At 37.7% G+C, this 144179-nt stretch overlaps 1 protein-coding gene and 1 long non-coding RNA gene across 4 annotated transcripts; one reads left to right on the forward strand and one right to left on the reverse strand.

The window, feature by feature from the left end:
* Nucleotides 1–6342: 6342 nt before the first annotated feature.
* SEM1 (SEM1 26S proteasome subunit) lies at nucleotides 6343–94532 on the reverse strand. Of its 3 annotated transcripts, none has more exons than XM_054687649.2 (3): nucleotides 94316–94507; nucleotides 79456–79549; nucleotides 6343–7328 (listed from the first exon to the last, which is right to left on the reverse strand). In XM_054687649.2, exons 1-3 carry the CDS (start codon nucleotides 94389–94391, stop codon nucleotides 7301–7303), a joined length of 198 nt encoding a protein of 65 aa, XP_054543624.1. In that variant the 5' UTR covers nucleotides 94392–94507; the 3' UTR covers nucleotides 6343–7300. The 3 variants fall into 3 exon arrangements, with proteins under 3 accessions (XP_054543624.1, XP_054543625.1, XP_003318642.1); XM_054687650.2 differs by lacking the exon at nucleotides 6343–7328 and adding an exon at nucleotides 33861–35182; XM_003318594.7 differs by lacking the exon at nucleotides 6343–7328 and adding an exon at nucleotides 73435–73639 and having other exon boundaries at nucleotides 94316–94532.
* A 14008-nt stretch (nucleotides 94533–108540) lies between these two features.
* LOC107976092 (uncharacterized) lies at nucleotides 108541–110588 on the forward strand. Its single transcript, XR_001719729.4, has 2 exons — nucleotides 108541–108625; nucleotides 110487–110588. It is a non-coding gene; the product is annotated as an uncharacterized LOC107976092 (long non-coding RNA).
* The last annotated feature ends 33591 nt before the right edge of the window (nucleotides 110589–144179 follow it).

The following is a 144179-nucleotide window of genomic DNA, read 5'->3' on the forward strand; positions in this document are numbered from 1 at the left end:
ATCTCGGCTTACTGCAACCTCCACCTCCCAAGTTCAAGCAATTCTTATTCCTCAGCCTCCTGAGTAATCCTGGGATTACAGGCGCCTACCACCATGCCTGGCTAATTTTTGTATTTTTAGTAGAGACAAGGTTTCGCCATGTTGGCCAGGCTGGTCTCAAACTCCTGATGTCAGGTAATCTGCCCGCCTCAGCCTCCCAAAGTGCTGGGATTACAGGCATGAGCCACCACACCCAGCCCAACTCATATGATTTTTTTAAGAGTCCATCATCAATTTTTTATTTAAATTTTTATGTATTTAGGAGGTGCAAGTGCAGATATCTTAAATGTGTATATTGCGTAGTAGAGAAGCCTTGGCTTTTAATATACCCATAACCCACATAGTAAGCATTGTATCCAATAGGTAATTTTTCAATCCTCAACTCGCTCCCACCTTCCCACCTTTTGTAGTCTCCAGGTGTCTATTACTCCATGCTGTATGCCTTTGTGTACACATTGTTTAGCTCCCACTTGTAAGTGTTAAGTTTCTAAGTTATTTCACTTAGGATAATGGCCTCCAACCCAAAAATGTCTTCATCATTTTCTATGGCTGAGTAATAAATATGAACATTTTCTTCATATAATCCTCCACTGATGGACACTTAGGTTGATTTGATATCTTTACTATCGAAAATAGTACTGTGATAGACATATAAGTGCAGGTATCTTTTTGATATAATTTCTTTCCCATTGAGTATATACCTAGTAGTGAGACTGTTGGATCGAATGGTACTTCTATTTTCAGCTCTTTGAGAAACCTCCATACTATTTTCCATAGAGATTGTACTAACTTACATTGCCACCAAGAGTACATAAGCATTCTCTTTTCTTCACATCCTTGCCAACATTTATTGGTTTTAGACTTTTTAATAACAGCCATTCTAACTGGTGTTTGATGGTATCTCATTGTGGTTTTAATTTGCATCTCTTTGATGATTAGTGATGCTGAACATTTTTTCATGTTTCTTGGCCACTTGTATGTCCTCTTTTGAAAAATGTCTGTTTATTTCCTCTGCCCACTTTACAATGGTTTTTTTTCAATGTTTGTTTTTTTGATGAGTTGTTTGAGTTCCTTGAAGATTCTAGATATTAGCCCTTTGTTAGATTCATAGTTTGCAAATACTTTTTCCCTATTCTGTAGGTTACCTGTTTGCAATGTTGATTGTTTCTTTTGCTGTGAAGAAGCTTTTTAGTTTAGTTAAGTCCTGTTTGTCTATTTTTGTTTTTGTTGCATTTGCTTCTGGGTACTTAGTCATAAATTCTTTACCTAGGCAATGTCTAGAATAGTTTTTCCTAGGTTTTCTTTTAGGATTTTTATATTTTTGGGTCTTATGTTTAGGTATGTAATCCATCTTGACTTAATTTTTGTATGTGGTCAGAGGTATGGGTCCAGTTTCATTATTCTACATATGGCTATCCAACTTTCCCAGCACCATTTATTGAATAGTATGTCATATCACCACTGCTTATTTTTATTGACTTGTCAAAGATCAGTTTGTTGTAATCATATGTCTTTATTACTGGTTCTCTATTCTGTTCCATTGATCTATATGTCTATTTTTACACCAGTATTATGCTGCTTTGGTTACTATAGCCTTGTAGTAGAATTCGAAGTCAGGTAATGTAATGCCTCCAGCTTAGTTCTTTTTGTTCAGGATTGCTTTGGTTATTCAGGCTCTTTTTTGGTTTCATACGAATTTCAGGATTTTTTTTCTAATTCTCTGAAAAAATGTCATTGGTAATTTGATAGGGATTGCATAGGATCTGTAGAATGCTTTGGACAGTAAGGTATTTTAATGATGGTGATTATTCCAATCCATGAGCATGGGGTGTTTTTTTCATTTGTTTCTGTCATCTACAACTTCTTTCGTCAGTGTTTTATAATTCTTCTTATAGAGATCTTTCACCTCCCTGGTTAAATCTATTCCTAGGTATTTCCTCTTTTTTTAGCTGTTATAAGTAGACTCACCTTCTTGATTTGGTTCTTAGCTAGATCATTGTTGTGTAGAAACACTGCTGATTTCTGTACATTAATTTTGGACAGAAACTACTGAATTTATTTATCAAATCTAACAATTTTCTGGTAGAGTCTTTAGGGGTTTCTAGATATAATAACACAGAATCTATAAACAGGGATAATTTGACTTCCTTTTCTCCTATTTGGATGTTTTTATTTCCTTTTCTTGCCTGATTGCTCTGGTGAGGACTTCCAGTACTGTGTTGGATAAGAGTGGTGAAAGTGGGCATCCTTGTCTTGTTCCAGTTCTTAGAGAGAATGCTTTCAACTTTTTACCATTGAGTATGACGTTGGGTATGGGTTTGTCATATATGGCCTTTGTTATGTTGAGGTATGTTTCTTCTATGCCTAGTTTGTTGAGTACTTTTATCATAAAGGAATGCCAGATTTTATCAAATACTTTTTCTGCATATATTGAGATTATCATATATTTTTTGTCCTTAGTTCTGTTTATGTGATGTGTCCCATTAATTGATTTGCATATGTTGAACCATCCTTGTATCCCTGGGATAAATCCCACCTGATCATGGTGTAGTATGCTGTTGGATTCGAATTGCTAGTGTTATTTTGAGGATTTTTGTGCCTGTGTTCATCAGGGATATTGGTTTCTTGTTTTCTTTTTTGTTGTATCTTTGTCTGGTTTTGGTATCAGGGTGATATTGGCCTCACAGAATGAGTTACAAAGAGTTCCCCCCTCCTCATTTTTTAAAAATAATTTCAGAAGGATTGGTATTAGTTCTTCTTTGTATGTTTGATAGAATTCAGCTGTGAATCCATCTGAACTTGGGCTTTTTTGTTGTTGTTGGGAGACTTTTTTTATTACTGATTCAATCTCGCTATTTATTGTTGATCTGTTCAGAAGTTTCTATTTCTTCCTGCTTCAATCTCAGGAGGTTGCATGTTTCCAGAATTTATCCATTTCCTTTACAGGTGACTTGATGCTTTTCTCTTAAAATTCGTTTTTTTCACTTTGACATTAGATATTCTGAATACAACATGCTGTGGGGAAGTACTTTTTATACTTGCCTGGGGATTGCTGAGCCTCCTGTATCTAGCTAACTCTCTGACAGGCTTGGGAAGTTTTCATCAATTATTTTTTGAAATAGAGTTTATAAACTTTTTTATCCCTTTTCCCCTTCAGGAGAACCAATAACTCGTAAGTTCAGTAACTTTATGTAGTCCCAGTGTCTCAAAGACTTTGTTCATTCTTTTTTATTCTTTTTTGCTTATTTTTGTCTGAATGGATTATTTCAGAAGACCAGTCTTCAGCTTCTGACATTCTTTCTTCTGCTTGGTCCAGTCTGTTACTGAAGCTTTTACACTTATTTTGTATTTCCTTCAATTAATCTTTTATTTCTAGAATTTCTGCTCAGTTTTTCTAAGATAACTATCTTAGCTTGGGTGAAACCCTATCTCTACAAAAAAATTTAAAAATTAGCCAGTTGTGGCTGGCATGCACATGTAGTCCTACCCACCCAGGAGGCTGAAGTGGGAGGATCGCTTGAGCCCAGGTGTTCAAGGCCGCAGTGAGCCATGATTACACTGCTGCACTTTGGCCTGGGCAACAGAGAAAGACCGTGTCTTAAAAAAACAAACTATCTATCTTCTTGTAAATTTTTCATTCTTATACTGAATTGATTTTTGATTTCTCTGTATTGGTTTTCAGATTTCTCTTTCATCTAATTAAGCTTCTTTGAAATCAATATTTTTAATTATTTATCTCACATTTCAAGGAATTCTTGATTGGAAACTTGCTAGACAATTGTTGTGGTCCTTTGGTGGCATCATATTTCCCTGCTTTTTCATATTTCCTGTGTCTTTCCATTGACATCTGCACATCTAATGTAGCAGTTGTCTGTTCTAATTTTTTGAAATTGTTTTTGTAGGAAAAAATTTTTTCCTGAGTATGTATGTATTTTGTTGATTAAGATACTTTGGTTTTGGCTTTGGGTGCCAGCAGTAGTGTGATTTTTGTATAACTTCTTCAGCGGTACACAGGATCAGTGGTATCTGATTTCCTTAGTGACTTAAGGCATAGCTATTAGCTGAGGTTGTGGTGAAGTTTATCTGGGGACTTGGATGACACATGAGCCAGTCTTTGGGCTCCAGTGGTGGCAGCAGTGGGGTGAGTGTGCCTGTTTTAGGCCCCAGAGCAGTTGACACTGGCACCATGTTACTGGATTCTAGAGGGCTTCTTCTTAGCCTCCAGGTGGCTTGCTTGGAAGCTAATAGTGGGAGCAGTGGGCCAGTTATGTGGGTGTGTTCTCAGACCTGTGGGCAGCTGGTGTGGTGTGGGTGATGAAAGTAGCAGTAGAAAAGCAACCACCGGGACCCAAGCAGTCTGTGTTGGTATTGCTGGAAGCTGCAACAGGCTGAGAAGCCTAGTCCGTAATCCCACAGCCACCCATAGCAGGGCAGTGGGTATTGTCCTAAGTGTGCTCGGGAGAGATTGCTCTCCCATGTTCTTGCCCTAGATGGGTGGCAGGTGCAGCCACGTCAACTCGAACTTTGCCCAAGGGCAGGGGGAAGCCTAGCATTAAACTCTCAAAATGGCACCTTGGTCTTGCAACCAGTGAGGGCAGTGAGGCCCCTCCCAAGCAGGTAGCATGGGCAAGAAGCTGTGGGGAGTGTGGTCCACTTGTGTATCAGTCTTATGCCACTCATTCCAGAACAGTGGTATTATTCTAGATATGTGTAGGAGAGCCTAGTTTCCCTGATCCTCCTTAGCAGCAGCTGCAGCCATGGCGGCCTGAACTTAGCCTGAGGGCAGGACACAACCCAGCATTAGACTCGAAATGGTGCTTTGGGCCTGCGTCCAGGGTCCAGGGAGGGTGGGGCACCTCCCAGGCAAGCAGTGTAGGCAAGATACCAAGGGGAGTGCAAGTGTAGTCTACTCACATCTCAGTCTCAACAGCAGCCTGCGGCAGGGCAGTAGGGGCCCTCCCAGGGGGTGCACGGGAGTACCCAGCCTCTCCCTCTGTCTCCTAGAATCAGTGCAGCAGCAGCAGCCATGTCTGTAGATCCCTAGTAGCTAGACTCTCAGAATGGTCCCCAGCTGACGCTGCTCTTGGCTTGGAGGCATGTGGGGTACCCTTTCTGGAGCAATGTCTCTGAGCAGTCTTTAGGCATCTCTGTGTGTCAGGCCTGAGGCCCTAGTGGGTTGAGGGATTCTCTTGTAGCCAAGATTGTAAAAACCCATTTCGGAGCCCTGAGGTTTTCCCACACCCGGGAGCCTCTCCTGGCTCTCAGCCCCCTGCCAGCAAGCTGTCCCAAACTCTCTCCTTACTTACTTCTGGTGCTTCCCATGTCTTCTCTGGTGAATTCTCTCCTCGATGATCTGTTTGGAGTATCTGCTTACTATTCTGGTTCCTCTCCATGGAGGGCGCATGTACTCCTTGCCTCTAATCAGCCTCTTTGATCCCTCTCCCCTCCCATTGTCTATTGTGCTCACTCTGTTATGTTTTTTTAGTTTATATTTTTGCATACCTGTTTAGAGACCAATTTATTTACCTGTTTATATTTGTATGTTTTTATTTACCTGTTGAGTGATTTTGATAGTTTGGGGCTTTGTGTGTTTTGGGGCAGTTGGATTTGGTGGTGTGACTCCACATGTCATCATCTTCCAGGACGCCCTCTGAGGTCTGCCCCAGATTTGACCCATCTTACATGAACACACTATGTATGACCAGTATAAAATTTGTATTCATTATGTTCCCACCAATGAGAATCTACTGTACATAATTATGTATTGTTAAAATTAAGAAAATATGGAATAGAAGTAGATTGATTTTCTTGGAAGAGTTGTCCAGGAAAGCTTGAAATTTTGCTTTCTTTTTCTTTAATGATAATAAGCACAAGAAGCAAATAAGTAATAAATAAGTATAATTAAGCAATATCAAACACTATTTTAAAATGGGTCTTTGCAGCATCCACATAATTGATGAGTTGAATTGTGAAGCTTTGGTAGGCTTCACAATTCCAAAAAGTTTCCATGTTGTTCTGTATAATTCAATACCCTTGTTCAATCTTTCCTCAATGTAAAATGTTACCTTAAAAGATATAAAAAAGGATCGTAGAGTAGCCTGGGGTTTGGGGAATGTAGAAGCAAAATGAAAGAGCAGCTGAGCTTTTTCCATTGGTGAGGACAGAAGTGTGTTCAGGCTGCTTGTGTGTCTCCAACTTCAGGGATTTTGTAATATCACCCTCTTTTCTATTCAGTGCTTCTCCAGTTCTCCCTCCATCCAAGACACTGCTGCAGAAGTTAATAAATGAGTGGACAACAAAAAATGAAGTGCAAGTATTTATCAGACATTACCGAATACATACATTATTGAAATAAAAAGCATGAGAAATTATATTAGCAAATGAATTTGCAGTTTAGGGACCTCTAATTAAGAGTACAATACATTTGGATTCTCTCTCTTTTAAAACTTATTCTCCATGTATTCCTAAATATGACCCATCTTCCCTGACAGCTAAATGTATTGCTGATGTCTTATTAAAGGCAACTCTGTAGCTTCTTCTTCCCTATAGCTCAGGTAGACAGCCTGAGCTTTGAAGTTCTGCATAGAGCCAGCATAGCTGTTAGTGGCAAAATGACCCCCAGAATAAACAAAGAAACATGACCAGTTACCCTCAGAGGGGATTACTTGTCTCACTTGTAAACCAAGTATCAGGAGAAGTAAGCCAGTAAGTGTGAAGTCAACCTCACCAGGGAGTATGGCATGGAATCTTTTCCATAACTTAGGCTAGACATTCTGCTATGTTATGCCTGTTGATGTTTCCTTATCTTTATGAGAAAAGGAAACATGCCAGCCTTCTAGTAAAGGCCTTTGGATTAAATTCTCTGAAGGAAACTGGCCTCACCTAATAAACTCACCAGAACATAAAAGGACATGGAAAAAAAAATAAAACTAATGTGCTAATCAGTTCAATAAATGCTTGAAGCTGGCCTTAAATCAAATAAAAGACAGGAAAAGATGCCTTATTTCAGAGCTTTGAGACACAGAATGATGAGAAAAATTTCTCTTGTATTTGAATCACTGAGGGGAAAACAGTAGTCGATTCAGGAGAAGTCAAGAAATATCAGTGCAGTTTCTAAACAGTAGTAGTATTTTCCTTTCTATCTTCTGCCAAAGTTGATGGAAGCTCTCATATGGCAAGGGGCTTGGTACCTTTGCCTTCTTTCTTATTAGCTGCATGATCAATGTGAAGCCTGACTCCTGAGTATTGGCAATTCTCCCCGCTATTCCTCCAGTTCACTGTATCCAGCCCTGGAAAAATTAGAAAGTAGGTGAAGGTTTTCTTTTTCAAACACCTATTAGCCTCAAATTCTGTTTGACCATCTGATCAGTGGAAAAGCCATGTAGATCATAAAATCACTTAATACCACTGTGCTAGTCATGTAATGCATGCACCTGTCTAGAAATGTGGCATTTTCAAAGGAAGCAAGGAAAACTTACATAAATACAGACATTTCAAAAGGTGAAATTCTAGCCACAGTGAGCTCTGCATGGAATACAAATGCTCTGGGGTCAGTGCCAGTCTTGACATCTGTGATGGTTAATTTTATTTCAATTCACCTGAGTCACAGGGTGCCAGGCATTTGGCTAAACATCATTTCCAGGTATGTCTATGAGGGTGTTTCTGGACATTTGAATTGCTGGATTCAGTAAAGCAGACTGCCCTCCCCAATATGAGTAGGCATCATCAATCCACTGAGGGCCTGAATAAAACAAAAAGCAAAGGAAGGGAAAAATTTTCTCTTGTCCACCTGCTTGAGCTGGATCATCAGTCTTCTCCTGCCTTTGGACTAGGATTTATACCATCAACTTCTCTGGTTTTCAAGCCTTCAGATTCAGGCTGGAACTTTAACATTGACTCTCCTACTTCTCAGGCTTTCTGATTCAGGCTAAACCACACCACCAGCTTTCATGGGTTTCCAACTGTAGACAGCAGATTGTAGAACATCACCTTCATAATTGCATGACTGCATGAGCCAATTCTTTATAATAATGAATAGAATCTTCTTCTTTTTCTTCTTCTTCTCTCTCTCTATATTTAAATTATATTAATTTATATAATATTAAATATATAATTTATATATTTAAATAGATAAATTTGTATAAATATGTACATATAAAATATCTATATGTATATATTATATATAAATATATTCATATATACTTGTTTATATAAATATTTTATATAAAATATGTACTTGTTTATTATATATAAATATATACTTGTTTATATAAATATATATGGAATTCATGTTAATTTTGTTAGATATGATCATTTTATTGTCTATATATGGAAGAATATCCTGATTTTGTTGGTGATGCATACTCAGTCATTGAAAGGTTGTACTTGTTCCCAGGTCTGCCATAACAAATCACTACAAACTTGGTGGCTTAAAATAACAGAAATTTATTATCTCAAAGTTCCAGAAACCAGAATTTTGACTGAAGTGATGTTGGCAGGACTGTGCTCCCTCTGATGGCTCTAGGGGAGAATCTATCTTTGCTTTTTCCAGCTTGTGTTAGCGCCTGGCATTCCTTGGCTTGCGGCTGCCAAGGAACTTGCATGTCAAATCTCCCTCTGGCTTTCTCTTACAAGGATGCTTATCCTTGGATTTAGGGCCCACTGGGATAAGGGCCCACCAGGATGATCTCCTCATCTAAAGATTCTTAAGTTAATTACATTTGCAAAGACCCCTTTTCCAAATAAGGTAACATTCCATCTTTTAACATATAAGGTAATATTGATAGGTTCTGAAGATTAGGGCATGGCTATATGTTTTTGGAACCACCATTCTATCTACTAAAGGGATGACATATAAGAAGATCTAAAATTTACTTTTACGTGACTCAATAAAAATAAATATGGATGAAATAAATAAGACAAAAAGTTAATGGTTGATAAATCTAGGTGGTAGATATATGGGAGTACATTGTATTAGTCTAAAATTTTGTGCTTAGGATTTTCATACTAAGCCAAGTTTAAGTTCCTCATTTTGTCAAGAGAGTCTCATTTAGGGAGCTCTTTTAGTGTAGTGGGTCAAGTGGGTCGGAGCATGGGCTCTGGGGACAGAATGCCTGAGTTTGCATCCCACCAGGCTTGACTTTGAATAGCTGTGGGATCTCAGGTCAGTTACTTATTTTTTTCCTCTACAAAATGGGGATAATAATAATACTAAATTCAGACAATTGTTATGAGAATGAAATGAAATAATGCTCATTAAGTGCTTGGCACATTGAAAGGACCTGATAAATATTAGCCACATTAATAATTATGCTGAGTCTTTCAGGATGTCCCCTTCCAACATTCCACTATTAGCTAGGAAAGACTCTCTTAGAAAGGGGGCACAGGGGATTCCCAGTTTGTGCATGTGTTTGGGAGTAGGGAGCAGGAAGGGATATAAGGTGTAAGGTATTTACATAGGTCACATGAGCACAGGACAAACCTGGGGCTGCAATGGGGTGATAGGGAGATTCTAAAAGCAAGGGGAAATCCTTGTAGACTTTTAGCCAATCTTCTACTAGCTATTGCTCAGCCCATTTCTTAGCCATAATGCTGATAGAATTAATGCAAATTCTAAAAATACCTATCATATCTAGAAAGCTGTTTCAATGCTAAGTGACTGACTCAACCTAAGTGAAAACGTTATTTATCAGGACTCTATGTTGCTTGAAAAACAACTCCCCCTGCTCATAAGGAGGTTGCTGCTTTTGGAGTGTTAAAGGAGGCTCAGGTGTGATTTTGCCATTAGGGAATCCCATTGTTCCAACAGGGAGCTGAGCCAGCCTGCTCAGGTGAGTACTGTGGCTACCGCCTCCTTCTCCTCCCACACCTCAGGGTGCCAGCGCATCTACAAGCAATTCACACTTTATATTTAGGGTGTCATTTCATTTTTACATTAAGTGCATGAAGGCTTTCACTTGCCTCACATCTCACTTAGCATCATATTTCCCCTCAACCTGTTACAGTCACCAAACATGTGCAAGACCAGGAACAAAATAAATGAAAGAACTACAACAAAAACTTAAAGATAAAGTTAACAAGAGCAAAAGGGATGAAATGACATCCCTGCAGGGACATGTGGCTTCCTGAAAAGTCCAGATGCTCTTTTGAAACAAATCTTTGGAATTACTCCCTAGTGTTGTCACTGCTCCCCACTGCATGAATTAAAATCATAAGCAAAATAATAAGTCTCAAAGTTTAGGGTCTAAGCTACAAGGCTGAAACCCCTTGTGGAAGCAGTGCTACTAAAACTTTAATGTAACAAAGTCATCTGCATATATGATAAATCTGAGATCAGTTGTTCTAACAAGCTTCCAGGTTATAACAATGCTGCTGAACCACAGACCATACTTTGATTTGCAGGAGTGTAGAACAGCAGTTCTTAAATTTGGCTACACTTTGGGTTTACATGTGGTGTGCAAAATAAAACTGATGCCACAGAGGTTCTTATTTGCCTTTAAGTGTGACCTGGTCATCATAATTTTTTTAACTTTTAATTTTAATTTTTATGGGTACATAATATGTGTATATGTTTATGGAGTACATGAGATGTTTTGATATAGGCATAAAATGTGTAATAATCACATGATGTAAAATGGGGTATCCATCCCCTCAAGCATTTATCCTTTGTGTTGCAAACAATCCAATTATACTCTTTCAGTTATTTTAAAATGTATGATTAAATTATTTTTGCCTATAGTCACCCTGTTATGTTATCAAATAATAGGTCTTATTCATTCTTTCTTTTTGTTGTTTTTGTACACATTAACCATCCCACCTCCCCTTCCAAACCCCCATTGACCTTCTCAGCCTCTGGTAACCATCCTTCTACTCTATATGTCCATAAGTGCAATTGCTTTGATTTTTAGATCCCACAAATAAATTAGAATATGAAAAGTTTGTTTTTTTGTGCTTGTTTTATTTCACTTAACATAATGACCTCCAGTTCCATCTATGTTGTTGCAAATGACAGAATCCCATTCTTTTTATGGCTGAATAGTAGTATTACATCGTATGTAAGTACTACATTTTCTTTATTGATTCATCTGTTAATGAACACTTATGTTGCTTTTGCCATATATGGCTTTTATTATGTTAAGGTATGTTCCTTCTGTATCCAGTTTTTAAAATATTTTTTATAATGAAGGGATGTTGAAATGATCATATGGGTTTTTTAATCCTTTATTCTGTTGATATGATGTATCACATTGATTGGTTTGCATATGTTGAACCATCCTTGAATACTAAGGATAAATTCTACTCAGTCATGATGAATGATCTTTCCAATGTTTTGTTGAATTCAATTTGCTAGTATTTTGTTGAGGGTTTTTGCATCAATATTCATCAAAGATATTGGCCTGTAGTTAGTTTTCTTTTATCGATATATCTGTCTGATTTTGGTATCAGAGTAATACTGACCTCAGAATGAGTTTGGAAGTATTCCCTTCTCTTCTATTTTTCATAATAGTTTGAGTAGAATTGGTATTAGTTCTTCTTTAAATGTTTGATAGAATTCAGCAGTGAAGCCATTAGCTCCTGGGCTTTTCTTTACTGACAGAGTTTTAATTACAGCTTTGAATTCATTACTTGTTATTGGTCTGTTCCAGTTTTGGATTTCTTCATGGTTCAATCTTGGTAGGTTTTATGCATCTAGGAATTTAACCATTTCTTCTAGGTTTTCAACTTTATTGGCATCTAATGATCCTGTGAATTTCTGCAGTATCAGTTGTAATGTCTCCTCTTCATCTGCAATTTTATTTGTTTGGATCTTCTCTTTTTTCTCAGTTATTTTGGCAGAAGTTTTGTCATCTTTGTTTAACTTTTCAAAAAACCATCTTTGTTTCATTGATCTTTTGTATTGTTTCCTTCTTTTTTATTTCATTTATTTCTGCTCTGATCTTTATTATTCCTTTTCTTCTACTAATTTAGGGCTTGGTTTGCTTTTGCTTTTCAAATTCTTTAATTTAATTTAATTCATTAGGTTGTTTATTTGAAGTTTTTCTTCTTCTTTGATGCCAGCATGTATAGCTGTAATCTTCTCTCTTGGTACTGCTTTTGCTGTATCTCATAGGTTTTGGTATTTTGTGTTTCCTTTATCATTTGTTTCAAGAAGATTTTCAATTTCCTTCTTATAATTTCTTCATTGACCCACTGGTCATTCAGGAGCATGTTGTTTAGTTTCCACGTACTCGTATGGTTTCCAAAATTTCTGTTGTTATTGATTTTCAGTTTTATTCCATTGTGGTCAGAGAAGATGCTTGATATGATTTCAACTTTTTAAAACATTTTAAGACTTGTTTTGTGACCCAACATATGGCCTATCCTTGAGAATGATCCATGTGCTGAGGAAAACAATGTTTATTCTGCAGCCACTGGATGAAATGTTCGTAAATATCTATTAGGTCCATTTGGTCTATAGTAAAAATTAAGTCCAATGTTTCTTTGTCGATTTTCTGTCTGGAAGATCTGTCCAATGCTGAAAGTGGAGTGTTGAAGTCTCTTAACTATGATTGTATTGGAGCCTATCTTTCTCTTTAGCTCTAATAATATTTGCTTTGTATCTCTGAGTGCTCCGGTGTTGGGTGCATATATATTTAAAATTTTATATCCTCTTGCTAAATTGACCCCTTTATCATTATACAGCGACCTTCTTTGTCTCTTCCTACAGTTTTTGTCTTGAAATCTGTTTTGTCTGATATAACTATTCTTACTCTTTTTTTGTTTCCATTTGCATGGAATATCTTTTTTCTTCCCTTTATTTTCAGTCTATGTGTGTCTTTATAGTTATCTTTATTTGTGTTTCTTGTAGGTGACAGATCAATGGATCTTTTCATTGGGTACATTTAGTCTATTTACATTCAATGTAATTATTGATAAAGAAGTACTTACTCCTGCCATTTTGTTATTTGTTTTCTGGTTGTTTTGTGGCCTTCTCTTCCTTTTTAATTTTCCTCCTGTCTTTCTTTTAGTGAAAGTTTTTTCCTCTGGTGATATAATTTAGTTTCTTGCTTTTTATTTTTTTGTAGCCATCGTATGTTATTATGTATGTTACCATGAGGCTTGCAAATAGTATTTTATAACCCATTATTTTAAACTGATGACAACTTAATACTCATTGCATAAACAAGCAAAGAGAAAATGAATAAAAGCTCTACAGTTTAACTTTATCCTCCCACTTTTTAACTCTTTGTTGTTTGTATTTATATCTTACTATACTGCCTATGTCTTAAAAAGTTCTAGTTATTCTTTTCAATTGTTTCATCTTTTCATCTTTCTACTTAAGGCATGAGTAGTTTACACACCATAATTACAGTGTTACAATATTCTTTGTTTTTCTTTGTGCTTACTATTACCAGTGAGTTTTGTAGCTTCCGATGATTTTATATTGCTCATTAATGTTCTTTTCTTTCTGACTGAAGTACTCCCTTTAGCATTTGTAGTAGGATAGGTGTGGTGTTGATGAAATCTCTCCACTTTTGTTTGTCTGGGGAAGTCTTTAGTTTTCCTTCACGTTTGAAGAATATTTTCACCAGATACACTAATCTAGGTTAGTTTTCTTTTTCTTTTAGCACTTAATTACGTCATGCCCCTCTCTTCTGGCCTCTAAGGTTTGCACTGAAAAGTCTGCTGCCAGACATATGGGAGCTCCATTGTATGTTGTTTGTTTCTTTTCTCTTGCTGCTATTAGGGTCCTTTCTTTATCCTTGACCTTTGGGAGTTTGATTATTAAATGCCTTGAGGCAGTCTTTTGAGTTAAATCTGCTTGGTGTTCTATAACCTTCTTGTATTTGATATGGGTATCTTTCTCTAGGTTTGGGAAGTTCCCTGTTATTATCCCTTTGAATAAACTTTCTACCCCTGTCTTTTTCTCTACCTTCTCTTTAAGGCCAACAACTCTTAGATTTGCCCTTTTGCAGCTATTTTCTAGATCCCGCAGGTATGCGTCATTGCTTTTTTATTCTTTTTTGTGGTTGTTTCCTCTAACTTTGTATTTTCAAATATTCTATCTTCAAGCTCACTAATTCCTCTTCTGCTTGATCAATTCTCCTATTAAAAGACTCTGATGAATTCTTCAGTATGCCAAATTCCAGAATTTCTGCTTTATTCATTTTAGTTATTTCAATCTCTACTAAATTTGTGTGATAGAATTCTGAATTCCTTCTTTGTGTTATCTTGATTTTTCTTTGAGTCTCCTCAAAACAGCTATTTTGAATTCTCTGTCTGAAAAGTCACGTATCCATTTCTCCAGGATTGGTCCCTAGTGCCTTATTTAGTTCATTTGGTGAGGTCATGCTTTCCTGGATGGTCATGACACTTGTAGATATTTGTCTGTGTTTGGGCATTGAAGAGTTAGGTATTCATTGTAGTCTTCTCAGTCTGGGCTTGTTTGTACCCATCCTCCTTGGGAAGGCTTTCCATATATTCAGAAGGACTTGGGAGTTGTGATCTAAGCTGTATGTGCTTTAGGGGCCACCCCATGCCCAATAATGCAGTGGTTCCTCCAGACTCATAGAGGTACTGCCTTGATGGTCTTGGATAAGATTTAGAAGAATTCTGTGGATTACCAGACTGAGACTCTTGTTCTCTTTCCTTACTTTCTCCCAAACAGAGCCTCTCTCTCTGTTCTGAGCCACCTGGAGCTGGCAGTGGAGTGACCCAAGCACCCTTGTGGCCACCACCACTAGCACTGTGCTGGGTCAGACCCGAAGTCACCACAGCATTGGGTGTTGCCCAAGTCCTTGGCTGCAGCTTATGTTCGCTTAAGGCCCTAGGGCTCTACACTTAGCAGGTGGTAAAGCCAGCCAGGCCTGTGTTCTTCCTTTCAGGGTGGTGAGTTCCTCCACTCCCCACGCAGGTCCAGAAGTGCCATCTGGGAGCTAAGAACTAAAAGCAAAAACCTTAGAATTCTACGTGGTATTCTAGTGTGCTGCAGCTGAGCTGGCACTCAAGCCACAAGGCACAGTCCTTCCCACTCTTCCCACCCCTTTCCAAACAGAGAGGAGCCTCACCCTGTGGCCACACTACCATAGGCTCATGAGGAGTACTGCCAGACTACCTCTGATGTTCCTTGAGGGCCTAACAGCTCTTCAGTCAGCTTGTGGTGAATGCTGCCTGGTTTGGGACTCACTTTTCAGGGGAACAGGCTCCCCTCTGGCCCAGGGCAGGTCCAGAAATGCCATCCAAGAGCCAACTCCTGGAATTGGGGACCCTGAGAGTCCTCTTGGTGCTCTATCCCCCTGTAGCCAAGGTGGCACCTAAGGTGCAAGACAAAGACCCCTTTACTTTTCCCTCCTCTGTTCTTCACGTGAAAGGCATCTTGCCACCTAGCCACCAGATTTGGGAATAGGCTGAGTCTCACCTGAAGGCAGCAAGTCTCAGAGGCTCACCCAAGGCCCTTGCCATGATACCTGGATATTACTGCTGGTTATTCAGGACCCAAGGACTCTTTAGTTAGGAGATAATTAATCCTGCCAGGAGTAGGTCCTTCCTTTCAAGGCAGTGGGTTCTCTTCTGGTCTCAGGTATGTATAGAAATGTTGTCCAGGAGCTACAGCCTGGAAAGGGGACCTCATGACTCTGACTGATGTCCTATCCTGCTGTGGCTGAGCTTATCCAAGATGCAAAACAAAGTTTTCCCCATTATTCCATCTCCTCTCCTCAAGTGAAGGGAAAGGGTCTCTTTTGGAGCCACAAGCTGTGCAGCCTGGGGTTAGGGGAAGGGTGATGCCAGCACTCCCTTAGCTTCCCCTGACTGATGTGTCATTAGGTCACATGCCCCACTTAGCCCACTATCACTGTCTCTGGGCCCAGTTCAGCATTAGGGCTTGCCTAGGATTTGTAGTCCCAGTGGCCTAGACTGCCACTGTAGCCCATGGTGGCAAGGCTTGCGGGGAACTGAAGTTTAGACTGCTGGGGGTCAGTGATTCCCCTCTGTTTAGGGCTGGATTAAATGCTCCCTCCATGGGTGAGCATCAGCTAAGTTTCATCCAGTTTTTTTCTTTTATAATAGGACAGCACTGAGCTCAATGCCTCATAATTACTGCACTCTCTCTCTCCCCAGTGCACAGAAAAGCTCTCTGCACCATGCCACTGCTGTCACAGGATGAGGGAGGGGTGGTGTCAGTGATTCAAGACTGTTTTACCACCTCTTCAGTGCCTCTTTCAGTGATATAAAGTTAAAACCAGAGCGTAAGACCTAAAATCATAAAAACCCTAGAAGAAAACCTGGGCAATACCTTTCAGGACATAGGCATGGGCAAAAACTCCATGAATAAAACACCAAAAGCAATGGCAACAAAAGCCAAAATTGACAAATGGGATCTAATTAAACTAAAGAGCTTCTGCACAGCAAAAGAAACTATCATCAGAGTGAACAGGCAACCTACAGAATGGGAGAAAATTTTTGCAATGTATCCATCTGACAAAGGGCTAATATCCAGAATCTACAAAGAACTTAAACAAATTTACAAGAAAAAAACAAACAACGCCATCAAAAGTGGGTGAATGACATGAACAGACACTTCTCAAAAGAAGACATTTATACAGCCAACGAACATATGAAAAAATGCTCATCATCACTGGTCATAACAGAAATGCAAATCAAAACCACAAGGAAATACCATCTCATGCCAGTTAGAATGGTGATCATTAAAAAGTCAGGAAACAACAGATGCTGGAGAGGATGTGGAGAAATAGGAACGCTTTTACACTGTTGGTGGGAGTGTAAATTAGTTCAACCATTGTGGAAGACAGTGTGGCAATTCCTCAAGGATCTAGAACCAGAAATACCATTTGACCCAGCAATCCCATTACTGGGTATATTCCCAAAGGATTGTAAGTCATTCTACTATAAAGACACATGCACACATATGTTTATTGTGGCACTGGTCACAATAGCAAAGACTTGGAACCAAGCAAAATACCCATCAGTGATAGCCTGGATAAAGAAAATGTGGCACATATACACCATGGAATACTATGTAGCCATAAAAAGAATGAGTTCATGTCCTTTGCAGGGACATGGATGAAGCTGGAAACCATCATTCTCAGCAAAGTAACACAAGAACAGAAAAGCAAACACTGCATGTTCCCACTCATAAGTGGGAGCTGAACAATGAGAACGCATGGATACAGGGAGGGGAACATCACACACTGGGGCCTGTCAGGGGGTGGCGGACTAGGGGAGGGATAGCATTAGGAGAAATACCTAATGTAGATGACAGGTTGATGGGTGCAGCAAATCACCATGGCACGTGTATACCTATGTAACGAACCTGCACATTCTGCACATGTATCTCAGAATATAAAGTATAATAATAATTTTTAAAAAACAGGTACTGTGAATGCTCATCTGATTTTTTGTTCTTATGAAGGTGGTTTTTTTTTTTTTTTTTTTTTGCAGACAGTTGTTAGATTAGTGTGTTTGCAGGGGTTGGGGGACAATCGGTGGAGACTTCTATTCTGCCTTCTTGCTCTGCCCCTTACCAATCCTGTACCTTGAATTTTTAAATGCACCCTGATATTTCTAATTGCCCCTTAATTTCTAAGCAAAGTTTGACAATAACTGGTGTAGAGTTTTTTTAATTTTCTTGAATTCTTGGAGGGCCAGACACAAAGTGCTTGGTTCAATACTGAGTGACTCTACTGGCTGAATGTTGCTTTTCAATAATAAAATTGCCTGGGACCCACTCCTGGTAGTTCAGATTCAATTAGTTTAGGGAAGGGCGCAAACATCAGAATATTTCAAACCTCAGCTAATTCTCATATGCATCCAGGTTAGGACTCATTATTTAAGATATTGCAAGAAGGAATTGGAAAAACACCTTTAATTGTCATAGGAAAAATAGACATAGCTTACAGGGAGAAAATATGATGGTTCTAAATATATATATATATATAGGGTAGCAACTGCTTGCCTTGGTATTTTGTAATAACAAATCTAACATTTTGGTAGATGATGGTGGGGACTGAAATAGCATTAAACATGGGGTTGGATTACCACATCCACATTTAAACCTTCTTTTAATCTACTTATTTTCAGAGTTTAAAAATAGCACAATGTTTTGAACATAGTGGATACACAGTCAATATTTAATGTCCTATCAGATAAAGGCAATATTATAACATTCCTGGGATAATTTCCATACTGAAATAATAAATGAGGATGTATTATAATATAAAGCATTATATATTATGCAACCAGAAACACTTATATTGCACTTTTAAACTAGGAGAGAAAGTTATGTCATTCTTAATATAGTAATCTATCTAAAACCAGCATTTAACAACATAGTTAATAGGGAGACTAGAGGCATTTATATAAAAGTCATTATCAGGCAGGGATACTCATCATTATTGAATATTGTTATGGTAGTTCTACTGAATGCAACCAGACTAGGGAGGAAAAGGAGTAAAGGGCTTAACTCTTGGGAAGGGAAAAAAGATTGTTATTTGCAGATGATATAATAGACTGCCTAGAAAATTAAAGGAAATTAGTTGAAGATCTGCTAAAACCAATGAAAAAGTCCACTGTGAATATTACATAGAAAATAAATATGGACGAGTATTAATTTTCCTATATATCAGGAAGTGCAAACTCAAATGTCTTTAAAAGATAGGTAGGTAACCTAAATGCATGACCTCTCCTTGTGTGGGCAATATGCTGTTCACAATAGCAAGAAAAATATAAACTAGCTGACTTAACAAGAAACACACAGAGTCTTTATGCTGAACCTATGAAAATTGAGCAAATAAAGAAATATATAGTGTGTTTTTAGATCACTTGGAGAACAAACAGGCGATACTAGCCAGGAATGTTTAGAATAATGAGTGTAAGAAGGGAGAACTTTGGCTATCCCTATCAAATATTAAAATGTATGTGATAACTATGGCAATTGAGATGGAGTCTTCTATTTCTGTTTTACTTGTTTACTTGTTTGATGAAAGAATAGGTAGATCATTAGAACAGAAAATAAGAAACAAAAACATAGGCAAGTGTAGATAAAATTCTAGCCTATGTCACATTCATTCATTTATTTAAAAATAATGCTCTAAGCACTATTCTAGTCACTGAGGATACAACAGTGAATATGGTAGACAAGAGTCTGTTTCTCTTTGTATTCTGATTGGAGAGACAGACAGTGCTCTTTTTCTCTCTCATATACATGCATATATATTATATATAAGATATGTATATAATATATATAATAAATAAGAAAAATAAAGATAATTCATGTAGGGTGGTATAATTTTGACTTGAGGAGGTGACATTTAATCTGATAAGTGAATGGCTAGAAGAAGTGAGTCATGCAAATGGAGGGGAAAGAACCTTTCAAAGAAAGTATCAGGCTTGGTGTAGTCAAGAAACGGAAAGAAGTATGGTGGAGAAGAGTAGGCAAGGGGGCGAGAATATGTGAGGTTGACAGGAGTTAGATTTTGTAGGACTTTGTACCCAAGATAAAGAACTTGGATTTTATTTTTTAAGTATAATAAAGAAATATTGGAAGGTTTTAAAGCAGAGGAGTGACAGTCTGACTTGTCATTTATAAAGATCACTCTGGTTTCTATTTGTAGAATGAACTACAAAGAGCCAGTATGGAAATGGCCAACCCAGACAGGAGCCTATCAGAGTAGTCTGGGAAAGATGAAAGTGACCAGGATAAAGTAGGGGTAGTGAAGTTGGAAGGAAGTGAATTAATTTGGAGGAAAAGTCAAAAAGATTGAATTGGGACACTGAAGAAAATAAAGGAATCAAGGATAATTCCTAGTTATGGTCTAAAAGAACTGGGTGCATGATACTAAGAAGACTAGAGAAAGACCAGGATGGGGGTGGGTGTGGGGAATCAAAAGTTTCAAATATAGTAAGTTTTAGATGTCTATCAGAGATTTGAGGAAGTAAGAAGCAGGCAGTAACCTATAGAAATCTGGTGTCCTGGCAAGTTGGGCTTGAGATATCCATGTTGGGCAATAATCGATGATTATATTTAAAGCCAAGGCACAAATGAGCATGTTAGGGAGGCAAAGGAGTCCTAAAAGTGTGCCTGGATGCTGGCATTTGGAGGACACACAGAAAAGGAGCAAGGCAGCAGGGGAAACAGGAAAAAGATAGCTGGGGTGGCTGGAGAAAAACCAGACAGGTATTGAAGCAGACAGAAGGAAGTAGTTCAGGGAAGGGGTAGTCAACTGTGCTAAATCCTGTGGATAGTTGAAGCAATATACAAACAAAATAGAGAGCACTACCTAGCTTGAAAAGAGCAATCTTGGTGAAGCTGATGGGTATGCGATACCTTTTAGAATGAGAGGCAAGGAGGTGGAGATAGCTACTTTTGACAACCTTTTTAGTGTCACTGAAGTGACATTTCAACCAATATTGTAATAGAAAAAAAATTACTTCAATTTGCTAAAATCAGTTCAAACCAGCAGGGAGAATGATCATTTTATAAATGACCTTGGTATAATTTATTATTTATTGGAAAAATTAAATAATTGATTAAAATTTTAGGAAAAAAAGAAAGTAATACTTCAAAAAGATAAGAAATCTGTCTCTAACTGGTAGTATAATGTGTATTTTCATTTTGTAGTTATACATTTTTCTAATTTTTCCATAATATACTCTTGTTTAATTAAAAGAATCAATGTCTTTTTTAAGAAAACCAAACAATTTTAGCAAACCTCTAGGCTCAAAACCAAATTAAATCAATTCAATGCAACAGACTATTGGCTTTGCATCAGGTTCCTACCATCTGGAAAGGTGTGCAATATAAGAATGTCAAGGAGGATATATAACACAAGGTGAAGCAAGGTGAGTCTTCCAATCAGAGCACAAGGCACCTATGAGAAGTCAAAAGAAGGGCTTATAACTCCTGGTTCCTGGTCAGAGTTTCAGAGTAAAACTCTGAAAAAAAGAAAATAACTTGACAAAGGGAAGGTCATGGTGACTGGGTCATCATGAGCAACGTTACTAGAGTGGTAAGGCAGAATCTGTACCTTCTTAAGTCACTCTGTGGGAGAAATCCACAGGACATGGTGAGCAACCCATGGTTACCACCAAGAGCTCTTCAGTGAAGTTAGAAATGGAGAAAAATCCAAGAAGCTCCCCTTCCTTTTCCCTCAGGAATGCCTACTCATCAATTAAATAAAGAATAGCTAAGTAACATGTATAACCAGGATCTCTAAAGTGTGTGTGTCTGCATGTGAATGTCTCAATCACCACAGGAAATTATAATCAGCTGTTCACAGCCCTGAATTCTTTCTGGGTCTTGTGTCCAGTGCTCAAGTAGCTTGTCTGAGTCCAATTAGGGAAGGGTTAGCTCTGATTAAGTTTAAAGAAATGTGGTTAGTGAAAGAAGCCACAAAATGAAGACTTCAGAATGGAGACACCACTCCTCTCTGTTTTACATGGTGCCTGTTATTGCTGTGGGTTTTGGAGATTCACTGGATTGGTCTGTTACTCATGGTAAAGTCCACCTGGTATAGCATGTTGCAAAGATGAGAAGGATCTGAATTTCTGCATCTGACTCAGTGGAAGATGGAGATACCTCCTTAAAATTGAGGCAAGTATTCTCTGAGTGGAAGGAGGAATAAAAGGAAAAAGAAAGTTTTATTCAGAATTCTACTTGTATCTGACACAGAAACAGTGAGTTTAAGGCTATTGTTAGCCACTGTCTCTGGTTCCCCACATAGTCCTTAGGCTAGTGGTGTAGAGGAAGTGATCTGTTGTAGAGAGGGTATATATGACTGCGTTGCTTCTATCAGGAAGCCATGAAGTTGCCAGGGTATACTTAGACCCAGAAAAAGATTTTTAAATGTCAGTGGCATTACTCACATGTCTCTTCTGGCTGTCTCAGTGCGTTCTTCACCCTCACACAGAGATTGACACGTTTCCCATATCCCTGGTCAAAAATAGAATGTCCTTCTCATTTCAGCTCTGAAACACTCAAATGGTGTGTCCCAAGCTTTTGCAGTCTTCTTCAATTCATAACCCAAAGCCAATACAAGCAAGGTGTCTGAGTGCTTTTAATATGTGTATGTACTTACAACTCTCATTATATAAATTGTTTTCCCTTGAGATGCTTCTCATTGCTAGAAAGTCCTGCTTTTATGCTTATATTTCTCTTTAAACTTTACTTTTATGCCAACAGATGATGTGCTTGACTCTATTTTCCATTTAATGTTAGGATATTGGACTCTTGGCAAAGCATAATGAGGGGCCCAGTTCACTCTCAGTTTAAATGCTAAGATAATGTACTTCTGCATAAGATGAAAGAGACACCTATCCAATGGCTGCCCTTTAGTCTGACTGTTCTGCTGCCTGTAAATCATTTGGGTATGGACAGATGGCCTCTGTTTGAACCAAGCACTCCCCTTCACTAGCTATCATCTTCTTCCCTCTTATTACCCTGGCTAATTCTTATTCTGATTCCTGATATGCACCTTAGGCTGTCTCTGTTTGTTGGACTTATTCAGAATTTTTTCACTGACTCAACAGCCTTCCTCTTCTCTACCCACCCTCACCTTCCCTGAGCTTCCAAGGAGAATGGCAAGCTCATTTGTGTACTTCTAGAGCAACCCTGTCACAGAGCTAATGGCTACCAATGAATAACAAATTAGCAGATGATGCCTGCACTTGACGGCTGGATTTGGTCAAGCCATTGTTTGCTACTTTTAAATAATGTTACATGGTATTGTTTTTATACTCAGTTATTAATGAGTCCTTCTTCACCTCATTCCTCCATTCTTCCAGTTTCAAGATGATTTGTGATGAAGACTTTTCTCAGCTCCTTTCGGAGAAGACCAAAGTTAAGAATTCAGACTTAATTGGTACTTGCCTTCATAGCTTCCACACTCGCTTTGCTCTGTCATTTTCATATGGTGCCACAAATTCCCTCCCACCTTCTAGGGCACAAAAGAATCTCTTATTGTTGGAGAAACTCAAAGGATACTCTATGAATGTCTATTTGGGATTTCTAATTCTTACTTTACATTTGATCTACCATATTTTTCTCTTTATTTGGGCAATCTTTGCTTTTTAAACAATATATATTTTTAAAATTACAAAATAAATGCATTTGTGATAAACTCAGAAAATATAGAAAAGGTCCGGTGAAGGGACATAGAATCATTTATAATCTCCCCATTTATTATTAACTTTGACTTATATCTTTCTAATATATTTTCTATCTAGTAACATAATTACAATCATATTTTATACACTGTATCTCTTTTTCACTCAACAATCCATTATTAATATTTCCCCATAGTAATAAATATTCTTTATAATATTAAGAATAACATAACCTTCTCTCCTAGTGTAAGCACTTTCTTTTTAATTCAGGAGTGGATTCTGAATGTTATCACACATCTTTTTCATTACTATTGAGATATGTGCTCTGGTTTCTTCCAGTAATCTATTGGCATAAAAAGCAATATCACTAGTGGTAAGAGTGTCACTCTATAGCCAGACTTCCTGGATTCAAGCCTGCCTCTGCCCTTACCAATTGTGTAACTTTGAACAACTTACTCAATATCCCAACACTTGAACTTTCTTATCTGTAAACGAGGCACAATAATGGGACCCATATAATTTATTCTTGTGAAAATTGAATGAATATATGAGCAGATCTTAGGATACCACCTGACAAAAAACCAAAACAATGTGTTTGTAATTGCTTCTCAATCCTGAAAGTAATTTCACTTTGTCACGTACTCTTAATATGCTGCAGAGTTATCTCATGTTTATTTAGAACTGGGAATGATCTCCAGTTTTTTCATTATTCAACTTTCATTATTCAACCATATATATCAAAATATATGGTCTTTTAAAAATGAAGTTAAATTTTTCATTTTATTCCCTATGCTTTCGAACAATGAAAAAGAACTAGAGAAGAACAAAGTCAGAGGACAAACACTAGCCAGCTTCAAGACTTCCCGTAAAGATATAGTAATCAAAACAATGTGGTATTGGCAAAAGAATAGACAAAGAGATCAACGAAACAGAATAGATTACCCAGAAATAGACCCACATAAATATAGTCACCTGATATTTGACAAAGAAGCAAAGGCAATATAGTGGAGAAAAGATAATCTTTTCAATACACCATGCTGAAACAACAGGACATCCAAATGCAATGAACCTAGACACAAACCTTACAACCTTCACAAAACTCAACTTAAATGGATCACAGGCCTAAATGTAAAATGTAAAAGTATAAGTCCCCTAGAAATAACATAGGAGTAACTCTAGATGACTTTGGGTTTGGTAATGACTTTTTAGATGCAGCACCAAAGGCATGATCCATGAAAGAAATAACTGATAAGCTGAACTTCATTAAAATAAAAAAAAAATTCTGTTCTGTAAAATACTGTCAAGAAGATGAAAAGGCAAGCCACAGACTGGGAGAAAATATTTACAAAAGACGTATTTGATAAAGGACTGTTATCCTACAAGGCACCTATTCAACAATGAGAAAATAAAAAACCTGATTTGAAAATGAGCCAAAGACCTCAACAGACATCTCACTAAAGAAGATATACAGTGGGAAATAAGCATATGAAAAGATGTTCCACATCATATATCGTCAAATAAATGCAAATTAAAACAGCAATACAATATCGCTACACACCTATTATAATGGCCAAAATCCAGAACACTGACAATACTAAATGCTGGTGAGGATGTAGAGCAACAGGAATTATCATTCACTGCTGTAATGAATACAAATGCAAAATGGAACAGCCAGTTTGGGAGACAGTTTGGTGGATTCTTACAAAACTAAACATACTCTTACCATGGGATCCAGAAATTATATGCCTTGGTATTTACTCAAAGGAACTGAAAACTTATGTCCACACAAAAACTTGCACACACACGTTTATTGCAGGCTTATTCATAATTTTGCAAATATTTGGAAACAGCTAAGACATCCTTCCGTAGATGAATGAAAAATAAACTGTGGTACATAAAGACAATGGACTATTTTCCAGTGCTAAAAAGAAATGAGCTACCAAGCCATGAAAAGACAAAGAGAAAACTTAGGTGCATATTACCAAGTGAAGGAAGCTCATCTGAAAAGGCCACATACTGTATGATTCCAACTATATGACATTCTGGAAAAGCCAAAGCTATGGAGACAGTGAAAACTTTAGTGGTTGGCAGGGGGTAGTGGGAGGGAGAGATGAATAGGTGGAGAACAGAGGATTTTTAGGGAAGTGAAAATACTCTGTAAGATACTATAATGGTGGACACATGTCATTATACATCTCCAAACTCACGGAATGTAGGGCACCAAGAGTGAACCCTAATGGAAACTATGAGCTTTGGGTGATGATGTGTTACTGGAAGTTCATTAGCTGTAACAAATGTACCACTCTGTGGGGATGCTATAAATGAGGGAGGCTATGCATGTGTTGGGGGAGGAGGAGGAGAGACCCCTACCATGGGGTTTCTCTGTGTGTTCATTTCAGTTTTGCTGTTAACCTAACACTGCTCTAAAAAATATGGTTTCTTTACAAAAAACTTAGAGTAATCTCACACTTGAAGGTTTGAGAAGACTCACTCAGAACTTCTAAGACCAGCATTTCTTACCAGTAAACTTTTTTAAATATTATGTTTTTCCATGGTTATCAAGTGTTCTACTTCTTAAGAAGTTATTTTTGATAACATACTTTCCTAAAAATTTTTCAATATTTTTAGGTAGTATTTTTTCTTTCCTTAAAAATAGGGAGCCGAAAAAAAAATAAAAAATAAAAAATAAAAATAAATAAATCCACTTTATATCAAACACTATATTTACTTTCCCATTCATAGTTTTAGCTGTATTTATTCTCTCTTTTCTTTGAGAAGACTAGCTAGAGATTTATTTATTAGTTTTTTTCTTCAAACAATTTTCAGGCTTATTTTAATCCTACCATCTTTCTATTTTCTGATATAATTATTTTTGCTTTAATATTTGTGTACGCTTTTCTTAGAGTTACTTTATTTTACTTAACTTCTTGAGTTTAGTGCTTATTTAAATTATTTTAATTCTGTGTTCTTTAATAATGAAAGCATGGAAATGGAAATCTAGGAGCTTTTCCCTGAGCACAAGAATATACCCTTCTTTACACCTGTCTTCTCCAGTTTTTAGAGAAGGTACATTTTGTTTTAAATTCAACATGTACCTATGCAAACACATTGTATAGTTTTCTTCTTGTCTAACTAAAATGCAGATTGTCTCTTTAAACAAACAAACAATCAAATAATTTAGCATGCCTCCTACCCCACTTCCTAGCCATGCCTGTTTTGGTAACATAATTTGGAGATTTAGGCAGACTATTGTCTTTAACGTTTAAGTTTTACATTACACATTTCCTATTTTCAGTAGTCCCCATCAAGCCTATTATAAGAAAACTTCCCTATTCTTGTGCTTTTTTTTTATGTTTATTAAGGTTTGAACGATCTTTGAAGATTTTTTTTCCAAACAAAATTAATAGGTGGTATATTTTCTAAGCTCCTGAATACTCAAAAAAGTCCTATTTCCTTCACATGAGAAAGAAAGCATTGACGGAAATAATAATCTAAGTCACAATAGCTTAACCTCAAAATGCTGAATTTGCACTGTCCAATATGGGTGGCATTAACCACATGCAGCTATTTAAATTTAAATTACTAAAATTAAGTAAAATGAAAATTCAGTCCACTGGTCACATTTCAAGGGTTCCATAGCTCAACAGGAGTAGTGGCTACCATATGGTACAGCACACATCTAGAACATTTTCATCATTGCAGAAAGTTTTATTGAACAGCAGTTCCTAGTCTACACATTGATCCACTGACTTGTAGATTACAGAGAAGAAGGTTGAAGACACCTGTTTTAAATTCCTTTATAGAATAACCAGATATTCTACCTAGAGTTTATAGAATTTTAAATTTTCAGGTTGTAATTATGTAGATTTTAGTTTAGAATATCAGTCTGCATATGGGAAATATTCTGAGCTCAGGAAAACTTACTTCAATTACATCCTCAAAAATTGCTTTATTTTTCTCCAGGTACAGTAGCGTTTATCTTGGTTTGAGTTTCTGTTTTCTGTCTCCCTCTTTTTTTTTCTCATAGTTTCACCTTTGTTTCTTTTTTTAAACTCTCCAGGAAAAGTTATCAAATTAGTCCTTTGCATCTTTGAGTTTATTTCCTAGGCACCAAGCTATGATTTTTTTTCTGTAATAATAGTAGGATATTAATCCTACTAAATAATTATTTCTCATCAGATTCGTCTACTTGTATATCTGATCCTGCTGTCACTTTTTTTCTTTCTCTCTTTTCTCCTTATTACTTTTAACTGTTTTGTAGAAGCCATTATTTTTCATTTTTACTGGAAATTCTAAACAACTTTTTGAATTTTTTCCTCAGGATTCTACAATTGGTCATTTTCAGTTATAAGCAGTCTCCTTTCTTCCAAGTCCTCAGCGTGACCACTTCTTGTCCCTAATTTTACATTATGTTTCTATGGGCCCTAATTTGGACTTTTAAATTTAGTTATCTTTTTTTCATTTTTTAAAATTTAACTTTTATTTTAAGTTCAGAGGTACAAGTGCAGGTTTGTTACATAGGTAAACTTGTGTCATAGGGGTTTATTGTCCAGCTTATTTCATCACCCATGGATTAAGCCTAGTACCCATTAGTTATTTTTCCTGATACTCTCTCTCCTCCCACCATCCAACCTCCAATAGGTCCCAGTGTGTGTTGTTCCCACATATGTGTCCATGTGTTCTCATCATTTCACTCCAGTTTATAAGTGAGAACGTGCAGTATTTGGTTTTCTGTTGCTGCTTTAGTTTGCTAAAGATAATGGCCTCCAGCTCCATCCATGTTCCTGCAAAGGGCATGATCTCATTCTTTTGTATGGCTGCATGGTATTCCACGGTGTATACGTACCATATTTTCTTTATTTTTATTTATTTTTAATTTTTTATTATACTTTAAGTTCTGGGGTACATGTACAGAACATGCAGTTTTGTTACATAGGTATACACATGCCATGGTGGTTTGCTACACCCATCAACCTGTCATCTACATTAGGTATTTCTCCTAATGCTATAAAGACACATGCACATGTATGTTTACTGCGGCACTATTCACAATAGAAAAGACTTGGAACCAACCCAAATGTCCATTAATGATAGACTGGCTAAAGAAAATGTGACACATATACACCATGGAATACTATGCAGCCATAAAAAAGGATGAGTTCACATCCTTTGCAGGGACGTGGATGACGCTGGAAACCATAATTCTCAGCAAACTAACACAAGAACAGAAAACCAAACACCGCATGTTCTCACTCATAAATGGGAGTTGAACAATGAGAACACATGGACACAGGGAGAGGAACATCACACACCAGGGCCTGTCAGGGGGTGGGGGGTTAGTGGAGGGATAGCATTAAATTTAGTTATCTTTAAGTAAGATAAGAATAATAAAGAGGTTGTGTTTGAAAATAAAGGATTTTGTTTTGCCCACTTTCTTCTCCTTATTAACTGCAAATATTTAAATCTCCATCTAGAAGCCTGAGTGGAGCCTGCCCCAAGCCCATTCCCAACTTTTCACAGTCTATGTCCCCACCATCACTTTGTAACAACTTTACCTCCAAGGATGTAACTTGCCATTAGGTGTAACCCTTTACTGGCTTGTTCTGGCTTGTTCTCTGGGGCTTGCTTTACTGGCTTGTTCTCTGGGGTTTGCTCCTCTAAATGACGTGGAAGGATGAAAGGCAGTTTAGACATGCTCAGAAAGCCTCCAAAAGCAGCAACTGTGTGGTGGAGGTGGGATTCCATAATTTTTTGTTGGAGCAAGTTCTGGTTCTCTGGGTTATGAGCTGTTTCATGAAGCAAAGTTTGGGAATGCAAACAATCAGAAGTTTGGATTATCTTGACCAAGTTCTATCAGCCTTGTAGATTCCAAAGAGTGCTCCCAGATTCTGGCAATAGATCTTCTGTAAGGTTTGGTTTCCTGTCTTGCTATTTTTATGTATTTTTCTGTCTTCATAGCATTAAAGGGGGAAGGTGGAAGAGGCTACCTCATGACAGTCAACTGCAAGAGGTCAGGTCTCCTCCTGCTCAGGATAACTGTAAAATGTGCTGGGAATATAACATTCTGAAATAAGGAGGGACTGTTCAGAACAGCCCGGGCTCTGTTCCCATCTATTCTAAACAGGATTTTCTGCAAAGCTTTAGCTCTGTGCACCCAGTTTCCCCCAAGGTATAAAACCCAGGGCAGAATGCTTTCAGGGTCCCTCAGTTGCAGTGTGACGTGGAGCACTCACAGACAAGACTCTGTTCATCCTGGACAGCTTTCCTGAAAGTTGGGCACCAGCCCACCTTAATGCTAGGTTTCTATTATCCATCTTCTCATCTGTGTGTAATAGATAAGAAGATCGATTAACTTGTGTGAGTATTCTGTCTCACCAGACTCATTCAAGTAGAGTGACAGGTGCATGGTGAACCTGCTTCACACCAGTCAGATTCCAAGAGTTTTTAAAATCAGATTCCAAGAGTTTTTATATACTATTTATCTTATATTGAGGTTTTTATTATAAAATGAGTACATTTATAACATAGAAAATATATTTTAAGAAATGTAATAACCACTATTAAGCCTTTCTGGTACATATTCTTTCTGTTTTTCTTAATGCCATCTTTATACTTTTTATCATACAAATGTTAGACTATATGAGAATTGTCCCTGTGTTTAAAAATAGACAACAGGATTTAGATATTCATTCATTCATTCAAAGATCAATAAGTTAATATTTAAGCATTTGTTCGTTCGTAAACTGCCAGGCCATGTTAGGTGGCAGAGATTGAGAATGGGAAGGTTTTTGCCCTCAGGGAGTTCAAGGTCTGGCAGGGAAGAGGGATGGGTCAATAAGTAAATACTGTATAATGGAATATGGTTGCTACTGTAGAGCTAGGTTCAGGGAACATTGGAAACAGGAAAGCGGGCACAAACCCCAGACAAAGTAGGTCAGGGAAGTATTTCCAAGGAGGAAAAACTTGGACTGGGTCTTTAACAATGACTAAGTGCTCCTCAGGTAGACAAGTTGGGTGTTCGGGGTAGGATGGGAAGGAAGTATGTTCCAATAAAAGAGGACAGCTTATATAAAGCATGAAAGAGAGACCGGAGCATGCTCAAAGAACTGCAAAGAGTGTTCCATGACTGGAGCACAGGGAGTGGGCACACTCTTGAGAGCTTAAGTTTATATACCATACACAGTAGTTTTATTTTCAATCTTGAAGCCACATGGAGCCCCGCTGAGTTTAAGAGAGGGAGTACCTTCTCAGCTGTAACTTTACATGACCCATGCCGGATGGATGGATGGATGGATGGATTAGAGGCAGTTGAGGAGGAGTGACTAATAGGAGAACTACGGGGGGATGCTTCTGTAGTTCTCGTGTGAGTTAATGAAGGCCTGGACTCTGGGAATGGAGGTGGGCATCTTCTCAGTCTTGCAGAATGCCAGCTTTTATGGGTAGAGATGATGCTGTGTCTACCTTCCACAAGAAGAAAATATATTCCATGAATATTTAGTCATGTATAGTTTCTTTCATACATTATGTTTCACTGATTCATCATGTCTTTCCCATTCTCCATTGTCCCAGATATATATCCCTCCCTATTCCTTTGAGAGTACCTCTTTCCTAAGATGTACTTCTCCATGGTCTATACCAGGGGTCAGCAAACTATAGCCTGCATGACAAATCCAGCCTGCAGCCTTTTTTCTTTTTTGTAAATAAAGTTTTATTAGAACATAACCCAGCCCATTCACTTACCTAATATGTCTATGGCTACTTTTTATTACAATGGTAGAGTTGAGTAGTTTCAAAAGAGATCATATGTGGCCCACAAAGCCTGAAATATTTACTATCTGGTCATTTACAGAACAACTTTGCTGACCTCTTAACTACTTAGTTTATCCAAATCTTGCTCATTCCTAAAAGTCCAGCTCAAAGTTTCTCTTATGTTCTGGGACCACAGTGATGTTTCTCTTTCCTCTGAATTGGTAGTTATTACTGTTTGGATCACATATTATTTTAGTTATCCTATATATTGTCTTGAGTTTTTTTCTCTTCCAAAAGCTTAGATTTTTAAATATACAAACTATACATGTAAGATTTTTTTGGAAACAGGGACCAGATATGCTGGCTGTCTATAATATGCGAGGCATAGTTCTCTGGATTCCTCAGTGAAGTTGTTTGCCCACTCCCCTCCCACTCCCACCCCCGACTGCCATCCTCTCCCCAGGTGATATGTGCAACACAACTTTAAGATACTTGCACACAATGGTGATATATACTTGAGAGATAGCTATGTGAGATTAAAGATACAATTGGATCCCCATGTAAGAGTCACAGAGTTTATTTCTTTCTTTGTTAATAGCTTCTGAGAGGGTGAATTAGCAGATATCTATAAAGGGCTAATGCTCACTAGTATCATTACTCTTCAAAAATCAATTGCCTAGGTCAATCCTCCAGCCTTCATTGGTTTTGAAGGAATGTTTGCTCCTTTCAAACTACAGTTAGATATTAAATATATCCACATATTAAGCATTGAGAAAAGCTGGAGAAGTGTGTAAATACTCTAAGCATATGTGTTTTATGGTGCAAATACTGAGAAGTTTACAAAGCAGTAATATGTTTCGGTCTCTGGTGTGCTCTGCAGCCACCTCCCTAACTCTGTTTCCATGTTCTCTCAGTCAAGTTTACTTATGAACTAAACGGTATTCTATGAGGGAGGTGAGGTATAGCACTGCATGCTCTCTTTACGTGAGAGATGGTATTGCCAAGTGGTACAGGACTCAGGGTCTGGAGTCAAATCAAATAGATGCTAACTCAGAGGGCAGTTGTGACAATTCCATGAGATCATGCATGTCATATAGTGCTTGGAATATATAAGCAATCAATAAATCTTAGCTATAATTATTATTCTTATCATATTATGAGACAAGTACTTTTCTCTTAGAAAATATATCCAGCAAATAGTTACGTATGGTTTCTTTGAGACACGGATATAATGGGCTACTTGAAAGGATGCTAGCGATCCGGTATCCTAAATATCTCATCGGTGAGAACATGGCCATTTTCTTTTGGATGGTGCCCTAGAAGATAGCAAATAAGAGCTCTTACTCTGAAACCAGTTGAATACAAAAGCCTCTTGCAGGGACTCTAATCACTATTTTATCTTAAATAATAAAAACATTAAAGACAAGGAAAAATAACCTTCCAGAACTGATATTACATCCCATGAACACCTTGTAATTGTATTTCTTTTCTTTTGCATAAAACAACAAGTCTTATGTTAATATAGCCAAAGACAACCTGAAATGTGCAATCTGTGCAGAGACAGAATTGCAAATGTTTGATCAGGAGAGCAGGAAGCTCACGTTCTGCTACTCCACTCCCAAAATAGAAAACCTATTTAGCACTTTGTAAAACACGCTAAATGAAGTTTGCTCTCTCCTGCAGATAGAGATTTTACTTCATTTTGTGCCAGTGAAATTTTTGAAAATTACATGAGGAGAGAGCAATTTTTGGCACTTTGGCTGGGAGTACAAAATGTTAGCAAATGGTGCTGAAAGGATCTTAAGTGTAATGTTGGAATAATATTCACACAACACTGGCTGCATCTTCGTTTTTAACCTATTTACATATTCACAGGGAAAAATGCTTAGCAGTTATTTGTCTAAAGGGGCCTATTTAAGGGGAAAATGGCATTCACAATTTTTGAATACATTAGTCAAGAAGGTTGCTGTGAATAACAATTCATAAAGAAAAATATCATTTCAACTATCATAGAAGGAGTAGCAGGATATAGGTGGAGAAATTTTGGACATCAATGTTAGTTCTGGACATAGAAAGAAAAGGAGGAAAAGAAGGGAGTGAGAAACATAATACATACCAGAAATTTCCACAGTGTAAGTGGACACAGAAAGAGCCACTAAACAAAGCTGAAAAAACTGACAGAATTTCCCGAGTTCTAACATGACTCTTTTAATTTCTGACCACTTGCTATGTACAGAAATGGAAGTATCCATCTTAAAAAAGGAATATCCTTTCATTCAAAATGTATTTAACAGCTATCTTCTGTATCTGTGGCACAACCATAGAAACTGTGGCATATAGAAATCGCTATATATTTTTTGCCCACAAGGAACTTGCAGTCAAGTTAGAGAGAGAATACTGTAGTCAAGAGACACCGAATAGGTATTTAGGAGGTATAGAGCCAAAGCACCAACCTCTGGGTATAGGTTGGCTTCTACAGAAGGAATTTTGGATGGATACTTGTGAAAATAAGTGAAAGAAGAAGGACTGAGCAGAAACCAAACTGCAATTTTTTGCAAGTCAGTTTTTTTTGCAGACGATTGCATATCAAACTGCAGTGCAGCCCTGACAAAGCCTCGGCCACTCACCTAGGGGTGGGGCATGGTGCTGAAGCATATATCAGCTGTCTGAGCTTTCTCACATTGGGCCAAAACGGCCCAATGTTTTTTTCCCCTGCCTGGATCAGTCACTGGATGTGAACCACCCTGAGGAGGTGTGACGTCCAATAAGGTCGCTTTCTGCGACAGAGGTGGAGCCTCCCTGAGCTGAGGACTGGGGACTCTGTTGAAAGTCCCCCTCGCTATTGGGTGCAGCACATCACTGAAGATGCTCTGGGTGGCACAGCTTTGTGTCTACCCTAATTCATTTGCAAAGCTTTTTGAGAACTGCAAATTAAAGCATCCATTAATGAAGGTGAATGGAAATTCAGCAGATAGATCTAGCAATGAACTTTTATTAAACCAATATGTACAGATGGTTTAATACAGAGATCATTCATAAACCAATGTGTTTTACTACTGTGTTTTATCAGTACATCCTGTGTGTTTTCTATAGCCCACTAGTTCCATAAAATATTGATAATTTTTCTCCAAAAAAAGATTCTGTGGTGAAAAAATTTGGAGAGGGTAGAAAATTAAGGTAATTTTTCTGAGGTACAACAAAATATCTAGGAAATTGAGATAATTTTTCTGAGGTACAACAAAATATCTAGCCGGTCCAATCCTTTGGACTTTAAGACAGCTAATCTTGACCAACACTGAAGACAGCCAACTTGGTGCTATAGAAGGGCCCCTATCCTTTTCAACTATACCCCAAGCCATCAATAAGCTGCTACTTCCAACAATATATGAAGTCATGGAACACATATGTGTATGTAGACAGCAACAAGACTTCTGCAGATCACTTCTGTGCCAGTATCCCATTGTCATCTGGTCCCAGTGTTTACTTGTCAAGAAGAGTCTGATTTAATTGAAGTTGAACCAAGCCCTGCTCCCATGTTCTTCCACATTGTGTCCTTTCATCCCCACAAACACCCTGTGTAATAAATATTATTATTTCCCATTTTTAGATGAGGAAACCAAGAGTGAGAGAGGTTTAGAGATCTCCCTAAAAAATGTTGCATTTTTGGTAAACAGCCGATTAGACTTGAACATAGGTCTGTGACTTTAAATCCATTGTTCTTCCCACTCTCCATCTGATCCATCATCCTAACACCGTCCATCAGTATATCCCATGTGTTTTCTGTGGCCCACTAGTTCCATGAAATATTAGTAATGTTTCCCAAAAAAGGGTTCTGTGGTCAAACAAATTTGGAAATCACTAAGCTAAACAAAGTTAAACAGAGTTTCTTTTCAACACAGGAAGTCTCAGAACATGTTCATGCTAATATGCCTTAAGGAGCTATAAATAGCTCAAAGGCGGAGGTTTCCATAACTGACTTGACCACAAAAATATTTTTTCCTATGGGCATCTTGAAAAACTAAGGATCAACAGAACAAACTATGGGAAATTCCGCTGCATAAGACTTGAAACAATCCTCCTTCAGCTAGATGTCAGAAAAGTCCTCTTTGTCTTGTGAGTTGATGAGAAGACAGGATTTCATCTCTGAAAGGGAACAGGTTCCAGCCTCCTGGGCATGTTCTCCAGGCAGTAGATGGGCACCTCACCCAGTGTGTCCTTCATCTGACTTGATGGTACCAAGCCACTGCAGGAGACACAGCCATTTAGGGAGACAGCTCAGGGCTTTTTCTCACAGCTTTAGCATGAAAGGAGAGAAAGATAAGAAATTCTGAAGAAACACAGATTTGTAAATAACAACAACAACACTGTAGGTCCCTAAAAGACATTACTTAGAATTTAAATGACAACTCCCAAGTTCCAAATTTAAACACAAACACACAGAAACACACACAGATGCACACACACACACACTCAGAGCTCCAAAACTCTCACCATGTAAAAGTGGCCCAACAGCAACAATCCTTTACAAAATATATAAATTTCTCTCTTTTTAAAATATCTTTAGACAGTGACCTTTTCATGTGTATCAGGTTAATTTCATCTGTGCAATTTGATAGCAATTGCTTCCCAGAGCTAGTCTGGTTTTCAGTTTGCCAATGGTGTTTTCAGGTGTGGAGATCTGTGATTTACATTTCCATCTGACTGTTGTCTTTGGACATCTGTGCCTCTGGGTTACTAGGACTAAGAGGAAAGCAGTTACTCATGGAGAAAAATGAAGGGTGGGTAGGATGAATAACAGCAAAGTCAGTAGTCTAAGACACCACAGACTCCATGTTCTCCAGAAGAACAGCTTTGAACTGCATGTGGGTGGCAAGTCAAGGATTGGTTCTTATTAGTATTGCCATAAATTCCCTAAACTTTGTAGGAAGTGTCACCTCTTGTGGCCAGTGGTAATAAATTAGGGATCAAGAGAGCTTAAAATTCCATGTTGGAAAAGGTGTTAGGCTCTTCCTTCAAGATTCCAATTAAAAACACTCTTTTAAATCATGATTTCCCTTATCTTATTAAAATTGTAGAAGATATTTTTCAAAGATAACTATTAATACTTAAAATAAATTAGGAGACAATATGTGAGGAAGTTTTTCTGGAATATCCAAACTATCAAATGCAATTCACGTTAGGTAGACTCAAGAAAAAAAAAATCCAAAGGCAGAGTCAAGAACTAGGACAGAGTCAAAGGCAGCATCTCTATTCATAGGTAAAAGGCATGTGTGATCATCAGGACTGAAGAAGAAGCTTCAACCCACAGGGCTGATAAAGAGCAAGATGGCAAAAGGATTTTTGTTTGTTTGTTTGTTTTGAGACAGAGTCTTGCTCTGTCACCCAGGCTGGAGTGCAGTGGCGTGATCTCAGCTTACTGCAACTTCCACCTCCTGGGTTCAAGCAATTCTCCTGCCTCAACTTCCCAAGTAGCTGGGATTACAGGCATGCACCACCACGCCCAGCTAATGTTTATATTTTTTAGTAGAGACGGGGATTCACCATGTTGGCCAGGCTGGTCTCGAACTCCTGACCTCAAATGATCCGCCTGCCTTGGCCTCCCAAAGTACTGGGATTACAGACATGAGTCACCACACCTGGCTGCAAAAGGGTTTTAAGATGCAAAAACATGGGTCAAAAATTGCACTGGCCTCAAGTCTGGAAATTACTTTATTCAGAGGCTTTAGAGCAGAGCAGATGGCCCTCAGTTTGAATATTTAACATGTTGCCACTTGTCATTTTAATTCATACCTCTTCCCATCTCTTTGAACTTTTATTTCCCATTGCTTTGGATAGCATGTAAAATTGAGGTAATAATGTTGTCTGAAAAGATAAAAATGTCTCTTCATCTGCAGGATTCATTTAAATGCAATTGAATCATGAAGAATTTAATAAAATTAAATGCACACTCAAGTCAAGTGAACACTTTATATTGAAATAATATTTATTGCTTTATTTTATTGTTTTATTTGTGTTTACTGGCTATTTGTATTTCTTCTGTTGTATATTGCCTGTTCATGTCTGTTGCCCATTTGTTAAATGAGAGTGTGTTTTTCCCACTGATTTTTATTAGCTAATTCTACATTAAGGATGCAAATTATTTGAATTCTATATATATTGTACATATTTTGGTAAACTAGTTTGGGCATATTTAGGATATGATAAAGTATCTTCTCTTCTTTGTAAAAAATTGAGGGAAATCATAGAAAAATAATCACCAACACAAAAAGAATAGAGAAAATTTATTTATCTAGTATCAAGATATATGCTACATAAATGATCCAATCCATTATTTAGATTATTTTAATTTTTATGGTCACCAAATATTAATTTTTAAAACTTTGAAGGCATAATAGATTTTAGGTATAATACTATTTAAAACCCCAAAGAAATCTAAGCTACTTTAGGAAAACTTTCTTTTTCATCTTCAGTTATGTTTCCCAAAGAATGAAGTACAGTTTTTCCCAATTTGTACTCAAATTATTTGAATGTGAAATGAAAAGTTAATTGCGTGAATTAAAACACACACTCATACAGTTAATCACTCAAGCATGCATTGAAGAGTCTGTGAACGGAATAAAAATGATCCCCCTTTTCTTTCTGTTTCCACTCTTTTTGTAGTTTTGACAGAACCATTAATGTTGACACACTAGCACAATCTGTTGGATTTTCTAGTAGCTACAGCACCATGGTTTTGGAGATTCCTCAATTCTAATAACAATAATGGTGGACAGGGTTAATGTGCCAAGCACTAAGCTACATGCTTTTCATGCATGACCTAATACAACAATTCTATGGTGGCAGGTACTATGATCTCCATTTTACATATGTGCAAAATGTAGGCACCAGAGATGTAAATAGTCATTTGACCAAAGTCACACAATAGTAAATGGTAAGGCCATCATTCCCACCCAGGCCTCACTGTCTCCAGGAGCCGTGTGCAGACAACTGTGGTACACTGCCTGTCAAAACACAGAACAAAACAAAAAAAGGCAGATATCAGATTCAGCTTCTTAAAAAATGGAAGGTAGATTCCTAATAGGAAAAAATGGAGGAAATCTGACTGTTTTCTAGATCTGACTTATTTAACAAATTGCTCACCTACTTACTGGGATCTACAGAGATAATTGCCTAGCTCTTGAGTTCAGACTCTAACAGGGAACCAGACACATAAACAAATAAACATTATTTACTTTTCCAGGCAGGAGGCAATTAAGGTGATTTCAGCTAAGGGTGGTAAGAGAGGTGGGACAGAAGTAATTGTTGTAGCCAGGACCCAGCAATGGGAAGAGGAATGGCATCAGGAGGGCAAATGGACTTACTTTAGAGAAGAGTCGTGGTAGTTGATAACAACCTGTACAGATTAAGTTCATTAAGTCCAATAATGCCACGTACTATGCTAAGAATCAACTTTCTCATTTATTCCTCCCAATAACTAATCTATATCATTATTACCTTTGCATTACAGATGAGGAAACTGAGATGAGTTACCTAATCTTCCCGAAGTCAGCTTGCTAGCAAGCGTTGGAACAAGGCAGGAATGCAAGCCATCCTCCACCTAACAACACAGTCCTCTCTTTTTCTTCTGAAAGAGGATAAAATGAAGTAGTGGCAAACGACAGAGAAATGTTTGTCTGTTGGGGGGCCAGGGAATTATACTTAATAGTGTCTATTTCTTTATGCAATTGGAAGCTAGGCCATCTGCCCCAAATGAGGGAATATGATTGAGGGGGAGACTTACAGAGAGTTGTAAACATTCATATCCAGCTAGAAGCTGAACAGAGAAGAGTATGTTTAAATGGTTTGCAGAGCAATGATGAGAGTGCACTTAAGGAAGGAAGCCCTATATTTGTAATGGAGGGCATATTCACAGTTATTCAATGTTGTGCAAACAATGACATTTGGGCAAGAAGTACTCATACTAGAGTTCACTAGGGAAAATTCATGGATACAGAAGACATAGGTCTCCACCTTTCACTTAATTCTACAACATGAGAGTCCAGGCCAAGTTTCAGATTTGAGTAGAAAGAGCTGAACTTAGGGCTGTGGAGTTGTGAAGCTTCCCCAGTAGAAAGTGTCATCCCTCTCCTAGTATAATCAAGGACCGGGATACAAATGTCATAAACAGATGGTCTCCAACTTATGATGGTTCAACTTATGGTTTTCCAGCATTATGATGGTGTGAAAGCTGTATGCATTCATAGAAACCATACTTTGAATTTTGAATTTTGATCTTTTCTAGAGCTAGCAAGGACTCTTTTACAATGCTGGGCAGCAGCAGTGAGCCACAGCACCCATCAGCCATGCCATCAGGAGGGTGAGCAAATGCTACTCTACCAGTGAGTTGCCAGATAATTTTTGCCCATCTGTAGGCTAATATAACTGTTCTGTGCACACTTAAGGTAGGGTAGGCTAAGCTTTGATGTTTGGTAGGTAAGATGTATTAAATGCATTTTTTATTTGAGGTATTTTCAGCTTATTATATATTTGTAGGGACACAAGCCCATTGTAAATTGAGATCTGTAGTGTGATGGAACCTCGATGCAAGATTTCCCGCCAACTCAAGACTCATGACTGGGAGTCAGCAGCTTCTTTCCTGGTGTGATCTGGATTTGAGGTCCACAATTCGCAGTCACAGGTGTATGATGTCGCAAGCTCTCTGCAGCACTCACCACAGTAGTGTTCATTATTGTGAAGTACCGTCCCCTCCCTTGGCAGTATAGGGAGAGGCCAGGCTCCAGGCCAGTAGTTGACCAGAAATGATTGATTGCTCTAAGCACTTAGAGCCTAGTCTGTTTCCATGAAGCTTTGCAGGAAGCCAACTTCTTTTCAGGGAGGCCAGCCAGCAGGGGGTTAATTTTGTACAAGTTAACCCTTACCACTTATTCAAGTTTCTGCCACAGTGAGAGCAGAGGTACCAGAGATTAAGGGTACCAGAGACTAAAATGTTTAAAATGTTTCGTCTCAGGGTCTGGGCCAGGTAGTGAAGGAAGCAGAAGTTAGAGGAGTCTTGACAGAGAAAATAGAAAGGCATCAAGTACCATAGACTTCCATTGCCATTGTTGTGTGGTTGTGCAAACTTTGCAACTTATTTCCACTTACATTGATCAGCTGTTGGAACCATCAGTTATTTCATTTTTTTGAACAGCTCTACTAAAGTATATTTGACATAAAATCAATGCAAATACCTTTTTTTTTTTTTTTTGTATTTTTAGTAGAGACGGGATTTTACCATGTTGGCCAGGTCTCAATCTCTTGACCTCGTATTCCGCCTGCCTAGGCCTCCCAAAGTCCTGGCATTACAGGTGCGAGCCACTGCACCCAGCCTCAATTGCAAATACTTAAATTGTACAGTCCAAAAAGTTTTGACATCTCTCCACACCCGTGAACTAACACCATTATCATGATAATGAACAAACCGATCGCTCCCAAAACTGTCCCCATACCCCTTTCATCACAGCAGGTGTTGAGGGTCCTGATTTGATTTTTCTCACCCTGTTTGTTTTATGACTAGTTGCCTGTGGCTTTGAACAAGTTATGTCTTTTCCATTTTGTCATTTCCATAATGAATATAAAGCTAACTTATAAACTAGAATATTTTGATAATTAGTGATTATAAAACAAAGGACTAGAGATACAACTTTTATTATAATAGTGAAAAGTGAAAATGGAACTGGCTATGTAGGAAGAAGCCATTAATCTTGATGACAGAAACTTTGGGTCAGATTCCCACAACAGATTCTTCACAGGATCTAACAGAATCATCCAGTAAGGAATGGGGAGCATGTCCTTTTGCTCCCATGCCTCCATAGGCTCAGTCCAGTCTGACCTCAGAAACAGGCTCTTGCCCTGGGCAGGAGGAATGTAAAGATTCCCTCCACCCAAATTCCGAGCTCAAAATTAAATTCCATTTTTTTGCTGTTGGTGACAGCATCTGCTGCACACCCAAGATGTTGCCTGATCTCTCTGGTGTCTGCTTCTGGCTTTTGGTTGGCCAAACCCACAAGTCTCCAAATTCTTAGTTGGAGTCCTCATGCCTACTGCCTGACCATTCTCTCCTCACTGCTTAACTTGTCTCCTTGAGCTTACTTCCTTGCCTGAACATCACTGTCTCAGCTGGCTTCCATCTTGCAGCCTCTGATATGCAGAAGACATTAACTCCCACCCTACCCCAGCCTCCTTGGCAGCCCACCTGGTTTGTCACTGACCTTCCAGATCCAAGCATGACAGTTTAATCTCCATATCCAATCCTCCCCTGACCTGATTAATTTTGCACTAAAGCAACTTCCATGATAAGTTATACTTTTTTTCTTTAGTCCCCAGAGTCAGTTGAGGACCTAGTTAAAAAAAAAAAAAAAATCAGGCTTCTTCCATCTAAATTCAAAATCAGTGTTTGGAAAACTGTCTTGGTACAACAAAATCATCTACATTTATTAATTTAGTGGTAAAAGATGAAGTGATAAAAATAATCTCTGAATCCCAAAATGTCCGCAAATGAGAATGAAGAAGAATGCCACGGGCTAGTAGTTTTAGCATATACACTCTCCAACTGTTGGGGCTGATATAGCCCAGTTGAAGAGTGCATGTTAAAAAATATAATGTTAAATATATATATATATATATACACACACACACACACATATATGTATATAAAATAAGTTGGGCTTATTTATAAGTTGGGTCAATTTATACATCTGTCTGTAGCTGTGACTGTTAAAATGTGCAGTCTATAGTACAAAATTGTGATTATGTACCCTAAGAAATATTGTCGTAAGCCCTTTAAAATATGCAGCATCTATTATTCATTTCCACAGAGACATAAAATTTAAGTGGCAGTAAGAAAATTTAAGTTGGACACTTTGAAACAGTGAGAACAATTAAGCCAAGGAATAGGCAAAGGAATCTCCTACCTCATCAATAACAGTTTTTTGTTAGATGATTTTTGAGATGCTATCTGTAGACTTGAGACTATCTCAGGATTATGGAAATGATTCTAAATTGAGGGTGGCTTACACTTGTAGGAGGTGTATTTCAAGTGGCAGTTTCTATTGTAGACACAGATGCATGTTTAAGGATAAAGTGCTTTCAGGGATAAATGAATTTCACAAAATTAAACCTCAGACAGCTTTCCATTTGTGACCCTACACTTCAGCATCTTTATCCAGACTTGATATCACTCTTTCAGATTTGGGTTCAGGCTATTTCCATCCTAAGTAAAAGAGGGATTAAAATCAAGGGAAAAGAGAACCACCTCCTGTGACTACAAAGGTATTCTCAGCAGTGTGGCTATTCCCAGTTTCACCTCTCACTGGTGAAATCCAACAGAAGGAATTGCAAATTCCTTAGGGCCACCTCTAGTGGGTTTTCTCGGTTGGAAAACCTCAAAGGTAAGAGTTTAATTAGGAATTTAACATTGGCTTCGAAAAAGAAGTCACAATATCTAGGTATTTCATGCAGGGAAGTTGAGTCACTCACAAAAGAATTTCCTGCTAAAAATTCTTTAGTGGCACAGAGTGTGTCTTGCTAATTGGGGTGATGACCACAACGCCAGTGGCCAGCCCTTTGCCCAGGGTGGCTGCCTCCATTAGGAATGGCAGTATGCCCTTTTTGTGTACTCTGAAAGGCGCCTGGTGGGGAGGCCCGAGGAGCCACTAGCAACCTTTGTGCAGAGGGCAGGTCTGGGCAGGTCATGGACCGGCAGGACTGAGAAGCCACCTGCTGACAGGGTCTTTCTTCCTCATGAACGAGTCCAGGGGATTCCTTTAGAAAAAGTGCTATTTTAAGCATGCCGCAGCCACCTTTAATGATTTCCAGGGAAGGAAATGAGTCTCCCAAATCAATTATGACACTCAATTAGGTTACTTAGGCCGATGAATCCCAAGTGAAATTAGAGGATGGGATGTGTGATTCAGTGGCCTGCAACTCTCCAGGCTGCAGGGCCCTGGGACTGCCAGGGTGGTGTTTTGCTAATATTCCTCTTGTACCTTTGAAGTGTAGTGCTCAGTGCCAGCCCAGTCCTGAGCACAGTGTGAGTGCTCAGTTAAAACTAAATCTCAATGCTCTCTTTTTTCTGTGTTTGATCTATGCACTCACTTGGAAGATCAGAAATGCTTGGAAAATGCATTTTATATCATGAAAAAAGGCTGAACATCCCTGGCATATGGTCTTTTAATTTCTTTACTGATCTGAATTTTTGAAGTCACACTGGTGTTTTTCAATATTAAAAATGACCAATTAATTTGTTTTTCTATAAGCTTCTCTGAGAAAGAGTGCAAGTAGAAGGAAACAAATGTTAAATCTGTGCATAGGAGCCATGCAATTCCTAGGAGACAGTATCCATAACTTGTCTCAGTGTTGGAAGGTGCCCCAATAATGGGTAGAGTGTCTGTGCACAACTATTGTTGAAGAGACCAGCCTGTAATCAAGAGGTCTTTCCCTAATGCACAACGTGAAGACTTCTGCAATCTTTGGGGCTACTCCCTGTGCCTCTGATCTTAACACAGTGCTGAGTGTCCCACAGCCACCACAGGTTTTGTCATTTCAGAGGTGGGGCAAATGGTTGTGCTAGGTGTGCCCACCAAAAAGGAATCCAGTTAGTGGTGCAACAGGAAACTAAAACCCAACCCTGATCCCTGCTCTCTAAGCCATGCTTTCTGCCCACTGAACCAAATGTTCCCATCCTTGAAGGGGGCACCTTTTTTTCTAATGCACAAAGGTACCATATGATCTAGTAGAGGCCCTGCAGTTGTGATTAGTTGCATTATTGTGGATGTCTCAGAAAACTTGGCAGATGTCCATACCTGCAGAGGTGTACTGCAGCAAACCCCAGAAGTATGGGGAAAGCCAGCGTGCAAAATCAAGGCTCAGAATTTTCCAGAATTGAGAAAATATGAACTCACAAACACAGGAAGCACATTAAAATAAAAAGCAAAATAAAAAAGAAATCCACACCTGGATAGGTTTTAGTGAAACTGTAGGACACCAAAGACAAAGGGAAAATTTGAAAAGCAACAGGAAATAAAACGATCCATAAATCACAGGTAGGCTCCTTATAGCAATAAGGGAAACTAGAAAACAATGAAATAATATTGTCAAAGTGCTGACAGAAAATCACTGCCAACTTACACTCTCAGCATAATTGTATTTCAAGAACAAAGGCAATATAAACACATTTTTGGCAAACAAAAGTTGAGATCATAACTAAAAGATCTTTACTAAATGCACTTCCAGAGGAGATAGAGAAACTTGTTTCAGAAGGACAACCTGAGAGACACAAGAGGAAAAGTGAGCAAAGAAATGTCTAAACTGGAGGTAAATCTAAACAACATTATTTGCATAAAGTAGTGATAATCTCAAACCTGATGTCTTAGAAGAGACAAAATACTGAAGATGGAAGAAAGAGTGATTAGAATTAAAGCATATTAAGGGTCTGTGTATTTTCCCAGTGAAAAACTATTGGTATTGCTTACTAATTTTGTTAAGCTTACTTGCAAAATTTCAAGGGTGATTACTAAAACAGAAATGAAATGAATACTTACAAACTAATAGAGGGAAAAATGGAATAAACAAAATATCCCACCAAGCCCCCCAAAAGGCAAGATGATACATAGAAGAATCAGAGGAAATGTGAATCAAATAGAAGAAAGAAAGTAAGATGGTAAAAAAAAAAAAAAAAAAAAAAAAAAAACAAGCCCAAATATATCAGACATCACAGTAAGTGGGATTATATTAAACTTGCCAGTTAAAAAATAAGAGTTTCAGATTGGATGAAAAGTAAAACCTACTGTTGATTATAAGCAGTTCCTCTAAGACATAGCTAAGGACATGAGATAGTTGAGAATAAAAGGACAGAAAAAAACTAACCATGCAAATACTAATAAAAATAGAGCTGAGATGGCTATAATAACAGCAGATGAGATAGACCTTGAGACAAAATCCATTCTTGTGGCTAGAGTGTGTCCCAACATAATGACAAAGATTTCAACTCCCCAGGAAGATCCAACAATTCTAAAATTGCAGATAACTAATAAAATAGCTTCAAATGATATAAATCAAAAGTTGATAGAACTACAGATACAAATGGACAAATCCTTTCTCATAGTGAGAGATTTCAACACATTTCTCTCAATTCTTGATAGGTCAAAGAGATTTTTTAAAAATTAGTACAAATATAGTGGCATTTTATTGTCCAATAATTTCATTTTAAAAATAAAAATGTATATAAGTACCACTCTGAACATAATAACTTAATCCAATCCCAGTAAAAAGCAAAAACCCCTTATGCTTTATTTAAACTGAGAAAACACATTGTTATTGTATATATATAATTTCCAATGTGCATTTAGAAATTTTAAAATTGTCTAGAGATTTCTATCTTACTATCTCAATTTCATCCAATGATCTAGTGAAACCCACACAGTTTAAATATAGTCCCACAGAAGAGTTGAACAACACAATTCATAAGCTCAATTTAATGAACATCTAAGGAAATCCATATTCAACACCTGAAGAATACACATTATTTAATAGAATTCATGGAATATTTATGAAAACTGACCAAATGCAGCAATTCTCAAGAAATTTCGAACAAATGGAATCTGACCACAACAGAATTAAGTTTAAAACCAATATATAAAAATTAGTTACATGTATGTATCAGAAATAGAAAAATGTAATTACAAAAAAAATCCTATCTTATTTGAAATAGAACAAGTGAAAGGAAGCTAGGAAGAAATAATACTAGCCGTAAACATTTACGTGATTCTTAACTATTTCTCAGACCTCTTTCAAAATATTTCATATATACTAATTTACTATTTATAGTAGCCCTTTAAAGTGGTATAATTATCTCCATTTTAAAGATGAAGAAATTGAGGCACAGAGAGGTTACATAAGTTTACACACCCAGTAAATAGCAGGATTCACACCCAGGTAGTCTGGTGCCAGATTCTGTACTCCTCATCACTATTCTTTGCTACTTCTCAAAAGACATGAAAGATCTCTGGGAAGTCCATAGAGGTTTATGGAAAGACATTTGCACCTAAGAGATGGCTATATCATATTTAGGATTGGAAAGACTCCAAATCGTTAAGATATCAATGCTTTCCCAAGTTGTTCTTAAATTCAGTGCAATTTCAATCAAAATATTAACAAATTGCTTCCAGGAATTCAACAAATTGATTTTAAGTTTTATATAAGACAACAAATATTCAATAAAAATAAGACAATAATTGAGAGAAAGAATAAGGTAAGATTTGCCCTACCAGATGTAAGGACTTGCTATACATTGTATTGACTAGGGTAGTGTGGTACTAACCAGAAATAAATTAGACCAAAGGAATAAAATAGAGAAGAGAGAAAGACCCACAAAACAATTGACTTTTATATGGCAAAAGTAACATTGTATATCTTGGGACTAGAACTGACTAGTCAAAGGCGATTATTAAAAAGTCAGGGGGCCGGGCGTGGTGCCTCATGCCTGTAATCCCAGCACTTTGGGAGGCCGAGGCGGGCAGATCACCTGAGGTCGGGAGTTCAAGACTACCCTGACCAACATGGAGAAACCCCATCTTTACTAAAAATACAAAAATTAGCTGGGCATGGTGGGGCATGCCTGTAATCCCAGCTACTCGGGAGGCTGAGGCAGGAGAATGGCTTGAACCCGGGAGGTAGAGGTTGTGGTGAGCCAAGATCATGCCATTGCACTCCAGCCTAGGCAACAAGAGCAAAACTCCGTCTCAAAAAAAAAAAAAAAATAGTCAACAAACAACAGATGCTGGCGAGGCTGTGGAGCAATCACAATGCTTTTACGCTGTTGCTGGGAGTGTAAATTAGTTCAACCATTGTGGCAGACACTGTGGCGATTCCTCAAGGATCTAGAACCAGAAATGCCATTTGACCCAGCAATCCCATTACTGGGCATATACCCAAAGGATTATAAATCATTCTACTATAAACACACATATACACACATGTTCACTGCAGCACTATTTACAATAGCAAACACTTGGAACCAACCCAAATGACCATCAATGACAGACTGGATAAAGAAAACGTGGGACATATATACCATGGAATACTATGCAGCCAGAAAAAATGAGTTCATGTCTTTTGTAGGGACATGGATGAAGCTGGACGCCATCATTCTTAGCAAACTAACACAGGAACAGAAAACCAAACACCGCATGCTCTCACTCATAAGTGGGAGTTGAACAATGAGAACACATAGACACATGGAGGGGAACATCACACGCTGGGGCCTGTCAGGGGGTGGGAGGCAAGGGGAGGCAGAGCATTAGGAGAAATACCTAATGCATGCGGGTCTTAAAACCTAGATGACGGGTTGATAGGTGCAGCAAACCACCATGGCACATGTATATCTATGTAACAAACCTGCACGTTCTGCACATGTATCCCAGAACTTAAAGTGAAATAAAAATAATTTTTTAAAAAACTGACTATTCAATAAATGGTGTTTGGACAACTGGTGAAATTAGGCATATGGAGAAAGACTGAACCTTACTTCATATCATACACAAAAACTAACTCAATATGATTCAAGACTTAACTGTGCAAAAGCAAAAAAGTAAAAAAAATTAGAAGGCAATATAGGAGAATATTTTGTTGAACACATGTTCCTGAACAAAATGTAGAAAGTGTAAACCATAAAAGAAAAAGCTGATTTCCCAGCTGCATTAAAATATTTCTGTTCGACCACAAAAATTTGAACACATATTGAGTATTAGATGACATTAAGGAATCATTAATTTTATTAGATAAAATCATGGTATTATGTGATTTTGTTTTTTTTTTAAGAAAGACTCTATTAGAGATACATAGTGAAGTATGTCCTAGTGCAATAATATGACGCAGAACTTGCTTTAAGATATTCCAGGAAAAAAAAAAGTGGAGGGAAATACATGACATGAGATTGGAAAACATGTTGATAACTACTGAAACTGGGCAATGAGTATGTGGAAGTTATTTTACAACTCTCTTTACTTTTGTATATGTTTTAAAATTTCCATAAGAAGAAATAAAGAGAGAAAGAGGAGGTAAGAGAGGAGGAAGAGTAGAATTACATTTATCAAAAAATACTGTGCTAGTCTGGGTTCCCCAGGAGGTAGATGACAAGGTGGAATTAAAGGTGCAAGAGATTTGCTGGGGACAGCACCTGTGAAGAATAAAGGCAAGAAGGAGCAGCAGTGTGGGGGAGAGTCTGAGACTATGATTCGGGCCTGACACCTAGGAAAAGAGAGGGGCGAGAAGAAGGATTGGATAGGAAGAGCCTCTGCCTGCAGTGCCACACTGAGAAAGCCCTGGGCAGGCTTCAGTACCTCCACCATGCTCAGGTTTGACCAGTAGCATGTGACCCAAAGGTGTGGCTAATGAAGGATGTCAACTAATTACTTTCCTTACAGTAGGTTCTCTCTGAACAGTGCACTCCCATGGTTACCACACATGCCAGAAAGGAAGTGAAAAAACAACCACAGACTTGAAGGAGTAACAGAAGACTGGAACACTATAAACACTATAAAGAATTTCAAGAAAAAAATATAAAAGTCAAACAAATATAGAATTAAAAACAGGCAAAAGACAAAGCAGGCGTTTCACTGAAAACAAAATATATAGTCCAAAAGTATATGAAACGTTTCATCAGTAACAAGGAAGATAAAAATTAAAACCAGTTCATACCCACAAGATTGGCAAAAATGTTAGAGTTGAATATACCAAGTGTTTGTGAAGTTATGGAATAAAAGAAACACTCAATTGAATGCTTGTGGGAGCACTAATTGCCTTGGGAAATCAGTGTGTCATTAGCTCACAAAGCTGAAAACAAGAATTCACAACCCAGTAATTCCACTCTTAGTTATATATCTGTTTGCTTTCTATTGCTGCCATAACAAATTACCACAAACCTGCTGGCTTGAAACAACACAAATTTATTATCTTACAATTCTGCAGGCCATATGTCTATATGGGTCTCCCTGGAAGAACAGGAAGGTGTTAGCAGACTGCATTCCTTCTTGGAGGCTCTAGGAGAGAATCTGTTCCCTGTTCTTTTGCAATGTTGGCACAATTCCGTTCTTTGAGGTTGTAGGACTGAGTTCCCTGTTTATTCACTGTAACATGAGGGCTGTTCTTCATTTCAGAGGCCTCCAGATTCTTCTGCTTTTGGCTCCCCTCCTCCATCTTCAAAGACAGCAAGGACAGGTTGAGAAGTTCTCAAGTTGCATCTCTCTGATCAATTCTTTTGCCTCCATCTTCTGCTTTTAAGTACTTGGGTGATTAGTTTTGGCCCACCTGGGTAATCCAGGATAACCTCCTTCTCTTAAGATCCTTAACTTTAATCCCATCTGCACATTCATTTTTGGCCATGTAAAACAATATGTTCACAGACTCAGGGGGTTAGGACTTAAATGGTTTTAGAAGGATATTATTTGGCCTACCACATCATTGTAAAGACACACACACACCAGGATACATGGTTTGGAATGTTCATAGCCACATAGTGCATAGACAGCAGAAACTGGAAACAAACCAAGTGTTCATTAATGGTAGGATGGTTGAATAAATTCTGGTATGTTTACAAAGTGAAAAACCATACAATAGTGAAATAATGAATAAACCACAGATACACGAAATAAAATGCTAACACCCACAAAGTTAGGTAGTGGACACACAGCAGTCTCTGAAACAATCATTCTGTGTCCTCTTTACTTGTTTTCAAGCTCCAGATTCAACCCACTTCCCCTTTAGTTCTCCCAGATTCACAATCCCACACGTGTTCAGTGGGCTCAGCATTGGCATCTGGGATCTCAGTTCTGAACTCTCAGGGCTCCCATAGGCACTGGTTTCTCATCTTCCCACTGGCTTTCCCCACAATCCTCTACCCCAGAAAGGCAGCTTGATCCTAGCCTCCCACTCCCAGCCAGCCCCTGACCCAGCTCTCTGGTTGGACATCCCTCTAGCTTTCCAAATCCCAGAGGTACTATCAGAAACCACTCAGTCACAGACCCCTCTGCAACACAGGAGCTCACCAAGGGGGGAAATGCCTATATGTTAGTGGGATTTCAGGGGAGGGAAGAGATAGAAGATGATCTATTTTGAAGGTATATTTCCCGCCTAAAAATATGGCCTTGGTTTCTCATTCCTGTTCATTGTTGAACTCAACAGCTAAGTTGAAAACTTAAAAAGCAAAGGAAATGTAGCAACTCTAAACTTCTGAGAGAGTAAATATGAAAAGTTAGTTCTCTATTTATAAATAGAAAAATACTCTTTTTATGGTTAAGGCTTGGCGATAGTTATTTTTACTCAGGAATTTCACCAATTCTTTGCTGGACTGAGGAAGAAAATTACCTTTCACCTAAACAAGAGAAAAATATTATTCATAGCACTTAAGTGTTGGTCTCCAGCCTTAACTGTACATCAAATGACAAAGGGAACTTTAAACAAATACTGAGGTCTGGGTCCCATTCCTAGTGATTCTGAATAAATTGATCTGGAATGTGCCTGGCAGCAAGGGTTTTTAAGGTCTCCAAGTGATTGCAATGTACAACTAAGGTTGAGCTGACAACCTGTCCCTAGGATAAACATGTCAACACAGGTCCTCACTGACTCTTCACAATCCTGTGAGATACCAGCCCTGCAGATGAGAAAGCTAGGGCTCAGAGAGGTTAAGTAACTTACCTATGACCACGCAGCTAGTAAGGGTATGAAACAGCATTTCCAACCAAGTTCATATGACTTCAAGTCCATGCACTTAATCACTAGCAAGTGAGAAAAAAGCTGTCATTGTGAGGAAGGGTGAAATTAAATGTGGATAAGGACCTGCTTAGCAACTTTAATTTCCCACTCTAGAGCCATTACATTCTTACTCACAGACACAGCCAAGGCCGAATCTCTAGGACTCTTGTTCTTGAAAGAAATCTTAAAAGTTTTCCCAGTGTATGCATCATCCTTGTACCCCAGATCTGGAAACTGGGCTCTTGTCTTATGCCTATGAACCGAGGCCCTGTGGTCTCCTCTAGCCCAGGAAGGATGAGCATAAACCATGGACAACAGAACTAGAGTCCTGGGTTCAAATCCTGTCTGCATTTGATATATTACTGTGACTTTGGGTAAGTCAGCTAACCTCTCTCTCAATTTCCACATCTATAAAATGTGAAAATTAAAACCTACATTGTTGGATTGTAGTAAGGAGTAAATGAGATCTATATAAAGAGATAGTATAACATCCAGCTCATGGCAGGTACTCAATAAAGTGTAGCTGTAGTATGATATTATAATTAATATAATGATTATTACTTGGTACCCTTGTTTCAATGGAGTAAGGTTGTTGCTTTACCTTTCCAAGAATTGCTTGACTGCTGCTATTGAATCCAATTTTTTTTTTTTTTTGCCTCAACCATAAAGATGTACAGCTCAATCTCTGTGATGCCTGAGGCTTGCCCTCTAGGACTTCAACCTGGTACCCACAGTCAGACCCTACTTCTACCACTCTCTCTTACCATGCTTCTCCTGCCTGTGTCCTAGAGATACTGTAGATATTCTTGATGCAAGGCCTATGTTCGTCCGGATCCCTGCAGAGCACCCACCTCAGGGCTGTTGCAGAGCACCCACCTCAGGGCTGTTCCAGATCACCCATGTGACCCCAAAAAATATGCTCCCCTAGCTTCCAAGTCTCCAGTCCTCTCCTCTTTGGGCCAACTTGCTATATCCATGGCAATCCATGATATTACTTCTGCCAAGTAAAAGCACGATGTTAATGCATTGATTTGTGTATCAAAAATTCAACACCATTGGTTTTAAAGTTTGGGCTGAAGGATGAGACAAACCTTCCCAGTTTCCTCAGAGGGATTCCAGCCTAACCCAAAGCCACAAATGTGGTTGGGACGGAACTCTCATTTATTCCAATCGTTGCATAAACATAGATAAAGAGGCATAATTCTCTTGAGAGATTTTCAAGGTCCTCCTTAAAGTGTGTTTCCCTCACTATTGTGGTCCTAAACTATAGCCACAGCCTCAAGACCAAATTACAGCCTTTGGCGGCCGGTTTCAGTCTGGTGGTTACGGCAATGAATTTGGAGTCAAGAATCCTGGAGTCTCAGCCAACTATTCCCTGGGTAACCACAAGCAAGTTAGCTGCCCTTGTCTCAGTTTTTCTGTCAGTCAAATGGGGTAATTTTTCCTTCCTTCCATTTACTTCAAAGGCGTAGGTTATGACAATTAATTACCTATTGGCCACGGTAAACTTGGAACTTTCTGTGCAGTAACAAAGCTATTGTCAACTTTTTCCATCAAAGCATAATCCCTGAATCTTGGGATTATTTTAGCTTTTGGATATATGAATGTCACCGCTGGAGGTTCATTCAGGGATGTTTTTTCTCTAGGGTTACTGAGCCACATACTCAATTGCCTTAGTGCTGGCAGATGGAAGCAGAAGAATCTTCCAAAACATTAAACCAAAAAGCGTGGATTCAGCTGAAGAGAACCACATTGCTAAATCACATGGGTGGCTTTCTTTAGTCCCAACGGCCTGAGCTTCCCCACAATATACACACCTAATACCACTTGAAAAATATTGTAAAGAATATAGTTTGGTATTTACAGGTAAATATGACCTGGTTAAAATTTCCCATCTCCTCTTCCTGTTTGTGTAACACCAATATCGTTCTTTATCTGCCATGTCTCTATCACTTTTAGTTTTGAAGGGATCCTTTTTCACAATCCATATTTTAACACTGAAAAATTCTATTAGCTCCCTGTATACAACCAGTGACAGACCTGTGGAGGTGGAAACCCACCCACGAATACTACTTTTAGAGCAACTCTGAGAAAGAAACAACTTGAAAGTTGAATTCCTATAGCTGATAGAAGTGATAGCCATTGAGAAATGAAATTGTAGAGTTATCAGATATTTTAATTTTTGTGCATACATAGTAGGTGTATATCATATTATTTTTAAGTGCTTAAATTACTATTTATATTGCTGGGTTTTCCTCTTTAGTATTGTTTTGTACGGCTGTCACTTCTGAATAAGAGTATAAATTTTGACAATTTAGTAAAATATTACTGTTGCCACATAATGTAGATTATGAACACATTCCTGTTTTTTAGAATGGTTAGCTGACAATTGAAATAGAACAAATACACCTCATCACAATTATTCTTCTCTGCTATAAAATAAATAAAAATTATAGTACTGGGAATTTTAGCCAATTACAGTCCTCAACTTTAAATAGTGTGTTTCATTATTAATGCTTAAATAGATATATTCTAAAAAGGACTCAATGAAATTAAGTATTGCATATACATTAGATATAACAGATTAATTCACTTTGATTCATGTGGTGTAGTGTAAAGATTATTCATCAATCAGCTACAGATTCAGCTTCCCAGGTTTGTCTTGGTTCTTCCACTAACTCTCTTTGTGACTTTGAATAAGTTCCTTCATATGTCAGGGCTCCAATTTCCTGATTGTAACAGGTTCATTTGTGTTCCTTTCCCCTCTACCAAAAAAAGACATGTTGAAATCTTAACCCCTAGTACTTCAGAATGTGACCTTACCTGGAAAGGGGTTCTTGCAGATGTAATGAATAAGATGGTCCTACTGGAGTAGACGGGTCCATCAGACTAGTGTCCCTATAAGAAGATGGCCCCCTGAAGACAGAGGCACACAGGGAGAATGCCATGGGACAACAAAGGCAGGGACTGAAGTTATACAGCTGCAAGCCAGGGAACATGCAAACCACCAGAAATTAGGAAGAGACAAGGAAGGATTCTTTCTCACAGGTTTCAGAGGGAGCATGGCCCTGCTGACACCTTAATTTCAGACTTCTAGGATTTCAGACTTCTAGCCTCCAGAAGCATGCAGCAATAAATTTCTGTTGCTTTGAGTCACCCAGTCTGTGGTACTTTGTTATGGCAGCCCTAGGAAACTAAAATGCTGATCTTTAAATTGAGAGTGCTGAACTCCGAAAGCCTCATCCAGAAATATATTTTTATTTTTCTGAGTCAGGAGTCAATTTTTCTGTAAGCTCTTCCTGTAAAGGGACAGATGATAGGCTTTGCAAGTTACGTAGTCTCTGTCATAAATACTCAATTCTGCTGATTAAAAGCTGCCATAGATAATATGTAAATCAATGAGTGTGGTTATGTTCCATCAAACTTTATTTATAGACACTGAAATTTGAATTTCATATAATTTTCCTGAATCAGAAAATGGTATAGAAAAAATTTCCCCACTACTTAACAATATACACGTGATTATTAGCTCTTAGGCCACACAAAAACAGGCAGGGGGCTAGATTTTGTCTGCAGATGCAACTTGTTGAACCTTGTTCCAGGCTGATAACATAAAGTTGACCCACTTGGTCAAAAGCATGACAGAAAAGCAATATGCACTCTTCTATTTAGGATACATAAGATAAGTGGCCTGACTTGTGAATGAGAATTGTATTCATGGAGTGATATCTGTCTATAATAAAAATATTTTTATGAACCCACTTGAGAATCACATTTCAAAATGCATGATAGTGTAGTGGTTTTTTAAAACTCCATTTTATTACTTTATCTCTTTTCTTTAGTATTCAAAGATATTTTAATAGTAGCACAAATATTAATAATGAAAATGATCACTATTTGTTGACACAGGGCTTCATTTGGCACTGGGCTAAATGCTGTACAAAATTATCTCACTAATCCTACAATAATCCTGCAAGTTACATAGTCCTTTACCTCCTTTATAGATGAGGCTAAGTAACATGCCTGAGGCAACATGACTAGTACATAACTGAGCCAGGAGTAAATCAGGTGATTCTGACTTCAAGGTATATCATTGAAACCACTTTAAATACTATTGTTAATTTCTTGTTATGGTTGATTCTAAATTTCCAATGTTAATCAAGTAATAATAAAATCTACAATTTTATTACTAATAAATAACAAAATCTATAATTCATATTAACAGCAAATAATGGAAGAAAAACATACTTCATTCTAACTCATTAAATTAGATCAAATATAACATTTGATTTGTCTCAAATACTGGAGTTACATGAGCAAATGGCCCAGCCTTAATCTTAAGGCTTACTTAGCTTTGGGAAAAACATAAATTATGATGTAAAACTAGATACTGCTTTATAATATACTCTTTTTTAACCACCCAGTGACAGAGAAGGTAGAAAAAAAATCAAACTGACCTGTTGATAGCATATGTGATTAAGTTCTTCGTTCAGGTTTATTGACAGATGGCAGAAAATAGAAGAAAGGATATAGATGCCAGGGAGATGGAGGGTGGTGTAATCAAATACAAAACCATCTGGATCCTGTCCCTGTGTGACCTAGTGTTTGTGTTTCAGTTAAACTTTTTGTATCCTCATCTGACAGATCACAGACCAAATTTCTAAACTGAAGCATTCTTTTGGCAAACACAGAGGAGCAAAGCATTGTTTGAGGAAATTATATACTTCATTCATATAAAGATTAAGTCAGTGAAATTATTAAAATGGTAGAACAGGATTTGAGAGCTTAATCTGCAAGGATGCCATCATGCTTGATTTACAGAGAGCATGCAATGTGCCTGATATAAAAATGTCTGTAGAGTACAAACCCAGCAGTCTGCTTTGTGTTACTTTCTAATAAATGTCAATGGGGAAACTGTGTTTATAGCTTGAAATATAGGGAGGGAGAGAAATCCAGTAGCTTGCCTCATGGAGATATATCCTCTTTGTTGATTCCAGGAAATGTCAAATCAGTACAACTGCTCCAAGGCTCTTGGTCTTCACTTCTGCACTGATTAAGCTGCATGCACGACATTTTGGGAATAATAAACTGCATTCATAATATGCTGACTCAGTGAGAATAGCAAGCCCCACAGATTTCAATGAACACAATGTCCACAGCTATTTTGTAGCTAGACAAATTAAGACACCTTGAAAAAACAACCTGTTTCAAAACAAATTAGAATCAGAAATCAGCAATAAGACTTAAGTCTATCCCTTTTCTGGGACAGCTGCATTATGGGGTTTAATTTTGGTGACATTTTTTCAGTGATAGTTTAGTAGAAACAATTCTCACTTCCAAAGCTACAATAGATTTATGGAACTCTCACTACATCTTATTGAAAACCAGCTTTTACCCATTTAATTTGGTTTAACTGACATTTATGAAGAACTTTACTAGATCTAGACGTAAAAATGCTGAGTAAAGACAATCCCCACCCATGAGGACTTTAGAATCTAATGAGGAGGAAAAACCCACAAAAGAAACTTCAAGGTAGATAATTTTACTTGAATGAGCCTAAAGAACAAGATAAAGATATTGAGCGTGATGGAAAACTGAAAGGGAGGCACAGAGCTCAACCTGGGAGTTCAAAAAAGTCTTCTGAAAGAGGATAATGCAAAAAAGGAATTCTTAAAGTTAATGAACATATAACCGATTGAAGAGAAGGGAGGAAAAAGCATCCTACCCTGGAGAAACTAAATAAGCAAAGTTGAGAGGTATAAGACATTGCGGAGCATGCCTGGAGAGGATGCTCCTCAGAGAGCAGAATGACTCATGTAAAAACTCCAATTTATGGCTATTCCTAAATGGAAAAACTAGGTATCTGGACAATATTATTAAGGGCTTTAGATTCACAGTGTAAACAGTAATTGGGGAAACCTGTTGTTATTACATAATGCCCATATCGGGATAGAAAATCTGATCCTAGAAATCTCTCTTATAAAAATAGGTTTAATTTTAGAAAACCAAATATAGTACTCCCTGGCTGATGACATGGCCTGTGCCTGCTCTTAGGTCAGTGTCCTCATTGGGTGAAAGTCTGTGGTAACTCCGAGTAAGACAAACAGAAGCTCAATGGCCTCTCATGTATAATCACCTGAAAATTATTTACTGAACATCCTGCACACCCAGTGATTCTTCTCAGGACTTCTGTGTAGTACTTTGCACTTCTATCCCTTTTCTTTTACAAGGAAAGAACGAACAGTAGTGGGCAGGAAACCAAGAGTTGTGCCTGTTCTGCCCCAAGGTCACTGCTGGCCACTGAGCTGTAGAAGGTTGCAGGTAGCTACCCAAAAGTTTGATGGAAAGAGCCTCCATTATTACGATAAATGCAGGCCCACCTAAGTATTAGCTTTGAGGGAAGACATTGTAGGTAGGAGAAGGCAGTCGTCCAACACCTCCAGCTTCATCCCTGCTGAGTTTTTCCTCAGTCTAGTTTTTTACACTTTGATTTTGAGTACCATCACTTCCTGGATGGTGTCTCTATGACTTGGGCACTGGAGAAGGGGTACCTTTTGTTCTCCAACAGAAATAGTCTGAAGTGTCCAAAAACACTTAGTAAGAAAGAACAACAATAACACCACTGGAAGGACACTCTCTAGTTAAGCTAACAAAATAGTGGCTTCTCATCATCCCAAATCTGATTCTTAGGATAAACACTAACTCCAAAAGGAAATATAACCTCATTAGCATACTATATGCATACCTTTTCCCTGTCCTCTGTCCTGCCCCTGCAAGATGCAATAACACTTCCTCTTCTACAGGGTCAGGCACCTGGTCACCAGGGTCCTTCCTGGCCAACACAAAGAAAACATTTTTCAGCTGTATGAGAGTAGTATAGTGGCCAAAAACCACCTGAGTCAGACTGCCTGGGTATCACTTACCAGAGGTGTGACCTTAAGTAGATCACTTAGTCTGTTTTTCTCTGTTTTATCATCTGTAAAATGGGGATAATGATACTACTTAGAATTAAGTGAAAAAATGCACATATTTATCACACATAGTATATAAAATTAATTAATAGTTTCTGTCTTTTAGGAGGCAGATAATTAATAAACTAATAAAACATGGAAGTCATTTCTTCCAATTTTTATTTTTATTTTTTATTTTTATTCATTCTTTTTGAGACAGAGTCTTGCTCTGTCACCCAGGCTGGGATGCAGTGGTGCAATCTTGGCTCACGGCAACCTCCACCTCCCGGGTTCAAGCAATTGTCCTGCCTCAGCCTCCCAAGTAGCTGGGATTACAGGCATGCACCACCATGCCTGGCTAATTTTTATATTTTTAGTAGAGACAGGTTTCACCATGTTGGCCAGGCTGGTCTCGAACTCCTGACCTCAGGTGATCCACCTGCCTTGCCCTCCCAAAGTGCTGGGATTACAGGCATGAGCCACTGTGCCTGACCTCCTTTTTATATGAAAGACATGACTTTCCACTGAACACTGGTGACTGAAACAATAAATAGGGTCACCCTTCAAGTAAGCCCCTGTTGTGTAGCTACAGGAAGTATCATAATCTCTTACTACCCAACAATACTGCAGTATGCTAACCATAATCCTACCTTGCCCAGGCTGGACCTTCACCCAGGCTGCTCTCTCTGCCTGAAATGCTGTAGCACCACCCCACTCCCTCCTTACTGACTCCATGCACATATCCACATGACTAGTGCTCAATAATAGCTCTCCAATCCTGTGCATCCCAGCTCTTTACATTTAGGTGGGGCCATGAACACATACAGGTTGATGATCTGTTAACAGCAGAGGAAAGCACTGCACATCCTTCCCTTTTGGTGGAGAACATAGCAGCCATACGGGGTTTCACAGACCAATATCATCAAGAGTACAGTTGCCCTGGAAAACAGACTTTGTGTAAGCAAACTTTTAAGTATCAAGCCACTGTGATCTGTGGGCTGCTTGACCACAGCACAAGCCTGGCCCATCCTGAAAAATGTACACCCCTTATGCCCCAGTCCCATCCCCATCTCTACCTCCCCTCTCCCTGACTCCCGCCAGCCAAATTTTTAGATCATGACTTATATATTCCTCAGATAAGCCTAATGGTCATTCTTTCTAGGTAGGTCTCACTCTTGCTATTATCTATTACAGAGTCCTGTTCTTTCTTTAAAATTATTTTCCTCATTATTTGTAATTACATATTTACACATTTGTCCACTTCTGTCTTCCTTGTCTCCACGACTAGACTGTTAAGATCCACCACAGATCTACAATTATGGTCATCTAGGCTTTACTTACCAACAAAATAGGTAAATCAACCAGGGCTTAGAATATTACTAGGGCTTATAGAGCAGTGTTTATACATATATTTTAATGAATGAACATCAGTCTGTCAGAAGAAGTATACAGGCTGGGTGCGGTGGCTCACACCTGTAATCCCAGTGCTTTAAGAGGCCTAGGCAAGAGGGGGATCACTTGAACCTAGGAGTTAGAGACCAGACTGGGCAACATAAGGAGACTCTTTCTCTAAAAAAACAAACAAACAAAAAAATTAGCTGAGCGTGGTGGTGCATGCCTGTGGTCCCAGAAGATACTTGGGAAGCTGATATGGGAGGATGGTTTGGGCTCAGGAGGTCAAGACAGCCGTGAGCCATGATTGAGCCACTGTATTCCAGCCTGGGCAACAGAGCAAGACCCTGTCTCAAAATAAAAAATAATAAAAGTATACATACAATGCATACAATGGCAGGAAATTTGTGGTTTCATAATAGGAATGATGAATCAGGGGAAGGACAAATTCCACTGAACCCTGTGCTGGGCCAGAAATTTTGTGCACAGAGGAAACTCTTGGGCATTGAAAAATCACATCTAAGAGAAAAATCAGCAGACTCTTGACCAAGAGCCAACAAACGGAATCCCTGTTATGCTCTCTTCTGTCCTGGAAAGCTGTGCACAAGCACCAGGGTCCTCCATGGAGGAAGAAGGAGCAGGGGTGGGTGACATGGAAGGCTTTGGATCTTTTAGGAGCATGGGGACACAGTACCTCAGCCCACCCAACAGGCAGCATCGTTGATTGTCAGGACCACTTCTCTGTTATTCGTGGACATGGCCATCATCCTGAACCCCACCCCACCCCCCAAAAATAAAAAGCAAAAAAGGAAAAGGTGGAAAATATAGTTGCATTTCTATCTTGGAGAGAAGAGATGATAAAATTTGAGGCCTTTTCTCCTTTCTCTGGAGAAAACTGTCTTCTGCACACAGTATGGGGCAAACTACAGAGAATCAAGAGGAATAATGAATTCATAGAATTGCATCTTGAGTATTTCACTGTGAACTGTCACTTGATATTCCTTCCTTTTCAGGCCATCAGTTTCTGCCGTCACTTCTATGTATAGAGAAAAGGACATGCACTAAAACATTGGGTCAGGAAACTGGTCACTTAAATGCCGTTAGTTCTAACACTTAATGTCCCTATCTTTGGAGCAGTTTTGTATGGCAGCTACAACTAGATACCTTTAGGTGATATTAACAGCTAAGTATATAACAGACATTTACCATTTTATAGTTATCCAGCACCCAGTTCTCTCCACACATACACAGCTTCCTAATAACTCCCCAGTCTCTCCTTGGGGATAACTCAAATGGCATGTGGTCTTAGTGGGAGGACACTAAGTGCCAGCTCTCACTGTCATTTCCTACTTCAGAAGCTGAGGAGCCTGCTCCTTCCTCCACCAGCTCCCTGTTATAGCCAGGGGGCCAGGCAATCAAATATCACTCTTGGGACTGTAAATCCTAAGTGAGTGATGCAAAGGAAGAGGACATGGACAGATGCCAAATCCTTTGCAGCAGCACCTGGGGTCCAGCTACTGAGTTAAAGCCTCAATAGACTTTAAGGTCCTGATGCCAGAGATGTCCTAGCTTCAGTTACTTTCTCAAGTTCCTCTTGATCTGTGAACTCCAATATTCTGCCAGTAACTTCTCATTTGGCATAACATATTTAGGGTTGGATTCTGTTGCAGGCAACCAAGAACTCACACCAGGGCTGTTATATACAGCTATGTAGGTTGTACTCTGTACAAGAGAATCCAGCAAAAGAAACCAGAGGCTGAAATCTAGCCTGAGCTCCATTTGCCAAATTCATGAGGCTAAATTATCCTGCAGTAAGGGGTGAAATTTTCCTGTTTACATAGAGGCATTGTTTAGGCTGGCAGTGGCCCTGCCCTTGACCCATACATCCCCATTTTCCAGTTGTGAAATAAAGACCTGGAGATTAAGTCATTGACAGTTTTATGATTACAGTAATGCAATGACATTGCACTGGGCTCTTCTGCTGCCTTTCTCTCTACCTATATATAAGTTGAATGATTGAACAACCTCTTTATTCCTGCCAGGAAAATGTGAAAGAAGGAATGTTCCTGCAACAATTCATCCTCCTATGATAAGGCTGACCACAGTCTGTTACCTATTATTTACCCACAATTATTAAAAGGGTTGAAATTTAAATGTAAAATATATGTATAAATACTTAATACTCCATGCTACGCTACAGTTTTTAATAGTTAACCCTTTACATTCATTAACAATGGCAGAAAAACAAGTAAAGGACTCAAGAACTTTCCATTAATTTCCTACAAGCTACATTTCTGCCAATTTTATTGAGAGATATCATGGAACGGTAAAGATGACAAATTTTGCTGTACAATGCTCTATTCCAACCTCTTCAATTTTCCCATGACTGTTTTACATTTCCCATATCTTTTTCTCTCATTTTACATCACAAATTTATACAGAGGATCTATGGGCTAGTATATACCATGCCTAGCATGTGAACAGCATTATTGTTAAGAAGGAAATTAGAGAGTCACCACACCTTCCATTAGGAATCTAACAGTTATGCTTCTTTTCCTTTACAGAGTTTCCTTTTACCATATTAAATCTTCCAGTCTTCCTTTCATGTTACTTTAAGACACTGATCAAAATCTTTTGTTCCTACTTCCATTCCCCATAAAAGAAAATTAGATTTGTTTTCAGGCTTTAATCCTGCTAAGATAAAGCAAATCAGCCCTGTTTTTATTACTGTCCAGTCAGTTCCATCAATCACCGAAGGGAATCACTAAAAGCAATCAGCGAACAAGGTCAACAGCACTCAGCAGAGGGCCAGCGCAATGGTACTTTAGCAGATCAAAATGAAGACTGGGAAAAGGATGACAGTGCTTCACAGCCCTAAGAGGCCCAGGACAGCTTCTCAGGAGTCGTCTCTAAATGGGGAGAAGATAATCAAGAGAAGGGAATTATCTTTATTGTGTAACAGGTCTCCCGACATCAAGCTTGTTAAGGTAACAAAGAGCTAAAAGGTTCAGTTGGTGGTTATCGTCATCTTTTCTTGGTACAGTGACTTAGGTTTTGGACTTTGAGACAAAGGCCTTAATTTCATAGATCTTGTTCTTCTCTAGCAGTTTGTGTTGTCACATCTGATAAATAATTACAGAATCTCTCACAAAGAGATATAGATATCATTTAGGGTTAATTGGTTGCAAGCAACACAAGACAACTTTGATTAACTTAAGCAGAAAGGGGATTTATTGAAAGGAAGTGAGAGAGTTATTAGAATCCATCATGAGATTGAAGAGCTGTGCCTGGAGATAGGATCAAAGGTGCTCTGATGGGGAGAGGGTCTCAGAGCAGGAACTATTCAGTGGTCTGGGCTGAATGGACAGTTTTCCTCATCATTATTATCTCTTTTTAAGATAGAAAGTCCTCAATTGGCTTCACCAAGACGGCAGAAAAATGAAAGAGGGTGGGAAGGGGAGTAGGGAAAGGAGATGATGGTATTAATTATCCATAAAAAATCTAGATGTTATTAGCAACCTAAATGACAATGTTTTCCCAGTAGCCAAGATAAAACCAATGTCCACTATGGTATTTAAAAAGAAGTTTTCACCCTAAAGTCCAGGAGCAATCTACTTAACTTGCATTAACAATCATCACATAAAGCACACATACGTTTTTCATATGTGAACTAACAGACTACTTTCAGTGAATACAATGCCTGACGCTTGGTAGCTGCTCAATAAATATTTGTTGAATGAATAAATTTCTTTTGCAATGTTATTTGTTCTCATCCTTTCTTTATGCCATTTATGTTTCCTAATATCTAGCAAATATTCCATATTCAAAATTGGTGAAATAGAACCTCTAAAAGAGAAATCTCAGTGCAGTGAGAAGAGTACCGAATTTGATTCATTTCTCGATTCTGCCCAATGTGACCTTGGGGACGGGTCACAATGGCTTTGAGGTTATTTCTTCATCTGTAAAATGAAGTGGTAGAGGTAGATGCTTTTTAAGCATCCATCCAATTCTATAAGTCTAACATCATGGTCACAAATATATAGATGACAGAGACTCAGAAAACTTAGGAAAAATGTTTATAATTTTCACAGTATGAAGTGGTTGTACCCTGAATCTGGACAGAAAGTAAAACCTAACTTACTTGGTAGTATTTAGGAGAAATTGCCAATAATGTAGAACATCTAGATCACTGTTATCAAACTTTAAAAGAAAGGCAGCAAAATCAAGTTTTCAAATGAAATCGTATGCTGAATTCCAATGTCTAAAACAAATAAAAGTCAAACTATTCTGACTGAAACAAAAGAGGGGTGCCTAGAGCCTCATACTCACACCCTTTCCCACAGTTTCCTGGGAACACCATTTGACATCACTCATTTAATTCCTGATTGACTGTCCCTAAATTTTTCTGTACCTTGAAATAGTTTTAAAATGAGATATCAAGTTTAACTTGGATAAGAAAAATTAAGAAAAAGCTTTCCATGGAAAAATAAAAGTATATATGCTCTCTTTCAGAGTCAGTTGACTTAAAGACAATTTTATTAGTCTACAACAATAAATTTTAATTTGTAAAGCAAAATAAAATCTAGCAGCACTGTTTGATACAATAGTCTTGGTCTAGTCCCTACATTATGAACTAGTATTATATAGACTTGTATCAAATGGTGAAAACTTAGCTTCCAAAACGAGACTTATTTAACAATTATAAAATATGAAGAAACTTCTTCAATATATAAATCAATAGCTTTAATTTTTTTAACTGTCTTACTTAAGAGGAATGATGTATATGTCCCTGAAACCAAAGTAATTTTGCATATGCCTTTTTTAATCACCAAAGAAGTAATTGTTGAAAGATAGTAAAAGACATAAACACACATTGTCATCTCTGTGGCTCATTGTAGTGGCCTTATTAGCTTTAGCAAAAAGAAGCAATTGTTCTTCTCATAAAATCAGTATCCTGTCCATTCCACTACTTTGAAATATCATCATCAAAATCATTAAGACACATCCTATTAACTTGGACCATGGATTTCTATACATAAAATACCAACCGGGAGTCTTTGTTTTTGAGTACGAGTTTTGAAAAATTAAAACATCTTTGTTAAATCTTTATTTATGAACCCTAACATAGAAAAAAGCACATCATTTATACCTTAAATAAGGGATTAATCTTGGTGATCGATTTGTTGAACAGTTATTGAGCTTTAATGATGCCATTATTTTTAATCAAAGCAAAAATCTATGAAGATTTTTCTGAAAGACATTTCACCATAGGCAGCAACAAAAAAGTATATTTCTTAGTCATTAGTGATCCGATTGACCTCTTTTGGCAGGACATAAGGTTTAAATTGTCTAGATACAACCAATTAGATATGAAATGGCTTATTACATGGATTTGTGACTCACAATCAAGAAGAAAGGCAAAGCCCATCTCCCATTGTTATAAAAGGTCTCTACTGTTTCCTAATCTATGCTGATTCTGCCAATCATTCTTCTGATCTCTTGATTCAATGGTTTTAAGATTCACTTTATAGCAAATATTTAAGACACATCAAGTGATGTAGCAGATGTGCTTGGTGCCCTGCCCTTATTTCTTCATCATTTACCACTTCCACGCAGGAAAGCTCCACTTTCAGCTGCCAGCGACTGTAATTCTGTCTGAACACTTTCTGTGGTAGCCAGAGCCTACTCTGCCTACACATGGGTCATACCAGAAGATACTGGGGGATTTTCCTGAGTAACTCTCAACCAATGACTGACGAGTTGAAAAATACTCTGACTCCCCTCCCCTAGGACAGGATAACTCTAAGATATGTTGTATATAGCCTCCTAGAGTTCCCAGGTGGAACTGAAGTCGAATTCCCTATGGTGTAACTTGCTAGATATACACTGTTTTTTAGCTTCTCTCTCTTTCCTGACTTACTTCCCCACTCCCCTAGTACTTCTGTAATAAAATACTCACATTTGAATCCTTATCTCTCTATTCTAAGTTGCTTCTGAGACAACCCACAGTAAGACAAGGGGATATAAACATGAATACAATGGGAGTTCTACTTTTAAGGAATACAGTCTATAACAGAAAACCATTAATAAACACAACCAACAACAAAAAGAGTAACTAAGAGGAGAAATACACAATGTTACATTGTAAACAGGGGTGTGCCGGCCCAGGCAAAGATGATAATCTATAGAGTTTTAAATGTGTTGTGCACTACTGGAATGTTAGCTAATGGTTCTTCCTGTAACTCTAAATATTATCCTCATCAGTGAAAAGTGGCAAGACTTTCTCTAATAGTCACCTAGTCTAAGAAAGTCATCTTACAAGGGTAACAAAGAGGGTAGGAGTATAAGCTTTCTTCAATTTCATGACAGCTAAAGAGGAATCAGAATAACATTATAGCGATTCTACCTGACCAGTGAATTAAAACTACAGTTAATATAAAATGGAATTTATCCTTGTATCAACCTTTTTGACAACGAATCAACCCTCAAGGCAAATATGTGGAGAGCAAAATGAAATCAATATTCTGGCCATTGTTTGTCATTAGTTTCTGACACACAAGGAGTTGGCTATTGCAATGCAACAGCAGTGAACAAAAAATCAGGCAGTATTGGAGAGCAATTTTTAGGAGGTCGTGTTGTAGAATAATCAAGTAGATACCTTAGCTTAAATGATCAGGGAAGGCCTGACTTAAGAGGATGAGGAGGGCAAGCATCCCAGGGAACAACTCGTGCAAAATCACCTGGCCTTTGCATGTTCAAGCAACTGCATGTAGTTTAATCACTTTTTGCTTGGGTGATATATCTTTGACTTACTCTTCAGAAGTGATCAAAATATGACAATACTGAAAATCAAGTGGTGTGTGTCAATAAGATTGGCAGGAGCCAGACTACACTGGGCTTTACAAGTAGTTTAGATTTTATGCTGCTTTTAAGAAGCACTGACAGCATTTAAGGAAAATGGTGACATGATCTAAATTTCAACAATGCGGTGTTTTTTCTAGAATAGATCATAGGGCAGAAAGAGTAGAAGTAGGGAGACTGGCTAGGTAATAATTGCAGTAAATCCTAATAAGCAACAGTGATAGTACTAATACTAGTAGTGGGAGTAGATAGATTCTTAATTTATCAGTTAAGCTGTTTCTGGGTACAAGTAACAAAACACCCAACCTAAGATGTCTTAAATAAGGACGTTTGGTTTTAGGTCTCACGTTTAAGTCTTTAATCCATCTTGAGTTAATTTTTGTGTAAGGTGTAAGGAAGGGATCCAGTTTCAGCTTTCAGTGTATGGCTAGCCAGTTTTCCCAACACCATTTATTAAATAGGGAATCCTTTCCCCATTGCTTGTTTTTGTCAGGCTTGTCAAAGATCAGATGGTTGTAGATGTGTGGTGTTATTTCTGAGGCCTCTGTTCTGTTCCATTGGTTTACATATCTGTTTTGGTACCAGTACCATGCTGTTTTGGTTACTGTAGCCTTGTAGTATAGTTTGAAGCCAGGTAGTGTGATGCCTCCAGCTTTGTTCTTTTTGCTTAGGATTGTCTTGGCTATGCAGGCTCTTTTTTGGTTTCATATGAAATTTAAAGTAGGTTTTTCCAATTCTATGAAGAAAGTCAATGGTAGTTTGATGGAAACAGCATTGAATCTGTAAATTACTTTGGGCAGTATGGCCATTTTCACGATATTGATTCTTCCAATCTATGAGGATGGAATGTTTTTCCATTTGTTTGTGTCCTCTCTTATTTCCTTGAGCAGTGGTTTGTAGTTCTCCTTGAAGAGGTCCTTCACACCCCTTGTAAATTGTAGTCCTAGGTATTTTATTCTCTTTGTAGCAATTGTGAATGGGAGTTCACTCATGATTTTGCTTTTTGTCTGTTCTTGGTGTATAGGAATGCTTGTGATTTTTGCACATTGATTATGTATCCTGATACTTTGCTTAAGTTGCTTATCAGCTTAAGGAGATTTTGGGTTGAGACAATGGGGTTTTCTAAATATACAACCATGTCATCTACAAACAGAGACAATTTGACTTCCTCTCTTCCTATCTGAATACCCTTTATTTCTTTCTCTTGCCTGATTGCCCTGGCCAGAACTTCCAATACTATGTTGAATAGGAGTGGTGAGAGAGGTCATCCTTGTCTTGTACCGGTTTTCAAAGGGGATGCTTCCAGTTTTTGCCCATTCAGTATGACATTGGCTGTGGGTTTGTCATAAGTAGCTCTTACTATTTTGAGACGTAAAACCATAAAAACCCTAAAAGAAAACCTAGGCAATAACATTCAGGACACAGGCATGAACAAAGGCTTCATGACTAAAACACCAAAGAAATGGCAACAAAAGCCAGAACTGACAAATGGGATCTAATCAAACCAAAGAGCTTCTGCACAGCAAAAGAAACTATCATCAGAGTGAACAGGTAACCTACAGAATGGGAGAAAATTTTTGCAATCTGTCCAAATGTATCCTTTGTCTATCTTTGGATAGCTAAAATATCCAGACTCGACAAAGAACTTAAACAAATTTACAAGAAAAAAACAAACAGCCCCATCAAGAAGTGGGCAAAGGATATGAACAAATACTTCTCAAAAGAAGACATTTATGCAGCCAACAAACATATGAAAAAGTGCTCTTTATCACTGGTCATTAGAGAAATGCAAATCAAAACCACAATGAGATACCACCTCATGCCAGTTAGAATGGCGATCATTAAAAAGTCAGGAAACAACAGATGCTGGGGAGGATGTGGAGAAATAGGAACGCTTTTACACTGTTGGTGGGAATGTAAATTAGTTCAAACATTGTGGAAGACAGTGTGGCGATTCCTCAAGGATATAGAACTAGAAATACTTGAAACAAGGATATAGAACTAGAAATACTAGAAAAGTGGGTGAATGATATGAACAGACACTTCTCAGAAGAAGACATTTATACAGCCAACAAATATATTTTAAAAAAGCTCATCATCACTAGTCATTAGAGAAATGTAAATCAAAACCACAGTGAGATACCATCTCATGCCAGTTTGAATGATGATCACTAAAAAGTCAGGAAACAACAGATGCCAGAGAGGATGTGGAGAAATAGGAACACTTTTACACTGTTGGTGGGACTGTAAATTAGTTCAACCATTGTGGAAGTCAGTGTGGCGATTCCTCAAGGATCTAGAACCAGAAATACCATTTGGCCCAGCAATCCCATTACTGGGTATATACCCAAAGGATTATAAATCATTCTATAAAGACACATGCACACGTATGTTTATTGCAGCACTGTTCACAACAGCAAAGACTTGGAACCAACCCAAATGGCCATCAATGATAGACTGGATAAAGAAAATGCGGCACATATACACCATGGAATACTATGCAGCCACAAAAAGGATGAGTTTATGTCCTCTACAGGGACATGGAGGAAGCTGGAAACCATCATTCTCAGCAAACTAACACAAGAACAGAAAACCAAACACCGCATGTTTTCACTCATAAGTGGAAGTTGAACAGTGATAATACATGGACACAGGGAGGAGATCACACACTGGAGTCTGTCAGGGGGTGGCGGACTAGGGGAGGGATAGCATTAGGAGAAATACCTAATGTAGATGATGCATTGATGGGTCAGCAAACCACAATGGCACATGTATACCTATGTAACAAACTTGCACATTCTGCACATGAAACTCAGAACTTAAAGTATAATTTTAAAAAGTTAAAAATAAGAACGTTTGTAGGCTTGTTTTACAGGAAGCCTTGTCCTAGAGCAAGTTCAATGACATCATCAAAGAATCCTCTTCCAGACTTTCTAATCTTCACCCTCAAACTGCAATAGTTGTTATATGACTGTCACTAGCAATTGAGACTACATGCTCCCTTATTTATATTTGGAGGGAAAGGCTGGCTTTGTGTGCTATTTTATGAAGCAGGATTTTTCTTTGCCAGATGCTCCTAGCCCCACTTTTGATTCATTGCCCCAAATTTATTTAAAGCTGTCCATCCTTGTATCCAATCACTTGTACGGGGCACGGGATTACTAAGATTGGCTTAAGATGAAACAGACCCCACCCTGAGCTGGGAATGGTGTTGGCTTGCCTTGTGAAAGAAGGCTTGGCCCATGTGAAAGAAAGATGGATATCTAACCGTTTGGGGGGCGGGGGAGGCAGGGGAGATGAGGATTCATTAGGAAAGGGGAAGGGAAGAATGGAAAAGGCAAGCACTGTACTAACTACATGAAATATGCATTTGAGGCAGAGTTGATAGGGCTCACCAATGGACTGGATATTGGGAGAACAGAAGATTCAATAAGTTTCTATATTTTTGGCTTAAACAATTGGGTTGAATGTGGGTCTATTTACTGAGGTGGGGAAGACTGGAGGAAAGATCAGGTTTGAGAAGGATAATGAAGGGTTCTCTTCTCATCAAGTTAATTTTAACTCAGACATGGAGAGGTAATCAAGTTGTTAGTTGAATATATGAGATTAGAGTTTCAGGGACAGGTCAAAACAGGAGATTTGGAATCATACATGTGGAATTTGTTTAAAAGCAACTGACACTGGTGAGATTACTAAAGAGAACATATGGATACAGCAAGAAGTAAACTCGGGACACTTAAAGGCAGAGTGCAATAGGAGCCATTAAGGTAGCTGGAAAATCCAAGGCCAGTCCCCCAGCATCATGCGTATGGGTGGAATGAGGGTGGTGCTAATTGTCAGCTCTCTGCCAAGTGGGTGGGATGTGTTACCTCTCTCAAAATGGGAAGTGTGGAACAGGAAGGATATAAATGTTTAAAAATATACAGTGCAGACGACAACATGCTGTAGAAAGCATTATTAATATAACATTCAATCTTTCAAAAGGGACTTGGCTCATTATGATAGTCCTCTAAACTTTTAGTGGGAATAGGATGGACATGGCATCCCCTACAGCAATTCTATGCCAAGGCCTAATGAAAAATGCTGACCATTATTACATCTACAATTTCATTTCAAACAGAACTGAATTTTGGAAAATAATTATGAAAAATTATACGGGAAAAAAGGGAGTCATTGCTAACAGAAACATTTATGTCTGTATCAATAAAAACTTCTACCATGGAGTAAATTTGCAGCAAACTTCATTTTTTCTGTGTATCTACTCAACTAAAATTTAAGGAGCATTTATGTAAGACTATATTAAGTGCTGTTGAAAGAGAAACCCTAAGTTGTGCAGAATAGTCCCTTCCATTGAAGACATTTTTTGTTTTGTTTTGTTTGGAACCACTTCCTGAGTGACTATGGGCAAATTATTCAGCATCTTGGTGCTTTTCTTCATATATGAAATGTACATGATAACATTACCTATCTCAGGGTTGTTGTGAAGATTAACACATATAAATAGCTGAGAACAATGTCTGGTACATCAGTAAGCATCAGTTATTAAGGGGAGGTAAGGCAACTCCCATATAAGTGGTAGCATGGCTCAGTTTAAAAAAAAAAAAAAAAAATTGATTGATTACCACCACTATATTATCACATGCTAATCTTCAGCTCAGCCCTGCAGGGATTCTTTCCATTTTATAGAACAGGAAAACTGTTAACAGGCTGTTCTGAAACTTAACACACAACTAGTAAGTGGTCTAATTATGAGTCAAACCTTGAAGTAACATCAGAACTCATGCACTTTCCAAAATATCTGCAAGAAACCCAAGAGTCCGGAAACCTAGATTCTAGCTCTGTATATGCCACCTATTAGCTGTTGCAATCCTGGGCCCTTTTACTTCCTAACTTACTCTGAGACTGTTTTCTATTTGACAAAATTGTTTACAATAAACAGGCCTCTCCTCCCTGCTTCACAGGGTGGGTCACTGTGAAGGTCAAATGAGAGAAATCTATAAATTGTAAAATTTCAAATAATAATTTTTTTCATCTGCCTGACTAATCTCCTTTCCTACTTCAGATGTGTTTTTATCATCCTGATGTCAAATACCAATTTTCGGGTACCCAATCCTTAACAACTACTACCTAAATTTTGATATTTAATTAAGGACAAAACACTGGATAACTACAAATAACCCATTAAAGCCTCTGCTCAACTCCTATGAGGTTTCAAAATTATACCTCAATAATTTAAAATCATCACATTAAGTGGCCATCATTCAGGCCATCACTTAATAGTGTCAGTAATCTGATACTGTTAGGGTGACCACATCCTGTAACCACAGACCAAAATATTGAGAAAATGCACATCAAAATACTTCTTAGCATGTTACAACATTAACATAGCTGCCTGTGCTTCATTATATTTATAAAAATATCACTTACCTTATACAAAAATTAATTCAAGATGGATTAAAGACTTAAATATTAGACCTAAAACCATAAAAACCCTAGAAGAAAACCTAGGCATTACCATTCAGGACATAGGCATGGGCAAGGACTTCATGTCTAAAACACCAAAAGCAATGGCAACAAAAGACAAAATTGACAAATGGGATCTAATTAAACTAAAGAGCTTCTGCACAGCAAAAGAAACTACCAGCACAATGAACAGGCAACCTACAGAATGGGAGAAAATTTTTGCAACCTACTCATCTGACAAAGGGCTAATATCCAGAATCTACAATGAACTCAAACAAATTTACAAGAAAAAAACAAACCCCATCAAAAATTGGGTGAAGGATATGAACAGACACTTCTCAAAAGAAGACATTTATGCAGCCAAAAGACACACGAAAAAATGCTCATCATCACTAGCCATCAGAAAAATGCAAATCAAAACCACAATGAGATACCATCTCACACCAGTTAGAATGGCAATCATTAAAAAGTCAGGAAACAACAGGTGCTGGAGAGGATGTGGAGAAACAGGAACACTTTTACACTGTTGGTGGGACTGTAAACTAGTTCAACCATTGTGGAAGTCAGTGTGGCGATTCCTCAGGGATCTAGAACTGGAAATACCATTTGACCCAGCCATCCCATTACTGGGTATAGACCCAAAGGACTATAAATTATGCTGCTATAAAGACACATGCACACGTATGTTCATTGCGGCACTATTCACAATAGCAAAGACTTGGAACCAACCCAAATGTCCAACGATAGACTGGATTAAGAAAACGTGGCACATATACACCATGGAATACTATGCAGCCATAAAAAATGATGAGTTCATGTCCTTTGTAGGGACATGGATGAAATTGGAAATCATCATTCTCAGTAAACTATCGCAAGGACAAAAAACCAAACACCGCATGTTCTCACTCATAGATGGGAACTGAACAATGAGAACACATGGACACAGGAAGGGGAACATCACACTCTGGGGACTGTTGTGGGGTGGGGAGAGGGGGGAGGGATAGCATTAGGAGATATACCTAATGCTAAATGACGAGTTAATGGGTGCAGCACACCAGCATGATGTATACATATGTAACTAACCTGCACATCGTGCACATGTACCCTAAAACTTAAAGTATAATAATAATTAAAAAAAAAAAAGTATCACTTATCCATTCATAACTTTTATCCTTTCCAAAGTTCTTTGGTGTTCCTTATTCCATTTGATCATCTAGCAGTTCTGTTAGGCAGGCAAGGTAGGTTTATGCTTGTCTTAAAAGCAGAAACATATTTATGCTCAAAATCATTTTGAAGTATAACTTGTATTTCAGGCCACCAACCCCTATTTTGGTATCTGCACTGCATTGTTACATAAATTTTACATTTGAAATTACTCAACACTACAGATTGATTGTAGTTCTTAGTAACAACATTTACATTTGAAAATATTCCTAAAAAATACCCCGTACATTTAAGTCATCACAAAGAATCCTTTACAAACCAAATTAAATCTCCCATTCACAAAAGTGATGTGGCAACAGCTATCACTCTGTGAAAACTCAGTTGTACTAAATGAGCCTGCTATGTAGTACCTGAAAATATGCACTTGTTGATAAAGTATCTTGAGCCCACTTCCTCAATTTTAATAGAAGACACCATTCTTACTGTGATTAAACTACTTTGGACTTTAAGTACCAATAATATGCTAACAACCATTAATAATATTATTAATGGCTCAGGAACTAAGTAAATTACAGCAATTTAAAATGATTAATATTTTTAAAACACAGGTTTTGAAAGGTCACCTTATAAATGTCAGCAAATGTTGCCTAAGCTATCAAAATACAGAAGAGATTAAGGTTCAACGTGATGTAAAAGAAATTCCTTATAAAATAGAAGTAACAATTAATTGATGTGGTTTAAGAAAAGTACTGAATTGGGAATCAGGTGAAATCTACTCCAGATCATTTAACCTGAGCCTCACTCAGTTAACATTAAAAAAAAAAAGAAAATTTCATAATATGCAATTTTACTATCTATATATAATAAGGTTTTGGAAAATCATGACAAGAAAATTGATTAGAGGCAAAAGATTAAGACTTCTGAACCAAACCAAGATTATACCGAAACATTTATTTTTTGTGTTACAAAAACACAAATAAATCCAAGCAGATAATGAAATAAACACATTTTTTTAGTGTCCCATCCTGGGTTCTCTGCCCTAGAATGTATTAAGCAGGTCAAGTTTAGGTTACTTCAACACTTCTTCTGGATGCTATGAAGTCTCCATCTTATAACCATGTTTCTCTAGTTCAGCTCTAAGATAAAACAGAAAGAACATCACTAGGTATTCTTTATAATAAACATTCTTTTAGAAACAATACAATAAATAAGCAAATAAATGAGCTATGCCTGAGACATCAATTTACAATACCACTGAATAGTTTTACTTTTGTCTCTGAAAAAAAAACATAAGAAAATTGGATATGAGTCAATATAATACTATAAAATTTTGCTTTTCCCATTATTTAACTTGTATTTTATATTCCTTAATTTTCTTATAAGTCTATTTGTGGAAGAAATGTGAGGGACTTACTGCTATCCTTCAAATACTTTCCAAATGCTGTATGAATGTTCTGTTCCTAATAAATATTTAAACATAAGTTTTGAGACTCATTAACCTCAGGCAAAGTACACATCACTATCAAACCTTTAGGGATTTTATAATGATCATAACAGGTATTACTATATTACTGTTGTATATGCAGAAAGAATAAACAGATTGCTTTCCATATTGACATATATCTATTGCTCTAACCTTATTTGCCACAATTCAAAGTTTATGACAAAATTAGTAGATGGCTAATCCATGATAAAACACTGAGTAAATTTAAAGTATGATTAATATGCTTTACATCATTACATCCAATAAGATAGACATTTGTTCTCAAGTAAATTTGGCTTAGACACCACTACACTATTCCAATGCAAACACATGACCGGAATAATGTATAGTATTTAGCATTCATTTCTCAAAACTCCTTTGCTTTCCTAAAATTTTTAGTTATTTAGAATACAAATAGTGAACTAATTTCCATAAATTATATCAAGGCCACAGATTGTTCAAATGAATCATCCTTGTCTTCTGCTAGGGTATAGTATGGGGTGGTGGTATAAACCCTGGATTAGGAGTCAAGACTCCAGTGCAAGACTCTGACTCTGGCCCTTCCTTTGCTAACTAATTTGCTTCCTTTGGGCCCTTTCCCTGCCCCTCAGGAAACTGGAGATTATAGTATCTGCCCTTCATTTATAACAACTTATCTCCATTGTTTTGAGAGCTAAATGAGAGAAAGTTATACAAATGTAATGTAGTATACATTAAAATAAGAGTTAAGGCTGAAAGGAAAAGCTAAAAGATTCTGATGATCACAGAAAACTCAAATGTTTCATACAGAAACTCTTGCTGCCAATCTTTAGGGAATGTGGTAACTGTCTTTGAATTTTATCTCATGTTAAAATTTTATAATTTATTTAAAATAAAAGTAATTTTACAACTTTCTTAAACCTTAGTTTTCTACTCTGTAGAATATTCACTTTAACAGCAGCAACAATAACAATGAACAAAAAAACCCCAAAGTTCAACCTACAATTTAAGTAACAAGTATACCAAATCTGTCCTTCAGGTTTGTGTCTATTGGCCTTCCTAATGGGAGGTGGCTGGTCACTAACTGCATGTATAAATTGTTTACAAACACAAACAAGATGATGAAATGCTCTTCTATCAGCTAAATTCTTAGAGAAGATGAAAAATTCTTTGCTAGAATTTAAAAAAACCAAAAGAAAAAAATTGAGGCCACCAACTACAAAACAAAAACACTAATAATCATGAGGCTGCTGAATGGAAAAATCAACAAAGACAAAAATAGAAAACCTCAGCACAACTGTTAATATCATACGACATACACAGTGAACATACACTATCTGAAACGAAAACAGCAGCAGTCTTTGTGCAACAAAACAAGAAAAAAGACTAATGGCCACTAGTAGGTTTGAAAAGTCCTCTTACTATCCAAGAAACTACTCAGCTTTATGACAATGGCTATATCTGATTTGGTAAATCAGGAACTATACTGGCTTTTTTGTTGTTGTTGCGATGGGGTCTTGCTCTGTCGCCCAGGCTGGAGTGCACTGGTGCCATCTCGGCTCACTGCAAGCTCCGCCTCCCAGGTTTATGCCATTGTCCTGCCTCAGCCTCCCTAGTAGCTGGGACTACAGGCGCCCACCACCAGGCCCAGCTAATTTTTTTGTATTTTTAGTAGAGACGGGGTTTCACCATGTTAGCCAGGATGGTCTCGATCTCCTGACCTCGTGATCCACCGGCCTCGGCCTCCCAAAGTGCTGGGGTTACAGGTGTGAGCCACCGCACCTGGCCTACACTGGCTTCTTAGAGTTTTTATGTAAGACGTGAAATAGGGTTGAGAAAAATCATACTACTACCTATTTCTCTTAATACATAAACAAATGATATCAGAAGCTGCAAAAACAGAATGACTTTGAGTTACCTGGAAGCACAAAGTGGCCTTATTCTTTCTACTTCTGTTAAAGGTAATTACACGGAAAGAGAAAGAGGAACGTGGAAACTGGGTGGCCTGCTACATGGACAGTTTTTATTTAACACACACTTACCACAGTCTAAGCACTCTACACATGTTAAATCACTTAAACGTTATAATAACTCTAGCAGTAAAGCACTAATTATCATCTGAGTTTTATGTGTGACCAAAGTAGGTCACAGAAAGGCTAAGTGAGTTGCCCAAGGTTCATATGGCTAAATAGGAGGCAGATCTGGGGTTGGAACCCCAGCAATCCGATTCACACTAGAGTCTGAGATGCCTCTCCACTGTTAAATAGGATTAGGACCAAATAACATCAGACAACAGTAAACTCCATTCTTTACCATGACTTATGATACTATGTTAAGGGTTTCCATGTACTTTACAGAAAAGACTAGGAAGAATAACTTTGTGTGAGTCTTTTAATCAAGACAAATTTTTTAAAGCAAGGATTGTGCAAGGCTGTTTTATTCAATATGGTAGTCATATGTGGCTATTTTAATTGAATAAAACAAAAAATTCAGTCCCTTAGCTGTGCTAGCCACATTTCATGTGCTTAGTAGCCAAATGTAACTGATTGCTTCTATACAGCAGCTTCTCAAACATTTCCATCACTACAGCAAGTTCTATTTGACACCACTGGCAATGTGGCAACAATCTTAGTGAGGAAAAAACTCATGACTCAAATGGGGAAATAAAAAGAAAAATCTTATTCACTAATGGAGGCATCAAGATTTATATACCTCAGGCAAAAAACAACAACAGTGAAAAAACAACAAAAATAGATTTATATACCTATAGAAATCCACAAACCTAAAGGCAGAAACACAAGAGTACATAATGGCACTGTGGGGGTGTATTATAAAAACAGTAAGCCACAAATATATAATGTTCTATTTCTAAACCAATAAAAAGGCAACACGTAATGATGTGAAATCTAATTATCAATACATTTACTACTGAAAGTTTCTTGGTAAAAATTACAGTATTCAACAATGTATCAATCAGTTTTAAGAGAAAAGTGCTAATGAAAGACATAAAAGAAACAAAACTTCAAAGAAATTTGACTATTTTGAATGTCAAAGGAAGAAAACTTGTTTAGCCTCAATTTCAAAATGTCAAAAACATATCAGGAAAAAAACTCTGACACGTGATTAAGAACACAGAGTAGAGATCAACAGCATTTGGAAGACCTGAAAATAAATAGTCTAATAGCATAATGATGCCAAGGAGGAACAAAAGGGAATGTATATTTTTCAAAAGCTAGTAGGGTGTTCTCTAACGTGGCTCATTTTTTGAAGGACATAAAACAAAGACAGATATAAAAAGAAAGTGCATGAGCTTGTACACATAGAATTAATCTGATCCTCGAAATAAACTGAAATCTGTAAAAAGAACAGAAGGGGCTTCTAAGAGCCATATACTGATCATGAAGAATGAGAAAGAGCAGGTCCAATGCTTGGAACAGATGATGTAACATTAACAGATTTTAGAGAAAAAGCAGGATTATTGTTCAATAGCTATCATTTTTATCTTGTCCATAAAACTATAAAAGGAAAAACAACATAATTAAGACAAAATTGAAAACTAAGACAGGTAAGATAACTGCATTAAGGCAGTTTAAAATCTCAAGGCTCTGGATAATTACATCTCAGGGTACTAGAAGAACCAAAAGATGTAGTCAAAAATCAGTCAGCAATATTTGAGACACGGAAATGAAAAATTGTAGAAGTATCAGTATAACAGTGAAAGGTAAAGTATAATATTTCTAAAAATGAGAAAAAAGTAGATGGGTAAAATTATTATCAGTCTCCAGCAAAATTATAAGTCTTTATAGAGCCAATAAAAAAAAATGCAGTGTAGGAGCTGGTGCTACTGCATCGCTATTAGAAATCAAAGTTTAAAAATTTATTATAAACTATTTCACTTTCTGTTTGAACAAGCTTACGAGACTAGTAAATTAGAAGACTGGAATACATATATCTTCTATATCTTTACTTGAGCAAAGTATATGACAGTCTATTTATTCTTGTAGCCAAGACAAATAAATACAGGCTGAATCAAAATAAAATTAGGAGGGAAAAAAGTCTCTTCAACAAATGGTGCTGGAAAGACTAGACATCTATATGCAGAAGAATGAGCTGAAGCCCTATTTCATAACATATACAAAAATTAACCCAAAGCAAAGACTGACATGTAAGAGCAAAAACTATAAAGCTCTTAGAAGAAAACAAAGATAAATCTTCATTACATTGAATTTGCCAATGAATTCTTAAATATGACACCAAAAGCACAAATAACAAAAGAAAAAATAGATTAAAATACGGCTATAATTTAAAACAAAAAAGAAAAATAAGTTTTGGCAAGGATGTGGAGAGACTGAAACCTTCACACCCTGCTAGTACGAATGCTAGTGAGAACATAAATTGTTCAACTGCTGTAGAAAACAGCTTGGCAGTTCCTCAAAAAGTTAAATATAGAATTAACGTATGACCCAACAATTCCACTTGTTTATATATATATATATATAAAATTTCTTTTCAAAAGAATTGAAAACAGGTACTCAAATATATGTACACGTACGTTCATAGCAGCACTATCCACAATAGCTAAAAGGTGGAAACAGTCTGAATGTCCATCAACTGATGAATGTATAAAATGTGGCATATCCATATAGTATTATTATAAATTGGAATATACAATATGGAACCTGTATATGAATATTATTCAGCCATAAAAAGGAATGAAGTACTGATGCATGGTACAACATGAATGAACCTTGAAAACATTGTGCTAAGTGAAAAAAGGTACGCACGCAAGGTCACAATATTGTATGATTTCATTTATATGAAGCTTCCAAAACAGGCAAATACTTAGAGATAGAAAGCAGATCAGCAGCGGCCAGGGATTAGGGCAAGAAAGAACGTGGAATGACTGCTTAACAAGTACTGTGTTTCCTTTTGGGATGCTGAAAATACTGGAACTAAATAGAGACAATGGTTGCACAATATTGAGGATGTACTAGAAGCCACTGAACTGTACACTTTCAAATGCTTAATTTTATGTTACATGAATTTTACCTCAATAAATAAATGAAATCAGGTAGATTTATACATGAATATGACACAGTACATTCTCACAACCCCAATCTCCATTCCAGTTTGAGAATCACCAATCTATTAGGTCCCAGCACTCTATGATTCTAATTTCTGCTGAGTTATTTGATATTGGTAGAAAATTAACATTGACAGAATTAAATTCCTAAGGATAAGAAATAGCAAATATGCTTCTATTTTCCTACCTTTGTAAAAAGACCAGAAAGAATAAAAGTTGTATGCAATTACACAAAGTGTTCATGTTTAGAATCACAGGAGATGAAGACAATATGTCTTACTTTACACAGTTCAAAAACCTATTTCAAAGATTAAGTAGCTTTTAAGAGGTTAATCATCTATGTAAATTACATATTCCATGCTTATAATTAATACTGAACTACAATAAAAATCTGGCTTAAAACTTACCGTAACTGATTAGAGAAGTCATCCTCTACATTGTCATCATCCCAATTATCCTCCCAGACATGTGCATCTTCATCTTCATCTAAGCCAGCCCAGTCTAAAAATAGAAACAGATGCTGTCTAAATATTTCTCATACATTATTTCCACAATTACAAAAACTTTGAAAAGCTTGCTACTGAACACTCACAATTCAAAAACAGCTAAAACCGTATCTATGAAAAATGGTATCTTCCTTAAATCTGAGCTTATGCTGTCTAGTTCTCTCAATTCTTGAGTTTGCAGATAACCTAAAACAGAAGTTAATACAAAAAATTCTACTTGCCAAGAAACTTACAATTTCAGGAGGATATTTACTTTACTGATTTTTCTTTGAACTCATTTTTAGAAGGTCGACTTCACAATCTTTCAAAACACAACACCAACAACCCTAAAGCAAGTTGAATGGCAGGAAGATACCAGTGTGAAATTCAAAACTGCAAAACATAAGGATAACTTATATACAAATATTTAAAAGTAGACCAAACTGTAAGCCACCACTAGTATCTGCCTAATACAACTGATACAAAATTTATATTTTTAAAGGAAGAATAAACATAAACATGCATAAAGAAGAATATTGTAGTTTTTAGTTTTCTAGATTTTCTTCCTCCCTTTGGTAGTGGTAGAGGGGAGGTTTAGATTGAGATTTCAGCTTTTGTTTAGAATGGTGAGAAAATACGTATGTATTACCACTGTTCTCTAACCTCAAATCTCAAGCTTTAAATATGCTATGTGGGTTGAGCCTGGAAATAGAAATTATCTATTTGATAGTTATTTTAAGGAGTCTTTATAAAGATGTCTAATGGAGTTTTATGTTACAAAAAAATAATTTAAATAAAGACTAGATACTATGTTCTTGAGTAAAGGGGGTGACATAACTCAAAATCACAACAGAACTGTTTCAAGGTTCTAAGACAACAAGCAGATTCTACTCAGCTTGAACCACTTCCAAATAACCAGCTTCCTAAACTGTTAAGTAGGTCGCTTCCATCTGCATTGGTCCCTAAAAAGGAAATAATCATGTGTCAAAAGATTCAAGCCAGAAATATAAAATAATATTTTACACTTTTCTGCTAACCTTGTAAGTCTTTGAAAAATACTGTAGAGCCTTATCTTTTAAAGCAACTATCTTTTAAGAAGCAAAATTTTTCATCTAATTATGATTTGATTCAAAATGTTATTTCAATAGTTATTAAGTGGTGTCTTCAAGTTGACTTTACTTCTTTTAACTTAGGGGAAAAATATTTAAGAATGGTACAATTTTTTTAGTTTATAAAGTTAAACTCTGATGATCATTTACAACAAAGATAAAGCATCTCTCCCTCATCTAATAACCATCTCACCCTATTTTAATGGCAGGGAAAGGAAAGGAAAAAGTAGAGATAAAGTCCCAGGAAAAAGGAACTGGCTCATGAAGAGGGGGAAGAAGAATACTGTGAGCAACATTTTAGGTAGAACATATAAAAAAGATTCATAACAATACCTCTATAGTTCTTTGGTATTACTATACAGTACTTCATAGTTATGACACTACTGAGTAAACAAAGACGAAAGAGCTGGCCAAATTCTTCGTTAATTATCTGATAAATCTAGATAAACTTTGTAGCCTTAATATCATTATCTTAAGCAGTAAGAAGCACTAATGTCTATGTAATAGCATACCACCCTTCCAATTATCATAGATGAGGAATCTGAGAAATAACCTTTCTATTACAACTTATTAAGCAGTTAAAATTAATATGAGCACTGTTAAGAAAAATAGTGCTAACACTGACAAACCAGAATCTATTTTGGATGGATATTTTAAACAGTATATTAACCTGGATTATGTACTTAACTATATTACATAAAAAGCTTATGTGATAGGGTATAATGCCCCAAAATAGTATGTCCAACACTTACAAATTCTCTATACTATACATACATGTTACAATATATTTAAGTTACAATACATACAAACTCTACTCAATGTATAACATGAAAAAGCTGTAACTATTGTAATCTCTGGGTTTAGCTGACATCTTCTTGGATCTCTGAATTGTGTTTTAATTTTCAACTCTAACACTACACTGACAACCAAGCAATTTTAATCACTCAGTTTTAAAGGGTTAACTCCAGAAATAGTTTTGAAAAGGACAAAATATAACCAAACAATGATACCCATGATACCTGATATACCTCATGTCTAATGCCATCCTTCAATATGTAGATGGCCTTATAAAGCATACACTTTACCTTAAACACTAAATGCACTGCCAGAATTGTGATTAATCATGTAAATAACCACAGCTGTATTTGCTTCAATGTGTATGCCTCCAGATGTGTACTGGTTTAAAAAACAAAACAAAAAAAAAAAACCCTACATTTTAAAAAGTCAGAATTGGAAATAACCAGTAACAGATGCCTAATACATAAGTTTCTAGCAATTCTTATTTTAGACGTTGTCCCAAATTGGGCTTTCTTCACTTTGGCTAGTTGAGAATTACATCTGTGACTAGCTTTAAATTTAAAAAATCTGAGCTATCCAAGATCTCACACATACTTCACCTAAGTATCACCTTGACATTTAAGTACAAAAAGAATCTTCTTTCAACTTAGAAAATTCTTTTAATACTTACTTTCCCCTACTCTGCAACATACATTTCCAAATTTCTGAAAGGCATGAAATACAGCATTTTTGAGAAAAGTAAAAAGGAAATCCCACTCATACTAAATAGGGTTGCAAATGTTCTATTCTACACCAATTTTCAAGAGCATCTAATTCTTATTCCATAAAAATAAAGGTATTCTGAACATAAACAACCTAATCTCCAACTAAGTTTCTTCAAATACAAAACATGCAAGTATATACAGAACATTACATGAAAAGAAAAATACTAAATTGAACATTCACCATCTTAGGTGTGTGTAAAAGAGAAGAGCAATACTTACAAACAGCATCACTATACTCATGAGTATGATCATGAAGCCACACCATATCCAGTGATTCTGAGATAAATTTACAAGTGTTCCTGCTGAGGGTGTATGAAACAAATTATTTTTCTTTGAAAATTTCACTTCTGTAGGTTATCATAATGCAAACACCTGTATACCCTGCAGATCTAATGTCTAGTCAGTGACTAAGAAATCAATACCTAGCACGGCACCACTTTACTACTATATTTTCTCTAACAAGGACCAAAACTGTTAGTGGAGAACTTCAAAAAAAAAAGCAAGTCATAAACAATGTTTTTATTGGCAGGCTGTTGGTGAGCTTTCAGTTGTGGCAGAGTCTGAAACAAAGGATCAAAATAACTTTATAATCATTCATAACTATTCTTACATTTTTTAAAAAGGAAATCCAAACCCAATTATTTTCATCAACAATTAAAAAAAATATAAGTCTGGCAGAATGGTTCCACTTTGTTGGTTCTCTTTGTTGATTTGGGATTTTTTTTACTTTAAGTTCTGGGATAGATGTGCAGAATGTGCAGGTCCGTTACATAGGTATACATGTGCCACAGTGGTTTGCTGCACCCATCAACCCATCACCTAGGTTTTAAGTCCCACACAAATTAGGTATTTCTCCTAATGCCATCCCTCCCCTTGCTCCCCACCCCCTGACAGGCCCAGGTGTGTGATGTTCCCCTTCCTGTGTCTACTATGTGTTCTCACTGTTCAACTTCCACTTATGAGTGAGAACATGCGGTGTTAGGTTTTCTGTTCTTGTGTTAGTTTGTTGACAATGATGGTTTCCAGCTTCATCCATGTCCCTGCAAAGGACAAGAACCCATCCTTCTTTATGGCTGTATAGTATTGCACAGTGTATACGTGCCACCTTTTCTTTAACCAGTCCGTCATTGATGGCCATTGGGATTGGTTCCAAGTCTTTGCTATTGTGAATAGTGCTTCAATAAACATTCATGTGCATGCGTCTTTATAGTAGAATGATTTATAATCCTTTGGGTATAACCCAGTAATGGGATTGCTGGGTCAAATGGTTATTTCTAGTTCTAGATCCTTGCAGAATCACCACACTGTCTTCCACAATGGTTGAACTAATTTACACTCCCACCAACAGTGTAAAAGCGTTCCTACTTCTCCACATCCTCTCCAGCATAAATTTTTAAAAATGTATTTGTTTTTTCTTTCGCTTCCTGAACCTGGTAGATTTGTGGTTTTATTTTTAATTCCATAAAATTTACAAAAACCATTACTCTCATCTTTTCCAAGCCCTTATGCCCTAGATTCATCTCATCTTGGTACCCTCATTCTGATCTACCCTTCACATTACTGAGTCAAGGGTATCCAATCTCAACTTCACCATGCATATTCTTAAGACATGCATGGGCGAAATCACAACCCCAGATTTCTTCTTATTCTCAACACCCCATATCAAACTAGTTGCTAATGCTTCATCACTTCTACCTCCCTTACTGTTGTGGCATCATTCTCTTCACTTCATTTCTAATAATAATTTATTTCGCCCTTAGTCCTCACCTGAGTTATTTCGACAATCTGCTAATTAACCTCCCTGACTCTAGTCTTTCTATCTTTTCAAATTAATTCTGCTGGGTTAATGTTTCAGCATATTGCCTAAAGGAAACTTACACATATCACTGTCATAAGCAAAACAAACAAAACATTTTAAAAACCACTTCTCATCTAGTTAATTAAGGATTAAGTCCAAACTGGTCAGAGGCTTAAAGCTTTCCATGCTTAGGCCGCAAACCACCTGCATTTGCAACTACTATTTCATAAGCAAATACAATATACATACACATTTATTTTTCACTTCAAAGCACCTACACCTTTTCCCTTCTTTTGAAAACCCCTTTCCTACGTTTCTTTTGAAAGCCCTGTTCAAAGGTTGCTACCTCGCACTGTACATAACTGGAAGTAATCTGTTTCTTTTGAACTGCTGTTGCACTTTACTATCAGTTGAAGGAAACCAAATTACATCTTACTCAGAAGCCCAACAGGTAAGAGAAACAAAGGCAATGTTGCTCTGGTTTAATTGGGGGTAGGGAGAAAAGGGCTTTGAGTCCCACCCCAGGATAAGCACTTCCAAAATACTAAAGCACTCTAGCTTGGTGTTAAAACCACTGATTCTTCTCTCCCTTGACAACTACTACTTACTAAGTTCAAAGACAAATATCTATAGAAGTCAAATTTGCTTCAAGACAGCCTCTAATTAACAGTGACCTTGGGTAAATTAAATTTTTCTGATCCCTAGGTATAAAACTTATACCTCAAAGAGCTATGAAGACTCAATGACACTGTGTATGTAAAGCACTTAGTACTGATAAATGGCAGCTAATACCATTCTCTCTGTACTTTTCAGTACCAGATTTATAAGAAACACTCAACAAATACATGTCAAATGAATAAATCCTTTATTACATGCTAATCACTGGAAAGGCAATTTGTGGGATGAGAGAGGTGAGTAGAGAAACATGTCCTAGAATATAAACAATACAATTTCCACCAAACATTACATGTACACCGGAGTACACAACCAGACAAAGGATTAAGGACATTTGGTAAATTCTAAATACTTATGAAGAAGAGTACACTCATCCCTCGGTATACTCGGGGTACTTGTTCCAGGACAGCCCAAGTATACCCAAATCTGTGTATACTCAGGTCCCATGGTTAGCCAAGTGGTAGTCAGCCCTCTCTACAGGTGGGTTCCATATCCTGTGAATATCGTACTTCCTTTTCCCATTTAGTTGAAAAAAATCTGTGTATAAATGGACCCTCACACTTCAAACCATGTTGTTAAAGGGTCAACTGTATACAGTTTTTGAAACTTATTTTCCTCTCAATGTTTTCGCAGTTCATCACATCTTTCAATGAGTAATGTTTAACAAACAAGTAGTAACATTAGACACTACTTAAACCACAATTGCTTACTGCTTGCTCATTCCATAGAACCAATGAAATAGCTAACCAAATAGTTTTTCAAAGAGTTTTTCAGTGTTTAATATCCTGGTTGACACCTCTCACTATCCCTTCCCAAGCACCAGTATCTTGATTTGGGGGTTTTTCATTCCAATCTGTATGTACCCCTAAATAATGTATGTTACTATTTTATGTGTCTATGAATAACCACATTATTGTTTAAGTACTTGTGGAAAAACACTTAATGGCAATTTTTTTTAATTTACAAGTTTCTAATACTGCAAAATAAATCAATTATCAATTCACAAATTTAACAAGCTTAATTTTGAATATATTCAAAATTACTAAATACATGTCAGACACAGCTCAAATTCTAAATAAATATTAAACATCATCCAAAATCCAAACTCCTAAGTACATTAGAGGGGAGAGAAAAAAGGAGACTAATGTTTACTGAATACCAACTTTGTGCCAGACTCTGTTTACATATGTATCATTGTTCTGGACTAAATCTTTGTACCCTGGCCCCCCCAAACCCCCCAAAAAATTCTTATGTTGAAGCCCTCATCCTCAATATGATGGTATTCGGGAGGTAATCAGGATTGAATGAGGTCTTGCGGGTAGGGCTCCCATGATGGGATTAGTGCCTTAAGAGATACCAGAGAGCATGCACTCTTTCATTCTGCCACAAGAGAACACAGCACAAAGGCAGCCTTGTGCAAGGCAGGAAGAGTGGCCTCACCAAGAACTGTATCGACCTACACTTTAATCTCGGACTCCACGGCCTCCAGAATGGGTGAGAAAATAAATCTCTGATGTTTAAGCCACCCAGTCTATGCTATTTTGTTATGGTAGCCCAGGCCAACCATTACAATAATGTAATTCTTTCATGACTCTAATAAATATTATTAGCCATATATTACGGATAATGAAATTGAGGATTAAGATGGTAACAGCTCAGAGAAAAACATAATGGTTAATCTTACTTAAAAAAATCAATCCAAATCAAAATGATACAATTTTATTTTTCATTCATGAGGTCAGTAATGACTAACATGTTTACTATCTAGTGTAGCAAGCTTATGAGGGAAAAGGTGAACTGTAGATGGAAACATAAATTGGCATAACCCTTCTCAAAGGCAATTTGAGAGTATCTGTCAAAATTTAAGATATGCCAGGTCTAAGATGAGGTGTCTAAGCCCAAGTAGAGCAAGTAGGGCATTCCTGGAGAGGGGCAGCGTGGTGTGGCTGGTGTGTCAGAGCCTGGACAGAACGAAGTCACCCACACTAGAGGATGGGAGGGTGGCCTGGCATAAAATGTGGAGCCCAAGTGGGGCAAGAAGGGCACCTGTTGGGGGCAGCAAAGATTGGTTAGGAAGGGGGATGACCAAATAGACAATACATTGAAGATAATGGAAGCCAGGTTTCTCACTATTGGAGAAGGGAATAACAAATGTAGAAAGGGAAAAAACTAGAATGAATCCAGTGGTGTTGAACTGCAATTGGAGACATCTGTGTGAACCCATGGTTTTATACATACACACACACACTCCTGTACATCCCTAGTTCCTTCCACTTAGAGGGTCTGGGAGCAGGAATATCCCAAATGCAATAAACATAAGCAAAGTGAAGACCCTGCATTCTAAATACCATTCTCCACTAAAAAGAAATCACATTGGAGCAACGGCTGATTTCACATATAAAATTAGTTTGGAATACACCTTGTGCCAGAATGCTAGGAAATGCACAAAGAATAATGGAGACATGGCAAAAGGACACAGAAGACAGCCTGAAGGAGTTCTGCATGTTCAAATATGGGACAATCTGAGAATCCAAATAATAGTTACAAATTATAACCTACTGAGTCAGAATCCACTAGTCCACACTGCTATACATTTTTTAAAAGATGAACAAGTTACAAGTTTGATGATCACTGGAATACTGTATTTACATAGTTTCAAAGTCCCTCCCCCAAAACTGCCTATTAGGAAGGGAAAATTAGTAACCTAACAATGGAAAGGCCTAACAAACACCACCTTAATAGTGATTGAAGTGAACATCCCCAGTAATGGAACAAATGAGAATAATGTTCCACCTAAAAAGATGTCATAAGAACAGAGCACCAGGACTACAATGTAGAACTTCTATCATGAGGAAATAGGCACAGTTGAGGAACATTCTACAAAATATCTGGCCTGTAGTCTTCTAAAGTGTGAAAATCATTAAAGTTAAAGACAAACAGGAAATGCTCTAGACTAAGGAAGACTAAAGAGACATGACAAGATAATGTAATCCAGGACTCCATAGTAAGACATTATTGAGACAATGGGAGAAAGCTGAAAGTGATCTGTGGGTTAGATCATACAGGTTGAGTATCCCTTATTCAAAATGCTTGAGACCAGAAGTGTTTCAAATTTTGTATTTTTTTGAATTTTGAAATACTTGCATTATATATTTACAACTGGGCATCCCAAATCCCCTAATCTGAAATTTCATGTTGGTACTCAGAAAGTTTGAGATTCTGGAGGATTTCAGATTTGGGATGCTCAACTACAGTAATGCATCAGTGCGTTAATTTCCTGATTTTGATGGTTGTCTTGTGACTATGTCCTTGTAGGAAATACACATTAAAATACTCAGGAGTGATGGCCATCAGGTTGGCAACTTATTCACAAATGGTTTAGAGAAAAATGTTTGTACTGTACTTTCAACTATTCTGTAAGTTTGAGATTATTTCAAAATAAAAATTATATTATAAAAAAATGAGTCTGCCAATTCAATTTGGCAATTTCTTCTCTAGGAGTTTATCTTATAGATTAGCACACACACAAAAAGATATAAACATATTCATTATCTGTAACAGAAAAAAACAAAACAAAACCCAAGCAACAAAAACCCTAAAGCTATAAGGTTATTCACTGCAGCATATTCCATTTATTTTTTTCTTTTAAAGGCCAGGTGCAGTGGCTCACCTGTAATCCCAGCACCTGGGAAGACTGATGGGAAGACTGCTGAGGCCATTAGTTCAGTACCAGCCTGGGCAACATAATGAGACCAAATCTCCACAAAAAATTTGAAAAAACAAATTAGGTGAGGTGGCACATGCCTGTACTCCCAGCTACTAGGGAGGCTGATAGGGAGGCTGAGACAGAGGATCACTCAATCCCAGGAGTTCAAGGCCGTAATAATCTGTGACAGCGCCACTGTACTCCAGCCTGGGTGACAGAGCACCAGAGCAAGACCTTGTCTCTTAAAAAAAAAACACAAAAACACACACACACATATATATATAAAAGAACCAAAGAAAAAACCCTAATATCTATCAAGAAGGGACTAAATAGACTATTTAAGATGAACACAATGAGGGCATGAGGTAGACTTTTATATTGATGCAAAAATGTACCTGAGATACATTAAATAATAAAAATCAAGTAGGAGGAAATAGTATATATCGTATGTCTTCTGCGTATGTATTTAAAGGATACATACAAACAAGTACAATTTATAAATACATTCTGGAAGGATACTAAAGAAAAAAACATTTAACGTTGGTTATCACTGGGACATAAATAACTTTTTTGGGGAATGGTAGAGGGAAACTGTGTTTTTACTTTTTAATTTATACTCTCATTAAGTTTAAATTTTTACCATAAGCGGTTACTTATACAATTATCCTATATAATATACTACAAAAATATTTTAAAGAGGAAGTTAAGTAACTAGCATGAGGTGACTAGCTGAAAGTTTATGAATGGTAGATTTGAACCTAGGCCTAATCCTAGATTCATCATGCTTATTCTATCCTGGGGTTCAAAAACTTTCTTCTTGCACACAATTATCAAAAATGGACATTCAACAGGTACTCTTCAAATCATTATACAGATTACACATTTTTCTTAAAAATTTTTAGTAACATGAGTTCTCCATTTCTTGCTACCACCATGTAACTAATTCAAATGTTTAATGGTTATGTCCACTATATTACATTTAATAATGCAAAAACAGCAAAAGCCCTTTTTGGCACTAGGTAAACTGACTAGCATGGTGTGTGACATTATCAATACTGGTCACATCTATCTTCTACATTTAAGATTCTAAGGAATCCTCCTATTGAATGTTTAGTCCTGTTGGTATATGCTGTTCACATAAATATTTCTCAATAGCATTTTTCACAGGGCAGTTCTTCCTCGTGCAGGCACAAATATAAAATCCTTGACCTCTACCCACTAAATGCTGGCAGTTTTTCTACACTCCTACCTGTCAAGTCAATGTGACATCCAAAAACACTCCCTTGGTTAAGAACCACTGTAAGATGTCATACTTTTTAAGGCACAGGTGATAGTGCCTCATTTATTCCAGAATGCTGGCAGCATTAGGGGATCACTAGTCTGTTGTCTGCCTCAACAGACAGATTCCCATCATAACACTGTCTTATCCAGAAATTTCTCCAGGGGCCAGAGGGTGGGAAGGTGGGTAGTATTCTGCTCCTGATTTCTTCAGACTATATAGAAATTTCACCTAATACAGAAAAAGTACAGAATACTTAGTATAATATCACTCTTGTAAACGCTATTGCTGCTGCAGGCAAACTCAATTTCATTCTAAATATTCTAAAAAAGCTCTCTCAAAAAAAAAAAAAAACTCTTTCAATTCTGGCACAGGAAGAGAATAAAAGAATCTAAAGGAGCACTTGTTCTCTTCCCTCTTTTACTCGAATCCACATCTAATTGTCAGAGAAACTAATAAAAATATTTTTTAAAACTCTTTCAATAATTTGATATGGAAAAGTAGTCAACATTTTAAATAAATTAGGCTGGGCGTGGTGGCTCACGCCTGTAATCCCAGCACTTTGGGAGGCCGAGGCGGGCGGATCACGAGGTCAAGAGATCGAGACCATCCTGGCTAACACCGTGAAACCCCATCTCTACAAAAAAAATTAGCCGGGCGTGGTGACGGGCGCCTGTAATCCCAGCTACTAGGGAGGCTGAGGCAGGAGAATGGTGTGAACCCAGGAGGTGGAGCTTGCAGTGAGCCGAGATCGCGCCACTGCACTCCAGCCTGGGTGACAGAGCGAGACTCTGTCTCAAAAAAAAAAAAAGTTTTAAATAAATTATAGACTACTTCAGTTTTTGACTCTATCACCACCAACCTGACCGTATGATTTGAAAAATGAAATCTTCTCTAGACTTTTAGGTTGCCCTCCGGTCCTAGAATTCTAACCATTTCAAAGCTTCCAAAATCATATCAAAATCAATCACACCCAGGACCTTGAATGTCTTCCTAATAAAGGCTGTTCTAAATCAGTTTAAGTAGTCAAGAAGTTGGAGGCTGTATATCACAAAGATCCTAAATATGATTTTTTACAGCTCCTGCTTAATGACCAGAAGATTACACACCCACCAATTAGAATAATTGTGAGGAAATGCCAATGTAGCACCAATTCACAGGCTATAGAATGGGGGAAAAAATAAAAGCAGCATTTGTACCTTCAGAGACTCCTTCCAGATGTTGCACTTTACATTGAAGGGCTATTGAGAAGAAACTATGCTGGACATGGTGCCTCACACCTGTAATCCCAGCACTTTGGGAGGCAGAGGCGGGCGGATCACCTGAGGTTGGGAGTTCAAGACCAGCTTGACCAACATGGAGAAACCCTGTCTCTACCAAAAATACAAAATTAGCCAGGCATGGTGGCACATGCCTGTAATCCCAGCTACACGGGAGGCTGAGGCAGGAGAATCGCTTGAACCCAGGAGGTGGAGGTTGCAGTCAGCCGAGATCGCGCCACTGCACTCCAGCCTGGGCAACAAGAGTGAAACTCCATCTCAAACAAACAAACAAAAAAAAAAAAAAAGAGAGAGAGAAGAAACAATAAAAATTCCCTTTCCTTAAAATGATTAAATGAACATCCTACCAAACACATTCTTATGCAAGATGGGATGTAGCAACGCCACTCCCAAAAGAAAGACCCACTCCCAAAAGAAAATCTATTAGTCGAACCACCAGTAACGACTTTCATGTGGCAACCTCTATACTCCAAGTTACCCGAGAGTGGATAAAATCCACTTTCTGGAGCACTGACACTCAACAAAGCCTTTGAAAGTAAGATCTGTTATAGACTGCAGAGATGTTCATAGGCTGCCTTAACAACACCAATTTTAATTTGTATCTGTTAGTGAATTTGTCAATGGCATACTTACAAGAAAAATAATTTTCCAAAGTACAGAAAGAACTTGAAAGTAAATCAGGGCATTAATACTTGAAGTGAAAACTCAAATACCAAAAGATTGAAAATAGGTCACTGTTTTAAAGTAATACTTTTCAAACTTTAATGTTTTTTCAAACATCTCTCTTAGGAATCCTGGTAAAGCCCACACTGATTAAGTAGGTCTAGGTTTGAGGAATGATGAGATGCTGCAATTTTAACAGGCTCCCAGGCAATGCCAAGTCTGCTGTTTCATGGATCACATTTTGAATAGTAACAGACTCTAAACCTTGACTAGACCAAAACATGTCGGAAATGTAGATTCTCAGAAAAGAAATAATTCTTTGGTGATATTTTCTGAAGTGTTTTTCTTTTGCTTTTGTTATTCATCAGAACAATTTTCATGAGTAAATACTGAGTGGTTTCACCTTGTGGGATGATTTTCTCACAAATTCAAATTAAGAAAAACCTCTCCAAATCATAAACCAGAGAAGAGAAACTTGAACAAAATAAAGGCATTAAAAATGTTTCTCACTCTAAAATGGAAAGTTTCCTGAATGAATTAATTCTACACATTTATACCTGAAGACAACAAACATTCTGTAAGGAGACCCATAAATGGTCAATTACTTAATGTTAATAAACAAGTCTGTTGTGAGTCTTTTGTCCTCAGAAAGAATAATTTTTTTTGCTTTTCCTTTTACCTTTTTGTTTTGTTTTACTATATAACTACTGACACTTTGAAAAATTGCTGCTCACATATAAACTTAGAACAAGCACAAACTACACTCGCAAAAGCTGATGAAAGTTGCTGAAAAAAATCTACCATCAGGTACATAGTTATCTCCAGATCGTTTTTAAGCAGTCAATTATCAACTAACTACTCATTTTAAATGCGGGTTCATTCATCATTCATTCAACATGCATTTATTGACCACCTACTATGTATCAGGCACTTTGCTAAATGTTACAGACAAAGTTTGGATCAGGGAGTTAGACCTTTCAGATCCTGGCTTGGACATAATGGCAAGTTTTGTTGGTTTGTTTTTCTTTTTGTCTCTAAGCCTCCATATTCTCAAGGTGATAGTGATAATTAGATTATGTAATGCAAATAAAGTGCCTAACATTCCACCCTGTATATGATAATGAAGAATGCTATTTGAAGTATGAAGTTTGAGTAAGAAGTAGATCCTACCTTCAAGAGGCCAGCTTTCTACGACACAGCTCTATGCTGGCGGATTATGAAGCAACTTGAAAGCGAGCTAAAGAAAACATGACTGAATAGATAAATCCATTACCAAAACAAAAAACTAAGAATGCCTACAACACATAATTAATTCCAGAACTGAAAAGAAATGTGCTTTGGGTTAGTTTACCAGTTTCTGTAGCATGTACACTAATGTTCTCTTCCACTAAACAAAGTAACAGTACATTATAAATAGAACAAATGTTCCAGCTATGTGGTTTTATGCACAATAGGATCATGATAGGGTATACAACTTGGGACAATTTTAGTGAAGTAGTAATTGCTTGATGCAACAGGATGTGTACCCCATTAACCACAATTCTCTTTCTACCACCTTCAGAAAGTAATCTCCTTTTCTTATAAGGTAAATATTTAAAAATCCTACTCATCAACCATCAGCCAATAAAGCAGCCTATTTTGAAAACCTAACTGGCAACAGCAATCTCACAAACAGAAGCAGTACAGCTGAAGTTAAGAGCTTTGGTGTCAATCAGGCCAGGTTTCCCAGTTCCAGTTCTATTATTTCTAACTAGTTATGAGACATCAGAACGTTTCTTAACCATTCCGAGCTTCAGTTTATCTGAAGAATGGCAATACTGAGGCCTACTTCTTATATTTATGAAAGTGGAATATGCTATTACAAGTAAAGCACTTAGACAAGTTCCTGAAAACAACAGCCACTCAATAAATGTTAGCAATTTGCTATTACCTACAATGAAAAAACCAGGTCTTTAGTTTTGAAGCTAAAAAAAAAAATGTGTAAGGTTTAGGTTCTTTTAAAAAAATATTTTATTTTTGTAGGGACAGGGTCTCGCTATGTTGCCCAGGCTGGTCTTGAACTCCTGAGCTTATGTGATCCTCCTGCCTCTGCCTCCCAAACTGCTGCGATTACAGGCGTGAGCCACCACACCCGGCAAGTTTTAGGATCTTATAAAGCATTAAGTTAGGTCACAGTTAAGTGATCAAAATGGTGAGGAACAGGAATAAGGCAATAATGTGTATTAAGCACCCCGTATCTTACCCTCCTATCCTACTTAATGAGGCTTCATTTGTAACATCCTAAAAGTTAAGCAGCATTGGCGTAACTACAGACAATTCAATTCTGGAAAGGTTTAAAGACAAAGAAAGACTGCTAAAACAAAAAGAAAAGGAGGTTATGTAGACTTGAACTAAGTTTAAGTGGTGAGTAACTCAGGTGAACAGTAAACGGACCAACCATCACAGACGCGGGGCTATGGGTCCAGCCTCACGGTGGCTCCTCCCAGTGAGGAAGCCGAAGCCATTGGGCCTCGCCAGTGAGTCCCAGCGCAACACCCCAAACCCGAATCTGGGGCGCCACTGAGGGGTGAGCGTTAGCGCCTCGAGTGCCGGCCCCGGGAGTCCAAACTTCCCGCCGGTGCCCCCAGCTGGGTCCGAGCGCCCAAGCTACCTCCACACGGAGGCCTGAGTCACCGTTCGCGCGACACAGAAAGCGGGGCCCAGCGGTTACCTTCGGCAGGGAACTCTTCAAACTCGTCGTCTTCCTCTAACAGACCTAAGTCTACCGGCTGCTTTTTCTCTGACATCTCGACTGTCCGCGCCCAACACCTCCCAGATAAGCAGAAAAGTTGGAACCCTCACTCTTCCTCAAGGAAACGCCACCGTCACTGCCGCCTCCGACGCTGACGCTACCATAGAGACTTGGGGAAAGAATACCGGAGCAGCGCGAGGAATGCTGGGATACTGGAGGTCGGCCCAGCGCTTCCTGCGGGTTTAGCGCCTTTTCCGAGTTGTAGAGGTGATTTTTTTTTTTTTTTTTTTTTTGGTCTCTACCTTGTTATTCGGACTCTGAATTGCCAAAGTTGAGATCCGTGTAGTTTTCCTGACTATAAGAGACTCATAATGTGTAAAACAAACAAACAAAAAAACCCTTAGTTTGCAACCGAGGAAGGAACTCTAGAGAGACTACAGTGTAACTGCAAACATTCATCAGCCCTTCACATACGTTATTACCTCCAGTCCTTAAGCCAGTTCCCTAAAGGTGGTATTAAATGTCTCCACATCACAGAAAATTCAGGTTCGGTAGGAAGCAGCCGAAGTCACTCAGGTAGTGCTAGACAACCGAAATGCAGATTTTTTTGCCTGGCTCCAATCTCCAGACTTTTCCATTAGGCAGTGTTTATAAGGTCTTAGAATTACTTTGTGGTAAATAGCTTTTTAAATAGAATTTGTGTGGTGTGTATGTGTGTGTAGTAACTCTGGTTTACAGGTTATTATACAGTAATGCTATTTCTGGATTTGTGTAACATTTTATGGTGTTCAAAATATATCATTTAGAATTGTTTGAATAGCATTTGAATATCATTTTGAATACAGTAGTGAACTTCATGGAACTCTATAATATATGGATGTATATGGATGAATATTATGGAATATACGTACACAAATTGAGTATTATTGTAAATGTTGATACATGTTCCAGATTATATCTATAAATGCCATTCCTTTATTCAACAATGTAAGGTCATACCGCTTACCAGGAGCTGTGCATCAAACATGTATAGACAAGGTCCCTTTCTTCAAGGAGCTCATATGCTGCTCAGAGACATGTAAACAGATAAATCACAATGAAACACAGTAATCCACTTGAATCTGCATCTTAATATTAGTGAGAAATGAACAGAGTGTTTGGGAATACAGAAAATTGAATAATTAAATGTAGAACAAACTTGGCCAAGAACTACAATTAGATGAAATTTTTTAAAAATGTATCTCTTATACTATTTGATTTGTATAGATTACTGAAAATAATGGTATCTCACTACCAAAAAAATTATGTCAGGTAATGCATATCTTATTTAGTGTGATTTAGTCATTATACAATGTATTTGTATTTTAAAACATGTGCTCCAAAATATAGGCAATTTTTATTTGTCAATTAAAATAATTTTTTAAAGAAGGTAAAAAAAAAAAAAAAGATTTTGCCAAGGAATCAGGAAACCCAAATTTTAGTTCCTGGACCTATTATTTATTTCATTTGATATATGATGAAGTTTGTATCAATCCTTAGCAAAAGAAAAAAATCAACAGCAATATGGTGATTTTTTTCCCCCTAAAACTATATTCAATTTAAAGAGAGATTGTTGATTTAAAAATCAACAATCTTACGTCAAGTTCCACCACCCCTGCCCTTTCTTCCATTGTACTGGTTTGTGAAATCCAGAATGCTGAAACTTAAATAACTTCTTATTTCAGATGAGATGGGGCATGTTCAGGGTGGTACGGCCATAAATGTCATGGCACATGGCACAATGAGCAACTTTGCATTTCAAGGGTCATGGCACGTGGAATAATTTTGGAAAATGATATTAAGAATACATATTTGCAGACCAGTTTGTATTATAAATCTAGGCTCAGTTCCTTCTAAAGGGGAGTTTAGACAAATTACTTAATTTCTCTGTAATACATTTTGGTTATTCGCAGTCACAGTTAAGATTAAAGGAGATTATGTATATAATGTGCATAGTTCAATGCCTGGCACATAATAAGTGATCAATACATGTTAGCTATTATTAACTAAGGAACTTATATTTTTAAATATTTCATATTCTCCTTGTCAACGCTTAAAGTCTCTAAGTGTGTGTTTTGTTTCCTTGATGATATCTTTTTAATACTTTATGAGGAAGTCAGTCTCTCTAATAATGTATATTAAGTGTTTACTTTGTATCGGGCACTGGGCTAAACCCATTTTGTGTATTTTCTTATTTAATCCTCCTCACAACAGCCCTATTTATATGGTTTGCTTCTGTCCTCACCCAAATCCCATCTTGAATTATAGCTCCCATAATTCCCACATGTTGTGGGAGGGACTCAGTGGGAGGTAATTGAATCATGGGGGCGGGTCTTTCCCATGCTGTTCTCCTGATAGTGAATAAGTCTCACAAGATCTGATGGTTTTATAAAGGAGAGTTTCCCTATACAAGCTCTCTTGTCTGCCACCAAGTATGACATGACTTTGCTCCTCATTCACCTTCAGCCATGATTGTGAGGCCTCCCTGGCCATGTGGAACAGTGAGTCAATTAAACCTCTTTCCTTTATAAATTACCTAGTCCCAGGTATGTCTTTATTAGCAGCGTGAGAACAAACTAATACAGTCAGTTGGTACAGGGTAGTAGGGCCCTGCCGTAAAGATACCTGAAAATATGGAAGCGACTTTAGAACTGGGTAACAGGCAGAGGTTGGAACAGTTTGGAGGGCTCAGAAGAAGATAGAAAAATATGGGAAAGTTTGGAACTTCTTAGAGATTTGGAGGGCTCAGAAGACAGGAAGATGTGAAAGTTCAGAACTTCCTAGAGACTTGTTGAATGGCTTTGACCAAAATGCTGATAGTGAAATGGACTATAAAATAAAGTCCAGGCTGAGGTGGTCTCTGATGGAGATGCGGAACTTGTTGGAAACTGGAGTAAAGTTCACTCTTGCTATGCAGAGAGACTGGTCATATTTTATGCCTGCCTTAGAGAACTGTGGCACTTTGAACTTGAGAGAGGTGATTTAGGCTTATCTGGCAGAAGAAATTTCTAAGCAGCAAAGCATTCAAGAGGTGACAAAGCATAAAAGTATGGAAAATTTGCAGCCTGATGATGCAGTAGAAAAGAAAAACCCATTTTCTGGGGAGATATTCAAGCTGGCTGCAGAAATTTGCATAAGTAAAAAGGAGCAAAGTGTTAATTGCCAAGACATGGGAAAATCTCTCCAGGACATGTCAGAGACCTTCATGGCAGCCACACCCATCACAGACCCAGAGGCCTAGGAGGGAAAAGTGGTTTCATGGTCTGGGCCCAGAGCCCCCCTGCTGTATGCAGCCTCAGGACTTGGTGCCCTGTGTCACCAAGGTACAGTTCAGGCCATGGCTTCAGAGGGCACAAGCCCCAAGCCTTGGCAGCTTCCACACGGTATTGGGCCTGCAGATGCACAGAAGTCAAGAATTGAGGTTTGGGAACCTCCACCTACATTTCAGAGGAAGTATGAAAATGCCTGGATATCCAGGCAAAAGTTCACTACAGGAGTATAGCCCTCATGGAGAACATCTGCTGGGGTAGTGCATAAGGGAAATGTGGGGTTAGAACCCCCACACAGAGTTCCCACTGGGGCACTGCCTTGTGGAGCTGAGAAGACAGCCACCTTCCTCCAGACCTCAGAATGGTAGATTGACCAACAGCTTGCATCGTATGCGTGGAAAAGCTACAGACACTCAACACCACCTTTTGAAAGCAGCCAGGAGAGAGGCTGTACCCTGCAAAGCTACAGAGGCAGAGCTGCCCAAGACCACTGGAACTCACCTCTTGCATCAGTGTGAACTGGATGTGAGACAAGGAGTCAAAGGAGATCATTTTGGAGCTTTAAGATTTGACTGCCTCACAGGATTTTGGACTTGCATGGGGCCTGTAGCTGCTTCATTTTGGCCAATTTCTCCCATTTAGAATGAGTATATTTACCCAATGCCTGTACCTCCATTGTAGCTAGGAAGTAATTAACTTGCTTTTGATTTTACAGGCTCATAGGCAGAAGGGACTTGCCTTTTCTCAGATGAGACTTTGGACTGTCGACTTTTGAGTTAATGCTGAAATGAGTTAAGACTTTGGGGGACTGTTGGGAGGCATGATTTGTTTTAAAATGGGAGGACATGAGATTTGGGAAGGGCCAGGGGCAGAATGATACGGTTTTACTGTGTCCCTACCACATCTTGAATTGTAGCTCCCATAATTCCCACATATTGTGGGAGGGACCCAGTGGGAGGTAATTAAATCATGGATGCGGGTCTTTCCTATGCTGTTCTTGTGATAGTGACTATGTCTCACAAGATCTGATAGTTTTATGAAGAGGAGTTCCCCTGCACCTGCTCTCTTGTCTTCTGCAATAGAAAAGACATGACTTTCCTCCTTATTTGCCTTCAGCCATTATTGTGAGGCCTCCCCAGCTATGTGGAACTGTGAGTCAATTAAATCTCTTTCCTTTATAAATTATTCAGTATCAGGTATGTCTTTATTAGCAGCATGAGAACAGACTAGTACACCTACTGAGTACAATTTAAATCCATTTTATACTTGAGGAACTGAGACTCAGAGAGGTTGGTAATGTGGCCAAGGTCATAGCGCTAAGAAGTGGTGAAGCTATTATATTCTAAGGACTTTCTTAAATGATAGGAAACAAACCATCCTGATGTGCAGAGGCAGACAGTTAACACCAGAACCCCCAGAATCATTTTTTTTCTGACACATGAATGTAGACGGAAGTGCAGAAGGCAAGGAGGTAGAATGAAAAAGAAAATCGAACTCTAGGATTAACGCTCAATGACTCAGAAACTCTCAACAATCTTATGAAAAGCATTTGTAGTCAAAACTATGCCTTCACTTACATATTATATCATATCTGTAATTGATTGAATAGTTTTAACTTTATAGGTAGGAAAACAAGTTAGCAGTATATTTTGTAGTAGATGATTCTGTTTGTCTCAAGTAAATTTTTTTTTTTTTTTTTTGAGACATTGTCTCACTCTGTTGCACAGGCTGGAGTGCAGTGGCACGATCATGGCTCACTGGAGCCTCAACCACCAGGTCTCAGGTAAGTCTCCCACCTCAGCCTCCCTGGTAGCTGTGACTACAGGTTCAGGTCAGCATGCCCAGCTAATGTTTTGTAAAGATGAGGTCTCGCCATTTTGCCCAGTCTGGTCTTGAACTCCCAGGCTCAAGCGATCCTACTGCTGTGGCCTCCCAAAGTACTGGGATTACAAGCATATGCCACCATGCCCAGCCTCAAGTAAATTTTTTTCCCTAAAAATTTCATTAGGGATTCTTCTGATATTAGTTTTATGACAAATACCTGAATTCTTAAGCAGGCTATGGAGGGACCATTTAGTGACTAGACAGAATGGACTATAACAGGTTGGACTATAACTATAATGGACTATAACAGGTCTGTACAGAAAGGTCAACCTGTTATAGTCCATTCTGTCTAGTTACTAATTGGTCAGTCCATAGCCCACTTAAGAGTTCAGGTATTTGTTATATAACTAATATCATAAGAATCCCTAATGAAACTTTCAGAGAAAAAAAATTTACTTGAGGCTGGGCATGGTGGCATATGCTTGTAATGCCTATCCAAGGAGAAACAGTGAGAGGATATTTAATGGTTGATGTCTAGAGGAAGGACTGATTTCAAAGGCAACTTCAATTTGACTTTGGGAGAGCAGAGCTAACTAGCCATGAAGGGTTGAGGAAGCTGACCTACACCTCAATTTCTAAGACATTCTTTCAGCGTATGTAAAAAGCTTGGTCTCCAAATTCATCCTTCCTGAATTTGAATCAGGCTCTACTATTTGCTGGCTGTATCTCTAGGAAATTTCCCTTGTGTGCCTCATTTTTCCAATCTTTGAAATGGAAGTAGTAAAATTACTTTCCTCATAATGTTATTAGGATTAAGTTACTGCATATAAAACTCTCTGGTGCCCAGCATATAGCAAATACACGGTAAGTAATGGTTGTTTGATGTAGAAAGGAGGATGATAATGCTGGTTCCTATCCTCTAGCAATGCATAAGCTTCTTCACAGAAGGGAAGTCGACTATTTCCAACCACTTCTATGCTTGTCATCAAGATATACTGAACATTTGCTGTGCTGAGTAATGGAGCTATCTTTTTATCTGCTTTCTTTAACCTCTAGAACACAACCATTTGCTGTAGCTTCTTGTGAGTCTCTAAAGGGCCGGTCCTAGATAATATTATAGTAAATCCATAAAGCTGGTCTGCAGCACACTTTCAGGAACTTCCTTTCTCCACCAGGTCACAGCTTTTAGGCAGCTATCAACACCATCATTAAAATTCCACATATATTTGTAATAAATGTAAGTGTAATTCTATTCAGAGAAAAATGAAATTCTAAAAGGGTTGGACAAACCAAGCCATATCAATTTGTAGCACTGGAAATGAATAAGGAAGTGTATAAAGGATGGGACATTAGAAAGTTGTGATTAGGATATCTTTTATAGGAGATTTCTTATTTCATGTAAATGTATAGCTGTCTGTTCAAATTTTCATTCTTTCTGGACCTTTAAAATATACTCACTTTCTCCTGAAACAGATCTTAAAATTAAGGATCTTTAAGAAAAGTGGACTCTAACAATGCAGGCAGATTCTGGATACTTGCAGCCAGCTCTAAAGCCCATTGTGATATACATTTGGGTTTATTATTATCATTGTGGTAAGAAGACTTAACATAAGATCTACCCTCTTCCATTTTTGAGTGCACAATACAGTACTGTTAACTGTAGGCACTATATTGTACAGCATATCTCTAGAACTTATTCATTTTGTATAACTGTAGCTTTATAACCATTGAATAGCAAATCCCCATTTCCCTGTCCCCTAGTCCCTGGCAACTACCATTCTGTTCTCTGTTTCTATTACTTCAACTATTTTGGATCCTGCATTTAAGTGAGATCATGCATTATTTGTCTCTTCTGACTGGCTTATTTCACTTAGCATAATGTCCTCCAGATTCATTCATGTTGTTGTGTTTTACTTTTTTATACAGTTGTATATAGCAGGATTTCCTTTTTTGAGGCTAAATAATATTCCATTGTGTATATATACCACATTTTCTTAATCCATTCATTAGTTGATGGGCATTCAGATTATTTCTATATGTTGGCTATTGCAAATAATACTACAATAATACTACATATTCATGGAAGTACAGATATCTCTTTGAGAGCCTGATTTCAATTTCTTTAGATATATACCCAGAAGTGGAATAATTCAATCATATGGTTGTTCTGTTTTTAATTTTCTAAGGAAACTCTATACTGTTTTCCATAGAGGCTGCACCATTTTTAGACTTCCATCAACATCACACAAGGGTTCCAGTTTCTCTACAACCTCACCAACACTTACCTTATTTTTTTTTATAATAGCCATTCTAACAGGTATGACATAATATCTCATTGTTGTTTTGATTTACATTTTCCTGATGAGTAGTGAGGTAGAGAATCTTTCCATATACCTTTTTGTCATTTGTATGTCTTCTTTGGATGAATGTTTATTCCAATCATTTGCCAGTTATTTAATTGGGATATTTGGGTTTTTGTTTTGCTTTGTTTTGTTTGCTGTTGTGGTATAGAAGTTCCTTATGTGTGTTTGATATTAACCCCTTATCAGATAAATAGTTTGCAAATATTTTTTCCCATTCCATAGATTGGCCTTTCATTCTGTTTCCTTGGCTGTCGAGAAGCTTTTGAGTTTGATATAGTCCCACTTGTCTATTTTTGCTTTTGGGATATTCAAAAAATAGTTTTTAGACCAATATAAGGAAGCTTTCCTCCTGTTTTCTTTTAGGAGTTTTACAGTGTCCGGTCTTATATTTAAGCCTTTAATCCACTTTGAGTTGATTTTTGTGTGTGATATGTTTAATGGCTTGGTTTATGGGGGAGGAGCTTAGCTCTTCTTGAAAGGTGTATATATACCTGGGAACAACTCACACTCACATCTTTATTAGTATTATGAGTACTTTGTACCCAGTGATTGATTCTGGACTTTGGGAAGAATTACAATCCCACATAGACGGAGCTTTTTTGGCTCTTTTGTCATAACAAAATGCCTGGACAAATGAAAATATGAAAAATTATCATTGTAAGCTCTCTAAAATATTTAGATCTCATTGTAGAACAATTAGTAATGAATAAAGATACAGTTATTGAAAATGTAAATGCTAATAATGAGAAGTACTTAATCTACCACAACATAAGAGCCCAGCCCAAAAAGACCCTATTTTGGACCAAACTACCTGTTCAAAAATCGGTATTTGCATGCCCAAGACTTGTTTGAAAAGGCGATTATGGTCTCACAGGTAAATCATAAGAATTTTTAAAATTTTGTAAATGCTGTATTTATATGACAGACAGGAACCACTCTGAAGGAATCATTATGGTTTGGGAAATGATATGCAATTTCAAAATCATCTAAATCATTTCAATTGCCTGTATTTACATTTATATAATGGGTATTTATAATGGTGATTATTTTAGAACTTACCTTGTTTTCCAGGATCTCACATTGGTTTCTATGGGAACGAGAATGGCTCTGAAGAGGAGCATTTTAAGAACTCTTTTCACATTCAGTGACTGCTAACTGAACTGTAAATTCTGTTTGTCTGTTAATGGTTTTTAACATTTAGATTTTAACACAGAAATAAAAGTTGGGCATTCTAGCCTCATAAATCATTTTAAATAATAAAAACTATTTTTATGAAACATCTGGCACATTTGAAACATTTGAAAAACAAAATAACTAGCTTTAGGAGCTAATAATCTGTTCACTTTATTAAATTCATTAATGATTAATCCACACTGGCCATGTGCTTGCTCTTAGAAAATTGTGTAAAGAAGAACTTCATCAGAAATATATTGTTTTAATACACTTTCTCTGCTATTTATACATATGTGTGTGTGTGTATATATACATGTTTTCTTAGTTGTATAAAATCCCTTAAAGTAGTATAAAATGTTCTGCATTTAAAGTTTCTTCTCTGCTAATACCTCACTCATCCTGTGCTATTATTTGCCCTGGTATCATGTTGTACCTTGACCATGAGTTGATACTTTATCCATGTTCTTACACCAGTTGGAACTTATTTTTACTATTTTTTGAAACAAGCTCATAAGTCTTTGAATTTCAATTTTTCTTTTTCTTGGAAGAAATTTTTAGATCATAAAAAGCCCAATGTGTAACTTATGGATTACGTCTGTTCAGTTTAAAACTGTATTTAATATTTCCTCACGTTTCATGTTCTCCAATTAACTTTATTTTTTTTAATTCCCTGGAAAAATGAAATTTCAATATATCATTATTTAATTCCTTCTCAACATAATTAAAACCCACTAAAAATAAGAGAAGCCTATTCCAGAAAAGAGTGCTAAAACTCAAAATTTTTCTTGTACCCAAACTATAAAAGATGCTAGCTGAAAGCATATGCATCCCATAACCAACTTATGTAATAGCTACTCCAGTTATTTCTGATATACGATCTATGTCTTAAATCCGAAGAGTAAAGGTTGGTGGCAGACTGCCAGGTGGGGTAGAATTAGCACTGGGTGATTTTGCCTTCCTTTTGATTGGAATGTGTTTGCTTGCTGTCAGCCTATCCCTGACAGTAGGCTGCCAGAGACTAGTGTCAGTTTGAGAAGTGGAGCTGCTAGCATCGCTGTGACTAAGGGATCATTCTGTAACTCAGGGGTCTGGTGTAAGCTCCATGGAATTATTTTTTTCTTCTTTCTTAAAAGTATTTTTCATTCAGATTTGATTTTATGATATGAATTAAGGATTGCCACACTTTGAAAAAAGGTGACGATAAATAAATGAGAAATATGTAATCAAATGTTTTGAGAGGAATGATTAATTGATTTGCTATTCTATTTTTTTAAGGTTGATTTTGAATTGAAGTACAAAAATTGAAAAGTAAAATCAAGTCTAATGTTAATCATTAGAAGAGAAAGAGTTATCTTGAAAAGTATCTGTCAGGCCTCTGAGCCTATATCTGAATCTGAAGGTGAGGCATATAATTGTCTAGCACAGCGCTACTCAAAGTGGGGTCCCTGGACCAGCGCCTATAAAAGACAACTATAGAAAGTGAGCATAAACATGTAGAAACTCTTAGAGCAGTTTGACACTGCCACTTCATCCAACCCTGTGATTTAGTATTTTATAAAAATCAGCCCATGGCATTTTTGAATTTTAAAAATTTGCCCTTTACTACAAATGGAGATGGATTGATTTAGCATAAATTACTGTAAGCAGAAAAGAGTGTCATTTGAACTTCATATATTGAGAATAATTTATCCTGTGTGATTCTGTCTGAAAGCTGGGAAGTGAGGTGTTTTTCTCTCTGAAAAATCTCTTTCTAGCCCTAGAATAGCATATTTATTTTCATAAGATTACAGCAAAGGAGGCTGAAGCTGATGTTGTGCTCTCCTTTTGCAGATATAAAAACAAAAGTACAAAGGGCTTAAGTGAGATGTCTGATATTACACAATTAACATCAGAATTTAAAATCAAGTTAAGTAAACAGCATTGCACAGAACTTATTTAATATTCTGATGAGTAAAATAAAAACACCCTAGGTTGATTATGGCATCAAATTGGATATATTTGTAATTATATATGGCAGATGTCAGTGCTTTGTCTTAAGGTTTCTGATGGAAAAGCATTGTGATAGTCGTTCAATGGGTGAACAGTGAAACTATACATACTGCAAACCAAGGTGATGAGTTGGAAGGAATTCAATAACCAAAACCAAAATTAAACAAAGAGAATGAAGAAAGATTAAGGTAGGAACACATAGTTTGGTTAAAGAACTAATAGAGCAGAAATGTAAGTCCACAACTCTCTGAAAGGTATAAAATTCCAAAAGAAAAAGGGTTCACCTTGGACTGTAAATAGGAGAAATAAAATGAAAATAAGAAAGGGAAAGTTTAGACAAAACATTGGGAATTCTTGTTAATTTTCAGGAGTATTAGGTTAGTTGAGTGGGTGCCCAAAAGAATCTCTAAGGACATTTAAAACTTCATTGAACAAAGCCATGGACAGTGTATTGTGGTGAGCAAGAAGACTTAATGGCAGGGGGATGGTCTGGATCAACCATGAGGTGTTTTTCAGCTCTAATTTCTAGTATTCCATAGCTCTGTGAAGAATAGTTGCTAAATTGCTTGATCAACCCAGACAAATAAAACTCAACACAGGAATAAATTCCCAGACAAAACAATAAAGTCAGCCAAAATTGAAACACACCCCTCAGAATAACAAAGAACCCTAAATCTTGCATCATACCCCAAAGACGACAAATTCAGTTTCTGGCAGCCTGCCCAGAAGAATAAATTCCAGAGACTAGATCCTTCACTGAGTAAGCCCAACCAACAGGTTGGGAGAGTTCAACTTCTCAGACACGCAAAACCTCCCAGCAGATATTAATATTAGAGCAGACTAAAACTGAAAGGGAAAAGTGATATATTAAACAGCTTGATCTATGAGTGAACTAATTCCTGTATTCATTCTTCAAGGAGTTATTATGGAGTACCTACTATCTGCCAGCTACTATTCTGGGGTAGGGTACCTCAGTGAACCAAACACTGAAGAGATCTGCCCTTGTGGAGTTTACGTTCTAGTGTGAGGAACAGTAAAGAACACGGTATGCCATATCTTCAATAGGTGGGAAGTGCTAAGGGGAGTAGATAGCAGGCTAAGGAATATGGCGGGCAGGGGTGGGGGTGTGACAGAATGGGGGCAGATGGCTGCGTTTAATAATGCAATCAGGGTAGAACTCCTGAAGAAGGAGAGACATTTGAGCAAGACAAAGGCAGTGAGAGTAGTTAGCCAAGTGGGTACTGGGGAAAGAATATCCCAGGCAGTGAGAACTTACAGAGCACAGCAGGAATGGTGGAGCAAACCTGGTGTGTTTGAGGAATATGAAGGAATATTCTTCCCCACACTCACTCCCCTCCAGTAGAATGAAGTCAGAGAGACCTTGTAGGCCTTTACTAAGACCTTGTCTTTTATTCTGAGTAAACTACTCACATCTTGCTGTGAGAATCTTAGGACCTCAGTGAAGAAATTAATGCACTTCAGGTGCCAGCCTCCTTGGGCAACCATTCACCCACACATCAGTGGTGTTTCTTTGTGCTCCTTCAGATTGTTCAGGTTATAAGTTATAAGAATGTCAGCATCTTCCGGCAGCATGGGCCTTTAACATAAAAGTATGTCCTGTAGGTACTGCTACTGAGAATGCAGGGAAAATCGTGAATCTTATAACTCTGGGTGTTTGCTTTCATTTTTTTCTTAGACCAGCAATAAAAAAATTTTAAAATTATATTTATGATCTTTGTATGATGTTTGTACATATATGAAATATGTACTCTGTCACAGAAAATAAAACCCTAAATATCAGCAATTGTATTGTGGGTTTATATTCTATGAAACCTGATCTTTACTAAGGGCTTGATAAATGTTTAAAGGTAACTAGGAGCTTAAAGTTAGAAGACAAAAATGGATCTGCTTGTGAGAAGGAATGACAATATTAAAAGAATATTTTGATGTTTTTGGATATTTGAAAATATTCAAAAATTAAAGGCTAAGTTAGAAAAACACTGTTAATGTTTATTCATGATTTGAAAAAAAGTGTGTTGAGTACCTGCTGTGTGCCAGGCACATTTTCTAGACCCTATGGATACAACAGTGAGCAACACATAAGAGCCTGAAATCTAATACGTTCCTCTATGAAGATTCTCTTCAGGCAGTTTACCAGTTCTATTATAACAATGTGTAGCTGAGGTGGTGGGTCAATAGGAGACTCGTCTGCAAGCCAGCATCACCTGTTATGATGGGACATGGCTAGGAAATGATACTTCATGACCTGTCCCCATCTGGTGATCTACTCTTTGGAAATCCTCAGGCAGAGACTACATCTCTGAATGTTCAGGAACTTGGGACTTGGCTCCAAGTCTTTGCTATTGTGAGTAGTGCTGCAATAAACATACGTGTGCATGTGTCTTTATAGTAGAATGATTTATAATCCTTTGGGTATATACCCAGTAATGCGATTGCTGGGTCAAATGATATTTGTAGTTCTAGATCCCTGAGGAATCGCCACACTCTCTTCCACAACGGTTGAACTAATTTACACTCCCACCAACAGTGTAAAAGTGTTCCTATTTCTCCACATACTCTCCAGCATCTGTTGTTTCCTGACTTTTAAATGATCACCATTCTAACTGGAGTGAGATGGTATCTCACTGTGGTTTTGATTTGCATTTCACTAATGACCAGAGATGATGAGCTGGATAAAGAAAATGTGGCACATACACACTATGGAATACTATGCAGCCATAAAAAAGAATGAGTTCATGTCCTTTGCAGGGACATGGATGAAGCTGGAAAACATCATTCTCAGCAAACTAACACAGGAACAGAAAACCAAACACCACATGTTCTCACTCATAAGTGGAAGTTGAACAATGAGAACATATGGGCACAGGGAGGGGAACATCACACACTGGGACCTGTCGGGGGGTGGGGAGCAAAGAGAGGGATAGCATTAGGAGAAATACCTAATGTAGATGATGGGTTGATGGGTGCAGCAAACCACCATGGCACATGTATACCTATGTAATAAACCTGAACATTCTGCACATGTATCCCAAAACTTAAAGTATAAAAAATAATAATAAAAAAAGAAAGGGAAGAGAGCATGGTATTTGAGTTACAGTTGTGTAGTCTAATATAGAAGCCACTAGCTACATATGGCTGTTAAGCTAGTGAAATGTGGCTATTCCAAATAGAGAAGTACTCTAAGTATAAAATACACTGGATTTTGATGACTTGGTGTGAAAAAGAGAATATAATTTTTTTTAGATATTTTACATTGATTGCATGTTGAAATTATACTTTTGATGTATTGGGTTAAATAAAGTATACTATTAGATGAATTTCTCTTTGTTAAACTTTAAAAAAATGTGCCTACTAGAAAAAATATACCTACATTTATGTGGTTGACATTCTGCTGAGTCAGACATCTGCCTTTGATTCCCAGATCAGCTCAGTACTGTTGCATAATAATGGCTAACACTTGGAGTACTCATTAAGTGGCAAGTCCTCTCCTAAGCACGTTACCTATGCTAAAACATTTCATCCTTACAAACAATCCTGTGAGGAATCATTTTTCCAGATGAATAATTTGAGACACAGAACGGTCAAGAAACTTGCCAAAGGCTACAGATCTGGTGAGTAGAAGAGCAATTAGGCTTTTAAAGCTGTAACTAATCCAGTGGCTCTCAAACCTACATGTACATCACAGTCACCTGCAGGGCTCTTTAAAACACAAATCTCTGAGCCCCCAGGGGTTTTGACTCGGTAGATGGGGCATAACCTGAGACTGTGCATCTCTACCAAATTGTCAGGTGATGTTGATGCTGCTGACTGGAGGACCACATTTTGAGAACTGTTGGCCTAATCAGTTTACTACACCACCCCTCTCCAACCTTAATAAAGTCGTCAGCCTTTCTGAATCATAACTGTAGTTCTTACATTTACCTCATATGCTGTAAAATTCTCCATTTTAAGGTGCACAACTCAGTGTTTTTTACTATCTTCACAGCTCTGCAACTACCATCATTAATTCCAGAACATTTCCATCACTCCAAAAAGAAACTCAATACCCATTAGCAATCACTGCTGACTCCTGTCTCCCCCAACCCAGGAAACAACTAATCTATTTTCTTTCTCTATTGATTTGCCTATTTTGGACTTTTCATATAGATGGAGTCATATAACGTGGCTTTTTGTGTCTGACTTCTTTTTCTAGCATCATGTGTTCAAGGTTCATCCATACTGTAGTGTATATCAATACTTCATTTTTTGACTGAATAATATACACTTGCATGGGCATACCTTATCAGTTGATGCACATTTTGGGTAGCGTACATTTTTGGCTATTATGAATTTCTATGAACATATATAGGTTATAAGTATGATAGGGTCCAGTAGGAGTGGAAATGCTGGCTTTTATGGTAACTATGTTTAACTTTTTGAGGAACTGCCAAACTGTTATCAAAGTGCTGCTCCATTGTATATCCCCATCAGAAATGTATGAGAGTTCCAGTTTTTCCACAACCTTAGCAATACTTGCCATTGCTCATCTTTTTATCATAGCTATCCTAGTGGGTGTGAAGTAGTATTTTACTGTGGTTTTGATTTGCATTTTCCTAATTTCTAATTGTGCATTGTTTTATGTGCTTATTGGACATTTGTGTATCTTGTTTGAAAAGATGTCTATTGAAAGCCTTTGCTCTTTTTTTTTTTTCAAGAGACAAGATCTCACTCAGTCACCCAGGCTGGAGTGCAGTGGCACAATCACGGGTCACTGCAGCCTTGATCTGGGCTCAAGCCATCCTCCTGCCTCAGCTGAGTGGCTGGGACTACAAGGATGTGCCATCATATCCTAATTTTTAAATTTTTTTGTAGAGACTGGGTCTTGCTATATTTCCCAGAATGGTCTCAAGCTCCTGGCCTCAAGGGATCCTCCCATTTTGGCCTCCCAAAGTGCTGGGATTACAGGTGTGATCTACCACACCTAGCTTCATTTTTAAATTGGGTTATTTATCTTTTTATTGTTGAGTTATAAGAGTTCTTTATATATGCATACAGGTCCTTTACCAGATGTATGATTTGCAAATCATTTCTTCTATTCTGTGGGTTGCCTTTTTGCTGTCTTGATGGTGTCCATTGAGGCAGAATGTTTTTAATGTTTATGAAGTCCAATTTATCTAATTTTTCTTTTATGACTTGTGTTCTTGGGTCATATCTAGAAACCAATGACTAATCCAACGTCATGAAGATTTACTCCTATGCTTTCTTCTGTGAAATCGTAATCCTTACATCTAAGTCTGTGATCTATTTTGAATTAATTTTTCTGTGTGGTGTGAGATATGAATCCAACTCCATTCTTTTTCATGTGGCTATCCACTTATCTCAGCACTATTTGTTGATCACAGGTTCCTTTTATAATTTAAGAATGTTTTATAGTCTGCATTAATTATAATATTTTTATTAATATTAATTACAATATGTTTTTTTCCTCTCTAGGTGCTTGCCTGCTATGCTGTCAAAGCTTTGTGAGCACTGTAATGAGAACAAAATGGATGTCCTCAGAATTAAAACCCCAAGTCAGTAATGATTGACCACAAAGTAGACTTGTTCAATTGCACCCCATCATTCACCGTTATATAATACCAAGTACCAAGATTCTTACCATTATTATGTCATCCTATATTAATTCTTTCATTCACACATATAGGATGAAAAACAAAGGAATGTTTATCCTATATAATGTTCCTTTATGATTTTTGTAATACCATTTTACTGTTGTTTATGCCTATAGCACCCATTCGACTGATGTTATAAATACAAATTTGAAATGTGGTGAGTTGCTTCCATATACTGTTGTAGTAATTGAATATAGAGAACAGACCAAAATCAGATGAATGCTAGAAAATAAACAAAAATGGGGGAAAAGAGGCAAGCTCTACCTAATTGGGACTGATAGCAATTAATACATTATATATACACGGATGCTTCCTTTTCATAAGTCAGATAAATGGAATGTAAAACACAATGCAGATGCTGTCCAAATATTGTGAGAGGGTTGCAATGAAAGGTGAAAATGTAGAATCTGAAAGGCATCAGTGCATATGGCATCCAGAAAAATGAGAATAACGTAAGATTTTTTTGGTATTTCTCCAAACTAATAGTGCCCAGACTTGTGACAGGAATATTTAGGTTCTTGGTTAGGTATAACTCTGAGGTGCCATAATTTTATAAAAGGAAATTTCAGCAAGCTGTCAACCTAAAAACATTCTCTTTCCTTTATTTCCTGGCTCAATTGTCATTTAACCCACTGCTGTCCTTAGCTCATTTCTGAAGTAGATATCTAGAGAAAAAAAATTAACTCTCCATGTGTAAATACTTTGCATTGTAAATTAATAAACTTTTCCGGTGACTTTATGGAACATAGGCCTAAATTCAGTTAGATGAGCTTCTGGATCTGAGGACTGAGTGAGGAAGGAAATCCTGGACTAGGGTTGAGTCCAAGCAACATTGCTGAGTAAAGTGATAATGACATTAGAAACCAAGCCACAGGGCCTTGTAAACGTGTTTCAGACTCACATTTATATTCAATGAAATTATGGTTATTCTCATGAGTCAAATGATAGAAAGAAAATGTGAAGTCAGATTCTCCTTTTTCAGTATATTGATTGAAGAACTCCTTGATACTCACATAATTCTGGATAGGGATATAATTATTCCAACAATATGTTTATGGGGACTGACTTCTGTATTGTGAAAATGCCCACCAAATTTGGTAACACATACCTGAAAGTTCCTGAAACACAAATATTATTCACAAATAGGAACTCAATATTTCATCTTATTATTTATTCTGAACTTCACTCTTATAAAAAAGCCAAAGGGTGTCATCCCTTTTCAGGCTAGGGACTAAGGAGTTTTATTTTACATAATTTAGTAGGCTTTTACAATTCTCCCCATGCTTCTTATATCCTTTTCTGGTGTCAGCATTCTTATAGTACTTAGTCTAAACTTCTAAAGCAGAAATGGTGTGCGTGTCAATATAGTTAGCAAGAAATTAGGGAGTATATTATCCACTCAAAGCAAGTCTTGGAGATGAGGAGAGAAAGAAATCTCTAGAGATATATGCAGTAGGGGCAGTCTTGAAGAGAAAAGGAATTCAGACTATGGAATTTGTCTTACAACTTTCAAGTCACATAGTATTAGAAATTAAGCCACAGAGCCTGGTGATACTATGTTTCATAAAATTCTTACCAGTAGTTACCACGTGTCCTAAGTCTTCATCACCGTGAGTTCCTGGGGCCTACATGAAGGAAGAACAAAAGCCCTTATAAATTACCTTGGGCCAGAGACTAGACCCAGCAGGTTCCATAGAAGAATAGCCTGCCCATTTCCTGTTGCTCTCATTGGGTGAGATTCTCTTGAATTAAGCACCAATAGCAGAAACCAAAAGAAAAACAACGTCACAGATGTGATGACCATACTGCACCCAGCCTGCCTAGTTTCTGGCATAGACCCCACCAGCTCTCCTTTCAGAACCTGCAGTCACCCTCACTGTCTTATGCCTCCTTCTGATTATATGTGGGGTAGCTTCTGCACATAAACCTCTGACTGATTAAACTCTACCCCGCATCACCTGAAGAGATCAAGCAATGCTGTGTTAATGCTAAGGGCTCAGGGATGGTGAGCAGAGGCAAAGCATGCACAAGCAGGAAAGCCACCACCTAGGTTCTTATGAAAAGCATGCATTTTTAGGATATTAGAAAAGCAAGCTGTAGTTAGCTTAATTCTGAATTCTGGGGCTAATTCCAAGCAAACGGAAACTCCCCATGTCCTGGGCAAAGCAAGTCTGTGCGTGTGGTGGCCTTTACGTCTTCTTCCTAGGTAATCACTTCTCTCACCTTAGAATAGTGTGGCCAGGTTGCCAAGCACATTTTCCCTTGCATGGAGGGGGCTGATTCACGAAACAGTGACCTGCACAGGTGGGTCACAGTGTGTCCTGGATTACATGAACTAGCCAAGAGCCAGGGTGTGGGCTGTCTATGCGATTCTGCCCCCAACTTGTGTCAGCATGTCCTGGCATTTAAGTAAAGTTTAAGTGTGTGCTCATTTGTGTGAAGAAAAATTCAACAAAGGAATACAATCATTATAGGCCTCTGTATTGACAGGAAAGTCAAACCTGGTCAGCATTTGAAATGACTTAAAATTGATTATTTTAAAAAACTCTGTGATTAGAATGTTAGCCCAAAAGTAATCCTTTTTATGTACTATTTATCTGTTTCATTTCATTAAACTTTATAAGCCTCCCACAAGGTAGAGTTTTATCTGTTTTACAGATGTAATCCGACTTGAAAAATACCATAATTAATCAATAACAACGCTAAAGAAAAACAGCCCCAAGTTTCTTAATCTTTATTTATAAGGGCAAGATGGGACAAGGCTAAATTGCTACACTTTACCCTGATAAACACATTTCATGTGACTTTTTTCTTTTCTTTTCTTTCTTTTCTTTCTTCTTCTTCTTTTTTTTTTTTTTTTTTTTTTGAGACAAAGTCTCACTCTGTCGCCCAGGCTGGAGTGCAGTGATGCAATTTTGGCTCACTGCAACCTCCGCCTCCTGGGTTCAAGCGATTCTTGTGCCTCAGCCTCCTGAGTAGCTAGGATTACAGGTGCCTGTCACCATGCCCAGCTAATTTTTGTATTTTTAGTAGAGATGGGGTTTCACCATGTTGGCCCAGCTGGTCTCAAACTCCTAACCTCAGGTGATCCACCTGCCTTGGCCTCCCAAAGTGCTGGGATTACAGGCGTGAGCCACCACACCTGGCCTTATGTGAATTTTTAAAAATGCGATCTTGCTCGGTCCTTCAGATCTTTGAAGAAGCATGAGAACACAGAAAGGAGAATACATATTTTAGAATTTTTTTGAAGCAAAATCCTATCTATGTGCTCTTTTGTTTTATTCTTAAACTTACAGCAGTTTTAAATTTTTTTAAAAAATTATGAAGATAGTATGGAGACTCCCATATACTACATATCTAGTCTTCCACAATTAGTGAAACAATATTATGATATATATTATTATTAAAGTTGATATTTTATTCAAATTTTCTTAATTTTTACCTAACATTTTTACCTTTTTCTGTTCCAGCTTCCCATCCAGGATAGCACATCACATATAGTCATCATGTCTCCTTAGGCTTCCCTTGACTATTGCAATTTCTCAGATTCTCTTGGTTTTTGATGACTGGTTTTGAGGAATACTTGGATTTTGCAGAATATCCCTCTATTGATATCTTTCTGATGTTTTTCTCATAGTTATACTGGGTTTATGTGTTTGGGGAGTAGGACCACTGAGGTCAAGTGCCATTTTCATCACATTATATCAAGGGTACTTTCAACATGACTTATTACTTTTGATGTTGACCTTGATCATCTGACTATGGTAGTTTGTTTGTCAGTTACATGCTCTTTTGAAATTTTATTTAATTACGTAGAATGATCTCTTCATTAAAAGATTTATTAAGTTTAATTTTAAATATGATGTAACCAAGCAGTAGTAGCATTAGAATTAGCTATCAGTTGCACAGGTTACAATACATAGGAGATGACATTGCATATTTAGAGAGTGACAGGAAAAGGAATTACACACCAGGAAAACTGGTTTCGTGAGTCTTAAAGTGCATCATCTGTACAAGTCCTATGGAGAAGGTTAATACTACAAGCTCTTCCTTAGCATATTTTACTTTGCAAAACATGTTGCAATATCACTCTAGTTATTTTTTTTCAACATCCCTATGAAGAAGCAAAGCAGAGCTGCCTTCCTTTACTTTCAGGGGCAGGCTTTGTAGTCAGAGATACTTGTGTTTGGTTTTGAGCTTAGCCCCACTTTCTATCTGAATCACCCTTGGAAAAAATTTCTGGGAGCACCTAGTCTATAAAATAGGCATAATAATACAAACCTTGTAGGAAAAGAATACATAGACTGTTTCAACCAAGCATCTCAGATACATACGAGACATTCAACAAATCTTCGTTCCATTTCTCTCCCTTCTTTCTCATCCTCACTTCCCTTTGTCCAAATCTCCAAACTTATAAATAAACACTTCAGGATCTGGGCATTATAAGGATGCATATTAGTATTAAAACTGACCATCAATTTTAATCAATCATGTAAATTTCAGCAAATGTAAAACAGCTTCAGACTAATGCTATGGAAATCTTATGGGAGTGGACTAACACAGTTGCTACCCAGATGTCAGTAGAATCCCAGCATCATAGTCCTGAGAACCATGATTTCCAGTAGTACATTTAATCATAATTCTAGATCTCCCATGTTCTACTTACAGTTTCTCACTTCCTTAAGAATCCAATAAAAAATGAAATTATAAGGCTTCAATCACAATATTTGAATATTGATTGTTAACATTGTGACATTGTTAGGGCTACCCTAATGTGATATCTTGGTGATCCTCAATAATGTGAACTTATATGTAGAGAGGTTGCATCATGTGTACATGTAACTGATAAAAAGGCACCGAAAATAAGGCAACTATACATACTCAGGACAAAAATAAATATACCGAGAGAAAGGGATGGAGAAACAGTGGTTGTATCTGTCATTGTCTTCACTGAGTGTAAGCCTTAGAGTAAGCATGAGATGGAACCATGAACACATTCTTCCCTTAGGCTGCCTCATTTCTTTTATACCTCTCATAATTCTGGAGTCTTGGCATACCTAGTGTGATTCTAGTTTTTAAAGGTATGTATTTTTCACATAACAAGGTCCCTAGATGTAAGCCAACTCCTTCATCTGGCTACTAGATTAAAGAAATCGAAATAGGATCCAAAGATGAAGGGAAAGTCTGTGTTGGAACTGTTGTCTCCAGTGTGGGGCCCCTGAAGGTATTAATATTTTAATGGCCAATTTTGACACAGTAGTCCCCTCTTATCCATGGGAATATGTTCCAAGACCCCCAGTACATGCCTGAAACCACAGATAGTACTGAACCCTAGATTACTATGACTTCTCCTGTGTATACATGCCTATGATAAAGTTTAATTTATAAATTAGGCAGAGTAAGAGATTAACAACAATAACTAATAATAAGATAGAACAATTTTAACAACAGACTGTAACAAAAGTAAAATAAGCACTAGCACTGTGATACCACCACAGTCAGTCTCATCACCAAGACTGTTACTAAGCGACTGACATGTGGGTAGTGTAGACAGTGTGGATAAATCGAGGTGGGATGGAGCATGAGAGAGAGAGATTTCATCAAACTATTCAGAACAATGTTTAATTTAAAGCATAAGAATTGTTTATTTCTGGGATATTCCATTTAATACTGCAGGTAATTGAAGCCATGAAAAGCAAAAACTGAGAATAAGAGGTCACTACTGTAATTGTACTTTTTACCTTAGAAACTAGTCCCTGTATAACTCCATTATTTCTTAAACTAATTTATATTTGAATACAAAATTATTCATAATATGATTTTTCAGGGGAGGTGTTGTTCGATAAGAAAATATCTAGCTGAATTGAAGCAGACCCTGTAGCCCATTTGGTTACAAGTACCCAGGTAGCAAACACGGATTTGCCCTGCCTGGACATGCTCCATTCCCTCCCCACTTGTCATGGGGCACACAGCTTAGTGCATTAGACTTGTGCCCCCCTAGATCTGGTTCTAAGCGCTTTACTGACAAGGCTAAGGGGGAAGTAGCAGCACCATCCTGATTCTAAGCCTTCACCCCAGACCCAAAATGAGCTCCAAGAGAGCTCTCGGGACCCTACCTTTATTTGTTTCTTTTCTTTTCTTTTTTTTTTTTTTTGAGACGGAGTCTCACTCTATCGCCCAGGCTGGAGTGCAGCGGTGCAATCTCGGCTCACTGCAACCTCCGCAGCTGGGACTACAGGTGTATGCCACCATGCCCGGCTAATTTTTGTATTTTTAGTAGAGATGGGGTTTCGCCACGTTGGCCAGGCTGGTCTTGAACTCCCGACATCAGGTGATCCACCCACCTTGGCCTCCCAAAGTGCTGGGATTACAGGCATGAGCCACTGCACCCAGCCCCCTACCTTTCTTTTCTTCCTGCATTAATGTGAGGAAGGTTGATGTGAACAGATCTTCGCTCTACTTGGAGTCTGAGAATGATAGATAATTCTCTGGAAGTTATGTGGGATGGGTAGAGAAGAATTATTCTCTTCTGCCATGCATGAATAAGTGGTTGTGTTCTCCCTCTTCTTGACCCCAGGAAAGGCTGAACCCAGAAATGGTGATGGAGAAAGAGCTCAGAGCTCATTCCTACCTTGTCTTAATTCATATCTTCTTGTCCCAGGCTATTACATAAATGGGATACCCAGTTAGGTGTTTGTGATAGGACCAGAGGAGGAAATGGCCACATGTACAGCAGCATACAAAGGGGTAATATGAAGTAAACTGAGTGAGGAGGCATTGGCTACTTCCCATTCATAAGAGCCAGGAATTCCATGGCTTTTCTACATCCATGAGCATGCTTGTTCTCATGCCCATGTTCTTTTTTTTTTTTTAAAGAAAAATTTATTTCTTAACATAAGCTCCATCCATTTGAAAAGGCTGTGTTTCTGCTCATTTCTCTTATCAAACAATAAATTTTGTGACCATTTTGATGGGAAATCATCAGGCATCCACCCTAGAATCCTGACTTGGCTCCCTCAACTTCCCCTTAACCTCCAATCTTAAAAAATCCCCCAAAAGGCCATCAATTTCAAGACACCATTGTAAATGTTGATACTGGTCATTCAGTCCAATCCTAAATACCAAGGGTCCTGGAAATGGATCTATGTGAATGCAGTCTCTTTTACATTATTAACTAAAGATAAAAAGACCCCATTTAAAGATTTTTTAAAAATTAGAAAACACAAAGAAGCCAAAATGAACCAAATCGAGGCTTTTAGGTGGATGCCCAACAATTTTCCATCCAAATGCCCACAAAATTGCTTGTCCAATGAGAGGAATTAGCAGGAATATCATGCCTATATTCTTTATGGTACAAGAGAAAATACAAAACAGATATTCTCCTAGGGTCTTGTGGTGTGGTAGAGATACTCAAGCCCCAAAAGTAACCATCTTACTGTCTCCAGTCAGGTGAATGACATTTCAAGAGCTCAGGATTAGGAGTCAGAAGACTCAGGTGCATATTCTGCATCTGTCACTTCCCGCTGTGTGGTGCTGAGCAGGTTTCTAACTTCTCTTTGCCTTGGTGTAGCCATCTACAAAATGACTATAATGCGGCAGATTAAATGAAAGCATCTAGCATATTGGCGATTTTAGTTAAATCTGATTTTTTTTTTTTTTTTTGAGACAGGATCTCACTCTGTCACTCAGGCTGAGTGTAGTGGTGCAATCACAGCTCACTGCAGCCTCAAATTCCTGAGCTGAAGAGATCTTCCCACTTTAGCCTCCTGAGTAGCTAGGTCTACAGACTCACACCACATTCCCCACTATAAATCTGAATTTTAATCAACTTTGTGGAAGCTAATAATCTACTTGCCTCTGGAATAACTGACAGAAAGCTACGGAGCATTCTTAGCTCTACACTTTTGTTGAAGGAACTGGGCTCATAATGTCATAGAAGGCAATTATTTTCACATTTTGTTCAAGGCTAGTTCCCAATTCAATTCAGTTATTTTAGGCAAGAATGTTTTCAAAAGGCCTAAGTGATATTATTAACAAATGGGTTATACCTTCTCTTCACAGAGTTAAGCCTCTAATTATACGTTAAGCTGATTTATTAGTACTGCAGGCTTAAACATTTCCTAACTATTAGGACTGACTAGAGACACAGGTTAACTGTCCACATGTAATGAATCTGAATGGCAAAAACACTGCAGAGGAAGACGTGATGCATGGTGGATGAGTCACAAGGAAAGGCTCAGAGAAGGTATTAATTAGGCTAATAGGACATTATAACAGGTAAAATATGGGTTAAGTGTCAGTGAATTTCCCCTAAGGACATACTTCCTATGATAGTAGGGAAGAGTCTTCTAAAGGAGGTGATTAAAGCCTCCAAGCTTAAGACCTTTAAAACTAGACTGAACAGAGTCCTTATGAACATACTAGAAAGAAGAATTCTACCCTGGTTGGGGTAGTGGTAGGTAATCTAATAGCCTTTTGCACTGCTAAGGGCCTTGATCGCTGAGCTACCCAGTAATTGCATACATTGCAAACCATCAAGTAAGTACACAGTTCTCTCACTTGAGAATGTAGCTCTTATTTCTCTGGGCACTGCTTTCTTTGGGGGCAAACTTCCAGTATCACTGATACTAATATAAAAACCCTGTAAGTCTGCTTTCATTTTCAAGATCCAATATATATCCAGATTGTTTTCCCAGCAAAGAAAATTTTATTTCTCAAGATATAAAAAATAAATATTTAATTTCAGTTTCCTCAAAAGGAATATGAAATTTGTTAAAATGCAAATCCAGCTGTAACTTTTTTGGACTTGTCTTTTATTTCTTGCTTAGTAAAAGCACTATTCGTTTGGCATCATCAAATGAGTAGGGATGAGCTGCATCTCTCAGGAACCCCACCAATGGATGTGGTGGAATGAGGAATTGTTGCAACCATCACTATTCTAAATCCAGTAAAGGGAGTTCAGAGACCCATGATCTTATCTTCAGTGACTTTGTGACCCACCTGTAAGAACTACAACCTGGCTGATGTGGATCTCAGATAACACTGGACCATAGCACTCCTCCTAGGCCCATTCTGATTTGAGCCTACTTCCACTCACAGGCAGGATAGGTGGCCACCAATGTAGAGTGATTTCAGGGGTGCCAGAAGATCCTCCTTACTTGCCTGCTTGGTGATATCAGAAAGCAGTCTCATCCTTTAAGGAGTGTTAACGTGTGACACGCCCCCATCCCCCATCATCTACCTGTTCATCCTGTCCTGCCCTCCTCTTCACTTCTCCCCACCTTCCTTTAGGCTCCCTGAATTAGTTGCACCACTATTTACTTTGCCTCTACCACAAACTTGGCAAAACCTTGACACTTTTCTCTCTCATAGCCTTATTTCATTTAATAGCCAAGTCCTGTTAAATCCACTTCCAATGCCTCTGAAATCTGCTTTTCTCCACTACCTTAGTATGATCCACATTTATATTTCTCCTGGATTATTACAACAGCCTTCTGAACTGGTCTTCTTGCTTCTCCTCTTGACTCCCTTCAATCTATTGTTTAAAAGTGATCTTTTAAAACACTATCGGATCATGTCACACCCATGCTTAAACATACTAATTTACTACTCTCCTGCCCTCAATGTGAGTTTCAGATTCCTTAGAAAAGGCTTTCTTCTCCAGCCTTATATCCCCATCTCTGTCTCACACTGAATTCTCCAGCCATTCTGAATTATGGGCAGCTCTCCAAACATGCTGCCTCTTTCTTGCCTTAGTTCCTTCTACCCAAATGGTTCTCACTAATGCCTTCTCACCTGATCAGCTCTTCTTCATCACACAGGTTTTGGCATAGACAACTTATGCTTCAAATATCTTTTCATAGTCCACTAAGGATTAAACCACTCCTGTGTACTTTATGTTCATCCCTATGCAGCATGACCATGCCATAATTTCTCCCAAGAGATTGTCAGCTAGCACATGGACACAGACTGGGGTCCTTTTCACTGTGTTACCTCCAACATTTAGTACAATGCTGGCACCTAGTAAGTACTAAATAAAACTTTGTTGAATGAATAAACAAACACAAGTCTTCTCTGGGAGAAGTAACATGTTGATTCACTAGCATAAAAAAGACATAAGTTAGGAAAAATTACCTAGGGAAATTCTGTGGAGGAGATGTAATTAGGCTAGGGAGAGAAGGGAGTATGTGGTGCAAGAGGAACTGTCTGAACAACACTACCAAGATGAGAATTGATAAAGAATGTTCATGAAACACTGAAGAGTCTGGCTTGATTAGAAAGGAGGATGTATGTTTAGGAAATGGAGAAAGGTCAAATGATGAAGGGTTTTAAAAGACAGAAAAAATACTTTAGATATAGTGTAGTTAGAAATAGCGACCCATACATGATTTTAGAACAGATGTGTGACATGATAAAAGTGGTGTTTACAGAAGATTAATCTGGGAATTGTATAAAGGAAACATTGGACAAGGATGCTATTATAGTCATCACAAGCAGCTAAAAGATTGTTGTGCTGTAATACATGAATAAGAGGATGTAATAGGTTAAATTACTTTTCCAAATATTCACTCCCTTTTTCTCTCACCCTGTGCCTTCCACATCTTTGCTCTGAACTTGACCATGTGACTTGCTTTGGCTATTAGAATGGTAGTGGACATAATGTGAACAAAACTTGAGAAGCACTTGTGTGATTGAGCTTGCTTCTGTGATCACCAAGAAGAGAACATGCCTTGGCTACCCGGCAAAGAGAACTGAGGAGCAGATGAGCACCAGCTAAGCCCAACCTATATCAGCTAACCCCCAGCCAGCCACAAACACATGATTAATACTAAATCATTGTTTTATGATTGAGTTTTGGGTATTTTATTATACAGCAATAGTAACTCATACAGGGGATAAGGATGTGATCCTGGCATAGAAACCAAAGAGAGAATGAATCTGAGACATTGTTTGAAGGACAAATTCACAGTTCTTTGGTAATAACAGACACTGAGATGGAAAGAGAGAGATAGTTCAAAATTTAGTTCCAAGTTTTTAAACCTGAAGTGAGCGAAGAGTGGTGACATTTCCATGACAGTGAAAATGAGAAACTGAATTTTGGACTTGCTAAATTTGAAGTGCTGGTGGAAGATACGACAGAAAGGCATAGTATGAAATTAGAGCTAAGGAGAGGGAACATGAATTAGAGGACAGGAGAGGATGTTTTAAGTCATGATTTGTTGTGGATTGAATTGTGTTTCTCCCAAATTCATATGTTGGGTTCTAACCTTCAATGTGACTGTATTTGGAAATAGAACATTTAGGAGGTAAAGTTAAATGGGGTAACAAAGGTGGGGTCTTAATCTGACAGGGTTGGTGGCCTTCTAAGATGAGGAAGAGACACCAGAGTGCGCACTCTGTCCACACACATACACACCCTGAGGAAAAGGCCACGTGAGGACACAGTGAGATGGTGATGGTTTGCAAGCCAGGAAGCCCTCTCCTCAACCCTGCTGGCACCCTGATTTCAGACTTCCAAACTTCAGAGCTGTGAGAAAATAATCACGTGTTGGTTATACCACTCAGTCTATGGTATTTTGTTGTGGCAGCTTGAGATGACTAATAGCACTCTAGGGAAATCCTGAAGCACAGTAGACAGGAAGAAGAGCAGAAAGCCAAGGATGGGGCCAGAAAATGCCTAAAAGTAAGGGGGTCAGGGAAGAGGATCCAGAGGAAAATGGGGTTATAAATGTAAAGGGGTAAAAGCACATTGTGAGAAGTGGTATCAATGAGGTAAGCAGAGCATGGGCTTAGAGTCAGTAGGACCTAGGATTGAATCTTCCTCTACTACTTGGGAACCTTGAGCAATTACTTAACCTCTCTCGACCCCACTACTTTATTTTTTAAATGGAGATAATAATGGTCCTTACTTTAGGTGGGCATTTGAAAAATACAAAGATTAATGCATGTAAAGTGCTTAATATTGTGCATGACACAATATTAACTATAGTGAACTCTTACTAAATGGCAATTATCTTTTCCGGAAGTACAGTGTGTGGTCAATAGTATCAAATATTACAGATAGATAAGTGTAAAAGAGGACGACATACTTGCCATTAGATTCTATCACAGAGGAATCTTTAGTGACCTTTGAGTGTTTCAGTACTGTGGGCTTAAGACTGCCCGTGTATGTGAAGGTGAAGGTGTGGGAAAGGAGGAGGAAAGGAAACTAGTTTGCAGAAAATAAGGAGGTTGTAGGCAAAATAGAAATGAAAGTGATGTAAGTGCACCAGTTAGAGTTTAGAAATGAGGCTGCATTCCAATAAAAATGCAGTAGAATAAAAGCCAGAAGGGACAACTGAGTTAACTAAATTTGGGGTAGGGCTGTTTTGTCGAGAAGGGGAAGACATAGGTATATATGATGGCAAAAAAGAAAGATCGATCAATATATCGTTATTACCAAGCTGCTCATAAATCTTTGGATTCTAATTCTGGGTAACTCTAGGAAAAATTGCTACCATTAGCATTAACAATTCCTAGTGTTTATTCCATCTTGACAGACAATTCCTTGATCTACTGTCTGCCTCCTGGAGCTGTCCCTGCTATTTGGTACATTTTGAAGCACAGGGAGAGTTGCATTATGTGTTGTAGATGGATGATTCTGTTTTCCCTGCTGACCATGGAAGAATCTAGATGGAGGGTGCAGAGTGATACCAGACAGAGGTCTTATAAGAAACCAGGATTATTGGCCCCTCTTTATTCCCATTTTAAATTTATTTGTTGGACCAGAGGTTCTAAACCATTTTCTTTATTGAATACATTGGGAATATCTGAACAAGAAAATTTGAAGTAAATGAATAACAGTAGTATTCCTAAGAAGCACTTACTTAGATATACTCTTTCCCTTTTGGGGTAAATTTATTTTTCTATTCATTGTGCACGCTGCTTTGAGCATTTGCATTCGCAAAGCCCCTTATTTGGTGAAATCCTCCTCTTGGAAAGTGTACCGTCAGTTATTATCTACTCACAAAGGAGGGAGGATGATGTCATTGAAAACCATTTATACTTGTGGATTTACATAAATGCAGAATGCAAATAAAATAACATTTTCTGAATAGTTCCCTGTACATTTTCACTTAGGAAGAAAATAAAAATTGACTGTAGATTTCTGGTATTTTTTTCTTCTGTAGACTAGAGATAATTTGGAGTAACTAATCTGAGTGTCTTTACTCAATTATTTGGCTTGCTTCTTGCAAGAGGCACATTAGTGATAGAAATTGGAGGGGTCATTATAATTAGAAGAGCAAAGAAGAACCATAGAGTGCTTTGCTTGTAAGAATCACCTTTTGTTGTTGGAAAAATTGCATTGTAACATTTTAATTTCAGAGTCAAATCAGTCATCCCTGTTTAGATATAATCCTCTGACCATGTTGGATAGTGTTTCTCTCTGCCCTTCCACCAAACTTCCTGCTGCAAATCTGCTTTCACTTACACCCCACTGTGTGGATTCACAGTGCTGTGAGCAAACAGCTTCTGATTATTTTACATGCAGAGAGTGAGGGAGAGAGTCAAAGAGGGAGAGAGAGAAGAAAAGAAGGAAAGAAAGAAGGAATGAATGAAAAATTCTTTATAGGGTTACTATAGGCCCACAAATATGTCTGAGGTATATGATTTGGTCACGGCCCATCAGGCTGTTTTGCCCTAGCTATGCTCCTTCTAAAAGATACATATCTTGGCACAAAATTGCCACCTTAAGATTGTGAAATACTGCTTCTGCCATTGTAGGACTAAACTTTCTGGATGAAACACTCAGCCTGAGCATATTTCTGCGCAAACATGTTTTCTTAGGCACATTTTATAAGTGAGGACTGGGGTGCAGTTAGGAGTTCTCAGAAAGTACATCACTGGCCCTGTCAAGAACTAGCTCTACATCCTGACTTCCCCCTAATCAGCTCCCGAAAATGCCAAAAGGGAGGGGGAAAGGTGGATGAATGTGAGAACCTGATATGAAAACTGTGAGAAGCTCCTGGGGTGACAGAGGGGGTTAGGCTGGATGTGAGAGTGCAGCCCAGAGCAGAGGGCCCTCCTGTGTTCTGCATCAGAGCCACCTGGGAAGAGCTTGCTAGCTTCGGTGGAAAGCAATAGAAACATACATGCAAGACCAGCCCTCAAACCTTCTTTCCTCCTTCTCCCCTTCTGTTTTCAATATGCCATGGGATAGGTGATTACAATTCAGAGAGGTAGCTTTTGACAAAGAGCAGTTTCATTGGCCAAGCTATTGGAAGATTTTGTGTTAGGCTCTCTAGTTGGTGGTAGGGAGAACAAGCAGAGTGAGTGATAGAGTATGAATTATAACACTAGAGATATTCTTTGAAGAGAGTCTTCTCCCCAAGGCCAAATATACTCTGATGGGTACAGATAGGATCTAGGTGTTTGCTGCTTCCACTTGGAAATGTTACCAGCCAATGTAGCAATTCTTTTAGGCACAAGCACCATGAAGGAAGATAAACTGAACAATCTGTACTAAATGAAGCACTGTTAATGTATCAGATAGAACAAGCATGTTTAATCATAATAAAAATTTTCAAGGAAATAGGGAAGATTATTGGGAATAAGAAAGAGACACAAATCATTATAAGAATGAGTCAGTGAAAAACACTAGGCATAAAATATGAGAGTTGAAATAAAAACTGATTATATCTGAAGATGAATTAGTGAACTAACAGATCAGTTAGGGAACTCTGTCGGGAAGCAGTAGGCAGGAAAATGCAAAAGGAAAGGTAAGAAATACAGAGGATAGAAGTTTTAAAAAAGCTGGGATTTGTGTAAGAGTCTTGAGAAGAGGTAATGAATAAATAGAGGAAAAGAAATATTTCAGGAGATAGTGAACAAGATAATGATAGTAAGAGGGAGGAATGCATCAAGGAACAATAATTTTTCAGACTTAAATATAAAAAACCTTAGAGTAAAAAGACTCAGGAACTGGTAAAATAGAATGATGAAAAAATGAAATCACACCTATGCTCAATATACTAACATATAAGATCATCAAGGAGGAAAGAAAAGGTCTACACGCTTTCAAAATGGGGGTGGGGGGACAACGGAATGGGGGATTCTAACTACAAAGGAAGAAGAATGAAATTACCATCATGGACATTAAATGACTTAATACATGTAAATTATTTGAACACTCCCTTGTATATACTAAGCATTCTGTTAAGTGTTAACTATTATTATCAAACTTCTCAACAGCAACCCTAGGTGGAAGAAGGCAATAGAGTAGTATTTGTATTACTGGCTAACACAAAGTGTTAAAGGAAAAAGTCTTTGAAGTTAGTGTTTTATGTTCTCAGTGATACATGGCTGAGACAATCTATAACATAAGACTATCTTTAAGACACCCTTGGACAAATATTTTCAGTAGAAAGAGAAATTGCTCTTGGAGGATGCTAAGAGATATATAAGGAGCAAAGTTTGATTTCCTACTGAAATTCAAGGATCAGGAAGAGAAAGGAGATACATCTAATTAATATAATTCCAAACTAAAATTCTATGTGATATTAAAATGACCAGAAACAGGGTGACCAGAGAATAGTGAGGACATGTTAAGTCACCTATTTTCTTGGAAGGGAGAGAATGGCAGTTATAGATATACGAATTTATGACAAAAGCATCAGTTTTAATAAATCGTTAATGAAAAATAAAAGTATATAACTTTCAAACCAGCTGAAGAAAATCTTGTATTTCTGAGGAACTTGGGAGCCTTAGCCTGGAAATCTCTTTAAAAGAAGAATATGAGACAAGGGCTTTTATATAGATAGTTTATTTTGGAAAGCGATCCCAGTGAACAGGAGTGGAGAAGAGAGTGAATGAAACAGGGAAGGAAAGGAGGAAAAACTAACACAAGGATGCATTAAGGAACTGTGGAAAATGTTTCTCACAATTTTCTTCCCAAGGGTTGGATAAAGGGAGGCGTATTGAATAAAAAGCAAGAAGCAAGAGCTGTAAGATGCAGGTGAGGCAGTGCTGTCAGGTTATACCAATGAAAAGTTGATCACCCCAGGAAGGCCTGGAGTAAGAGGAAGGAAGAGTGTGTGCAGGGCACAAGAGATAGCTGATACAATAGAGAAAAAAGAAGAAAGAAAATGCAGAAAGAATGATAAGAGAACACATAAAATTATATAGTAGAAATTTGTCCTAACAGAATAATAATTATAATAAATATTCACAAATCAAAAGACATAAATATTCAGGCTGGGTAACAGAACACAATTGAGCAATGTGTCTTTTAAAAAGATAGATTTAAAATAAAAAGATTCAAAAAAAATTAAAAATAAAAGATAAGACGTATCAGGCAAATAAGAAAGCATTGAAAGTTGGGCGAGGAAGTCAGAGTTTCTAAGATGATTCTCAGTAATTGACCCACAAAGAGTCTGAAGTAAGCAATGATTTAAAAGATTTAAGCAACATAATAAATTTGAACTAATATTTATAGATTTGTATACCCATCAAACAAACAAAAATTCGTATTCTTTTAAAGTACAAATGGAACACACAAAAATTGATTATGCCACAAAGGAAGAAAATTCTTCAACAAATTCCAAAAATTCAGCATTACACAGACTACATTTGCTGCACATAATGAAATGAATTTAGGTGGTAAAAATGCAAAACAATCACTCTAGCAATGACTTATGTGAGGAAACCAAACCTATATATAATTAAATAACTACATACATACATGCATATATATAACTAAATACATACATATATTACATACATGCATAAATGCATATATATCTACATAAATACATATAACTAACTCTTAGGTTAAAGATTTAATCATAACAGAATTTATAAAATACATAGAAAGCACCACATATCAAAATTTCTGGGATACAGCTTATGGTGCGAGGCCTGAAATTAATATTCAATACTATATGCTGCCTTGACATCTGAAACGAGAGGATCTCAAAAGCCTAACCATGAGTTTTCCTGCTCTCACCAGATATGCTGTACCACCCAGTGGGAAAGACTCCCCACCTAGCCAGTTCATCAGTCAGCTAGACCAGCAGATAGATGCTGCACCCCACCTAGTCTTTAACCAAATGGGTTTCACTCCCCTACCAGCCCATGAAGTTATTCCAACAAGCCAATCACATCCTCCTGTGGGAACCAGGGGTCACCTCACCCTCTCGCTGCTATAAGCCTGCCTCCCACGTCCCTGCTTGTTCACTCTGTCCCCTAGGGTAACTCTCTGTGGCTCAGCATGATGTGTGGTGTGCTCTCCAAGGCTGTGATGACATGTGACTGACATACTGCTGTCAATCTCATCTCTCCAGTGTCAGTCTTCCTGTGTTTGGCTATCTCACGCTATTTAGGGCAGAGGAATCCTTCCCTCACCAACAAGATGAGTAGGAGACCATCAAAGTATAGCTAATGTGGAATATAGAAGAAATTTAAAAGATTTAAATACATTTATTATGAACACCAAGAAAGTCTGAAAACAAATGAGCTGAGAATTCAACTGAGAAAGCTAGAAAAGGGGCAAGAGAATAAACTGAAAGGAAAGGGGAGAAAAAATAGTGGATAAAGAGGGAAAAAAACCTAATGAAATAGAGAGTAACAATGATAAAACCTAGGTAAAATATATAAATTTTGAGAAAAAACATAAAATGTATAATTGGCACAAGAAGAAATAGAAAAGTTTAATGGACCAATGCAATGAAATATTTTATGGTAATCAAAGCATTTTTACAATTTTGGAGTTGAGTTTTACCAAATTGTTACAGAACTGTTAAATTTTATATGAGTTATTCCAGAAAATAGAAAAAGAGGAAAAGCTGCCTAAGTAATTTTGTAAAGCCAGTAAAACCTTGATTTCAAATCCAGATGAAAAGAGTGCAAGAAAAAAAAAGTAGGTCTATTTCACTTATGAACATAGATGAGAAAATTATAAATAAAACTATTAGCTAATGGAATCAAACAGTGTATATTAAAAAACAGTATCATAATCAAGCATAATCTTGGGAACGCAATGATGATTTAACATGAAAATATGTACTAAGAGACTAAAAGAGAAAAGGTCTATATTATTCAAATACCTATGGAAAAAGAATTTGATAAAAACTACTGAAAAGACCTATTATTTGAAATAAGCTCTTTTCCCTAGGTGAAGCCTATCTGTTAAAAATTTCTCGTCAGCATTATACTTAATAAAGAAACTTTGAAGGTTGGCTGCTATAATCACCATTGTTTGATATGATATCAAAAGTCCTGGCCAAACAACATTAAAAAACAAAATAAGAGACGTGGGATTAGAAAGAATCAAACAACTACCATTTCTTATATCTACATGAAAAACTCAAAGAGATTAGTAGACAAAATATTAGGAGGATTAAGAGAGTTTAGCAAGTTTGCCAAACAAAATCAGTTTAAAAAATTCAACCACCAATAATTAGCGAAAAACATTACTACAAAGAAGACACCATGTATAGTAACAACAAAACTATGGTGCCTAGGAGGTAACTTGTGTGTAATGCACAAACCTTCATGGAAAATTTTTAAACTCTATTAAAAAAGAAGAAAAAAAATCTGAGTAAATAGAAAGATGAAATGTTTGTTGCACGACAATGTAACATTTTTTCTCCTACTATTGATTTGAAATGTTAACAAGATTCTAGCAGGATGTTTTTAGAAATTTAACCAACTTAATATAAGATGTACATAGAAGAATAAAAGTTCCCAAATGCTAGGACAATTTTGAAAAAATAAGAGCAAAGCAGGTTGATTAATCTTAGACTTTGACACACCATTGACTCTTAGTAATGGAGACAACATGGTATTTGCACAGAGATAGACGAATAGACCAGTATAATTGGACAGAGTGTTTGTAAACAGACTCCTGTACATATCAAACCTGGTGTATGATTGCAAAGCATCACAAATTGGTGGATAAAAATGGATTTTTAATATATGATGCTGGCTAAGCTGGTTTACTATATAGAGAAAAATAAAGTGACTGTATTTTACATCATATGTAAAAGGTGAACTCCAAATGAATTAAAGATGAAAAAGTACAAGGCAAAACTAAAAAGCTAATAAAATAAAATTTAAAAGACTATTTTCTAATTTAGTATTGAGGAACAACTTCTTGGATCAAAGAAGCACAAAAAATACTGACCCAAACTGATGGCTACAACTATGTAAAATTTAAGAGTTTATCTTCATTGAAGGGCACCATACACAAGGCTAACAGAGAGGTCATTGGAAGAAAATATTTGCTAGCCCCAGAACTGGAATAAACAAACACTTCCTAGAAATTACAAAAATGAAAACACAGAGGAAAAATAAAACATGGCTACAGAAGTGATGCACGAAATGGAAAATCCAAATAGTTAATGGGTATGTGAAGAGATGTCAACCTCACTAGTAATCAGGGTGGTGGGGAGGGGGTGAAGAAGCAAATTGTATCATGTTTTACTAATGAGAGAGGTACAAATTAGACGGGATAATACCAAGTGTTGGTGAAATCTGGGAGGAAACAGGAATCCTAGTGCTGCTGGTAGGGATGGAAACAGGAATAGCCATTTGGGAGAGTAATCTGTCATTACTTATGTTAGAGAAAACTATGTATTTGTACACATCTACATGCATATGTATATAAACATATAAATTATATGCATTTATTTTCTCTATTTGGTGACCTATCAGTCACACTCCTGAGCTTATACCCTAGAAAATATTTTCACAGACCCATAAATAGTCACATATGAGGATATTCATGTGAGGTGGTATGTGTAAAAGTGACTTAGAGGCAACCTAGATCCAATCAATAGGAAATGTATAAATAAAACGTAGCAGATGCATATTATTTGGAATTCCATACAGTAGTTAGAAGCAATACAGTAGATATACATACAGCAACTGGATAGATTTTTAAAAATTGTGTTAGGTTACCAAAGCAGTGGACATATTAATAACAGTTTTCAAAGATATATGCATATCAAAGGATATAATTACACAAATTAAGAGTGACTATTAGAGTGGCTGTCTGTTGGTGGAGTGGGCATTGGGGTTGAAAGGGGGAGAATTAGAAGTAAATCAAGACAGAAGAGCTGCCTAGATCCAAGGACCCAAAAGTGTCATGCATACAACTATGTTTCAGGAGTCCAGGAGGAAAAAAAGAATCCCCAATGCCTAGTTGTCTAATTGTTCATACAAATTATCCCATAATCCCCGAGTACAGGACGTACACACACACACACACACACACACACACACACACACACTGAAAGAGCCAAACCAGGCAAAACTGTTTTTAAAGCCTTACTTGGAAGTGTTTATTTTTATATATAACCACTAGTCAAATCAATTAAAGCAGTTGAAAACTGGCTTGTGCTTTTATTTGCTTCTTCTCCTTGGAATTCTCTGCACAGTAAGCACCCCACTCCATCACTTTACTCCCCAACAACTTTAGAGAATCAATAACATCAAATGCTGAAAAGTAACTTGCAAAACCCAGATATAATTCAAATTAATTTAGTCAAAATGTATCCACTTTTTGTATCAAACCTTTTTTGCACAGGTTAATTGAAGAATCTAATTAAGCAGCAATTTTGACTACCGGATTGCCAACATGAAATTAAACTCAAAACTTCTCCTCTTGCTCAATGTTTAAATTCTCATATGAAACGTCAAGAAGATGTTTCATCTACATTATTGAAAGAGAAAGCTCAGTTTCCAAGCAGAATTTAACTTCCCAAGAAATTGAAAAAATATAATGTTTAGCTGGAGTACTGCTACGCTCCAAACAATCCCACTAAAAGTATTCAAATGTTAATAGTTAATATTTATTCAGAATTTACTAAATTCCATGCAGTAGCTAAGCATCTCACATATACCTCATGAAGTGGTATTATTTCCTTGGTTTCCTTTTTTCAAGTGAGGAAACCAAGTTTTAAAGATGGACAGTATTTAGTTGAAAATTACATAGCAACTAAATTGCCAAAATGATAAAAGAAAAACAGGTTTAAGAGATATTTCCTCTTTCTCATAGGAAATGCTTTGTATATATCTGTAATGGGGCAGATAAGTAGATTCTGAATTTCAAGGGTTAATACTAGGTAGAAAGTGGGTGATGTGATGAGACATGCCTTTTCCTGGTAACAGGCAAGGTGCTACTCTCCTTCTGATGAACTTGCTTACCTGCCCGATATTTTTGGCCTACATAGTATATGCTTTTTCTGTTCTCTGGAACTCACAGTATAATACCTCAGTTCATTTGCTGTCCAAATCAAACATCAATGCACAGTCAGCCTGGAGGACCTGCTGTGGTTCTGTTACTAAGTTCTGTTTTCACTTAAGAGAAAAGAACATCTTCAGTGACCCTTATTTTCCAAGAAGTATTTGTCAAAACTCATTGTGCAAGAAACTCTTTGGCATCTGTTTCCAAGGTCAGTAACTCTTACTCAGTCATGACAGTCCATCATTCTCTTTTTTTTTATTCTTTTATTGTCCTTCCTACCTTTTTTCTTTCCTTCTTTTCTCCCTTCCTTCATTCCTTCCTTCCTTCCTTCCTATCTCAAGACAGGGCAGGCAGTTTCTATTATATATACGAACTAAACTTTCTTAAGAAGCAAGATTGCCTATGAAAAATTAGCAAGAAGTCATGATAGTTAAAACATTAGTGTATATACTAAAAAACAACAACAACAAAATACTAAAGCAGGAAATAAGAGACCGGTTCCTAACCCTCTTGCAGTTTCTCTGATATTCAGCAATTGACCCTTTTGAGCCTCTGTTTTGTCATCTGTAAGACGACTGTATTGGACAAATGATTTCTAATGTCCCTATTAAAATTTAATGTGGTCCTGGCCAATTGAATGCGTAATTTGAAACAAAATGGAATGAGACTGGCTAAGAAAATGCTGAGGATACAATATATGAAGGCTAACTATGTGTCAGCACAGCAAATGTGACCTAAGCGTCATGAAGGATAACACGATAATGAGAAAGTTAAAGGTAGGAGGCTCTGGGCATAATAATAAGCACTTGTGATTCTTAAATTTGGGTTAATTAGTTTGCATCACAATGTAATCCTTTCATGATGGATGGTTGTAGCCAGTGCTCCTCTAGAAAGAGGAGCTGATGCTCTAATTCTCAAAAATTTTTACCTTGTGTCTTAAATGTGATTTTTAGCATTATTGGAGTGACAGACTTCTTGGAGAATCTGTTAAAACCTAGGCCCTCTACTCAGAAAAAATGCAAATACGCACATACATTATTTTACATGAAAGTTTAGTAGTTTGTAGATTTCAAAACTTCAGCCTCCAAGTTAGCAGCCTTAGGTTTTAAAGGTCTCTATGTCATCCGGAGGGTTGGTTAACTGTTTACGCTGTAGTTTAAATATTTATGAGCCAACTCATTCATTCATTCATTCATTCAATCTTTCAATAAATGTGTATTGACTGTAGGTACTGGAAATCCAAAATTGAAATACACAATCCCTGTCTTGGGACTTTGAGGGGGTAAGGGTGGGAGAGTATCAATTGGAGCAGTATATACCTAGGGCAAGATTTCTCAGCCTTGGCACTAGCCTTGGCACGAGCCAGATGATTCCTTATTGTGGGGTCTGTCCTGTGCATTGAGGGAGGTTTAGCAGCATCCCTGGCCTCCACCCACTAGATGCCAGCATTACCCCCTGTATTAATCTGTTCTCACACTGCTATAAATAAATACCTGGGACTGGGTAATTTATAAAGGAAAGAGATTTAATTGACTCACAGTTCCACATGGCTGGGAGGCCTCAGGAACCTTACACTCATGGCAGAAGGCAAAGAAGAAGCAAAGGCACAGTCTTACATGGCAGCAGGTGAGAGTAAGTGTGTGTCAGCACAGGAAAAACTACCACTTATAAAACCATCAGATCTCATGAGAATTCACTCACTATCATGAGAACAGCATAAGGGAAACTGCCCCCATAAGTCAATCACCTCCCACCAGGTCTCTCTCTAAACACTTGGGGATTAAAATTCAAGATGAGATTTGGGTGGGGACACAAAGCCAAACCATGTCATTCCACCCCAGCCCCTCCCATGTCTCATGTCCTTACATTTCAAAACCAATCATGCCTTCCCAACATTCCCCCAAAGTCTGAACTCATTTCAGCATTAACTCAAAAGTTCAAGTCCAAAGTCTCATCTAAAACAAGGCAAGTCCCTTCCACCAATGAACTTGTAAAATCAAAAGCAAATTAGTCACTTCCAAGATACACTGGGGGTACAGGCATTGGGTAAATACACACATTCCAAATGGGAGAAATTGGCCAAAACAAAGGGGGCTACAGGCCCCATGCAAGTCTGAAACCCAGCAGAGTAGCCATTAAATCTTAAAGGGCTGAAATGACCTCCTTTGACTCTGTGTCTCACATCTGGATCATGCTGATGCAAAAGATGGGCTCCCATGGTCTTGGGCAGTTCTGCCCCTGTGGCTTTGCAGGGTACAGCCCCCCTCTTGGCTGCTTTCACAGGCTGGTGTTGAGTGTCTGCAGCTTTTCCAGGCACACAGTGCAAATTGTTGGTGGATCTACCATTCTGGGGTCTGGAGGATGATGGCCTCCTTCTCACAGCTGCACTAGGCAGTGCCCCAGTGGGGACTCTGTTTGGGGGCTCCAACCCCACATTTCCCTTCTGCACTGCCCTAGCAGAGGTTCTCCATGAGGGCTCCACTCCTGTAGCAAGCATCTTTCTGCATATCCAGGCATTTTTATACATCTGCTGAAATCGAGGTAGAGGTACCCAAACCTCAATTCTTGACTTCTGTGAACCCACAGGCCCAACACCATGTGTAAGTTGCCAAGGCTTGGGGCTTGCACCCTCTGAAGCCATGGCCCAAGCTGTACCTTGGTCCCTTTTAGCCACAACTGGAGCTGAAACAGCTGAGACACAGGGTGCCATGTCCTGAGGCTGCACAGAGCAGTAGGGGTCCTGGAACATGAAACCATTTTTCCTCCTAGGCCTTTGGGCCTGTGATGGGAGGGGCTGCTGCCAAGATCTCCAACATGCCCTAGAGACATTTTTCCCATTGTCTTGGTGATTAACATTCAGCCCCTCATTACTTATGCAAATTTCTGCAGCCAGCTTGAATTTATCCCCAGAAAATGGGTTTTTCTTTCCTATCGCATCATCAGGCTGCAAATTTTCCAAACATTTATGCTTTGCTTCCCTTGTAAACATAAGCTCCAATATCAAACCATCTCTTTGTGAATGCATAAAGCTGAATGCTTTTAAAAGCACCCAGGTCACCTCTTGAATGCTTTGCTGCTTAGAAATTTCTTCCACTAGATACCCTAAATCATCTCTCTCAAGTTCAAAGTTCCACAGATCACTAGAACAGGAGGAAAATGCCACCAATCTCTTTGCTAAAGCATAGCAAGAGTGATCTTTACTCCAGTTTCCAATAGTTTCCTCATCTCCATCTGAGACCACTTCAGCCTGGGCTTCATTGTCCATATCACTATCAGCATTTTGGCTTGAACCATTCAGTGAGTCTCCAGGAAGTCCCAAACTTTCCCACATCTTCCTGACTTCTTCTGAAGCCGCCAAACTGTTCCATCCTCTGCCTGTTACACAGTTCCAAAGCTGCTGCCACATTTTCAGGTATCTTTGTAGCAGTATCCTACTCTTTGTGGTATGAATTTACTGTATTAGTCTGTTCTCACACTGCTACAAAGAAATACCTGAGACTGGGTAATTTATAAAGGAAAAAAGTTTAATTGACTCACGTTTCTGTGTGGCTGGGGAGGCCTCAGGAAACTTACAATCATGGCTGAAGGCGAAAGAGAAGCAAAGGCATGGTTTTACATGGCAGCAGGCGAGAGTGAGCGTGTGTCAGCACAGGAAAAACTACCATTTATAAAACCAAAAGATCTCGTGATAATTCACTCACTATGATGAGAACAGCATGAAGGAACCACCCCCATAATCCAATCACCTCCTACCAGATCTCTCCCTAAACATCTAGGGGATTAAAATTCAAGATGAGATTTAGGTGAGGGCACAAAGCCAAACTGTATCACCCCCTTTCACAGCTGAGACACCCAAAATATCACCAGACATTGCCAAATGTTCTCTGAGGGAAAATCACCCCTGCATGAGGACCACTGACCAGGGGAAAGAGCCTCTAAATCTCTCAGCATAAGGTAGGGGAGGATACATAAAGCAGCAAGCAATGGAAAGAGGCCTGAAGAAGGCTGGACTTCCTTACTCCCACTTCTGGAAGGATTTTTAAAAGCACATTCCTGGCTTCTCTCTGCCCTTTTACTTGCTCTGGCCCAGTGAAAATAAAATGATTTGCCTAATTGGTAAGTTTGCAAAGAGCATTTACTAAGAAAATGCTCAAGATACAATATATGAAGACTAACTATGTGTTGGCACAGCAAATGTGACCAAAGAGTCATGAAAGATCAAAGGACAATGAGAAAGTCAAAGGTAGGAGGCTCTGGGTATAATAACAAGCACTTGCAGTTCTTGAATTTGGGTTAATGAGTTTGAATCACAGGTAATCCTTTCAGGATGGAAAGTTGTTCCATCATGAAACATCATGAAAGAGTTTTCCAGGCTCAGTTTCTCTCTCACTTCTCTTGGGATCTGCTGCTTGCAGGGACCACAGGCAGCAGGGCTTCTTCAGGTTCTGCTTGGCCATCGGGGAAGGCTAAATCCCACCCACTGCTGCTGCAGTTGGCAGGTGAGCTACCCAACTCGGGATCTTTATTAGCATCCACTCTGTGTTCACAGACCTAAAGACATGACCTCATATCTGGGCTCCAGCCATGATCTAAGTGCTATTTTGATATCCTAGCCCCATCATTCCTTATTTTTCAATTTATTGAGAATTGAGACAGGGAAGAGGATATTATATAATGAGTCCCTTCAAAGACAGCCCCTCCAAGAGATGATTAAAAGTTAGGTAGATAAGTTGAGAGAGGATAGTCTAGGCAAAGGAAACATTGTAAACAAAAACAGTGAATTATGAGGTTGTGGTATACTCAGGAAACTCAAATTAGTTCAGTGAGTAGAGTCTCAATCAGGGGTGTCCAATTTTTTTAGTGTCCCTAGGCCACATTGGAAGGAGAAGAATGGTCTTGGGCTACACATAAAATAAATTAACACTAACAATAACTGATGAGCTAAAAACAATCACAAAAAATTCTCATAATGTTTGAAGAGTTTACAAATTTGTGTTGGGCCACATTCAAAGCCATCCTGGTCTGCATGTGGCCTGTGGGCCACAGGTTGGACAAGCTCAGTCTAAATTAAAAGCCTGGGAGTAGTAGGTGTTCAATTAGGCTGGATAGGGAGGCAGCAGTTAGATCCAAAAAAGCCTCTTATGCTCTTATGCCACATGGAGGTATCTAGTTTTGTTGTTGTTGTTTTGTTTGTTTGTTTTGTCTTGTTTTTCAGAGGCAATTGTGGGTCAGTATGGAGAATTTGAAAGGATTGCAGTGAGACAAGGAGACTACTAGAGTAGGTGCTGCAGAAGTCAAGTCAAGAGAGGTCGGGGGCCTTGGCCAGATTAGAGGGTGATGGTATATGTGGAGCTGTTTATATGATACTTATGCATGTACTTTTAACATGGCTTCAATTTTGTTCCTAATTCATATAAAGCAAACTTCATTCATTGTGCTGATTATTAGGCAACTTTGTGGTGGCAAATAAGAATGGAGGGGGTAGGAATCTTCTTTGGTGTTTTTCTCCATTTGTCTCCCTGAAGTGGTCTTTGAGTTATCAAAGATTGCACCCAAAAGATACTCATTCATTTAAAAGGATACAGACTTTGAGCATGATTGGCAGAAGAGTCCCAGAGTTGCTGATTGAAAAGTTGGCAAACTTTACCTTGGAGGAAGAATTAGGGAATCTGGAATGATCTAATTTGGAGGACAGAATAGTTCACAAAGGTATGATACCAACTATACCCATTTTCACTGAAGATAGACACAGGAAATAGCTTTAAACAAAGGCCTAAAGGTCTTACATGGGCTGAAATTTTAAAAGTTTTGTTGATTAGAATTGAATATTGGAGTTACTGACAGAATTGTGGAATATCTTCCTGCAGAGATGTTTAAAAGTAGAACTTGTAACTATAATTGAAGTAAGACCCTTTAAAAGATGGAGATATAAATTAAGGGACTATGCATATAAGCTAAAGCATTGCTTTTGATTTTGCTTAAAAACAAAAACAAAAAGATAGTTTTGTGTTTGAGGTACAGCAAAAACAAAAAGCAAAATATACACTACTCTGGAGTTTTGCTAATATTATCTTAGATTCATTTAATCAATAAATATTTTTATCTAAAACTGTTTTAGGTGCCAGGCTTAATAGGACTGGACCAAGATAAAAATCACTGCTAAAAGGAAGAATTAAAATTAAAAAAAAAACAAAGGATGTATATATTTAGGGGTGAGGGCAGGCATGAAGATGTGTGCAAGTTTAGACGTGTGGCTAAGGAAGGCCTCATTGAAAAGGAAAAATTTGAGTAAATCCTGAAAGTTAAGGGAGAAAGCTATGGGGATCTCTGTGGGAGGGGGACTATTCTAGGCAGAGAAATTAGCAGGTGCAAAGGCCCTGAGGCAGGTATATGCTGGTCAGTATGGCAGAGGGAAGAGAATGAGTAGAAGAGTAGCAGAAGACCAGAGATAGTAAGGGCAGATCATGTAGAGCTTTCAATGTCACTGGAAGGGCTTTGATGCTGGTTTTTAGTCAGAGATGGGAGACAATGGATTTTAAGCAGAAGAGTGGCCCTGGAGCCCTCTGGATACTCCTGAGAAGAGACTGTAGGGCAGGAACTGGAGCAGGAAACGCATTTAGATGATGTGATAGTTAATTTTCCATCAACTTGACAGAATTAAAGGACACCGAAATAGCTGGTACTGCATTATTTTTTGTGTGTCTGTGAGGGTGTTCCTGGAAGAAACTGGCATGTGAGTCAGTGAACTGAGTGGGGAACATCTGTCCTCAATGTAGGTGGGCACCATTAAATGGTTGGGGCCTGGATAGAACAAAAAAGTAGAGGAAAGGCAAATGCTCGGACTCTCTCCTGGAACTGCGACACCCTTTCCTTCTCTTGGACGTCAGAAGTCCAGATTCTCTGGCCATTGGAGTTCATGACTTGCACTGGGGTCCCCCTACCCCCACCCCAGGCTCTCAGGCCTTTGGTCTTGGACTGAGGGCTATAACATGGGCTTCCCTGGTTCTGAAGCCTTTGGACTTGGACTGAGACATGATACCAGCTTCCTGGATTCTCCCACTGGAAGATGTCTTATTGTGGGACTTCTCAGCCTCCATAATGACATTAGCCAGTTCCCCTAATAATTCCTCTCTCGTATATCTATATGTGTATCCCGATGGTTCTGTGTTAGAATCCTGACTAATAGAGAAGAGTATTGCAGTAACCCAGGTGAGAAATGGCGGTGGTTTGGACTAGAGTGTTGGAAATACGTTGAGCACTGGTTGGATTCTGGATAGTTTTTTAAAAGGGAGTCAATAGAATTTCCTGAAGGATTGAATATGAATGTAAAAAAAGAAGAGTTGAGGGAAACTCTAAGAATTTTTACCCAGCAACTGAAATAATGGGATTGAAATTGACTAAAATGGGGGATTTTTGTGAAGAGGGAGGCTTGGGAGGTACATAGCAAAAGCTCGCTTTGGACAGGTGAAGTTTGAGATGCAACTTGGTGCAGATGCCTCTACTACATGACAAAGCTATATGAGAACAACAGATTATCTAATCAACTACTCCCTTTCCCTACCACCCACTTTATACAACCTCCCATTGACCTATTGCTGTAAAATAAAACAAAAATCTCTTATATTCAAAGCTTTAAAATTCACATGATGATTCTGCTTTGCTTTAATTTTGCTCTTTAGTTTTATTTTGTCTAATAAAATGAAATATACATTGAAATGCCTGGCACATGGTAGGTGTTGAATAAATATTTGTTGGATGAATGAATGGTAGTGGGGAAGCCACAGGGCAATTACCCTTTCCTGAAAAGACCACACAGAAATGGAAGGAGAACTTGGCAATGTTGTTAGAGTCTAAATAAGAACCACTATATGTCTCCACATTTTCAGAAAACCAATGAGAGATGAAAAATCAAGAAATGCTTTTCTACTATAGACCCCAAAGACTTGGACAAAAGCCTTTAAACAACATATTCCATTAAAAAAAGAACTCCTGAAGAGAAAAATAGTATGTTTTTTTCTTTCCTAATATCAGCCTTGCAACTCAAACCAAGCATGAAGAATTGGCAGGTTATTTTGTTTTGTGTGTGTGTGTGCTTTTTTTTTTTTAATAAAGCCGTCCTACAATGAAAGATTAAGAACTCAACAGTGTTCCCAGCCAACAAGAGAGTGGTTTGCAGCATAATGAGCAGATATATTAATTTGGAGGCTATGCAGTGGTAAACTGACTCATGGATAAAATACAATGTGGTCTTTGGGAAGAGGATTCATGTGCAAGAGAAGACATTGGATGAGATTTGTAATCTCAGCATAAGAACCCTTCAGAACACCCCTCTGTAAAAAGAGGCAGAGTCTCACACAGAAGCCCCCAGAATAGAGGTAGGATGTGCTGTGGCTGGATACAAATACTTAAGAAGGGGAGAGCTTTCACTTTCCAAAGAAGAGAAATTTCACTTCTGACTATGAGAGGAATGTTAAGATTTGGTGGGAATGACAGCAAGGGTCACCGAGGAAAAGATTCTAATTTCTTCAAACATATTGTGAAGTTTTCAGTTGTGTCCTCCAAGAAGCAGATGCTGAGGTCGACTGGAGCATGCGTGGCTAATTGGGGCCAGGGATGGAGAAGGTGTGCCTGTGAAAGGTAAAGGAGGGAAGAAGCAGAATTGCACAGGGAAAGCTTGCAGACGGAATTGTGGTTCTGACCTCTGCGAAAGAAAGTACCCTGGGGAAGCAGAATTCAGCAGGAAGTGCTGCAGACCATGATCACTATCCAACAAACTCTTGGCTGACTCAACAGGGAGCTCCAGAGCAGGGATAATTGGTTAAAGGAGTCCCTACTTGGCAGAAGTGGCCATACCTTAGTACCCTGCCATACTTAGTCATTGGCTGAGGATTTCCTGGGGAGGCAGTGGCATCAGCTCAAAAACTGAGGAGGGTATTCCATTGTTTCTGTGTGTATGTATGTGTGTGTGTGTGTGTGTATATATATATATACATACACATACATACCACAGTTTCTTTATCCACTCGTTGATTGATGGACATTTGGGTTGGTTCCATCATTTTGCAATTATGAATTGTGCTGCTATAAACATGCATGTGCAAGTATCTTTTTCATATAATGACTTCTTTTCCTCTGGTAAATACCCAGTAGTGGGATTGCTGAATCAACTGGTAGTTCTACTTTCAGTTCTTTAAGGAATCTCCACACTGCTTTCCATAAGGGCTGTACTAGTTTACATTCCCTCCCACAATGTAGAAGTGTTCCCTGATCATCACATCCATGCCAACATCTACTGTTTTTTGATTTTTTAATTATGACCATTCTTGCAGGAGTAAGGTGGTTATCACATTGTGGTTTTGATTTGCAGTTCCCTGATCATTAGTGATGTTGAACATTTTTTCATGTTTGTTGGCCATTTGTATATCTTCCTTTGAGATTGTCTGTTCATGTCCTTAGCCCACTTTTTGATGGGATTGTTTGTTTTTTTCTAATTGATTTGTTTGAGTTAGTTGTAGATTCTGGTTATTGGTCCTTTGTCAGATGTATAGATTGTGAAGATTTTTTCCCACTCTGGGTTGTCTGTTTACTCTGCTGAGTGCTTTTTTTCCCATGCAAAAGCTCTTTAGCTTAATTAAGCCCCAGCTATTTATCTTTGTTTTTATTGCATTTGCTTTTGGGTTATTGTTCATGAAATCCTTGCTTAAACCAATGTCTAGAAGAGTTTTTCCAATGTTATCTTCTAGAATTTTTATAGTTTCAGGTCTTAAATTTAAGTCCTTAATCCATCGTTGATTTTTTTTTTTAATATTTGTTTTTTTTTAATGAACCAAATTATCACCTGACATTTATTGAGCTCACAGAAGGCTATGGCATATTTGCAGTCTATAAAAACGAATAAAAGAATTTTACATGCAGTTTTTATTTCTAAACAAATAAGAAGTGTTTATATAAAATATGCACTTAAGGAGAAAAAAGTTGCCAATCGAAATAAAGAAGATAATTTTGGTTTTATTATTTACGTATTAGATATGTTGTTTAGGTTTGTTTACATATAAGTGAATAAAAGCATATTTTAGCATCCTAAGTAATCATTTGCATATTTACATTTTTTCTAATAGAAAATGCAATCTTAATTTCATTTTTATATGGTTTTCCTATTTCAAAACTACATTTTTTCTTTCAATTTTGAGCACTTTAATTTTGATTTCTCATCATAGTATTTATGTAATGTTGGGAAGGTAAATACAGTTATATTCCTAATGTAAATCAAGGTGGGTGGTTTATAAGTTTGCATCAGAATTTGCAGGACCTGGCCGGGTGCAGTGGCTCACACCTATAATCCCAGCACTTTGGGAGGCCAACTCAGGAGGATCACCTGCGGTCAGGAGTTCGAGACAAGCCTGGCCAACATAGTGAAAACTCGCTTCTACTAAAAATACAAAAATTAGCCAGGCATGGTGGCTACTTCCTGTAATCTCAGCTACTCAGGAAGCTGAGGCAGGAGAATCGCTTGAACCTGGGAGGCAGAGGTTGCAGTGAGCTGAGATCCTGCCATTGCACTCCAGCCTGGGCAACAACAGTGAAACTCCATCTCAAAAAAAAAAAAAAAAAAAAAAGAATTTGCAGTACCTGATTAATCCACAAGATTAAAAGGAATTTATTTTTTCCAGGGGTTACATTTTTGGCCTCTTGGATGGCTGCCCTGGATTCAAAGAAAGGCTGCAAAATGACCTTATTTCTTTCTTTTATCCCTGAGAGTACACATATCTAATTAATGAAAACCAGGGATGCTTTTATTACCATTTAGTTTAGGCATATCATACACATATGGCAAAGTTTAATTGCATATAGGCCTAAATTTTTAATGGATGAATTAGAATAGTATATATAAAAGTCTAAAATAGAATCCTTAATATAAAGAAAAATTACAGCAAGGATACCTTTTAAAAATAACACGGGGACCAGGCGTGGTGGCTCATGCCTGTAATCCCAGCACTTTGGGAGGCCGAGGCAGGCAGATCACCTGAGGTCAGGAGTTCGTCCATCGTTGATTTTTGTATAAGGTGAGAGATAAGGATCCAGTTTCATTCTCCTACATGTGGCTAGCCCATTATCTCAGCACCATTTGTTGAAAAGGGTGTCCTTTCCCTACTTTATGTTTTTGTTTGCTTTGTCAAAGATCAGTTGGCTGTAAGTAAGTGGGTTTACTTCTTTGTTCTCTATTTTTTTTTCCATTGGTCTATGTGCCCATTTTTATACCAATACCATGCTGTTTTGGTGACTATGACCTTATAATATAGTTTGAAATCAGGTAATGTGATGCCTCCAGATTTGTTCTTTTGGCGCAGTCTTGCTTTGGCTATGTAGGCTCTTTTTTGGCTCCATATGAAGTATAGAATTGTTATTTCTAATTCTGTGAAGAATGATGGTGGTGTTTGATAGGGATTGCATTGAATTTGTAGATTGCTTTTGGCAGTGTGGTCATTTTGACAATATTGATTCTACCCATCCACGAGCATGGGATGTGTTTCCATTTGTTTGTGTCATCTATGATTTCTTTCGGCAGTGTTTCGTAGTTTTCCTTGTAGAGGTCTTTCACCACCTTGGTTAGGTATATTGCTAAGAATTTTGCTTTTTGCAGCTATTGTAAAAGGGGTTGAGTTCTTGATTTGATTCTCCACTCCGTCACTGTGGTGTATGGAAAAGCTACTGATTTGTGTACATTAATCTTGTATCTGGAAACTTTGCTGAATTCTTTTATCAGTTCTAGGAGCATTCTGGGGGAGTCTTTAGTGTTTTCTAGGTAAACAATCTTATCATCAGCAAACAGTGACAGTTTGACTTCCTCTTTACTGATTTGGATGCCCTTTATTTCTTTCTCTTGTCTGATTGCTCTGTCTAGGACTTCCAGTACTATGTCAAAGAGGAGTGGTGACAGTGGGCGTCTTTGTCTTGTTCCAATTCTCAGAGGGAATGCTTTCAACTTTTCCCCATTCGGTATTATGTTGGCTGTGGGTTTGTCATAGATGGCTTTTATTACATTGAGGTATTATGTTCCTTGTATGCCAATTTTGCTGAGAGTTTTAATCATAAAGTATGCTGGATTTTGTCAAATGCTTTTTCTGCATCTACTGAGATGATCATGTGATTTTGGTTTTTAATTCTGTTTATGTGGTGTATCACATTTTTTGACTTGCGTATGTTAAACCATCCCTGCATCCCTGGTATTAAACTCACTTGATCGTGGTGGATTATCTTTTTGATATGTTGTTGGATTCGGTTAGCTAG

This window comes from Pan troglodytes, chromosome 6, assembly GCF_028858775.2.
Source record: "Pan troglodytes isolate AG18354 chromosome 6, NHGRI_mPanTro3-v2.0_pri, whole genome shotgun sequence".
Classification (NCBI taxonomy): Eukaryota; Metazoa; Chordata; class Mammalia; order Primates; family Hominidae; genus Pan; species Pan troglodytes.

Coding starts and splice junctions, on each gene's coding strand:
- SEM1 (XM_003318594.7), bottom strand. CDS start 94,391: ATGTCAGAGAAAAAGCAGCCGGTAGACTTAGGTCTGTTAGAGGAAGAC. Junction 79,550..94,315: donor TGAAGAGTTCCCTGCCGAAG/GTAACCGCTGGG, acceptor TTCTATTTTTAG/ACTGGGCTGGCTTAGATGAA. Junction 73,640..79,455: donor GACTTCTCTAATCAGTTACG/GTAAGTTTTAAG, acceptor GTTTTATCTTAG/AGCTGAACTAGAGAAACATG.